At 37.9% G+C, this 130,375-nt stretch overlaps 2 protein-coding genes across 15 annotated transcripts; both read right to left on the reverse strand.

Moving 5' to 3' along the window:
- Nucleotides 1-257: 257 nt before the first annotated feature.
- Nucleotides 258-25,038, reverse strand: HCLS1 (hematopoietic cell-specific Lyn substrate 1). 2 transcript variants are annotated; one of them, XM_025990145.2, is made up of 14 exons: nt 24,868-25,038; nt 22,131-22,214; nt 21,407-21,480; nt 11,544-11,673; nt 9,506-9,616; nt 7,464-7,518; nt 4,912-5,022; nt 4,195-4,250; nt 3,345-3,414; nt 2,508-2,719; nt 1,992-2,096; nt 1,229-1,478; nt 1,021-1,089; nt 258-824 (listed from the first exon to the last, which is right to left on the reverse strand). In XM_025990145.2, exons 2-14 carry the CDS (start codon nt 22,212-22,214, stop codon nt 688-690), a joined length of 1,464 nt encoding a protein of 487 aa, XP_025845930.1. In that variant the 5' UTR covers nt 24,868-25,038; the 3' UTR covers nt 258-687. The 2 variants fall into 2 exon arrangements, with proteins under 2 accessions (XP_025845930.1, XP_072580846.1); XM_072724745.1 differs by lacking the exon at nt 4,912-5,022 and having other exon boundaries at nt 24,868-25,012.
- Nucleotides 25,039-26,971: 1,933 nt separating this feature from the next.
- GOLGB1 (golgin B1) lies at nt 26,972-112,507 on the reverse strand. Of its 13 annotated transcripts, none has more exons than XR_011994954.1 (23): nt 112,224-112,448; nt 97,197-97,291; nt 95,991-96,143; nt 95,628-95,780; nt 93,505-93,633; nt 91,032-91,157; nt 88,371-88,493; nt 87,157-87,270; nt 84,922-85,324; nt 82,921-83,036; nt 74,461-74,575; nt 71,142-71,215; nt 62,887-68,075; nt 59,951-61,853; nt 46,215-46,300; nt 44,973-45,151; nt 37,590-37,755; nt 37,251-37,388; nt 31,678-31,821; nt 30,794-30,891; nt 30,167-30,301; nt 28,628-28,733; nt 26,972-28,353 (listed from the first exon to the last, which is right to left on the reverse strand). XR_011994954.1 is itself a non-coding variant. In XM_072724650.1 (23 exons), exons 3-23 carry the CDS (start codon nt 97,287-97,289, stop codon nt 28,219-28,221), a joined length of 9,792 nt encoding a protein of 3,263 aa, XP_072580751.1. In that variant the 5' UTR covers nt 97,290-97,291; nt 111,644-112,071; nt 112,224-112,362; the 3' UTR covers nt 26,972-28,218. The 13 variants fall into 13 exon arrangements, 12 of the variants coding, with proteins under 12 accessions (XP_072580751.1, XP_025845933.2, XP_072580770.1 ...); XM_072724650.1 differs by lacking the exon at nt 46,215-46,300 and adding an exon at nt 111,644-112,071 and having other exon boundaries at nt 112,224-112,362; XM_025990148.2 differs by lacking the exon at nt 46,215-46,300 and adding an exon at nt 111,912-112,071 and having other exon boundaries at nt 112,224-112,355.
- Nucleotides 112,508-130,375: the final 17,868 nt, after the last annotated feature.

Consider the following 130,375-nt stretch of genomic DNA (forward strand, 5'->3'; position numbering starts at 1 on the left):
GAAGTTTAACTGCCTTACTGTGAACCTTTCCTTGTCCCCTGGCCCCTCACCTTACTGCTATTTTCCAGGTCAACCTGTTTTGGACTGGGTCTAAGTACAGTCTAAGGAAAAGGCCCACCCCCTTGATATCCAGGGTGCAGGGCAATGGGCAGTGGTCGGAAGGAGTCCTCTAGATATGCCTGAAAGAGGAAAGGAGAATTGGAGCCATGAGAGTAGGGCCATTGAGGGCTGTGTAAAAAGTACTATTTACCTCAGCATGGAGATGAATCATAGTCCCATTTTATTTCTGATTTAAGACTGGACAGAGAGAAGACTTTAAAAAAAAATATCTCTGTGGAAAAGGAAAGGCAAGCTAGATATACCTTCCCATGTAAGCAAACCAGGATGTTCAGAGCTCACAAACAGAGCAAGGCAGAACTTGGGGTACTTGAGGGAGCATTCACAGGGAAGGAGGAAGGACCACAAGAGAAACATCCATGAGTTCATCTAGGGTCGAGAGGACGCTGAGGGGAAGGCCACCCCTTTCTCATGCTGTCTCTGCCTCAACCCCTAGTGGAGAAGGAGAGGAAAGTCTGTCTAGAATATCAGGCAACTCATGATATTTGCAGCAGGAATGGGGCACAGGCGGATGGATGCAGAACCACTCTGGACATGGGAAGTCACAGTGCAGAAGACAAGGAGGGCCCGTTACTGGAGAAGCTTGACATAATTTGCAGGAAAGAGTCCAAAGTGGCCATGGCAACGTCCCCGCCACCAGCCCTCATCCACCATCTCGATGTCAGTGATGATGTCATCAGGATCAAAGGAAATTTCATCACTTCCCTCTGGGGAGGCAATTTATGGAGTATTAGGATGGTCAGACAATAATCCTTCCACTTCTGTGCCCATGGTAAACCTCAGGGAGGGAAATGGGCTATTCTTGATGCCAAGGCTAGTCCTTCCCTGACCCTCAGAATCCACCTTCCTTTCTTGTAGTAAGGGCCTCCAGGCACTAGACCCCTCAGGCCACTCCAAACCTACCTCCTTGGTAATCATACAGGGCTATCGCTGAGATCCCTGCTCCAGTCCCAGCTGGGTAGCCAGATGATTCTGCATAATGAGAGATATAAACATGGTCTCACCAACATGGAGAAGGATAGCAGGTCCTTTTGGGTAATGGGGGAATTCTTCCTCTTTCTCACCCCTGGACTAGACCCAGTTCAGGAGCTGTTTCTCCCCCACCACTCACCAGCCGGAGTAGGACAAGAGGGACTCTGAACTTCGAGCACATCCTCATAGTCCCCATCTGCTTCACCATCCTCTTCACGTATGTCTATGTCTCCAACATCCTCATAGTCATTCTCAGGCTCAGCCGCGGGCTCAGGCTCAGGCTCAGGCTCAGGCTTAGGCTCAGGCTCAGGCTCTGCTTCATACACTGGCTCTTCCTCCAGCTGTAGGCCTTCCAGAGTCCTAGGAGGCAAAGCCGGGGGCTCCTCATCCTGGGAAGAGATGGTGTGGATCAGAGGGATTTCTACAACAGGGGCTGCCTCTCTAAAACCTCCCTATGGAGGACTGCTAATACCCCACCCATCACCGTCCTACCACTTCTACCCTCTATCCTTGCCTCCATCTAACATCCTCTCCTAGGGAACCTAGTCTTTTATCCATCTTCATTCCTCAACTTCCTCCCATACCCACCCACTCAAAACGCCTGCCAAGAGGCAATAGGAGGGAAATGTGAAATATGTAAGAAGAGGGAAATGGAAAGCAAGTCTGATCCACTGAGTGACCAGGAAAGCACTGAAGCCAACTCGCATCTTTGGGAATCCCACAGCTAGGATTGACCGATTGTCCTGGTCTGCCCAGGACTGGGAGATCCCCAGAATGCAAGACTTTCAGTGCTAAGACCAAGATGGTACCAGACAAACCAGGATGGTTGGTCACTTTATAGGGCCCACCTTCCTAGGACATGAGATGAGGAAGGGGCAGAGAATCTCTGGGGTTCTGCTTACCTCTGGGGGATTCTGAAGCAAGGGCAGGGCAGGCACTGGGCGTTCTGCACTGGTTCTCACAGGCTCAGGCTCGGATGATGGAGAGCTCCCTGCTGGAGGCCAGGCCTGGGGAGAATAAAGCACCTCTCTGGTAAGTATGCAGACCTCAGTCTTCTCACTTATACTGACCCGGAATACCCCTTGCTGTCTCTTCCAATCCAAATCAATCACCTTTCAAGATGGGCTCCCACCTGAAGTGATAGCTCCTTCCCCCTTGTTCCTGCAGCAGTGACTGGCTTCACAGCCAAATATGCAATCTTGGTATATGTAAATCTGGGATTTTTTCCCCCTAACATTTTGGTATATATGAGGCCCAATCACTCAGACTGAAATCATCCTAAAGAAGAGATAGCAGTTATAGACTTTGCCTAAAACCAGGGAGGCCCATGCCTTATTTTCTACCAATGATTTGGACTTCTTAGGCTCCTATCTGGGCAAGGAATCTTGGATGTGAATCCCAGAAGGCCAAGCACTCACATCTGAGGAGATTTTCTTGGGCAATGGGGCTGGCACCTCCGGCTCTCGCACAGTGTTCACTGGCTGCTGAGCCTCATGGCTCATCTTTTTCAGAGCCTTTCTCTCCTGTTGCTGCCTGGCAATCTGCTGTGCCTTTTCTTCTTCCTCTCGCTTCCTCTTCTCCTCAGCCATAGACTCAAATTTTGCCTTCAAGCCACGGGCACCACTGGAAGCTGCAGACACAGGCAAGAAGAATTAGTATTGTCTTGGCTCAGGGGTGGGGGATGGCTCTAAAGGAAGAAAAGGAATTGGTTAAATATCCAGGCAAAGAGCAGATGGAGAGGGACTCATGGGAAGAAAAGTAAAGAGGTATTAATGGAGGAACTAGGGGATTATAGGAGGAGGATGTAGCCCTAAAGCCCAGATTTCCATATAGCCAGGCCATGCAATCTCAGACTTTTGTCCTTTCTAAATTATAAGCCTTGTTCCCCTAATCAACATCCTTCTCTATCCACATTCCTTAAATCTGTATGCCCTCTGACCACCACCCACCTTCTCTTCCCTCATTGCAAGCTCTTATCCTTCTGTATTCTTCCCAAATGACTCCCTATCCCTCCTTCCCTGTGTTCTCTGCTTATAGTTCCTTTCCAATGTCACTCTATATCTCTATCCACTTAATCTAGTTTTTTTGTTTGTTTGTTTGTTTGTTTTTGTTTTTTTAGGAGAGAGGATATGGAAATATCAAGTCTATCTCAGCTAGTCTAGGTAGTTAAAGGTATGGAGGAGGTATCTAGGCATAAGAAAGAATGAGAAGGGAGAGGTGGTTGAGGAACATAGAGAAAAGGAATTAAGACTCACCAGCCTCTATGGGTGTCGTCTTTTTATAAGCTGTGGTTGGGGCCTCCATTTCATTGAAGCCAACAGCGCTCTACAGAGAGAAGAGTATATGCAGTGTGGGGAGGAGAAGGGAATGATAATGACCCAAAGTCAGTATTGGGGATTGGGGCCCCCATAGGAGGTATCTCTGACCATTTGATGGTCAATAGTTAAACAGGGTATTTCAATATTGTTATTTTGCAGCAGAGAGAGGGATAAAGAAGTTCTAACTTGGTGGGCTCAGCTCTCCCTTTTGAAAGCCTAGAGTACTTAGCATCTCACATCTCTAAGTCCAGTTGCCTAGAATGCAGCATGGCCCCAGCCAATACATGAAGGAGAACTGATGTGAATGGAGTGGGAAGAGATTATAGATTGAATTAAGCAATGCCTAGTAATCAATGAAATTTCAAACACCACCTTTCCCTAAAACATATCTGTGTTAACTCTCTCTGGCTCCATTTTCCTTAGTTAAAGCTCAGGCTGCAGAAGACTTGCCCATTAAATGCTGAAAGCAGTCAAAGGGGAGTGTAGGATGACAGCTCGGGACACTTAGCTTTTCCTATCTCAAGGTACTTTAAGAGCAGTTTAGGGACTTCTTCTCAAGATATTGAGTGTGCTGGGCAGGCCTGGTGGCTCAGCGGTTTAGCACCGCCTTCAGCCCAGGGTGTGATCCTGGGGACCCAGGGTCAAGTGCCACATCAGGCTCCCTGCATGGAGCCTGCTTCTCCTTCTGCCTGTGTCTCTGCCTCTCTCTCTCTCTCTCTCTCTCTCATGAATAAATAAATAAAAATATTTATTAAGAAAAAAAGATATTGGTGTGCTGATGCTTTACCTTATCCACTCGGTCCTTCTGGATTCCATATTGACCACCAAAGCCCTTGGCATAATCTGCAGAACACAAAGGTTTGAGTCATAAAAAGAGTTAAAATGCTAGGAATATGTAGGTAAAGGATTTTATAGGAAGAAAGACCAGAAGACAGGAATGTGGAAAACAGAGATGGATGAGGAAGTATGAGAATCAGAGGATAGAGAGAAGCATGGATGGGAATAGGCAGAAAAGGACTGAGACAGAAAGGACAGGAGAGAGATGTGAAGAGGGGAAGATAAAAAAGAGAGAAGTGAGAGAAAAGGAAGGAATACAAAGAAGAAATGGGAAAAAATAAGGAGAGCCATCCAGCCATCCCTTATGTGTCCCATCCCTTATGTATCCCAGAGAGAGAGCTCTCTGTCCTTGTGAGGCATGGGGGCCTGTGAGACTCATAACCAAACCACCCACTTGTCATCACCCAGCCCGTCTGAGTTTACCCTTTCCTCAGTGACCCTTTCTCTTTGGTCTCCTCTGTCCTGCTCCTAATCTTGCTGTTTTCTTCTCTGTCCTCCTGGTATCTGCCCCAACCCCTACATACATACATACACTTACCCTTTATACCACCACATCCTCTGAACATCTGTACCTCTGTATTCTGGATCCTCTATGTCAGCTTCCAGAAAGGAAGGAAGGCAGACTTTATGCTACTCTGAGACCTTCTTCCTCTCCAACCCAACTTACCTCTTTGGGACTCGTGTTTCTCTGTTTCTCCCTTGTAGTCATATCCCAGAGCTGCCTTGTCCCGTTTATCCTTCTCTATACCATAGCGGCCTCCAAAGCCATGAGAGTAATCTATGGTGGAAGGAGGAGTCATGAGAGCCTGCTCTAAGCCCACAGGAATGTGTTGTGGAAGAGAGAAGTCAGGAGGAACGGGTGCAGAGGGATAAGGGCCTGGGAAAAGAGCAGGGCTAGGATCTAGGTAGATTAACAAGAAACAAGTATCCTAAGTCATCTTTTGCAAGCTGTAATTCAACACTGTTCACTCCTTTCCTCTCCTCCTTTACCTCCATCCCAAAATGAGAAGATCGTTTCAATTTTCTCCCTTCTTCAGGGGAGGGGAAAGTATAGAGAATGTAAAGAAAGACTTTTAGGAGGAAAAAGGCAGATACATATGAAAACAGGCATATGAAATTTATGCCTGTTCCTATTCCCATATAAACACTTAGAAATGTCTGCTAAAATATAACTTCTTTTTTTTTTTTTTTTTTTTTTTTTTTTGTAGTGAAGCTCAAGAAAAAAGAAAAAAAATATCCTGGCTCCAGAAGCAAATAGATGAATCAAAGCCGTAAATATGAAGGCAATTATGAACTAACTCAGAAAGCCCAAGGGTGTTTTAAATCCCAAATTTAGTCCCTAGGGATTAGGATAAGAACAGCGGGCTGGGGAACAAGAAATGGAAGTCTGCCCACTTCTATAAAAGAGTTCTAGAAAAATTCTATTCATTTGTTCAGGGAAATGGTGAAGGGGGTTATAGTTTGTTCAGCATTTGGTAGGGGGAAATTCTACCTACGTAACTTGGAAACTCCAGGCCTACCCTGAGTATGTAGAATGCAAATATCCAGTTTTATACTATTTATATTACACAGGAATTCTAAGCTGGGAAATTAATGCTGACCTAGAAAAATATATACTAAAGAAAGAATATACATCAGAAAGATGGCAAGAATATCAGACAAAGTAGACCTCAATACAAAATGCATTATAAAAGATAAGATAAATATAACACAAAAATAAGAGAACAAATCATCATTAATGAGGAATATGTATGCTGGTATAATCTATTAACAGAATCAAAACTCATGAAGCAAAAACTGACAGAAACAAAGAAAAACAGAAAAATATGTGATCCTAGACGAAAATTTTAACACTCTTCTTACGTTATTTGAAAGAATGTTTAGACAAAAATAATCTAAAATTATAGAAGGCCCAAACAACATTAACAACTAACAAAACCTAATTAACATTTACAGAACATTATATCCCCAAACTGCAGAATATAGTTTTTTCATACACATAGAACATTCACCAAGGTAGACCATATGGTTGGAGTACCTGGATGGCTTAGGAAAGTAAGCATCTGACTCTTGATTTCAGCTCAGGTCATGATCTCAGGATCATGAGATCAAGCCCTGCATCGAGTTCTGTACTGGGCATGGAACCTGCTTAAGATTCTCCCTCTCCCTCTCCCCCTCACCACTGCACTTAAAAAATAAAATAAAAATAAAAAAGAGAGAGACAATCAAATGAGAATGAAAATCTTCAATATTCATCAATATGAGTTCCAGAAGAAGGGATAAAAGAGAAAAGAGAAGAAGCACTATCCCGAGACAACAGGCCTGAGAACTTTCTATAATGAAAGTTATTTCTCAGGTTGAAGAGAATTGGTTAGTCTCATGTAGGATAAGAGAAATAGATCCAACACCTAGATATATCTGAGGGTATCAGAGAGAATAAAAAAAAAACTTTTCATGAAAAAAAAAAAACAGAACAGAGAGACAAGACATGTTACCTACAAAGGAACAAGAGTTAGACTCTACAAGAGAGATGCCAAAAAGGATGAAATAATATACTCAAAGTGATGATGCGAAAATACCAATGAAGAATGAAACAAAATGTATATTTTAGACAAAGCCTGGGAGTTTTTTCATAGGCTCTCACTGGAAGAATTATCAAAGGATATACTTTAGTAAGAAGGAAATTGAAGAAAAGAGGAAACAGATACAATAAACAGTGATGCACCAGATACTTGGTAAATATGTTGGTCAATTTAAATAAGTATTCACTAAATAATAATAATGATTCATTTTTGTGGGGTTTAAAACACAAAATCCTTATACTGAGCAACAACAATTGGCCAGTTGGCACTAAGAATGTAGGATGTAGAAGGAATGTAATTAACTTATTCTACATTTCCTTTATTACTAGGAAGAGACAGTGATTAATTTTAAACTTAAGTCAAAGATGAATGTTAAAATCTAGGGACTACGTCCTAAAATAAAGTAGTAGAATAGCTTATTTTCAATCCATTAGAGGGAAGGAGAACTAAAGAAAACTTGATCAATCTCCTAGAACAAGGTAAATAAGAAAGAAGCAAGTACATGCTTGGATTTAAAAAAATAAAATAGTGGGGAACTGTGCCTGCAACTAAAGGGAGTTGATGACAGCTGTTGGGAGGTGAAGTCTGAGTAGAACAGGTCAATCAGGTTGCTAAGGCTGAAGTGCAGGGTCCTTGCCTTTCTGAGATGCGTGCTTCTCCACTTCTCCTTTGTAATCAAAACCAACAGCAGACTACAGAGAAAAGGAGAGTGGATTAGTTAGAATTGGAACTGACAGTTTTTCCCCTCCCTCACACACTCGTACCCTTAGCTCAGGCCAGAAGCTAGTTTACAAGAGCTCAGGGCTGAGAATGGGGGTTTAACCTAGAAACAGACAAGACCCCTGACCCGGCAGGCTGGTGTAGTGGCTGTATGCTACAGAGCAATGAACTTGCGCTCCGTAGGTTCATCAGCTCTAGATTCAAAACCCAACCCCACCTTCCCTCTTTATAGTTGTTTAACTTAAGCATATCCTTTATATCACTGAGCCTCAGTCACCTCAAATATGAAATAAAAATAGGCAGACCTGCCTTATTTGCCTCAACTATAAAATGGGAAAAATGATATTGTGGGTACTAAGTGGGGCAAGGTATATAAAGTATTTGTATTGTGTCATTCAGTAAATTAGTGCTTTTCTTCCTAATTCTCATGAAACTAAAATAATAGCTAGAAAAGTACCTGGTAAACTATAAAGCACTATGCACACGTAAGAAATATTATCCCATTCCTAATGGATTATATATACCACACTTCTTCTCTTTCTCTAAGTGGCAGGGGAAACCCAGCAATGTATTTTGGTGGGAGGAGAGGCAACTGGGAGAACTTGGGCCCTAGCTGCTTCAGGACTGGATATGTTAGCTAATACCTAACATCATCACATAGCTGCATCCCCATCTAGCTCAAGACCTTGGGTCTCCAAGCAAGACTAGATTTTCCATCTCAAGGGCTATTAGTACGTATGGTTTCTTAATTTACATGACACACTGATTATTTAGGTGATTCCCTGTGTGGTGCATGAGGCAGATGAAAGAAAGAACAATGAGAGATCAGGCAAAGGTAAGATGGAAGGGAAATCCCATCCTCGTTAGAGAAGAACATTCCATGCTCCATATTCCATTATGCCTTAAAAAATTACCTTCTGTATTTTTCCTTTTCATTACAGTAATTTTGAACTTTTCTGCCCAAACTCTACAATGCAAATAATATTCTAACACTTAGCTTTAAGGATTCAGGCCCACCTAATTAACAACTGCAGGTAAAAAAAAAAGTCTCAGCTAGCTGTGAAGGAAATATCCTCCCTGTATGCAGCTACAAGGGAAGAGACACTATTCTACCCATAAAAAATAGGATCAGAGAGTCTGAACTCAGGCACCTGGGGTGGTGCTGTGGGGTGGGCATCTGACCCTTGGTTTTTGCTTAAGTCATGACCTCAGGGTCATTAGATAGAGCTCTACCTCTGGCTCCATACTCAGTGAAGCTCTCTTTCTCTCTCTCTCTCATCTTCCTTCTACTCTCTCTCAAATAAATAAATCCTTAAAAAAAGAGTCTGATCTACTCAGGTGTGAAATGAGAACATTAATGAGTTATAAATGGTACTCTCCTGACCACTCTATAATTTTAATTGTACTGTGCCTTTTCTCCTCTTTTTAAAACTACTTTTTTGTACAGAGGCATCTTTAAAACCCCTGGACTTCAAGGATTTGGTGCTAAATCCTGTGAAAAGTAACCTCTACCTTCTAAAAACATTATAACCCTAATTAGCTGTTGTACTCAATTATTTGCTGCTGTGGTAATAATACTTAAGCTAACATCTGTGTTCTCCTGAAAGGTATAAATAATTATAACATTTTAATATTTGACCAAAAGAGGACTTTTGAAATTTCCCTCCTCTTTCTTCATACGTACAGGCATAATAAAAATCAATGATTTGATGGATTTCTTTTCTAAACAGAGTTTGAGACTCTTTTTCTCATTTAAATTAACACTATTCAGCTCAGCATGTGGCTTCCTAGAGTGGCACCAAGGAATTTGCTAAGGAAGGTTATGGGAGCTATCATCATGATGAACCCACCTAAGTCCACTGCCCTCTCCCTCTTTCGGAGAAACATAGGCCCACATTAAATGGTGAGTGTTGATAAATCCCACATGATGTGAGCTGGGTAGCATTGGGAGAGACTTACCTTGTCTGCCCTGTCCTTCTCAACTCCATATTTGCCACCAAAGCCTCTGGCAGCATCAGTCTGAGAAGAGTGCTTCTCCACCTCAGCGACATATTCATGGCCCACAGCACTCTAAAAAAAAATCAGATGGAATGAGTGAAGGACATAAGAGACTCTTAAATATAGGGAACAAACTGAGGGCTCTGGAGGAGAGATAGGTGGAGGGACAGGGTAACTGGGTGATGGGCATTAAGGAGGGTATTTGATGGAATGAGTACTGGGTGAATCACTGCAACTGATGAATCACTACATTCTACCCCTGAAACCAATACAACACTGTATGTAATCTAACTTGAATTTAAATAAAAATTTGAAGAAAAAAAAAAGAAATAATGCAGACATGGGTTGGAATGTGAGAATAGAACAAATTCAATTCTGGGTCACTCTCATAGCCTCCATGGGTTTATCACACAGAGAATAGGTGATAGGGGAGAACAAGATTACTTTTTCTGGAAGCTTGCACATCCTAAGTCTTCCTTAATACCATTAGGAACTCATCATTCAGGAAACTCCTATCGGATGGACTGGCAATCCCAAGGATAGAGACAAAGTAGACAGAACAGTGTTTAAACAAAAAATAAAAAGAAAGCTAATGACAAGGGACATATGGGTCAAAATAGAATGAGGTAGTTATTGAAAAGAGATCAAGGGGGACTGACTTAATTAATGCTCCAACTGAGATTGCGTATTTCATGAAAACAGCCAGGTGCTTTTGTTCTGGATCTTTGTTCCTGGGTGTCCATCAAATTTCAGAAGAGCCAACTGAGCCCTGATATTTAACAGTGACTGACTCGACACCAAAGGGGGTTGGCAGACAATACTGCAAGTAGTCCAAGAGGGCATATAACTTTCCTATTCCCCCCCCACTTTTTACTCCATCTATTGTTTTATTTTCTATTTGGTTTTGAAAGGTATATCTCTTCTAATATTTAGATATGGATACTTTTAAAATTTGGAACTTGGGTAGTACCTCAAACCAAATAATGATACCTTGCAGAGTCCCAACCAAAAAGAAATTAAAAAGCTTTTCCTTCCTCCTGTTCCAAGCTCATGCTGGGATAAACATTATCAATAGAGACTGATATGAAACACTGCCCTGTATGAGCTCCTGGGAACATCTTCTGCAGTATTTTTAGGTCTGTGTAGGTCAGATTTACTTGTGAATTTAAGAATGAATGAATGCTCATCTATCTTAGTTTTTTTCCAAGGAATTTTGTAAAGAATATAAGCCTATGTTGCACTTTATACAATGACAAAACAAAATACTTCTTGAGGGTGAACTAAGGGCTTTCACTGGATAGATTTTTTTTTCTCCTTAGAGATAAAATGTTTTTTGTTATAGGCATATATATCTCTATCTTTGAGGTTAGGAAAATCAATGGAAACTGATTTATAATATAAGTACTTTTTATCATATTTTTATAGTAGTTAATGGATAAAGGAAAACAATATTCATATTTGAAGGTATCTAAATTAAATTTAGATTAAATTTAATTAACATCAATATTTTTCACAAGTGCACATCATATAAAGTACAATATATATACAAAAATTAAATTAAATTAAATTAACATCAATATTTTTCACAAGTGCACATCATATAAAGTACAATATATATATACAAAAAGAACACTAAGTACACAGTAAAGAAAATAATGATAAGTTGCAACATCAGCATAACACACAAGCATTTACAAGCAGTAAATGATTTTAAAACAGATTTTTTTCTTTCCCTAATTGTGACCCTGTCTCCTTAGTCTAGGAGTTACAGTATGGCTGGGCCTACCATGGGCCACCCTTTTTTAAATTTTTGAATCCTGTTTTCCACCATTTATATTTTATGTGTTGGAATCAGGAAAAAATGATACAAATAATATGGGGATATTCTATTTTAAAGCCCAAATGAAAACTGTACTTTTGAATAAGTTTTGAACCATAATACCAATAAACGAATCAATCTATCTTTTGTCTTTAAGCAAATATCTTCCTTTCAACTTACCTTGTCCATTCGGTCTCTTTCCACCCCAAATCGACCTCCATACCCATGGGATGCTTTGGGCCCTGATTCCATCTCCTTCTTCTTGAGAATATCATGTTCCTCTGATACTTTGTTCCTCAGCTGGTGGATGCTGGAAGTAACCACATGACAGAGACTCCTCTAGCACTGAAAGTCAATGAATTATCCTTCCCAGAAAAAATGGAAATCTTAAGAGGTGTTGCTTATTTTTACCAAAAGTCTGAGCCCCCAAAGTATATCAATACTGGGTTTGGGAGTAAGAGATTAGTGTGGCCTACATACTATATAGTGTGATTTAAACTTTTCATAAGCCAATAATACTTTCTCCAGTCTGTTATTTTGCCCACTAAATTAATCTTCTGATATTTGTCGCATTTTTCATCCTCCTAAATATTAGAGGACAGTGATGCCAATTATATTCTAGTAACTAGGAAGTTATTTTCCTTCTAAATGGGTATGCTTTATAGCTTTAGATATTCTCTCTCAAAAATCACAAAAATATTTATATACCCTTTTACCCATACATTCTAGTCCTGAGAGTCTACCCCAAGGAAATAATTTTAAACATGGCAAGGCTTAATGTCTGATACTGTGCACTGAAACACTGTATATAATAGCAAAACTAAGAAACAATTTGTATGGACAATACTTGGAGAATATATATATTATATTATGTATATAACATATATTATGGAATATTACTCAGCCATCACAAAGAAGGAAATTTTGCCATTTGCAACAACATGGATAGAACTAGAGGGTATTATGCTAAACAAAATAAGTCAGAGAAAGACAAATAGCATATTATTTCACTCATATATGGAATTTAAGAAACAAAACAGAGAACATAGGGGATGGGAAGGAAAAATAAAAAAAGATAAAAACAGAGTGGGAGGCAAACCTAAGAGACTCTTAACTATAGGGAACAAGCTGAGAGTTGCTGGAAGGGTGGAAGGAGTGGAGTAACTGGGTGTTGGGCAGTAAGAAGGGCATTTGATGGAATGAGCACTGGGTGTTACATGCAGTTGCATTCATCAGTTATGAATCACTACATTCTACCCCTGAAACTAATAATACGCTATATGTTAACTAAGTTGAATTAAAATAAAAAAATCTACCTGCATGAAGAATAATTTAAAAATAAAGCCATTATCAGGGACTTTTAAAAAAGTAATAAATTTCACTCATCACTAATTATTGTGATACTTTAAGGCTCAAATAACCTTGATTTGGGACACCTCTATCTCTACGAGACTGTAACACCAAAAGGAGGCATTCATTCTCCTTCTTACTTCACTTTCATCTTCACCATGAGGATAGAGAGCACCTCTGCGTATCTGTTTGCCCTGAGGATATGAAGTAACAGCTCAGCACCAGCACTAGCATCAATGAGTGACAATCAGGACTGATATCTGAACACATATAAGCATCTCTGGGGATTCTTAGAAACATTTGGGTAAGAGAACCCTTAATAAAAAAATTTGACTTCCTGCAGCAAGAAACAGAGGTTTATAGAATTGAGACAGTAATGTTACTGGGACTTCACCTGCTCCAGAAAACCAGGTAAATTGGTTATAGGTAGAATGGCCACTCCACAGCAGAAATTCTCTTCTTTCGTGGGAGAATAGATCCATCTGGTGGCCTCGTAGTATAAGCCCACCAAAAGCCTTTTTTAAAAGCCTTCTCAGCTTTAGTCATAGTTAATTTTAGAAAGCTGGCTTGGAACCAGATGAAATAAGCTAAGTGCTGGAAGAACCATCTGTTCCGTGCCTGCTCTAAACCCTCTGGCAGCAGTGGAGGCAGAGATCCTGTGTTGCTAGTTCAACAACACTGACACTTTAGAAATGTCTGTGTCAAAAAAGTGATTGGTTCCAAGAACATGTAAATAACTGTTATTTCCCAACCAAAATATTCAGATGAAGAATGAAGAAAATGGGGCTTAAAAATTACTTTCAAATGAGGAAAATGTGCAAAGTTTTAATGAACCCAATGATTGCCACATGAGTCATAACTATATTATAATTAAAACAAGTTTTTAAAAGGGATTTAAAAATGAGATTCAGGAATTTCCACCTTATGGATTGACCGCAAGGCTAATCAGAAGATCATGCCAATAGATAATACAATTTAAATAAAAATTTGGGGCCAAAGAAAAGGGACTTCTATATATTAAAAAATATATATATGTACACACATATATATACATATATATACATATATACATATATATACATATATATATATAATATAGCCACTCTAAATAGGTCTTAATTGTATTACTCCTTCACTCAATAAACTTTTGAGTATAAGACACTGTTAGGCTCTGAGGATACAAAGATGCTTAATGTATATGGAGATAGTGGTCAGTTGGAAGAAATATAAAAAGTTACAATTCAGTGTGCTAAGTGGCATACATAAGAAACTTTTGACACACTGAGGCTCAGATGCCTATTTTAAGTTTTAAAATACCTTGGATTTGGCAAAGCAATGTAGTTTATGGAACCAAGGGAAACCCAGGACCTTAAAGATGAATTAAGGGAAGGAACTGATCTTTTTGTTACAAAAGTAAAAGCACAAAGGTGAGTCACACAGATTAAGATTTTACCCACAGATGATATTATCATAGATGTAGAAAATCCTGAAGAATCCACCAAATGTGCTACTAGAACTATTAAGTACAGTTGGCAAGTTCATAGGATATAAGGCCACTATCAAAATCAATTTCATTTCTACATACAGGCAGAACTCATTTTAGAAGCCCTTCAATATCTGTACTTTGCAGATATTGTGTTTTTAACCCACTGAAAATTTGTGGCAACCCTACATTAAGTGAGTCCATTGGTACCATTTTTCCAACACCATTTGCTCACTTCATGTATCTGTGTCACTTTTTGGTAATTTGTACAATATTTCATAGTTTTTCATTATTATTATATATTATTATAATTGCTATGGTGATCCGTGATCAGTGATCTCTGATGTTACTATTGTAATTATTTTTGGGGCATCATGGACCATACCAATATAAGATGGTAAACTTAATTCATAAATGTTGGGTATGTTCTGACTGTTTCACCAATGAGCCATTTCTCTATCTCTCTCTCCTCGGGCCTCCCTAATCCCTGAGACACAACAACATTGAAATCAGGCCAATTAATAAGCCTACAATAGCCTCTAAGTGTTTGAGTAAAAGGAAGAATCACATGTCTCTCACTCTAAATCAAAAGCTAGAAATGATTAAGCTTCATGAGGAAGGCATGTCAAAAGCCAGCATAGGCCCAGAGCTAGGCCACTTGCACCAAACAATTAGCCAAGTTGTGAATAAAAAGGAAGAGTCCTTAAAGGAAATTAAAAGCACTACTCCAGTGAAAATATGAGTGATAAGATAGTGAACCAGCCTTATTGCTGATTTGGAGAACATTTGAGAGATATGGATACAAGATCAAACCAACCACAACACTCCCTTAAGCCAAACCCTAATTCAGAGCAAGGCCCTAACTCTCTTTAATTCTATGAAGGCTGAGAGAGGTGAGGAAGCTGCAGAAGAAAAGTTGGAAGCTAGCAGAGGTTGGCTCATGAGGTTTAAGGGAAGAAGCCATCTCCATAAAAGTACAAGGGAAAGCAGCAAGTGCTGATGTAGAATCTGCAGCAAGTTGTCCAGAAGACCTAGCTCAGATCAATCATGAAGGTGGCTACACTAAACAATAGATTTTTCAGTGTGGATAACAAAGCCTTATTTTGAAAGAAGTTGGCATCTAGGACTCTCACAGCTCGAGAGTAAGAGTCAGCCCAGCTTCAAAGTTTCAAACGAGAGTTTGACTCTCTTGTTAAGGGCTAAGGCGGCTGATGATTTTAAGCTGAAACCAATGCTTATTTACCATTCTGAAAATCCTGGAGCCCTTAAGGATTATGCTAAATCTATTCTGCTGTGCTCTACAAATGGAAGAACAACCCTGGATGATAGCATGTGTTTACAACATGGTTTACTGAATATTTTAGGTCCACTGTTGAGACCTACAGCTCAGAAAGATTCCTTTCAAAATATCACTGCTCAGTGACAATGTACCTGGTCATCCAAGAGCTTTGATGGAGATGCACATGATTAATATCACTTTCATGTCTGCTGACACAAATCCATTCTGCTGCCCATAGATCAAGGAGTAAATTTCATCTTTCAAGTCTTATTATCTAATAAATACATCTTGTGAGGCTATAGCTGCCCTGATAGTGCTTCCTCTGATGGATCTGGGCAAAGTACACTGAAAACCTTCTGGAACAGATTCATCCTTCTATGTGCCATTAAGAACATTCATAATTCGCAGGGAGAGATCAAAATATCAACATTAATAGGAGTTTAGAGGAAGTTGCATCCAACCATCATGGATGACTTTGAGGGGTTCAAGACTTCAGTGGAGGAATTAACTGCAAATGTAGGGCAAGCAGTAAGAGAACTAGAATTAGAAGTGGAGCCTGAGGATGTGACTGAACTACTGTTATCTCGTGATAGAACTTTAATGGATGAACAGTTGCTTCTTACAGACAAGCAAAGAAAGTGGTTTCTTGAGATGAAATGTACTCCTGGTGAAGATGCTGTGAAAACTATTGAAATGATACCAAAGGATTTAGAATATTATATAAACTTACATGATAAAGCAAGTGGCAGGTTTTGAGAGGATTGATTCCAATTTTGAAAGAAGCTCTACTGTGGGTAAAATGCTATCAAACAGTGTTGCATGCTACAGGGAAATCACTGATGAAAGGAAGTGTCAATCAATGTAGCAATCTTCCAATTTTGGCACAAAATTTTGCCATAGAAATTACCACAGTCACCCCAACTTTAGCAACTATCACCTTGATCAGTTAGAAGCCATCAACATGAAGGCAAGATCCTCCACCCGCAAAAAGATTATGACTCACAGAATGTTCAGATGACGCTTAGCATTTTTTAAGCAATAAAGTGTTTTTAAATTAAGGTATGTACATATTTTAGACATAATGCTATATACACTTAGTAGACTACAATATAATGTAAGCATAAATTTTATATGCACTGAATGAATAAAAACATTCATCTGACTTGCTTTATTACAATATTTACTTAATTGTGAGGATCTGGAGCCAAACCTGCAATATCATTGAGGTATGACTATACTAGCTGTGGACATTTGGAATTAATTAAAAGTTAAAAATAAATACCATTTATCATCACATGAAATATTTTAGCATCAGTGTAACAAAATATGTCCAAGACCTGAACACTGAAAAATATTTCTAAAAAATTAAAGAAGACCTAGATGTTCATGTTCAGGAAAATTCAAAATCATTAAGCTATCAATTTTCTCTAAAATAATCTACAGATTCAATGAATTTCAACCAAAATATGAACAGGCATTTTTATAGGAATTGACTTTTTATTCTAAAATGAATGGGAAAAATTAGAGGAAAACAAACCATGAGAGACTCCTAACTCTGGGAAACAAAGGGTTGCAGAAAAGGAGGTGGGTGGGGGGATGTGGTGACTGGATGACGGGCACTAAGGAGGGCACATGATGAGATGAGCACTGGGTGTTATATTATATGTTGGCAAATTGAATTTAAATAAAATATTTTTAAAAATAAATAAATAAAATGTAAAGTTCTGGGTTAGTATAGTTTTTTTTTTAAGGGAGGCAAATTTAGAGGATATGACTTTATGACATATCATAAAGCTACAATAATCAGTGTAGTATGGTATAGTTCAAGGTTGACAAAAAGATTTTAAAAAAATACTATGGAAATAGACCTGTATGTATATGGTCAAAGATACTATGTAAGTAAATGGAGAAAGAACAGACTTTTTTGAGATATGGGGAGGGGTAGACAAGCCCTAAATGGGGCTCTATCTCATGACCCTAAGATCATTATCTGAGCTGAAATCAAGAGTCAGATGTGTAACCAACTGAGCCATCCATATGCCCCAATGAACATCTTATGATGTTGGAATAATAAAATATCCATTCAAAAAAGGTGAACCTCAATCTTTGCCTCACACTGTACACAAAAGCAACTTTGAAATAGGTCATAGATTTAAATGTAAATGTTAAAGCTAAACCTATAAATCTTTTAGAACAAAATATAAGAGAAAACCTTCACAATTTGAAGGAGTAGATGGAAGTTCATCAGATATATAAAGTGTTAGTCAAAATATTGTTTGAAAAAATAGACTTCATTAGAATTAATATCTTCTGATCCTCAAAAGATGCCATTAAGAAAATGAAAAGACAAGTTTAAGCTGGAAGGAAATATTTGTATAACACATATCTCACAAAATACTATAAAAAGAATATATAAAAAGCCCTTAAAACTGAATAACAATACAAATGATCTACATTGAAAGTGAGGAAAAGATTTGAACAGATACTTTAAATGAAGATACATGAAGATACAGGAATGACACATAGCAAGATGCTCAATAAAATTAGACATCAAAAAATACAATTCAAAATCACCACATACCCACAAAATGGTAAAAATTAAAAATACTAACAATATCAAGTGTAGACAATTGAAAATGGAGTGGAACAATTGAAATCCATACATTATTAGTAGGAATAAAAAATGGTAAATTCCTTTCAGAAAACAGTGGTAATTTGAAAAAATAAATAAATACACACTATATGACTTAGCAATTCTATTTCAAGGTACTTCACAAGAGAAACAAAAATATGTGTCAACAAAAATATTTGGACCCAAACGTTCATGACAGCTTTATTTGCAATAGTCCCAAATTGTCAACAACCCAGATGTAAGTAAGGTAATGGATAAAATAAACTATGGTATATCCATACAATGGGAAACTACTTGACAGTTAAAAAGAACAAAAGTCTAATACACAGAGAAGGAGGCAAACCATAAGAGATTCTTAACTTTAGGGAACAAACTGAGGGTGATATGGTGATGGGGTAATTGGGTGATGGGCATTAAGGAGGGCACATGATGTAATGAGCACTGGGTATTATATTTAACTGATGAATCACTAAATTCTAACCCTGATACTAATACTATACTATATGTTAACTAAATTGAATTTAAATAAAATCTTTTTAAAAAGGGACTGGTATGCAAAGACCATGGATAGATCTCAAAAAATTGTGTTGAATGAAAGAAAACAGACATAAAAGAATGCATTCGGTATTATTGCAGTTACATAAAATTCTGGAACAGGCAAGACTAATGTATAGTGACAAGAAGCAGCTCAGTGTTTACACCCAGCCAGGGATGGACATGGGATATACTGACATGCACATGATAGAGCAAGAGTGGCAGAAGCTGGAGGAAGGGACACCTGGGTGGCTCAGTGGTTGAGCATCTGCCGCGAGATCCCAGGGTCCTGGGATCAAGTCCCGCATTAGGGTCCCAGCAGGGAGCCTGCTTCCCCTCTGCCTATGTCTCTGCCTCTCTCTGTTTCTCATGAATAAACAAAATCACCAGAAAAAAAGAAGCAGCAGCAGGAGGAAAGGGTCAGAGTCCTTGGAACACTAGGTTGCCTGGAGCTGCCCGGCCTATATGCCTCTATATGAGAGATGAGGGATGGAAACTATCATATGAGCTAGTCACTGAATTACCAAGCCACTCCCCAAACTAAATATACTTTAGGCAGACTTTAAAAAGAAAGATTATGATGTAGGGGAAGGTAGTGAGATTAGTGAGAACCACAATCACTTCCTTTTCCTGCTCTGAGTGATCTCAACTCTGCTGCTACTGTTTTCTCCAATTTCCCCCTCCTTTCTAAAGCCCTTAGTGATTCCCACTTGACCTTAAAAATTGGCTTAGCCCACACTAGCTAGAGAAGATCCCAGAATATTAGAAACTTACACTAATGGAAGGTCCTCTTGATCCCAGAGGTCTTTTTGATCCCAGCAGGAAAACCAAAAATCAGGGAGAAAAATGACTTGTCCATTGGTCACCTGGCTAGCTACTAGAGAGATGGGGCTTTACACATTGGTAGCTTCGGTAAATGGGGGAGGGGAGTGGGTTTTTGTGTAAATGTTTCCATCATTTATGCTATCATAGAGTGATCCAATTAGGCTAACAAGGTAACATCCAAGGTCACTACACTTTATGATTCCAAGAGTTAACAGACAGGGTAATGGATATACAGAATTATGTAACACAACAATCCAGGTAAACACCACTTAGGAAGGAAAAAGACTGTCATTTTTTACAAGCTTATGCTAGGTTTTTAGAAAGAAAAACTGATTTAAACTAACCTACATTAACAAGCAAGAGAAATATTATTGAAACGCTTAAGAGGTGCTAAATACTGCACTAGAAAGTTGATACATGTTAGCCCACTGAATTCTAACCATATTCTGCAGGGTAGACACTATTATCTTCATTTGATAAATAAGCTGAGATTCGGATGTGTTCTATGTCTAAATTCACATCACTTGTAGCTGCAGGGCTGTCAGTTGAACCTAAATCTATCTGATACCCAAACTCAAGCTGTTTCTCTAAGATCATGGCAAAGATTTGGGAGTCCTCCTTAAAATGCTCTGCTCCTACTATGCATGAGACGGGCACTGGTTAGGGAAAGGTATAAGGAGCATTTGTATCTTCCTCTTAGCAGTTCTCAGGATGCTAGGGCTGAGTAGCCTTTACTCAGGACAGCTTAGGAAAGGATCCTTTTAATTTTTTTTTAATCTATGAGCCTGCAAATGAGCATCAAGAAACTTCCTGCAAGACCCTATTCCATTTTTTTTTCATTTTTCCAACTGCTTCCAGTATTGTTTGGTTTGTTTAAAAACAATATTCATTACATTTACTTAAGATAAATTATTATGTCTGGTCAAACAACAATGCATAGTTTTGAATATTATCAAATTATATAAACACATGCAAAATTTTCATAGTGTGTTGTTTGTGCAACGTGGCCATCCACTGACATTTTTTTAAAACTAGGGGGAAAAGAGATAAAAACACTGTTGTTACAGTGTGGGTGGGTAGTTAAAATGGGGTTTTAAGCTGTATTAATTTTGCCAATTTGCATGTAATTGTTAATTTTTGCTTTTGTTATTTATTATGTCTACCTTGCTACTCATATTCAATATTCTGACACAATAGCAGAAGCCAAAGCAGATAGCCATGGTTAGATGATTCCGAACAATCCATGGAGAGAAGGAATCTTCCAATTCGAATATATAATACATACCACAGAAACCTTTGGCTATGTAAGTTCCTTTTCTCTTACAGTGTATGTGTTTTATTGTTTTGCCTTTATTTCTGATAAAATATTGGGCTATAATCTTTAAGACCCCTAAATACCATTACTAAAATAGTTTTAACCAACTGGTTTCCCTAGTGTTACATTTCTTCATATTACCATTCATGGTTTCCAGCTTCTGTCAAGTAGCCAAATTCAAATTTTTATTTTAAAAATCATCTAGGCCAGATACAACCTAATATTGTCCTCTGCTTACAATATTCTGAGTTGTTTACCAATGTTTTACTGAATCCTTTCTGGTCCATCTGAAGTCACCTACCTTCTAGACACACACTTATCTTTATCTGAATATAAAGTGACACAACCTCAGTATTTGAGCTACATCCTCTCCAAATCCCTTATAATAGACCCACTGAGGGAAATAGCATAGTTTTTAGAAATAAGAGAATAAAATTGGGGGGGCGGTAAGAGGAGAGACATGAAACAGAAATATACAAAGATACACATAGGGACAGATTTGAGAAATAGACACATAGACGTTTACTCCCTCCTTCCTTCTTCCCTCACCTTCCCCTGAGTTTTCTAGTTTTTTTCAGTCTCTTCCCACATCCTTTTCCTGCACCTTAGTCCTTTTGGCACCTACTTGATATGCTCTGTGCGTCCAGAGCCCTCAATGGTCTTGGCTCCCCACCGTTGCTCCTTCTCAGAGATGTCATTCTGCAAAAGACAGCATTCAGCAATAAGTGATGGCAAGAGATGTGCCACACTGAGAGAGGCCATGCAGCTGACACACATGCCCCCCAGGTCCTGTATCTACTGCCTCCTCTTTACTTCTTGTAAAAGTAAAGTCAGGATATTTACTGAGGATCGTTATTCAGACTCAGCAGGGTCTTTACTCAGACTCTTCCTTACATTTACCCGACCTTACCACCCCCTGCTATGTTTAAACTGGTGGACCCTGAAACCTCCCCTTCTGCTCCACATCCCTCTTACTTTCCTCTTCAGGTCTTCCACAACTACTGAATCCCATAAATTACAGAGGTCTAGCTCATATCCTGGCTCACAGGCCCAAGGAGAGCCAGGTTAACCTGCACCTCACCTTCACCATAGGTTGTCACAGCCTCTCAATCACAATGTCATACTCTTCTACACCTGTTCCCTTCCATCCTTAACATTAACTATCATGCGTGCCCCACTCAGGGCAGCCAACTGTCCTACTAGTCAGTTCCACCATTAGGGCTATTTCAGTCCCAGATTGTCCTTTTTAAGCCCCCTTGAAGGTGACAGAGTGACCCAGATGCCTCTGCCTCATCCTCCCTACCTCTACCTTTTATTGATTTTCCAAGCAAAGCTATTCCCAAACTCACCACAAAGTCAGGGTCTGTGTCCCAATCATCACCCTGGGTCTCCACGGAGACAGATACATCATGCCCTACTACAGACTTCCACATCTGAGGGTGACAGAGAGGGGAATAATTAGGGAGAGAAAATCAAGAAGAGGGAAAACAAGAATGCTGAAGTCAATGGTATAGCAGTCCAATGGTTTTGCTATTTTTTCTTAGAATAAAATAGAAGTTGAGGCAAAGCAAATGGAAGTTTTAGGAAAATACTTTTGCTATTTGCTCCATTACAGGAGCAGGGAGGATTTATTCAAGGCAAACTAATGTGTCTTAGGCCTAATGAGTCTGGAGAGAAGTTATCATGGGTGTAGGTAATGTTAAATAACCTGCGTGTTGGGGATCCCTGGGTGGCTCAGCAGTTTAGCACTTGCCTTTGGCCCAGGGTGTGATCCTGGAGTCCTGGGATTGAGTCCCACGTCAGGCTCCCGGCATGGAGCCTGCTTCTCCCTCCTCCTGTGTCCCTGCCTCTGTCTCTGTCTCTCATAAATAAATACATAAATCTTAAAAAGAAAATAACCTGCATGTCAAAACTACTGGAATCATTCGAGTCACAAGGCTAGCTGCAAAGTAGCTTGAAGTGGCAATCAATGAGGGGCACTAGAAGTACAGCACCATCCCACTCAGGTTTCCACATATGACTCCTGTTATAGCTGTTGAAATGTTATTGGTCCAGTTCCTAATAAAGTGAACATCTATACTCCTCTCTACAACCTGCAAAATTCTATAGAGAAAATCCCAACTCTAGTGCAAGTTCCTGTCCCCTCTCCATTTTAAGAGCAGCTACTGAACAGGTGCATGAAGTCAGTAGAGCAGTTGGCTGAAATTCCTACCCTGAATGACACGTTAGAGAAGCATCATTTGCTGGAAATGAATGACCTATTCTTTAATTTTTAAAAAAGGTTCAGTTCTATTTCTAAGGAAGATAGCTGGTTCAAAAAATAACATGTAATAAATCCCTTATTTTGAACATTAAGAGTTATTAGATTATTAACTAAGTAAATAATTAAGAAATATTTTGAGAACACTAGTATGAAGGGGAGCCAAACTGCTTTTCCACTGTGGCATTCCCCTGTGTTTCCACTGGCCCTGCCAATTATGCATGAGGAGCAGCAAGTTGCTCTGTATCTATGGGATCCTGGATCTCCATGTGAAGAGGAAACCATGAACAATGCTTATCTGCTCTGGGGAACACTGAGACCTCTTGACCCTGGTACCACTAGCTAGCTGGCAACTCCCTTGCCCATCCTTCCTTGTATTCCTCATTCCACAGCTGTTTTTTCCTATGCTCTTCACTGTCTCCCAAATGAGCCCCTCTTACAACTGCTCCTAGGACTCCATAGTGTCTCCACGCAGGCCACCAGTCTCTGATTTTCCTTTCCACTTCAAAACTCCATCTTTCTCCACGTTCTTTGAAAATGTCCTTGGAAACCAACTAGCCCAAGAAAATTTGGGGGAAGGTTGGTTAAAGAGATGCAAAGAGGACAGTGGAGAAGTATTGGCTGAATCAGCTATACCTCGGGATGAGCCCCTGCCCAAAAAACTGCCTTCCCCTACAGGGCAACAATTATGGATGGGGGGGAAGGTGGAGAAGTTTCTGGTCCTGGCTCCTGAGCTTCTTTTTGATAAAATAACTTTATACAGAAAATGGAAAGGAGAAGTCTCTGAAATATTCATGATCAAAAAGGAACCAATGAGGAGGACTGATGGTCCTCTCCTCTTTCCTGCTGTACCTCTGAGACCTGAGCCTAACACCCAAAAACCTCTTATCCCCATGTATTTTTGAAACAAAGGGAAGTTTCTGATACAGAGACTATTTGGTGCCCTTGAGTTACTGGCCAGAAATAGGAAAGCGAGAGGTGCCATTAGAGGTATGGGAGTGGGGATTAACTTGGTGAGGACTGATTCCCAGGATTGCACACAATCAAGGGCCTTATCACAAGGCTGCCTTATAGCATCAGTAAAGTACATGGACCTTGATTCAGAAGATCACCCCAGCTCTGCTACTAAGCACCTGTGGGAACAGGGGTAAGGGAATCAGCACAGGATATGTACTTACTTGTCAGGGACCATGGTATGCAATTTTAAATATTAGTTTGGTAAATCATCCAACATCTTTGATACTGTTTTCCCCAGTGGAAAATAAATGAGATTAACCTAGCTAATTCATCCAGTCCCCTTCATTTCTGACATTCTGGAATTACGTGACCCTACACTCACAGAAACCAGCCCTACTCAAACCATCATGCCTTCATCAGGCCTCCATCTGCACTCGTGCTCAGCTCTGGCATGCAGGAGCAACTACTTCCTGCTCTGTCACAATGTCTCTGATGTGAATTCTGTCTCTCTGCTAGACCATATGCTTGCTCTCCAAGGACAGAGACTTTGTCTTCATCTCCTGTGGCCCTCCTCCCACCTCAGTGCCTAGGAGCAACAGGCCTTAGGAGGGAGTTGTAAATTGTCAGTAGAAATTAGGGAGTCCCAGATGCTGCTGAATTCTGTGCCCTGGGCTCCTGACCCCATTTCTGTTTCTATCCCCAGATGTTCATTACCCACAACTACTCACCCCCAGGCCTCTGGCCATAAAAGGTCAAGAGCCTACTAGCAATGACTTCGTCTCTCACCGAGGACTAAGAGCCAGGTAGGTTCCCCTCAATTCAGCTCTTGCTCAGTGCTCCCCAACTTTCCCATTGCTCAGAGTACCCACCTCCAATAGTGCGAGTGTCTGCTCTAAGCCCCCAGCTTTTCACGTCGTCACTGGGCTCCCTCTCTGTGCTGCCACTTCAGAGCAAGAAGCTCTGAGCTGCTGCTTCAGTTCCGTATTCAGGTTTTCTGTCATTTCCTGACACCCTGTCCTCACAGCTACTTCCTGAAGTTTGAGTCAGTTCCTTCTGCTTAGGCACTTAAAAAAAAAAAAAAAAAAAAAAAGGATTAAATGCCTCTGCCTCTGTGCCTAGTCTTTTGCAAGATTCTGAGAGTCACAGGGAAGTTATGAAAAATGCTGGTCTTACTCTTAAGAGTTTATATCTCGTCAGGGATGCAACACATTCAACCAGAAAATACAGAAGCCTGTAGAGCAGCATTCATGTCCTAAATAGGTGGGCAGTTACATCTGTTATAAGGAATTTGTGGTAAAAGTAATTGGTGTGAAATAATCAAGAAAGGCTAAGTGGGAAAAAGTGATTTTTATGTGGATTTTGAAGGGTAAGATTTAAAAAGAAACTCAATTTTACATTACCCATAGCACTTAGAACTGGGATTTGCATACAGATATTCAAATAAACACTGATCGGTTGAATTATAAGACAATAAGTCACAGGGGAAAGGCAAGACATGGAGGGGGAAAGTTTCAGAGATTATTTAGGGGATAATGAGGAGTCTGAGCTAATAACTAGTTGAAAGATTTGGTTCTAGTTAGCAGGAAGTCTGAAAAAACTAGATAGTACCAGACGGGGGAAGGTTTTGTGGCATCTTGTATTACTGCTCAAGATTTGCAGCCCCTCCCTACCCTCTTGAAGTCAGACTTGCTCAGGTGACTTATTCTGGCCAATTAAATGTGAGAAGTGAAATACATCACTTTCTGGTGGAGACTTTAAGCTTTGTTGTGCTCTTCTGCCCACTGCTTAGCAAGGCAAACTGCAGCTCTCAAACGGCTCGTCTGGCAGCCTGGGTCACCAAGTGAGAGGGTCCCCCAACCGAGAATGACTACAACACAAGTAACTAAATAGTAATCTTTGCTGTTTTAGCTACTAAAACTTGGGAGTGTTTGTTACTATATCTGACCTGGTCTCTCCTAACCCTGCCAATGTGGAGTTCCGATCTGATTTGCTCAGTTTTGAGTTCTTCAGTAGACTCAAGCAGACTAGATGAGAGTGGTCTGAGATACAGCGGAGGTGATTTCTGCATTGGAAATACTAAGACTTCAGTCACTTCTTAAGGATTCTCTGCCAGTTTAGTGGGGGCGGTGGTAGTGTATTCATCTTCCCTACTTCATGACCTCCTTATTGTGGCGGCACTAAAATTATTTTAAGGAACAGCAAATTTTGTAGAGGGGGAAAAGATCTTTTAGATCACTTGGAATCTGAATTCAGTATCAAAAAGGGGAATGATCAGACCAGATATTGTGACACACCAACCAGACAGTTCTTTAGAGAAACCATAGAATTTCATCAGAGAGGACACCAAGAAACCCTCTCTCTCTGCTTCACAAATGTCCCACATCCATTTCTAATGAGACAGCGAAATTACAGCACATGGAAACAGCATGGGCTTTGGGGCCAGAAAACCTTAGTGCAATTCACTTACTGTACTTTGATAAAGTTAGCTTTTCCTAGCCAGCAACTTAATATAAAAATTACAGTACTGCTTATTCTGCTATACCCTAGACTTATAGCTTAGCTTATAGACTATAGCTTATTCTGCTATACCTTAGACTTCCCTCCCCCCGCCCCCGGCCTACCCACACGGATTCTTAGGGGTCTGATGTTTCAGTATACATCAGATAAGCATTCTCTCAGGCCCAGGCCCCAACGGCATGAATCTCAGGCCTTAAGGCCAGTTTGTTTGGCTCAGTACTAGAATGAATTTCCTCATTCCACTTCATTACCCTGGGGTCTAATGACACATGCCGCCATTAACTGGTGCGGGCAGGGAGAAGGAAGCCTGAATAGGTAGAGGTCACTACCCTGAATCCATCCCTGGCTGCCCTGCCCCCCTCCCCCTACATACCTTCCTTCCCCAGCATGGCACACAGGCACTTGTACAAAGACCCGTGTGTACATACACTCGTACACATGTACACGCCGCCACAATTTTTGATTCTGAAAATAATTTTATTATTTTACAGTTGTTCAGGAAAGTTCCTGGATTGCTCTGACCAAGATTTGGTCACCACATAACAAAGAATCACAGCAGATCAATCAGTCCACCGGTTTTCTCTCTTCTTTGGGTGGGAAGAGCAGGCAGGGACACACCATGTGCATAATGAGAAAATAACCAGCAGGTAAGGGTGGGGCAAGGGGAGGCAGGGAACAGGCACAAACGGAATTCAACCCTGGCTGCCATTCTCAGGCTTAGATTCAGATATTTTGTCTTCTCTGTATCACTCTCCACTTTCCTCAGCCTTGTTACCATAGAGGGCAGATGACTCTGGGCTGAGAAACTGGAGTAACTGTCACCAATAGCAGAACAGCTTGGAGCACCCACAAGCTAGGAGTGGTCATCAGACCAGTCAGGCACCTCACCTTGGACTAGCCCCTAGTGAGCGCTTTAGGGCCCACATTCGAGGCATACCCAGCCAACACAGGAATGACATGAATCTGATTCCCAGTGTCCAGAGCCAGCTCTTCCTTTCAGTGAAGGGAGAGGCATGGGCCATTTACTATCTTAGCATACTTGTGATCAGGGCATACACAATAGGCTCCTGTCCTCATAGTCCACGACCACAAATCTAACTCCAGTTATGTCTGAACAGCCAGAGAAGGAGATGCTGTCCTACCCTGTGATCTGACAGCCAAAGCTCCTGGAGAGTTCTTTAGCTCCCATCCTATTTTGCAAGAGACCTAATCAGCTATTCTGTGAGATACTGTCCCCCAGAACTTTGTTTATGGCAGGCCCACCTTCCTTCTGAAGCAGGAGAAAATAGAAGGTAAATGAGGCAAAGAAAGTATCAGTTGAAATGATACTGGACTACAGATTATTAGGTTTATTTGAACCATCTTCTAAGCTGAGAGGCACTCCTCAGCATTTTTCACAGGACCACAAAAAATCAGGGCCCTGCAAAATCTGAACAAATCCTGGGCTCAATGACCAACTGTGCGGCCTCCCCAGATTATGCAGAAGTGTGCAGGCCCTGAGCAGTAAAAGAAAGCAGACTCGCTGGTCCCTGCAGCTCTGCCCTGGGCTCACATCCACCTCTGTTTGTGCAGGCACTTTCTGTGGAGAGTTGGAGAGAGGACCTGTAAGTGGGAAGACTATTCCACTAGAATTGATGATTTTGATGTTAGTGATAAGGGAATTCCAGGTTCTGAGGGGGTGGTCAAAAAGGTGAGAATTCAGTTTATAGATGGCCTGTGAAACATAGAATGAGCAGGACGTGAACCATCAGGAAGTAGATGGCTGCTAGCAGTGGCACTCGGGTCCGGGAATGACAGAGTGAACGCAGGACTCGCTTCCATCCAGCACCACTCCGGGTCTGAAAGAAAAATCTGAAAGTCAGAGAGTTTTACTCTACGGGGTATGTCCCTTTCCCTTTGCCTAACACTGCAGGAAAGAGGTATCCCGATAGCAAGTCCCCTCAGGGTCACTTGGCCAACTCTACTAGGTTCCTCCAACCTTCCACGCCCTTCTACTCTGAGATCCTCAGTGCCTGGACTTCTATCTTTCTCTTCCTTGACCCCTTGCCCTCAATGCAGCCAGGCCCGTGATACAGTATAGTACCCTCTCTTTGCGCTTCCCCTCCTTCTTACCCTTCGACAAGTGCTGCTTGTAAGATCTATCAACAGTGCCTGCTCCTGAGTGCCGCAGGAGCCAATGATGGGAGACCGGGCGGAGTCCCATTCACTGTGCTCCAACCTGGGGTGAGAAAAAAAAGAGGCATGGCTTGGTTCATGGCACGAGCAGCTGATCAGGTGAGGTCTTCCCAGTCATTTTGCCACGTGCTGTGGCATAAGAGACTTGTGGCAAAGGCTGCTCCCAGAGGTCCTACCCCCATTCGGGCAGTGTGCAGGTGGAGAAGTTTCTTTCAGCAGCAGCAAAAGGAGAAGATAACTACTAGGAATTAACGCCTATTATGTAGCAGATGCTGGATTGAGTGCTGTACATACATTTCATCCTCAGGTTTGAGGTTGGTGTTAATATCTTCAAAGGAAGGCTTAAAGAGGTAAAATGTCTTGCCCATGGTGGCACAGTGAGTAAGAGGTAAAGCCAGAATTAAAAACCCAGGTTTCTCTCTAAATCCCATGTTCTTTTTATCCAATACACCAGAGAAACTCAATAAATTCTTTTTTCATTTACTAAAGGCTAACAGGCAAAAGCATCCAAAAAAGGTATTTGTGGGGTTCTTAGAATTAAACTGAACTAGCCGCCTCTACTGCTTCCTTCTTCATTTTTTGCTGATTTGTTTAATACTGAAACTTCTCCATTTAATGAAGAAGTTGCCTTTATCCACTCAATGGTTTCTCACGAAAACATGAGCTGCATTAAAGGGGCTGCAGGTAACACAGCATGTCTGAACAAACATTTGCCTATAGGGATGTACTTTTTAATCATGTTGGAAAGGATGGAACTGTTCACTCCTCCATATGAAGGGATGTCTGTTAGCCTAACACTCCTGGCCTCTTTTTGCAGGTCATAGAGTTTTCTCCCGGAGAGAAAGAACACTTTAAGTTGATTTGTGAGTCTGGGAGGAGAAGCTGAGGGAGCACAGCCTAGCTCCATCCTGCCAGTTTTCCTCTGAGAGCCAAGCTGACTGCACAGTACACCTTCTGTGATCCACCTTCTGTACACCTTCTTCCTCCAGAAGATAAGCTTTTCTGGGGCCACCTTGGCCTGGGGACAGCACAGGCTGGCACTACGAGGGTCAGTCTGACAACTTCTGTAGGTTAGGCCGAGGAAAAATGAAACATCTATAAATACTGGAAAACCAAACAGCATTGGTTGCTTTTAAATAACAAGTCCAAATAAATAAATAAATAAGTCCCCTGAGTTCCACATATACCACAGAGTACAGGTGAATGAAGCTCTAACATGAGAATGGCAGTATGGGGCCTAGGGAGGCAGCATGTGATCAGCTACCTAAATTTGCTTTCTGCACCAGGCCCAAAGAGGACACTGTGGAGGGGCTAAGCTTGGATTAATATGGCTTGTCTTGACCCCAAACTCCCTGTAGCACCCAACTCAAGATGGGAACTAGATCCTGATGACTCCCAAGTCTGGCTGCTGAAATGTGCACAGTGTAATCAGAAAGACTCAGAAGTGAACAGAGGCTATCTCCCACAGTCCTTTACCGCCGGATATGCTCCTCGGCCACGGAGAGGGCAGTCTCAGCAGCCACTCTTTGGTCCCGTTCTTCTTCTAGCAGCTTCCTCAGTTCGTTCATCTCCTGTTTAGTGTTGCACAGCTGCTGCTGGGCTTCTGAAAAGCTTCAAAATAAAAGGACAATAAACAGCATCAGCAGATGCAGAACACAGTTGCTGATACAAGCGATCTGAAGTCTTCACAAGGTGATAAAGCAGGAAAATGTCTAGAAGTTTGTACAAACAAAAAATAGGAAAAAGGAAAGGATTTTAAAAAGAGAACATTTTAAAATCATAGTTGTCAAAATAAGCTGCAGAAAATGCCTTAAGAGATTTTAGGGACTGACTGTGTTATCTTTCATTTGAGCATCACAGGATTAGTGGGGTATGCATGTGTGTGCACAGGTGGGCACACGTGTGCACTGCTGTGCTTGCTTTTGTTCTACAAACTTTTCAACTTTACCAATTTACTAAATTGTTACTATTTAATCCTCATATCAATCCTGTGAGGCCAATAAGAAGACATTAAATACATTCACTGGGCTCCGGGTCCATCTAGATGACTGCCCATTTGTGTACACACAGTGCAAGTGCGACAGTTGTGGGCTGTTCCTCTACCTTAGCTGTGGCTCCTTCAGTTCTTCAGGATCACTCTTCCTGTGAGCTCCATTCTTTTCCTGGGGAGCTCCTGGAGCAACATCTATATTCAGTGGCCCCTAGAAGAGTAAGTTTAGTAATTCAGTGATGAAAGAGCTTAAGAAACTGCATGGGCAAAATGAGAACTCACGGAACACCAAAGAGAATGAGACACCTTGGAGAGGAAACACCCACTTGCCACCCTCTTCCAAGTGCAGAGTCAGAAATGAGAATCTTCTGCTCCATGTAATTAATTTCTTACCTAAAACGCTTTATTAGATTTTCTCCCGATTCTCATTTTTGAATCTCCTCTTAAAAGTTGAAAGGCTTACCACACAAAAGTGTAAAAGCTTATTTGCTTTCTTCTAGCGGAGGCTCATGGGTTTTCCAGAGGCTACTTGGATCTTTCCCTCGTTCAACTGTTCCTCCAAAACCTCTTCTTTCCCTGTCCTATTCATCTCAACACTAATTCTCACTCCCCACCTCTGCTTCAGCAGTGCACTCCTGCTCCACTGTGTCAACAGTTCCACCTATTCTGCTTCTCAGTGCCAAATCTTTCTACAGCTTTCTAATTTCTTGAAGCAAAATCCACAGTCTGAATGTCAGACTTCCAAAAGCCTCAGTCATCACTGTTTCCCTTTCACTTTTTTATTTCTCTCCCACTATTTCAGTGATGTTTTTCCTTCTAATTCCTTCCCTCCTTGATTTTTCTAGGCCTTATTTCAATTCAGGAAACATTCTTCTCTGACTTTCCTCCATCACACGTAGTTAATCTTCAGCCTACGGCACCAGCCTCTTCCATGCTGCTCTTTCTGTTTTACCATTTGCACTCTATTTCTGACACTTTTCCCAGCCTTCTTGCTCACCGCTTGAAGCTCCTGGACCTGCTTCTCCAAGACTGCGCAGTGATTAAAAAGGTCAGTGTAGTGCTGCTGGTTCTCACGAAGGCTCTGACTGGTATCGCAGAGCTGAATTGAAAGGGTATTTTTCTCTTCAAGTAGCTGAGAAAACTGAAACAGAGCAGAAGTTGAGCACCACCCCACTGGACTGTTTCACAACAAGCAGTGCTTAGAAAGACTCTCCTGAGTTTGAAAGTTCTAATTTTTTTTTAATGCAGGATCTTTATTTCAATAATGGTAACAACAGTATTGTGTGTGTTTCCTTCAAAGTGAGGAAACTCAGAATTTTTCAACTGAAAAGGAAAATAATTCTGGAGTAGTAGGAAACTATTTGTGGGCTTGGTATACTGACTGGGAAACCACAAAGCAGAATCCCACAATCTGAGAGCATAAACTATCCTAACTATGTAAGAGGAGAAAGACAGAAGCTTGAGTCCACGGCTATAATCCTTAGAACTCAATATGAGATAGAGCTGTCACCTAGAAATTCATACAACCATACTACTGGGGAGACTCTTCAGTGCTATAGAGAGTTACAAGTCACCAAGAAATTTCTGTAGAAAAAGAAATTGTAATGTGTGGTAGGGGAAAGAAACAGAAGAAATCCTAAATTGCCTGTATACGTGTAAAAAACTACACTCGGTGCAGTGCAAACTCACAGGTGGAAAAATGTTAGTCGCTCAAAGCAGGATCTTCTTCTACTACCTGAGCAACAGTTAGCTATTCAGTCTTTCCTTAAACATGTCCAGCATCAGAGGTGCTCACCTCTTGACAAAGCAGTCCAAGCATTTTTCACCATGTCAAAAACAGATTATTTTTTATATTGAGTGAAAAATTTACCCACCGTAGCTCCTAGCCAGTGATTTTAATTCAGTTCCCTGGAACTAGAAATCTAATTCCTTACTTGCAGGCTGTCAAGTTTCAAGTTCCAGTTATGATTAACATCCAGAAACATCAACAATCATAAAGATGTCTCTCCAAAGTACCTCCTGTAGGATTGTATGCATGAGGTAAAGGGAAACTGGTGTAACTGGATGCATGTTCAATCTTTTCCCAAGTATTCTTTTTGTAAGTATTCTGGGTTAATATTTGTGTAAAAAAAAGTTGATGAGAGTTGCTGGAGGGGAGATGGGTGAAGGGATAGGGTAACTGGGTGATGGGCATTAAGGAGGGCACTTGATGTAGTGCATTGCACATGGGTGTCATGTGCAACTGATAAATCGCTAAATTCTACCTCTGAAACTAAAATATACTGTAGGTTCACTAACTTGAATTTTTTAAAAAAAGATTTTATTTACTTATTTGAGAGAGAGAGATATAAAGATAGCGACCAAGATAGTACAAGCGGGAGGAGAGACAGAAACAGGCTCCCTGCTGAGTAGGGAGTCTAATGCAGGGCTCAATCCCGGGACCGGATCCTGGGACCATGACCTAAGCCAGAGGCAGATACTCAACCAACTGAGCTGAGGCACCCTATTAACTTGAATTTAAATTAAAAAAAAAAAGTTGACTCAATGTTCAGAGAAGATAAATCTTTCTAGAGATACTCTGACAGACTGGGAAAGACATTTGATACATACAGAAAACTAAAATAAGAATCTACATGGCAGGGATCCCTGGGTGGCGCAGCGGTTTGGCGCCTGCCTTTGGCCCAGGGCGCGATCCTGGAGACCGGGGATCGAATCCCACATCAGGCTCCCGGTGCATGGAGCCTGCTTCTCCCTCCGCCTGTGTCTCTGCCTCTCTCTCTCTCTGTGACTATCATAAATAAATAAAAATTAAAAAAAAAAAAAAAAAAAAGAATCTACATGGCATAACAAAAATATTTTCATAGATAGAATGAAAATCACAATGAATAACCTTACCTCTGAAGAATAATTTTCAGTTTACTAAGCACTTTTTAAAGTATCATCTTATTTGAGAGAGGTAGATGTTTAATTTCTGTCCCCATTCACAAATGACAAACAAAAAAAGAAATGAGCAGTGACTTGCCCAATATCATGTGGCTCAGAGATTACAGACCAGAACTCAACTATGGTTCTTGGTTCCAAGTCTAGAGCTCTGCCTACTACTGATGGCATCGCATCTGAGGGTTCAGTAAGGGAAGTGAAGCAGGTTATGTGTTTTAGGGGGAGTAGGAGCAGTTGGTAAAGAAAAGAATATAAATGTTTGAAAAGCAATACTAATTTGAAGACAGGGGTAGACATGACAATTACTGGGTATAATGACAACTCTGAGACAGAGATGAAAGTTAATTTTCCTGGCCGCAATGAATAGCCCAAAAGCTACCAAAAAAAACTCCCAAAACAAAAACCAAAAAAATTCCTCAGTTTTGAAAATACAATACTTTCTTTCCTATACAAATTTAAAGGAGAAAGGATAGATATGTAAAAATCATTGGAAGCAAAAACCCCCTTAACTGGAGAAGTCTAATTGTTTATAAACTGCCCTCCTATAAACCACCTTTTATACTGTTCACATTATTCTATTTAGGATTAGACAAAGATCCCTATAGCTTAGGTGTTGGCAAACTATGATCCAGGGTTTACTGTCTTTTTTTCTTTTTTCTTTTTTTTTTTTGGTAAATTGGTTTTATTAGAATATGACTGCTCTATTTGTTTACATACCATCTGTGGCTGCTTTTGAGACAGAACGGCAGAGCTGAATAATTGTAACAGGAGGCATAGCCTACAGACCTAAAATATTCACCATCGGGCCTTTAAGGAAGAGTTTGTCTGTTTTAGCTCATAAACTGTTGTACTTCAGAATAGAAGGGAATAATCTAGACTACATTATCCTAATAGTCATTCCTCTCCTGTTTTTAAGTTTTAGGTTACAAGTTTTTAAGTTTGCATTACATACAAACATCCAACCATGCTGGAAGAAATATAAATAAAGTCTGAGTATCCATGGAAAGAAACAGGGCAGTGGCTTGATGAGTATTCTATGCCTAGACCATTTACTATAATCCCATTCGGGCCCAAGAAGCAAGTCTGCTAGTTAGCTAGCACCCATTTAGAGTGAGGCTCTAAGCTCATCAGATGCTATGCTCCATGAGGGGCCACTGTGTATCCTAACATATGGCCAGCCTCATAGAAGGTAAATAATAGTTATTTGGTGAATGAGTGAATGAATGGATGAATGAATGAATGAATGAATGAATGGAGTGAGTGAATCAATGACATTAGGGATAAAGATGCCTCTTTGCAGTTTATTTCTAAAGGAAGAACTCTTTCTCACCCAGAAGGACAGTGACCCAAAGTAGTGTCTCTCGTATTTTAAGCAATATATGCAGTATATATCTCAATAAAGCTGTTAAAGAAAACATAACGTTGATTGTGATCCAGAACTTAGTATATAAGTATATGTAATTAAAACTAAAGTTTCTCTAAACAAGATAGACTCTTTATATTATATTATATAATAACTACTTGTTTGTAATCTTTTTTATTTTGTTCTGTAAAAAACACTATTTGCACTAGTTTTAATAGCTCCAAACTGGAAAAATCCTAACGTCCTTTAAGAGCATAAGAGAGAAACTATGGTATGTGCTTACAATCCAATGCTATATAGCCTGAGAATGGAAAAATCACACTATCTAAAACAACATGGATGAATCTCACAAAATAAATGAAGTCACATAAGAGAAGATATGATTCCATGTATCTGTAGTTCTAAGGTGACTAGAAAAGGAGACAAGAGACTTTCTGAAGTTCTGGTATATTCTGATTCTTGATCTGGGTACTCGTTATTGGGTGTCTTCACTTTGTGAAAATATGCTGTGCTATATTTATGATTTGTATGCTTTTTATATATTTTATTTCAATAAAATATTTACATTAAAAGTTTTTTAGTTGCTACCCACTAAAAGGACCTCATCATCTACTAAGGGTCCTAAATTTCATTTTAAAATACTGTCCTAGAAAGACAAATGCCCAGAGTAATTTACAGTGGTTTTCAGGAGTGCAAATGTAAAATGAAATGGGATCTAGTTTATGGCAAGAAGGAGAAGTGGATAGGAGCTGCTCTGGAGTCCCCTTGAAAACTCCCAGACAATTACCCCAATAAAGGGGCTATAGTTTTACCCATTAATTTGAATCAACAAACTATTAAATGCAAATTTTCTGCCAAAGTTAATAGCATTATCAGCCTCTGATACTTCAATTCAATTAGTTGAATTTGACATTTAATAAATACCTCCTACATAAGCTAGGTACTGCGCTTTTCCACATAGGTTATCATATTTATCTCAGAATGACCTCCTTCTAACACCCTAGGCAAATTACTTAATACCTCTGGGCCTTAGTTTCCCTTTCTGTTGTACAGCCGACCTATCTTTACCATTTTTTAAAAAAGATTTTATTTATTCACAAGAGACAGAGAGAGAGAGAGAGAGGCAGAGACATAGGGAAAGGGAAAAGCAGGCTCTTCACAGGAAGCCTCGATCCCAGGATCACGACCTGAGCCAAAGGCAAATGCTCAACCACTGCGCCACCCACGTGTCCATCTTTACTATTTTTGGATCATAGATCCCTTGATGAATTGACAGGTTCTCATGATGAGAGACTCAGACATGCACACACCTATACAAACACTAATTTGTATATAATTTTTGGACATTCACAACTCTCTTCAAAGACAATCTTTGTATTCTGGAGTCTAAATGACCTCTTAAATCCCTTCTAGTTCTAACAGAAACTACCTACCTGGATTCCTCTGAAGAAGGCAGAACTAGGGAGGTGACACTCAAGAATACTCTGAATAGTCAGAGAGCAACAGGAGCATAATGTTTCATAAGTGGGTGGGAAGGAGAGGCAGATGAAGGAGGAAGAGAAGCCAGAGAACAGATGAAGAGAGAGAACAGAGATGTGAGAAGGTATCCAAGAATAATTTTCTTTAATCTTGCCTTGGTGAGATTGGCTCTAGAGACCAGATGGCAAAATGGCTCTTCCCTACAGAAATATATCCCATCTTTCCTGGTATGCTTCCTTTGAGTATGTGGACTGGCATGGCTGGGGTTTGGGATAAAGCTGGCTTCTTTAGTTCCAGAATATTAGACACCAATGAGAAAGGCTACAAATGGAGTGGAATGAAGAGCAGACTTGTCTTCTCTATTTCTAATATCACAACTGAAAAGCTTCCTTATTCCTTCCTGAAACATTTTCCTGTTGCACACTGGGAGGAATCAGAGAGGAAGGTGTTGAAGCATTTGTGGGGAGTTACTTCAATATTACTAACAAGGGGTACAGATAGGAAGACAATGCTGGGGAACAAGGCTTCCTAAAAGAGTTGGATTTTTTTATTCTTTCTAAATAGATTTCTCCAAATCATTCCCAAGGACACTCCAAGGATAAGGAAAAGGAAATGGCCGTGTGTCCAGTACTTTGGGGTGAGCAATCCAGACCCCAAGAAAAGTGAATCTTCTGTATCCAAAGATATGTGATAGCTACAACCTAGACTTAATCAGCTTCTACTTATTTCCTTGCTTCTCTGGTCATGGAAATAAGAAACTGAATTCAAGTCTACCAGGAAATACTTACCTTGCTGTTTAGTTGCTGAATTCTTAATTCCTTTTGGTGAATTTCCTTTAGGCTGTCATTGAGCTGTGTCCTAAGAAGTTCTGTCTCATAAACTAGATTTTGTGATCCATCTAGGGATGCCGATGTCTCTGGGGATGCCTGTCAGGGTACAAACACTAATGAGATATCCTCCTAATGCTGTTCATGCTTAATTCCTTCCCTCCATGAACTCAGTCCACCTCACAGGAGGTCACAAGACAACTTGCCTAAGAGTGGTAGATGGGCACTTGGCTTGCAGGAAGCTAATGCTTCCTAGGTGGTGGTTACCTCTGAGTAGCAATCAGCATGGGGATTACTCACCTGTCTTTGGTACTGTACTTTGAGGGCCTCAGTCCGAGAGGAAGGAGATCTCAATTCCCTCATAAGATTCTGCAGATGACTGAGCTGCTGATCTTTATCCGAGATAGCCATAAGGTACTGCTCCTTGATTCTCCTCTCCTGGGCTTCCCAGGAGCTCTTTTCCATCCTAGAAAACACACGAAATAATCACAGGCAAAAAAATACTTGTGAGACATGGATGAATAATTACAAATTCAAAACAGTATTATGGGCTGTAGAGACATAGTAAAGAAAATGTATCACAGAGCACAATTTATATTATAAATTGAACCGCACAGCAAGATGATGAAGCTGAACTAATAAAAAGAATTTCAACTGGCAGGACTGAGGATGATTGCATGGGAAAGCATTCCAGGTTCTATGAACTTATTGAACAGTAGGCACAAAAATGAATACACACACACACACACACACAAAGAATTCTGGAATTGTAGCAGATAGCATGTAAAGCAGATAGGGTAGGAAACGAAGATGCAGAAGTGAGTTTCGATCATGTGAGGCACTGAGCAGCATGTTAAATAAACCACATTCTGTAAGCAATGGGAAACCACTCTAATTCTTCAGAAAGGTAGTGCCAGTTGCAGTCTAACATCATGGTTACAAAAATGCAATGCTACCCAGAGCAACTGTAGAGTTTTGAAAGAGCTGGGTTCAAATGCTGGCTCTATCATAAACTAGGCATCAGACCTGAATAAAGTTTCTTCATCTCTTTAAGCCTCATTGGTAAAATGGGAATAAACTACTGATTCCTTAGGATTATTCTAAGGATTAAATGAGACACTGTATGTCAGGCACCAAACACAAAGCCTGGCACATCACAATCACCCAACAAATATGAGCTGCTTTCTATTTATTCCTCAAATTTGGCCAAGTCTGACCAGCTCATTTATTGTAGTGCTAGCAAAAACTGTGTCTCTGCCACATTCTTTAGTTCTACTTCTCTCTATACTAAAAGAACTCAGTAGGATTGTCATCAAATTTCTGCAGAATCTCTTTACTACCCGTGTCTCTATTTTTTCCAATAATACTAGGTTTTGTTTGAATTGCATCTGACTTTTTTGTCTTTCACTCTAGAAATAAAGTAAAACGGTCCCTTCTTCTCTAAATGGCTTATAACTGTTATGAAATAATCTTGCTTAGCTAAGAAGTGAATTGGATTACAGTTAAATTTTTTTTTCAAAAAGGGAGAGCCCAAACTTAGAAACTAAAATAAAATTTTATTACAAGGCCACTACATGTAAAAGGCACAGGATTTTCAATACTTCCTTTGAGATGTGTCTGTGAAAAATGAAAGAGAAAATTTTAAGAGTAGAAGACCAAAGAAAGATCATAATCTTCCATAAAAAGCTTCAAGCTGCCATTTTTCTGGAAGTTTGTCATAGTGTGGAAAGAGATGCTCAATAGAGAATAGGACCTACGGAACAAAGCTGATCACTTCACAGAACTCAGCTGTAATAGGGATATATCATACTTACCCCTTATGTAAGAGAGCACAGGAATCAGGACAGAATAAGCAAATCAGTAGACATGAGGGGAAGAGAAAGGTTATGGCATAAATCCAGGCTCTCCTAATAAGCCAATCCCAAAGCTAACAGAAGCTGAACAGGATGTTCCAGTTTTTTCATGTTTGAAAAGCTAATTTCCCCCACACAGATCAAGAGCAGAAGACAGAGGTCCTGAAGTTATGCAGCTAAAGAACCTGGTCCTAAAGTCAGGGAATCAAACTTGTGTCCTCACTTTCTTCTTCCTTCTAAATGTGAAAATATCTTCCTTTTCTTTCCCTAATGTACTCACATTCACTTGAGATATAATTTTACTTTTTTTCAAAATTGCTCAAATGTGGAGGTAATGAGAGAAAACCTAAGAGAAAAGTAAATGGGCAGCAAAGGAGGGGGGAAAAATCATTAGACCAGAAATCACTTTGTTCTTTTCTCTAAGAGTTAACTCTATACAGAAAGTATCCTTTCAGAATGCTCTTTGAGGAAATTTAAAGAGGAAGAGGTGCCCACAGAAAATGCAGCTCTTCTTAGGTTTACACTGGTAACTGGAGACTTAATATATTTATAGTTCCAGACGACCTGGAGATAATATGGGAGACATCAGGTGATGCTCCCATGTGGTTCTAATCATCTCTGGAGGTCCCTAAATTCACTGCATCTGGAGGGAGATAAACTGAAACTGTGATCTCTTGATGATGAACTGATTCTAAAACATTCTAACAGAATAAAATTGGGGTAGCTATTCCCTGGCAGGGGAAGAAATAAAGCTGAAAGAGAACAATTCATCTTTTCTCTTGAAGTTCAATTCCAGAAAGAATAAACAGAAGAAATTTGTATTTCCAGAGAGCAAAAATTCAGTTTTTTATCTTCCCTTCAAATCATCATTTGATTAAAAATATGTATGTATCTGTATTTATCTGGGGAAGCTGTCAACTCTATGGAATAGGTTTGACATATATTCACTTACTAGAAAGTCCATAAATATGTTAAATATGAAAAATTTTTGAATGTAATTTTACTACACAAAATTTAAATCACCAAATTCAAAAAAGCATTTTGCTCTATAAACTTGGCTTAAACTTTATTTTGAAAAGCCATGTTAGTAAAATGCATGCCATCTAGGATCAATGAAGGAACAAATCTCTTATGTCTGTACATCAAGAGGTGTCTTAGGAATGTTACAATAATTATTATATTGATATCTGCCATAATGGTAGCCCCTCTGTAAGTGGGACAGGAATCTAGACTCCACCTGTATTCTATGTATGCATTTGCCTGTGGTTCCTGTAGCAGTAGGTGAGACAAAGCAGATGCTGCTTGGTCAGCAGCACTTTCCAACATTTTTTCCTTTTTGTACTAAACTTTGAAAGCTTTGGGTTTGAAACAGTAATGAAGTCCCAATTGTAAGGCTACAACAACAGCACCTGTTTTTACATACTATTAAGCATTTATTCTTTACCTTTTCTCTTTGGCTCAAATTTGTTAGAAACACTGAATTAAAAAAACATCAAATGAGAGACCAGGTGGCAGAGAGCATTAAGGTCTACTTCAAACACTCATACTCATTCTCCTATCCTTTTTTTTTTTTTTAAAGGCTTTATTTATTTATTCATGAGACACACACAGAGAGAGAGGCAGAAACATAGGCAGTGTGAAGCAGGCTCCCTAAAGGGAGCCTGATGCAGGACTTGATCCTAGGACCTGGGGATCACAACCTGAGCCACCCAGGTGCCCCTCCCCTCCTCCTTAATAACAGAACCTTGGTTTTCACCTGGGCACACTGTATTTCTATATAAAGAAACATTTCTTAGCCTTCCCAAAAGCTAGATGTATGTGACTAAATTCTTCTAATGAGACCTAAGTGTGATTGTATCCTAAATGGAAACTTCTAGTAAGTCTCCTTAAAAGTAAAGGGTTGTGCCTTTCTCCTATATTTCTTTCCTTCTGTGTAGAATGTCCATTTAACAGCTTAAGTTCCAGCAATCATCTTGGACCAAGAGGTGAAAGCAGCATGCTGACAGTGGAGCAGAAAGAGCTGCTGTGGAGCTGTTATACCATTTTCCTCCAGACTATCTTCCTCCAGACTTTCTTACATGAGAGGAAAATAAACTTCAATTTTATTTGAGAAATAAAAATTTTAAAACTGACAAGAATTATAGTCCTTTTTAAATTTTTTTCTGCTTTAATAATATCATATAGCACTACTACTCATCTTTAAAAGGGCTTGGATTTGTGGATCCGGACCAGATGGAAGACATACATATCTTCTTATTTCTCCCACTAAGTAGAGATGAAAACTCTGGGGATTATGCATAAAAACAAACACAGAAAACTTAGAAAGATGGAAAGAAGTTGGACTAAATAGTGGCCCTAGGACACGAGAAAGAACAAGGCAGTAAATTTACTGGTTTTTCTTTTTTGAATTTTATATATCCCAAATTGGGTAAAGAAGAATCCAACTACCTGGAAACACCAATGAGTACCAAGAAAATTCTGCTCTCTCTTGCCAAAAGATCAGGAATAGGCAGCCTGATGAGACAGAAATACTAATGACAATAATCACTCTATTCTAGGTGAACATCATGGAAAACCACAGCCCAATCAACAAAATCCTAGTGGAAAAGCTAGACTTCTATCCTGGCCCAAAGATAACTAGGTGTTCCGTAGTTGGAGTGGTGTCAGAAAAGGCCAAGAGTGTTCCCTGGATTGTCACCACCACTCAATGGAAAAGAGGTGACTCTGATCAGTCCCATCCACAACCCACTGTGGTGACATCTACCTCTACCTATAACAAGGTAACAAAACATTCTTTCCTGTCCCTGCAGAGGTAGTATCAGAAGAGGCCAACAGGGAAGTTTGGACTTTGGGCACGATCCACAAGTAACAAGGTGCCCCTCCTCAACCACCCTCCTACAGTGTCTGTAAGGACTGAGTGGGGCACCTGGACTTTCACCACTGCCCCGTGATAATGCCTTTCTTCACAACCCCCCAATGGTATCAATGGAGTGCATGTATGGAACTTGGACTTCTACTCTCACCTAATAGTAACGAGGTACTCCCGTCTCAACTGTAGTGTCAAGGGAGTGCAGGTAGGGAGCCTGGGCTTCTGCCTCTTCCTGGCAGTATCAAGGAACTTCCTCTCCTGTGGTATTAATGAAGGCTGAGTAGGGAGCCCACTGGACTTCACCCATCATCTAGCAGTAAAGTATCAGTGGAAGCCTACTAAAGCAGAGGATTTAAATAATATTTAAAGTCTTATAATCTCCAAAATGTTCAAGATACAACTAAAAATCACTCATCATACTAAGAACCAGGGAAGTCATGACTTGATTGAGAAAAGACTGAAATGATATAGATGTTGAATTATATATTATAGAATTATACTAGGATTTTAAAGCAGCCACTGCAAAAATGCTTCAACAAGCAATTACTAACAAACTGAAAACAAATGAAAACACATTTCTCCAAAGAAGATAAACAGATAATAGACACATGAAAATATGTTCATATTATAATCTTCAGAGAAATGCAAATCAAAAGCACAGCAAGTTATCACCTCACAGGAGTCAGAATCATAAAGATAAGAAATAGTGTTGATGAGGATGTAGAGAAAAAGGAACTCTCATGCACTGTTGCTGAGAATGTAAATTGGTATGGTCACTATGGAAAATAGTATGAAGGTTCCTCAAAAAATTAAAAATAGAATACCATACAACCCAGTAATTCCACTTCTGAGTATTTCCCAAAGAAAATCAAATACTAATTAAAAAACATATATGCATTCCTTAGGTTCAATGCAGCATTATTTACAATAGCCAAGATACAGAAGCAACTCAAGTGTACAGCAATAGATAAATGGATAAAGAAGATCTGGTGTGTGCACATACACAGAAATATTACTCAACTAAGAAAATTTGCTTTTCACAACAACATGGATGGGCTAGAGGGTAATATCCTAAGTTAAATACATCAGAAAAAGATAAATACCATATGATTTCACTTACATGTAAAATCTGAAAAACAAAGAACAAACAAATGGACTCATACATACAAAAAATTGGTGATTGCCAGAGGAGAGGGAGGTGGGGAATGGGCAAAACAAGGTACAAACTTTCAGTTATAAAATAAGTCACAAGAATGAGAAGTTCACCATAGAAAATATAATCAATAATATTTTAATTACTTTGTATCATGACAGATGGTAACTACATTTATTGTGGTGAGCACTGCATAATACATACAATTGTTAAATCACTATGTCATACAGATGAAACTTATGTAACACTGTATGTTAACTATGCTTTGATTAAAAAAAGCACTAGGTGTTATGCTATATGTTGGCAAATTGAATTTAAATGAAATAAAATTTTAAAAATAGAGAAAACCTCAGAGAAGAAATAGAAGATATAAAGAACTGACTAGAAATTTTAGAACTGAAAAATACAATATCCAAGATAAAAAGCTAACTCAATGGGCTCAATAGCAGAATGGAAGTGATGAAGGAATGAATCAAGAATCAGTGAATATGAAGACAGAACAACAGAAACTACTGAATCTGCATGAAGAGAAAAATAATCATTAAGAGTTCATCAAAATTAAAAACACCTTATTGAAAAAAATGAAAAGATAAACTGTAGACGGGGAGAAGATACTTGCAAGCCATCTATCTGACTAGGAACTTGTACCTAGGATATATAAAGAGCCCTCAAAACTCAATAGTAAAAAATTAACAACCCAAATAAAAAATGAATAAAACACACGAACCATTACCTCATCAAAAAGGACATACAGATATCAAATAAACAATAAAAAAAGTTCAACTTTATTAGCCATTATGCAAATTAAAACCACACTGGGATAGCATGGCATACATATTTGAAAATTAAAATATTGTTATAATATTAAATGCTGACAAGGATTCATTCAAGGATTCAATTCATTTGATATTGAAACTGGATCACTCATATATTGCTGGTAAGAATACAAAATGGTATGGTTATTCTGGAACATAATCTTAGTTTCTTAAAAAACTGAACACTTACCATACAACCTAGCATTTGTATTCCTGGACAAATACTTCGGAGAAATGAAAACTTATGGTCCACATAAAAACCTATACACAAATGTTTAACAGCAGCTTTGTTAATAACTAAAAATCAGAAACCACACTCATGGGTAAATAGTTAAAGCACTACATTCATACCATGGAATACTATTCATCAATAAAAAAGAATGAACTACTGATACATGAACAAACGTTGATGGACCTCAAGGGCATTATAATGTGTGAATAAAGCTAATTTCAAAAGGCTACATACTGTAGGATTCCACTTAAAACACCGTATGTTAAATGGAATTTAAATAAAAACTTTAAAAAAAACCCCACCATTTTCAAAATGGCAAAATGATAGAGATGGAGAATAAATTAGTTGTTGCCAGAGTTAAGGATGTTGACATAGGTGGTTGGGGGAGAAGATTATGACTATAAATTAGTAGTAAAAGGGACATTATTTGTGGTAATGGAGCACTTGTATAGCTTGGTAGTCGTCATGATTACATATATTTACATATATGATAAAGTTGCACTGAACTATACACCCCCCCCCCCCCCCACACACACACACACTTGAATGAATACAAAATTGATGAAATCTGAGAAGGGTCTTTGTACCCATTGTCATTTCCCGATTTTGGTATACTACAGGAATGTAAGATGTTACCATTGCTGGAAACTGCATGAGAAGTACACAGGAGCTCTCTATATTATTTTTGCAACTTCTTATAAAACTAAACTTTATAATAAAAAGTTTAAAAAAAAGTGTCAAAAAAGCAGGGATTATCATACCTGAGCTGATGCAGCTCATGCTGCCAGGAGATATTTTCTTGCCTTAGCTCTTCTTGCATAATCTGAAAATTTTTTGTCTTATCTTGATACTCCTGAAGTCGAGCCTTCAGTGGACGTAACTCTGTGACTTCTTGGTTGATCTGTAAGTACTGCTGCTGCAGATTCTTCAATTCCTTCAGCTTTAACCAAAGAGAAAGTAAAAGGGTAATTCAGCACATCTCATTTACTCAGCTGTAAGTCATCAGCAGCTCCCTACTGAGTGAGACACCACAACAGATTGTCAGCACCTAACAAGTTCATTAACATATTTCCAACAAGAATCTCTAAAATGGTGAAATACAGGTTGCCAGGATGGTATGAATCACCCCCATAGAGCCACCATCAAGGCTACAAGGCCTGGCCATTCTTGGAACTGAAGTTCTAAGTTGACTCTAGATCTAAAGCTTAGATATAGGACAGACTTAAAGGACCTACAGTTTCTTTGTGGATGGTAACTCCCCAGAACAAGAAATGTAAATATAGACTGACTTTCTATTTAGCCTTGTGCCCTACTTAGGCTTTTAAACTTTCTTATATGGGTATCAACCTTAATTTTAGCTTAGCTGATGCTGACTATAAAAAGAACGCAGTGATGCCCAGGCCGAGTGGGTTTAAGAGCACTTAGGCTTTGGGGTCCAACATCCTGCCCACATAGGTTGTGTAACTCTATGCATATTCCCTTACATCCCGCCCCAAGCTTTAATTTCCCATACCTATACAATTTCCCTTAATTTCCCTTACCTCCCTTATGGTACTTCTTGTTAGATTATAAGAATTAAATGAGAAAACTAACAGTAATGGTAGTAATGGTGACGGTAATAACAATGAGGATGGTACAAGGATGATGGACTAGCCTTTAATTAACAAAACTGTCTATCTACATTCCAGGTGCATCTTCAAATTCTTTATCCCCAGTACTCATTAAAAGCTTGGCAGTACAAAATGTTAGGACATCTGGATTAAAAAGGGACCTTGAACACACATCTCTTTCACCCACTCTTAAAACACCAATAAAGCTACAAAAAAGGCATCATTTTATAAGCACAAAACACAAGAACAGGAAGAACAAGAGAGGAGTCAGCAGCAACAAAATTAATTTTGGAAGCTGAAAAGCAGATGCATAAGTGGTATCTGACTTAAAAGATCTGTGAAAGCCAAATCTTAAGCTGGCAGTAAGGAAAGCTAAGAACCAATAGAACTTACTCTGCAGAATCTTCAAAAGGCTCAGGAATTAACAGCACCAGGTACCTCTGGAGAAGATGGTGATGGGGGTAGGGAGAAGGTGGTAGCTGAAATAAGGAGGATTAGATGAAAGCTGCTTAAAAAATAATTGCATCCCTAAATAGTCTCCTCAGTTCCACACCATTTGTTAACTCTGACAACTAGTTTTGGAGAAGGTAAAAGAAGTGTTTCCAGACCATGAAATACCAGGCACAGGTACTGCTCTAAAACAAGGGTTATCAGGTCAATATCTGCCTTCTGAAACCTTTCCCCTACTCAGCTTGGACAGTGCTGGCATCCAGGCCTTTACCATTCATACAGGAAATGCGAAGTCTTCCCTAGAAAATCTGACCAGCCCAAGCAGAACTAAAGATACCAACACAGGCACTAACCACAAAACGCTTGGCAAGATCACCTTGCAATCACCAAACTCACAGCTGGTAAGCTCCATTCACAAACTTTTTAGACCTTACCCTTAAACATGAAGAGTGAATCAAGGATTAACCCTCACCTGAAGAATGGCTATCATTAAGGATAGGAAGAAAGAACTAAAAAAAAAAGTAATTCAAAAGAGTTTAGCAGGGGAAAGAATATAATACACTTGAAGATTTAAGAGAGAATATTAGAAATTAGAAACACTGTTGCAGAAAATATGTTAAAGAAAAATTCATTACAAGAAAACATCAAAGAATGAAATTACCACCACTATTATTGGTGACATCCATACATCCATGTGACAAGAAAGAGAAAAAAAAGAAGTCCTTATAAATTAGGAACATGATAGCAAAAATGAAAACCTCAACAGGGTTTCTAAAAATAAAGGTGAGAAAATTTTCCCAAAGTATAGAAAAAAAAATAGAAAAGGTTAGAAATTATAGATACAATCGAGAATGTCCCATATCTAAATAACAGGCTTTTAAAATAAATAAATAAATAAATAAATAAATAAACAAACAAACAAACAAATAAATAAATAAATAAAAGACAACAGAGAAAAAGGACAGGGAAAATGGTAAAACATAATTCACAAGAATCTCCCAAAATTGATGAATATGACTTCTTAGATCCAAAGAAACAGACACAATGATGAAAATACACCCACATCAAAGTATATTGTCACGAAATTTCAGAATACACAGGACTAAAAAATTCTAGACATTTCAAGAAAGAAATGAGAAATAGAAAAGGAAACATCATATTTAAAGGATTAGGAAACAGAATAGCTTTAGACTTCTGAATTACAATGTAAAATAAAAGGCAAACATCAATGTCTTCACAATTTTAAAGGGCAATTATTTTCAGCCTAGAATTCTATACCCAGTCAAACTATCAAGCAAATATGCGTGACAAAAAGACATTTCCAATGAATTTACCACCCCTGTATCTTTTCTTAGGAAGCTACCAAAAGAGTTCTTCCAACAAAATGATGACACAAAACCAAGACACGAAGACCTGGAATATAAGAAACAGGAGAGTGGTGAAGGGAGATATCCTAGGATGAAAACAGTATCCTGGTTCATGTAACAAGAAAGAGACTCAAAATTTTATTCATAAATACAAAATTGATAGGAATAAACATCCTAAGAGGAGATGTGGTTACATGGCACTAAATCTGGAGTTAAATTACATTGATAAATACAAAGAAAACTAGTAACAACAACAAAAAACACAGTTATTAACTCTAAGACGAAAAATGATGCTGAGGAAAATAAAAGCAACACATCTCAGCTATCATTGCAGTCATAAAAATGTAAACACTGATGTAAACAAAAACCGTGAATTAACCAAAATTTAAATTACATGAGGCAAATGAGGAAGGGGGTGTATATTGAATATGTGCATATGTACTGCAAAAGCAGAGGGAGGAAAAAGAACTAAACTCTGTTAGCATAAAAGAAAGTTAATAGCTAATCCAAAGAACTAAAACCCAAGATGCATTGTAAGTATGATATGTAGATACTGAAAAAACACCAAAATAATAAATTAAGAAAGTTAAAAGCAAATTGCCTTGGGAGAAAGAGAAACAGAGTTGGAGTAGAGATGCTGTTTGTTTTTCTCATCAAACATAGAGAACTGAGTGACAGAATTTAAGTGACATACATATGCATTTAACTTTATTTTTTTTTAACTTTATTTATTTATGATAGGCATACAGTGAGAGAGAGAGAGAGAGGCAGAGACACAGGCAGAGGGAGAAGCAGGCTCCATGCACCAGGAGCCCGACGTGGGACTCGATCCCAGGTCTCCAGGATCACGCCTTGGGCCAAAGGCAGGCGCCAAACCACTGCGCCACCCAGGGATCCCCTAACTTTATTTTTTAAACAAAAAATAAATTTTGTTTTGTTTTAAAGCAAAAATATATTTTTATGCACTAAATATATTCTTTATTCACTCCTCTAATCTGGATATCTAATTGTTAATCTTGAAATAGACCAGATCATCAGAAAGCTGTGTGTCTGGGACTCTATTTTAGCCATCTGTATAAGGAAATTATACAAAACTATTTTGCTATACAGTTACAGCAAGGAACAGCTAAACTAAACCCTATAAAACAATTATATTTACTATAAAGTAAAAGATGTTTTACAACTTCATACAGTCTTGTCTATGGAAACACAGAAGAAATTTCTTGCATGCCTCAATAAAGAATAACTATTAAGCAACTATAAGCTAAGAATAACTATTAAGCTTATCTTTCTTCCTTTTCCCTAAAATATGGACATTGAAATTCATGTATATGGCTTTTTAATTCCTTATTTCTGATGGCTTCCAGAAAACTGGGGAAAAAAAATTGATGACCTATCTTTCTAAAAAGATATTGTGATATCTCCTAGGGACACTAAATTTACTGCTAGGTCTAATATTTTTCTCACTTATCCTCATTTTCTCTTCCTTCCCAGTTACTTGTATTATGAAAACAACTGTTCATATTTTTATATGCTTCTTCAAGTCATTTTCAGAATGGAATGAGTATAGGGGACTTCCAAGAAAGATGGCAGAGTCAGAAGATCCTAAGCTCACTTCATCTGATGGATACAACTAGATAACACTCACATCAGTGTGAATAACCCAACAAATGACCCAAAGACTGGCAGAACAGACTCTCCACAGCTAAACTTAGAAAAGAGACCACATCAAAAATGGTAGGAAGGGGGGATCCCTGGGTGGCTCAGCAGTTTAGCGCCCGCCTTTGGCCCGGGGCGCAATCCTGGAGTCCCGGGATCGAGTCCCACGTCAGGCTCCCGGCATGGAGCCTGCTTCTCCCTCCTCCTTTGTCTCTGCCTCTCTCTCTTTCTTTCTCTATGTCTTTCATAAATAAATAAATAAATCTTAAAAAAAAAAAAAAAAAGCAAAGGCTCGGGGTAAACTTTAAAAAAAAAAATGGTAGGAAGGATGGAAATACAGTTGGGAACCAAGCTGATCTATTAGACTGTCCATGGGAGGGAGGGACATTACAAGCACAGAGAAGGAGCAGGAGCAGACTCCACACCAAGGCCCCAAGTCACAGAGACCTGCACTGGGAAGACAAATCCCCATAACATTTGGCATTGAGCACCAGACGGTATTAATATCTAGAGTTTTTATAATCAGTGGGCTCACCAACTGGATCTTTAAAAATGAGCGGCTTGGCTCTGGGAGAGCTGGAGGGCAAGAGGAAACTGAGTCCCTACCAATAAATAGACAGCACAACAAACAGTCCTGCTGAGAAGTACCATAAAAGAAGCATTTTGGAAAATGCCTGGGGTACACAGGAAGGAGATTTATTTATTAATCTCAGAGTGTGTGCTGGAGGGTCAGGGATTTTTGGGAGACTTCTCCAAGAACAAAAGAGCTGCTGGGCACCATTTCCCTCCTGCCCCTCAGCCTACATATGCAGACACCTGCAGGTACCAGGAGAGGACAAATACTCTCCACCTGGATTGCTAACAGTCCACCCCCCTGCTGAGTTCTTCTCCAGACTCACCCCCTCCAACCTGGTCTCACCAGGTGTATATTTAAAGTGGTGCCACAGGTGTGGCATTGTGCAAGCAGCCCCAACAGGGGCCAGTACCACTCCAAAGTGACTCCTGTCCAAGGGAGGGGGGGAAGACAACTACACACAGTAGTTTGCAGCCTTACCAGTGGGCTGGGAGCAGACATCTGGTCTGACTGTAGGCCCTACCCGACAAAAGCCTTCAGTGGGATAACACAGTGAGAGCACCTGCAGCTTGGTGCAACTAGAAATCCAAGAAATACTTGGTCTTACCTAATTCAAGCCCAAGGCAGCCCCAAAGTAGCCCATTAACAACACATGGACTGAATTCTGCATACAAAGGGCAAAGGGAGCCCCTGCTGATGACTGAACTAAAGGCAAACACAGCTTAGCCAAAACAGGAGGGTGCAACAACACAAATGAGATACTTCGGAAGTGCCGGGTTCTGGTTAACAAGGGAGACTGCACTACAGAGAACCACAGGACCTCTTCTTTATAAGGCTGCTACTTGCAACAGCTGAATTGATGTTGCTGACTTTCCTAACATATACCCATGAAATTAAAAATACACTAGAGAGAATAAATAATACAACAGAGAAAAGAGAAGTACAGATTAGTGACCTGGAGGAGAGTAATGGAAAACAATCAAGCTGAACAGGAAAAAGAAAAAAGATTAATAAAGAATATGAACAGATTAAGGGAACTCAGCAACATCTTCAAAAGAAACATTTGCATTATACAAATCCCAGAAGAAGAGAGAGAAAGGGGGCAGAAAATTTATTTGAAGAAATAATAGTGGGTTCCTCAAAGAGTTAAAAATAGGGCTACCCTACAATCCAGCAATTGCACTACTGGGCATTTACCCCAAAGATACAGATGCAGTGAAATGCTGGGACACCTGCACCCCAATGTTTATAGCAGCAATGTCCATAATAGGCACAGATGAATGGATAAAGAAGATGTGGTCTATATATTCAATGGAATATTACTCAGCCATTAGAAAGGACAATACCCACCATTTGCTTTGACGTGGATGGAACTGGAGGGCATTATGCTGAGTGAACTAAGTCAAACGGAGGATAATCATCATATGGTTTCACTCATATGGGGAATGTAAGAAATAGTGAAAGGGATTATAATGGAAAGGAGGGAAAATGAGTGGGGAAAATTAGGGAGACAATCCATGAGACTCCTAACTCCGGGAAATGAACAAAGAGTTGCGGAAGGGGAGGTGGGGGGGGGTTGGGGTAACTGGGGGACAATCACTGAGGAGGGCACTTGATGGGATGAACACTGGTGTTATACTATATGTTGGCAAATCAAACTTCAATAAAAACAAAAAACAAAACAAAAACTTACGTATTCCAGGAAAGGACAAAAATAGATTTTAGTGAATAGAAAGATAACCTGTTTTTGGATAAGTAATGCCATGAAGGTATCAGTTTTCCCTAAGTTAATTTATGAATTTAGCATAGTCCTAATATAAGAATATGCTTTTGGGACCTGGGTGGCTCAGTGGTTGAGCATCTGCCTTTGGCTCAGGGCATGATCCCGGGATCCTGGGATTGAGTCCTGCATCAGGCTCCCTGCAGGGAGCCTGCTTCCCCCTCTGTCTATGTCACTGCCTCTCTCTTGGTGTCTCTCATGAATAAAAAAATAAATCTTTTAAAAAAATGATAGTGGAAATTTTCCCTAATCTGGGGAAAGATACATAAATTAGATCCAGGAGGCACAGAGAGCCCTCCAAAAATTGACCCAGGGAGGTGCATATCAAGACACATAGTAATTAAAATGGCAAAAAGTAATGATAAAGAATTTTAAAAGCAACAAGAGAAAAGAACACAGTACATACAAGAAAGCCCGCAAAGAAATCAGCTAATTTTTCAGCAGAAAGTTTGCAGGCATGATATACTCAAAGTGCTGAAAGAAAAAAAAAAAATGCAATCAAAATATATCCAGCAAGGTTGTCATTCAGAATAGAAGACATAAAGAGTTTCCTAAATGAATACATCGTTTGGGAACAAATACAAACGAATGTATTCCCAAATACATCACCATTAAAATAGCCTTACAAGAAATTTTAAAGGGGATTCTTCCAGTGGCAAGGAAAGACCATAAGCAGGAATAAGAAAAGTAGGAAGCACAAAAGCAGTAAAATTAAATATCTCTAGAATAACTAGTCAAGGGTTTCACAAAATAAAAATATGTGAAGTATAACACTATACCTAAAACATGGAGGTGAGAGGAGTAAATTTTGGTTCTTTTAGAATGGGTTCAAACTTAAGCAACATTCGACTTAATACAGATTGTTATACCCATAAGATGTTATATACAAGCCCAAAGGTAACCACAAATCAAGAAACTGGCACTAGATATACAAAAGATAAAGGAGTCCAAGCACATCACTAAAGAAAGCCAGCAAACCATGAGAGAAGAGATAGAGAAGGAACAGAGAAAATTTACAACTGTAAAATGAGTAACAAAAGAGCAATACATACATACCTATCAATATTTACTTTGAATGTAAACGAACTAAACCCTCCAATCCAAAAACATAGGGTTACAGAAAAGCAGGACCCATCTAGATACTGTATGCAAGAGACTCATTTCAGACCTAAAGACACTTGCAGATTGAAAATGAGGGGGATGGAGAAACATTTATCATGCAAATGGATTTCAAGAGAAAGCTAGGGTAGCAATACTCATATTAGACAAAATAGACTTTAAAATAAAGATAGTAAAAAGAAGCAAAAGACACTACATAATCATAAAGGGAACAACACAACAACATGTAACAACTGTAAATATTTATGCACCCAACATGGAAGCACCCAAATAGACAAAGCAGCTCACAACAAACATAAAACAAGTAACTGAGAGTAATACAGTAATAGTAAGGGACTAACACTCCACTGAAAGCAATGGAGGGATCATCCAAACATAAAATCAACAAGGAAACAGTAGCTTTGAATGACACACTAGACCAGATGTATCTAACAGGTATATTCAGAACATTCCAACCTAAAACAGTGGAACACACACATTCTTTTCAAGTGCACATGGAAAATTCTCCCGAAAGGACTACTAACGTTGACTAGAAAACCAGTCTCAACAAATTCAAAATGACAGAAGTCATATCTTGCATCTTTTCTGACAATGCTATACAATTAGAAATCAATCCCAAGAAAAAAATTTGGAAAGAACACAAATACATGGAGATGATATAACATGCTACTAATGAGTTGGTCACCAAGAAATCAAACAGCAAATCAAATAATACAGAGACAAATGAAAATGAAAACACAACAACCTAAAATCTTTGGAATGCAGCAAATGTGGTTCTAAGAGGGAAGGTTACAGCAATACAGGCCTACCTCAAGAAGCCATAAAAATCTCAAATAAACAACTTAATCTTACACCCAAAGGAGCCAGAAAGAGAACAAACAAAACCCAAAACTAGTAGGAGGGAAATAATAGATTAGAGCAGAAAGAAACAAAAGGGAAACTAAAAATACAACAGGACAGATCAATGAAACCAGGGACCAGTTCCCAGAAAATATCAATAAAATGGATAAAATGTTGGCTAGACTCATCAAAAAGAGAGGCAGGGAGGGAAGGAGGGACAGAGGGCAGGTGAGTGAGCCTTTGAGAAATCAAAATCAGAAATGAAAGAGGAGAAATAACAACTGATACCACAGAAATACAAAGAGATTATTATGAAAAATTATATGTCTACAAATTGGACAACCTGGAGGAAATGGATAAATTCCTCAAAACATTTAACCTACCAAAACTAAAGCAGGAAATATAGAAAATGTGAATAGCCTGATAATCAGCAAAGAAACTGAATCAGTAATCAACAAACTCCCAAAAAAACAAGACGGTTTCACAAGTGAATTCTATCAAACATGTGAAGAAGAATTAATCCTGTTCTTCTTAAACTATTCCAAAGAGTAGAAGTGGAAGGAAGCTTCCAAATTCACTGTATGAGGTTAGCATTCCTGATTCCAAAACCAGATAAAGACACCACTAAAAAAGAGAATTAGAGGTCAACAACTCTGAAGTATATAGATGCAAAAAACCTCATCAAAGTATTAGCAACTAAATCCAACAAGACATAAAAAAAAAAAAATCATTTATCATGATCCAGGAGAACTTACTCCTGGGATGCAGGGTGCTTCAATATGCACAAATAAATCAACACCACATCAGTAAGAGAAAGGATAAGAAGTATATGACCTTTTCAATAAAGTAAGAAAAAAGCAGGACACCTGGGTGGCTCAGTGTGTGATCTTGGGGTCCTGGGATCCAGTCCCACATCGGGCTCCCTGCATGAAGTCTGCTTCTCCCTCTGCCTGTGTCTCTGCCTCTCTTTCTCTCTGTGTCTCTCATGAATAAATAAATAAAATCTTTAAAAGTAAAAAAGAAAATAAAAAGCATCTGACAAAAAAAAAATCCATTCGTGATTAATAAAAAACCTCTCAACAAAATAGATTTAGAGGGAACATATCTCAACATAATAAAGGCCTTATATGAAAAACCCACAGCTAACATGATAGTCAGAGGAAAAAACTGAGAGCTTTCCCCCTGAGGTCAGGAACAACACAAGGATTTCCTCTCACCACTTTTCTTCAACATAGTACTGGAAGTCCTAGCCACAGCAATCAGATAAGAAAAAAAATAAATAAATGGCATCCAAACTGGTAAGAAAGAAGACTTTCATTACTTGCAGATGACATGATATTATATATAGAAAACTATAAAGACACCACCAAAACCACCACCACTACTAGAACTGATAAATGAATTCAATAAGGTCGCAGGATATAAGATCAATACATAGAAATCTGTTGCATGCCTCTATAATGAACCAACAGAAAGAGAAATTAATAAAACAGTCCCACTTAAAATTGCAACCAAAAATAATAAAAGACGTAGTAATAAGATTAACCAAAGAGGTGAAAGACCTGTACTCTGAAAACTATAAAACACTGATGAAAGAAATAAAAGATGACACAATCAAATGGAAAGATATTCCATATTCATGGATTGGGAGAGCAAATATTGTTAAAATGTCAATATACCCAAAGCAATCCATAATCAAATGCAATCCCTATCAAAATACCAACATTGTTTTCCACAAAACTAGAAAAAATAATACTAAAATTTGTGTGGAATCACTAAAGACCCTGAATAGCCAAAGCAATCTTAAAAAAGAACAAAATTAGAGGTATCACTATCCCAGATTTCAAGTTATACTACAAAGCCATACTAGTCAAAACAGTCTGGTACTGACACAAAAACAGACTATACATATAGATCATTGGAACAGAACAGAGAGCCCAGAAACAAACCTGTGATTATTAGTCAATTAATGTATGAAAAATAAGACAAGAATATGTAATGGAAAAAAGGCAGTCTCTTCAACAAATGGTGAAATGGGAATGGAATGGAAAACTGTACAGCTACATGCAAAAAATGAAACTGGGCCACTTTCTTACACCACATACAAAAATAAATCCTAAATGGATTAAAGACTTAATTGTGAGACCTGAAACCATAAAAATCCTAGAAGAGAGCACAGGCAGTAATTTCTTTGGTATTGGCCCTAGCAACATCTTTCTTGATACATCTCCTGAGGCAAGGGAGATAAAAGAAATAATAAATTATTGGAACTACATCAAAATAAAAAGCTTCTGTACAGCAAAGGAAACAATCAACAAAAAAGGAAAATATACTGAATGGGAGAAGGTATTTGTAAATGATATATCCACTAAAGGTTTAGTATCCAAAATATAAAAAGAACTTTTGTTAAAAAAAAAAAAAACTATACACACACACACACACACACACACACAATCCAATTTAAAAATGGGCAGAAGACAGGGACAGACATTTTTCCAAAAAAGATATACAGATGGCCAAAAGACACAGGATAAGATAGATACTCAACATCACTAATCATCAAAGAAAAATGAACATCAAAACCACAATGATGTATGACCTCGCACCTGTCAGCATGGCTAAAAGAAAAAACATGAGAAACAAGTGTTGACAAGGATACGGAAGAAAAGAACTCTCTTGCACTATTGATGAGAATGCAACTAGATGCACCTGGTGCATCTACTGCGGAAAACAGGATGGGGTTTCCTCAAAAAATTAAAAATAGAATTACCATATGATCAAGTAATTCCACTATTTGGTATTTACCAAAAAAATACAAAAATACTGATTGGAAAAGATACAAATTTTATGTTTATAGCAGCATTATTTACAATAGCTAACCTACAGAAGTAATCCAAGTGTCCACCCACGGATGAATGGTTAAAGATGTGGTGTATATATATAGTGGATTATTACTCAGAAAAGAATTAAATCTCACTATCTGCAATAACTCGGATGGATCTAAAATAGGTCTAGATACTAAGTGTAGTAAGTCAGAGAAAGACAAGTACCATATGATTTTATTCATATGTGGAATTTAAGAAACAAATTCTTTGATCAAAGAAAAAAAGAGGCAAAAAGCAGATTTTAAATACAGAGAACAAACTGATGGTTACCAGAGGGGGCATGGGGGTGGGTGGGTAGGTGAAACAGGTAAAGGAGATTAAGAGTACACTTATCCTGATGAGCACTGAGTAATGTATAGAATTCCTGAATCACTATATTGTATACCTGACTAATATAACACATTAATTAAACTGCTTTTAAAAACAATTTAAAAAGAAAAAACGAAATGAGTGTAAATACATGCAGCTCTGGAGATTTGCTTTCTACTCTTTGGGTAGAAATTGCCTAAGTCTCTATTTGATTATGGGAAAGTCCTAAGAAAGTTCAAACGGATATGAAAATTCCAGAATGTTTTCAGAGTTGTTTGTGACACTATAGTAGAATCCCCAGAGCTAATTCTCTGCCACTTGGACTCTCAGACTTTGAGAAACTTCCTCTTGAATAATGAAGAAGAGAACCAAAGTAAGCTAAATCTCTTTCAAATCTAAATCATTTCTGGGAATCATTTCCTGAGGGGAAAGGAGTGTAGTGTTGGGCAGAGGTGATAAACTGCTGGCCTAAGCTGAATGTTTAAACTGATAGTGGTTGACGTAAGATAGCTCCCATATTTATCATACATGTAGCCAGTAACAGACTATAAACTTCAATGCCCATGACAGAGACTGAGAACAAGATATGCGGAAAAGGGTTGATGGACAGTTAATGATATATTCCGAAAGTATGCAGAAGGGCCTCAGCAGATTGCAGTGGACTTCATAAGTAGTATCACCAAGACAGACTGTCAGGCCTTCACATGCTTTATAACTCTGCCTTGGATTTCATTTATGGCAGGTAGAAAAGCCTCAGTCACAAATGTTTCCAGAACCCCCCTACATGACAGTTTTACAAAATGGAAAAAATAGTGTTCTCAGTAACAACCACAAAAATAGAGAATGACCACTGATTGTTGATTACCTACCATATAAATTACTCCTATGCTAACACAGGAAATACAAACAAGTATAAGACATGACACTTAAAAACATAGACATATATACATATACACATCAAGACAATATGGTACTAGAGAAGTACAGAGGGTACTAGAAAGTACTAGAGAAAGTACCTAGAGCAATCAAGTGATCTGGAAATGTAACCAGAGAATTTGAGCTCAAGGATGATGTTTAAATAGTGGGAAATATTTGCCCAAAAAAGGAAAATCAAGAGGACATTTTGGTTCAGAGGATGGTAATATGGAAGTACAAGACAGGATTACTACATAATGAGCAGATAAGTTTGGCTGCAATGAAGAATATGAGTAGGGAGCAGTAAAAAGGAAGGCTGGAAAGAAGGACCTGGACAAATTATAAGGTCTCAAAAGCCAGACTAAGAAGTTTGAATCTAAGCCTATTCCAGAGATAATACAACTTTTAAAGGTTTTTGAGCAGTACTGTAATAAGAAAGCAGAACTTCAGATTTATTCAGTGATAGTGTACAAAATATACTGGAAAGGTGACAAACTAGAAGCAATATCACAACAGTTAAGCATACAGTGTTAAGAACTTACGCTAAGATGTCGATGATGGAATGGAAAAGAGAGAGTTGAGGCTCATTATGAATAAAGTAACAGACCTTGATGATAAATGAAATAAAGTCATAGATAATTATGAGCCTTCGGGAACAGAACATTACTATAGGTTTAGAAATACAAAAATAAAAACATGCTGACTTGGCTTATAACTATCCAGTGGACAAAAATGTGGAATGGGGACTGAGAGATAGAAAGGGTTGAGAGATAGCAAGTTTTGCCCCAGTGTTTATAATAGATAAGAAAAGCAATTCACTAAATGAAACCTTGTCAATTCAAAATCTAACCTAATAACTTCCAGGAAAATGATTCTGACTTTGAAAATAATCAAGTCCTGGATGCTATAAACTACAGCTTTGACATACATACTGTCCTGATGAAAACCTTTTGTATTTGCATTCTGAAAGCAACAACAACAAAAAGGTTTAGCTTCTAGGACAAAGTCTCCTGAACTAGAACTATTTTTAAGATATAAACAGATATGTATACATTGTATTGCTGCCAAAACCATTGTATTGCTGAAAAAGTGGGGCTCTGTTCAGATTACAAAAGTGAAAAAATTTTCTATAAATACTGGATATTAAGTGTAATGAATGAACACATTGCCTATAAAGAAAAAGAAAAATTAGAACAAGACTTTTTAGCTAGGGGCAATGATATTTTTATTCAGGCTAATCTTAACTAGAATTTTCATATTCTGGACACTGGTCACTTTTTAATGGAAAATCCAGCCTTTTGAACTCAATTTATTTCTTATTTCACCTAAGTACATGGCCTTAACAGAGTTAAGAACTGTCATGAAAAACAGTAATTTCACAAAGTAGAACCTGGCGGTTCACAATGTTCCAGTTTTTGCTTCTGAATCTTGATAACCTGGAAGTTCTTAGGAAAAAAGACCTGGATTAAATGACTACATCCTATTAAAAGCAAAATTTTAGCATAAGAGATCCTTCTTATCTTTCTCTCAGTTGGGTATTAAACTTTTTAAAATTAGTTGAAAACAAGTTGGGTATTAAACTTTTTAAAATTAACCCTTTTTAGTGACAAATTAGGGTTGAGTTATACATGAGATAAGCTGACTCCTCTCTACCCTTAATTCTACCAGATGACCTAAAGGCTAAACTGTCACTGTAAAAAGGCCCTGAATCACCCCAATACCTTCAACTAAACTAAGACAGATTCTAGAAATATTTACATGTGTGGATAAAATATATAAAACAGCCTCCACCTCTTAGTCCTTTCATGACCAATGGAGAGCTTTGTGCAAAGAAAATTCATTATTGTTTTTAAATGGTAATGGCAGATTTAAAGTAATTTAAACAACGTCTGTGTGTTTCTCTAAGACCAAACAAACTGTGGGATGTATAACACTGACCCCAAATGCCCAGGTGATAGGTGTGAGAATGTGCTCATCCTTTTCTATAGAAACGAACATTTTTAAAGAAAGGCTCATGGGACACCTGGGTGACTCAGCGGTTGAGCATCTGCCCTTGGCCCAGGGCATGACCCTGGGATCCTGGATGGAGTCCCACATCAGGCTCCCTGTAGCAGGCCTGCTTCTTCCTCTGCCTGTGTCTCTGCCTCTCTCTCTGTCTCCCATGAATAAATCTTTAAAAAAAATAAAGGTTCAAAAACCCTCAAAGATTGGAAAGAGAACCAGACACTCACTAGTCGGTCTCTGTCATTTTGGAGGGATGACATAGCTTTCTTTAAACTCTGGACTTCAGCTAGGCTGGTTGCAGGCTGGGCTGCAGACCTCTGCTTCCCCTCCTCCGACTTGCGGAATTTCTCCAGTTCGTTCAACAGGTGATCTCTCTCATTCTGTAGACTGGCCATAGCCTTGGAAAAGGACTGCACTTGGTTGTAAGAATCTTCTAGTTGTGAGGACAAGTGAAGTAGTTGCTCATCTTTGGACAGAAGCTGTTGGTTAAGTTTCTCAAGGTGAGGCAAGCTGTTATCCTCAGTGGAGTTCACTGAAAGGGCAACTTTAGAGACAAGAGTGTCTTTCTCTGTGCTTAAGAGGCCCTGTTCTCTCAGCTGTGCCAGCTCCTTCAGGCTGGCATCATATTTCCTTTTCAGTTCATCAAGCTCCTCATTGGCATGATCTCTGCTATTTTGTAGAGAACTCATAGACCTCCCAAAAGACTGGATTTGTGCGGTGAGATCTTTATTTTCTTTGGTGACTGAGAGTAATTTCTGTTCCATCTCCACCAGATCTCTTGCCAGCTCTGCCACTCTTTCTTCTGCAGTTTCTGTTTCATTTCGCATTATCCCTGCATCATGATGAAGATGCTTCAATTCTTTCTTCAGTTTATCTTCAATTTCACCCACCTTCTTGGCAGCCTCCTTCTGAACATGAACCAATTCCTCTTCCAGTTCTGTAATTCTCTTCTGAGAGGAAGAAAGGGTAGTACTTAACTTCTGTACTTCTTCTTCTTTTACTTTTAACTGGGTCTGAAATATTCCTTCTTCTTGCAAGGCTGTCAACTGTCTCTTTAGTTGGGATACAGATACATTTAAGCTCTCAATCTCTTTAGACAAACCTTGTTTCTCCTCCTCTAGAGCAAGAGAGGACCTCCAAAGATCCTCCTTTGCTTCCTCAGCCTCCTTCAGCTTTCCTTCCAATTTGGCACATTCACTTTTCAGCTCCTTATTCTGCTGAAGTTGAGCTTCAAGGAGTTGTTTTTGCTGGCAGTCCTTTCTTGATATCACTTGGTTCAGGTCTTCTCTATATTGGATTAGTTCTGCATCTAGTTTGGCATTCTCAGAATTGAGATCATCCATATGACTTCGCAAGCATCGAATTTCTTCTTTAAGCTTGTTATTCTCAGCAGCAGCATCTTGGATGAGTTGATCTTTTTCCAAGATGACAGAGAGATGTCGCTCTTCCAGCTGTTGGTAGTCACCTACGATGCGATCTCGGTCATCCTGGAGGGAAGACATGGATTTAACGAAGGAATTCAACTGAGCCTTCTGCTGCAAATTTTCCTTTTTGATGGCTTTCAGTGTTTCCATAAGCTGGTTGGTTTTATCAACAGCTTTTTTGTTCTCCTCTTCTAAGACAACATTCTCCTCTTCCTCCTGGGATAACAGGTTTTCCAATTCTTTAATTTCTTTATTATGTTGCTGATGCAGTTCAGCAACAGCTACTTGGATTGCCTGTTCCTTGGCAGAAAGCAGGCTTATAATCTTCTGCTCCTTCATGTTTAATTCTTCATGCAGCTTGCTGGTCAGTTCCCTGGAGGCCTGAAGATCCGTCTCTAGCTTTTCATAATTGAACTTACAATTCTGGATATCAGCCTCTTGCCGCTTTATAATCCCTTCCAAATTTTCTTTATTTTCTTTACATTTTTCCAAAGAGTTATTTAAATCCATTGACTGGTCTCTGAGATTCTTAAGTTCTGATTCCAACTTAGCTAATTCATTCTGAGAACTGTGGTACAGTTGTCGAGTCTCTTCTAGCTGGGACAAAAGTGCTTTGTTTTCCCCTTGCAGAGTATCACAGACCTTCTGTTGAAACTGAACCTCTGTCTGGGCCTTGGACTCCCAACTCTGCTTGTCATGTTCAAGCCTGGAAAAAAAGAGACAGTTATTAATTAGATAACAAGGAAAAACTATTTGATGCCTAAGGAACATATACAACATTACTGAGACCTACAGACAAATCAGTATTCATAATTAAAGGTACTTATCCTTTTAATGAAAAGATGTTAGTTCTACTGTATTGAAAGTATAGTGCATCTAAGGGTATTTAAGTCATAAAACTCCAAAGTATGTTGTTTATTTTAGTAACACGACTCTGTAACACTCTAAAAAGCAGTATTTTCTCCTGTTTTACTTTACTTTGCACCAGACAAGCTCATGTCTAGCTCCTTAAAGGAATAATCTTGGAATTACAGACCTTGAGGAAACCTGTTTCAGAGGAGAAAAATCCTACTAAAAGTGGAGGAGTACCCAGTATTGGGGACAATGTTAGTTCCTGAGCTTGAAAAGTAATGTATAATTGAAGTTAGAAGACAAGAACTCTCATGCAGTATGAATTGGTATCAAATACAGGGAAAAGAGGAGATCATTTAAGAGGCTAAAGCAAGGATGCCTGGGTGGCTCAGCGGTTCAGTGGTTGAGCGTCTGCCTTCGGCTCATCCTGAGATCGAGTCCCACATCGGGATCCTTGCATGGAGCCTGCTTCTCCCTCGGCCTGTGTCTCTACCTCTCTCTCTGTGTCTCTCATACATAAATAAATAAAATCCATAAATGAATGAATGAATGAAAGAGGCTAAAGCAATCACTTGGGAGTACCACAATAAAAATCCAGACAAAGGTAGTGGAAATGAAAATGAAAAGAAAGGGAGAAAGCAAACAGATCTCTCAATGAAAAGATGGGAAGAGAAGCAGACATGGATTTTTCCCCTTTATACTAGCCAAAAGTCAGTGCCAAAAAAAAAAAAAAAAAAAAAATTCAGAGTCAGGAGCGAGAGAGAATATAGCTTCTATGGAAATTTAAGACAAAATTAGTCCTTTTATATTAAAAGGAATAAAACATAGTTTAGAGACTTTCTTTGCCTTCAGTTACTTTTAGAAGAGCAAAAAAGTTACCCGTTTACCTGGAAATGTTGATCTTCAATTCTTCCATGTGGATAGACATCTGCCGAAGTTGATCCTTTAGAACACTGCAATTCTCCTCTTTGAGTCTAATTTCTTCTTCTTTGGTTTGAATAGCATCACTGAATTTCCTCTCCCATTTCTTGGCTTCATCTATCACCCTGTCTCGATCATCCTGGAGGGAAGACATGCTCTTCGTGAAAGCTGCAAGCTGGGCCACAGTACTATCCAAGTTTTCCTGAAGTTGCTTAACCTCCCTGTCTTTGTTGTTCAAAGTAATCTGAATCTCCCCAAACGTCTCTTCCAAGTGGACTTTTTCTCTCCGCAAAGCATCCAATTTCTCTTGCATGTTCTTCTTCTCTTTCAGGTGTTTCTCCTCTACCTGCTCCAGTCTTCGTTCCAGATCTTCATCCTTTTGTTTCATTTGGCTTTTTACTGATTCTTTGTTTGACTGAAGTTCCTTTTTCAATTTGAGATTGTCTGCTAGGACCCTTGCTGCTTCACTCTGAGTGTCATCTAGCAGTACTTTGAAGCTAGCCAATTCTGCTTCTGCCTTCTTGCGGTGTTCAGTGGCTTGAGCCAGATTTTCTTTGGTTATTTCCAAATCTTTTTGGGACTCAGTCTGAACAAATTCTAGGGCCTTAACAGTTCTCTCCAGAGCACTAATTTTCTCTTGGTACCTGATGCAGTCCTTCTGCAGTTGCTTTACTTCTTGTTGTTTTTCTTTTAAAAGCTCCTGAAGTTCCTTTGCATGACTTTTATTGCCAGGTCCCTTCTGAGCACCTTGTATTTTCTCCAAATATTCCTTTCGGATTTCTGATTCCACCTTAGTTTTCTCTTTGACTAGCTGCTGCTTTTCTTCTTCCAATTCACTCACACACTTTTTAAGGTTCTGCATTTCAGATTCTAGTAGCTCATTTTTAATTTGGGCATCTGTAACATCCTGATAGTAATTCCCAATGCTTCCATTAAGCTCTGCTAATTGATTCATAAGCCTCTCTTCCAAATCATCTTTCTCTTCTTCTGCTGTCTCCTTTAGCTTGGTAACTCTGGCAAGTTCTTCTTGTATTTGCTGATTTGATAGGTTTATTTTGGTTACTTCTTCCTGAAGCACTTTTAGTTCATTGTCCTTTGCTGATATTTGACTCAGTAAAGCACTTCTCTCACTTTCTAAAGTCTGGCTAAATTCCCTTTCTTTCTGCTTCTCTTCCTCTAACTCATCAATTCTTTCTTTGAGCTGATCAATCTGCTGAAGGTAGTTATTAATTTCATCACATGGGCTGACATTCTCACTTTCATCAAGCTTCTTGGCACTATTTTCTGATAGAACAGACTCTGAATCTTCAGGCCTTGTGCTCATGTTCTGAGAGTCTTGCTCATTAGATTCACCTGGGACAGACTGTGTTGCTCCTTCAATGATGTCCCTTTGGTTATCATGCTTCTCAGTGGCTTCTAGGCTACCTTGTTTGATTACATTACTTTCTACCTGATGCTTTAAATCTTGAACCTCTTCACTTAGAGAGTTCTTCTCGGTCATTAAAGCCTCAAACTCTTGAGAAAGGGTTTTATACTCTGTTTTGACCCTTTCTAGTTCCTCTTTCAAGTTGGAATTGGAAGAAAGAAGTGCTTCCATACCATCATTAGATGTACCTCCTGCGGAGTGTACCTCTGCTCTAAGCCGGTCATTCTCTTCTTCCAGTTCTAGGATTTTCTGTTGTTTAGATTTAGCAAACTTTCTCATTTTTTCTTTCATTTCTTCCATTTCCTGTTCAGCTTCCTGCAATTGCTTTTCTGCCTCTTTCTTGTTTGCTTCTGTGCTTCTTAACTTGCCATACAGTTCTTGCTTCTCTTGCCTCACAGTTTCCACGACATGCTGAATCCTTTCTGCCTCATTACTGACATTCTCATAGGACTGCAGAAGAATTTCATATTCTTTTTGTAACTCTTTGTGTTTCTCTTGCCACTCAGTGCTTTCTGCAATCTTAGAACATTTCAAAGATTCAATTTCCTTCACTAAATTTTCCTTGTCTTCAGTAAGATCCTCCAGAGCTAATTTCAGACTTTCACAAGAGCCATTGAGACTTTGATTTTCCATTAAAGATCTGTCCACTTCTGTAATGAGCTTGTCTCTTTCTTCCTGAAGAAGAGCTAGCTTTCCTAAGAACATATCTTTTTCTTTATTTCGAGTAGAAACTTGACTTTCCACATCTGCCAGAGACTTAGTGAGATGTTCAATAGTATCTCTGGCCAAAGACAACTCTTCTTGGAGACCTTTGTTTTCTTTTAGTGCTTCTTTTCGGGATATAAGGGCAGCTTGTAATTTCCTCTGTATTTGTTGCTTTGCTTTACTTTCTTCTCCAGTCTCTTCTGGTTTTTGCTTTATTTCACAAAGTTCTACTTGTAACTGCTTTATCTTCTCATCATGCTCTTTAGCTTGCATTTCCAGCTGTGTACGCAGAGCCTTGATTAAATCCTCTTGTTCCATTATCTCTGTCTGTACTTTCATAAGGGCCTCTTCTTTCTCATTAAGCTGTCCAGAAAGGTATCTAACTTCTTCTTCCTTTTTGCTTATGAGTTTTTGCAGTTCATCTAGTTCAGGCTGTAATTCTCTTAAATGTTCTAATCCAGCAATTTCTAGCTGGCTGCTTTCCAATTTTTGTCTCAGGCTTTCTGCATGGGCTTCAGCTTCATGGGATGCTGTCCTCAGACTTTGGATTTCCAAACCTTGTTTATTTATCTGCTTTTGTAACTGAAATACCTCTTCGGATTTTTTAGTAAGCTCACTTGTTGCAGAACTAACCTTCAATTCCAACTCCTCTTTCTCAGCCTCTATCTCTTTCAGCTGGGTCTTAATCTGGGCAACAGAGGCACTGCCTTGCAAAGAATCTGCATCTCTAGGATGAGAAACCAAGTCAGATTCTGAAACAAGTTGAGCAGGTTGCTGCTCTGCGGTTTTGAATAAAGGTTCTTTTAAACTTTGAGTGGAAGAGCCTGGATCCTGCTGGTCAATGCCCAGGAGTTTTCTGTCTACAGACTCCTTTACTTGAATCTGGAGTTGTCTTAGCTGGTCTCCAATGTTCTCATTTTCCTTGCTCTGCTCATCAAACTGTTCTTGTAAGCAATTATACTCCTCTTTCTGTTGCTTGAGCTCCTCCCTAAGATGTCTTTCTTTCTCCTGTGCCTTCTGTAGAATCGCCTTTCGAGAGGTTAACACTTCCTGTAGCTTCTTTTGAAGTTGCTCTCTTTCTTTTTCAAGGTCCAATATCTTTTCTTCCAGTTCTGGTTTCCAGCGTTCTCCACTACCTGCACCAGGTGGGCTGATCGCCACGGTTTCTTTTACAGGCGCTGCTGAGTCTCCATCACCTACGTCCTTGTTACCTGTGGTTAACTTTTGGATAACTGCTTGGTTTTCAATGATTTCCGCTTGCAGCAAGTCTATTTGGTTTGTCTTTTCTTGCAAGTTCTGATTCATCTGTTTGATCACAGCCTGTAACTGTTCTTCAGTGGCTACCTTTTCTTCTAAATCCTTCCTTACATGTTCTAATTCCATCTCTTTCTCGGATATGGTCTGTTTTAAAGAAATTTCTACTTCTTGGCACTTAGCAGTCACACATTTTTCTGAGCCTTTTTTGCTTTCTTTATCTTCCTCCATTTCCTTCTTATCACGCTCATTGAGCAGGATCTCTTTTGTAGATCCATCTTTCACTTTGGCCAATTCCTCTTCTAATCTACTGACTCTCTGTAGAAGTTCCTTTCTGTTAATAAGAGCTGCCTGGAGCTTTCTCTTTCTCTGTTCACTTTCTTTCTTTACAAGATCTAATTCATGCTGAAGTTCTTCTTTACTTAGGAGCCCTGCTGGGCTTAGCTCATCATAATTCTGTTTAAGGCCAGAAACAACTTCTTTATCTTCTTCTACCTGCTCTTTTTTTGCCTCTTCAGTTCTGGATAATAAGTTCAGCTGTTCTTTAAGAGTCTTAATTTCAATCCCAAGAGAAAACTTCTCTTCATTAAGCTGAACCATTTTCTCAGTCATACTAAAGCTGATTTCTGTCACTTGCTGATCCTTCTCCAGGATAGTTTGTTGGAGGGTTTCCACATCTCTTTTTTTCTCTAATAAGAGTTGATCCATTTTTGCTATATCAAGTTCCTTTTGTGAAAGAGCTTGGGAAAGTTCTTCCATCTTATTTGAGATATCCTTCACACGTTCTGCTCCTTCCAGCACTTCATTCTCCTTCTTCTGCAGCTGGCTTTGCAGGCTTTTTATCAGTGTACTCTGTTCAGAAAACTGAAGCTGTATATCATCCAGTTCATTCTGTAAAACTTCAATTTTCACATCTTTAGATTTTGCTTCTATGCTGAGACTGTGGATCTGTTCAGTAAGCAAGTTGTGATGAGTCGTTTGACTTTCATAGTCAAATCTTCTCTGCCTTTCTGCTTCTGCAAGGTTCACTTCCAGTTGTTGTACCTGAGCCCTCAGTTCTGTCACCACACTAAGTTCCTTCACTTGAGAAAGAAGCTGGTCTCTTTCTTCAGACAAAGCAGTGAATGCACTGTTGGTGTTTTCAGCATTTTCCCTCAATTCTTCAATCAACTGGTTTAGGTTGCTGATTTCCTTAGCTTTCTCATCTATACTTTCCTTGTAGATTTCTTCTGCTTTACGAAAGCTTATCTCAAGCTCTGAAATTTGCCTTTTTAGCCTTTCCAACTCATCCTGATGACACTGACAAATTCCTGGTACAGCAGCAAGGGGTTTGTCAACACCATCTTCCTTCGTTGGTTTTAATTCCATCCCGGTGTCATTTAAAGGTATTTCCTCAGATGTTCTATTTTGATGTTTAGTACTCATCTGCTCTTCTTTTTCAACTGTTGGAAGACTGCTTTCTTCATGTGGCATTGAAGGAAAATGTTGCCCTGTATCTTCAGGCAATATTTTCGTGCTAACTGGAGGTATTCCTTCACTCTCTGTCTGCTTCATTTCTTTCTGGTCAGGGACCTCAGGGTCCCCCTCGGCCTTTTTCCCCTGGAGCTGCAACTTAAGAAATGCAATCTCTTCTTGAGCTTCTTTCATTTCCAACAGTAAAACTGACAGTTCTTTATGTTTCTGAGAAAATGTGTTGTCTAGGACATCCTGTCCACTTTCTTCAGCAGAAGAGCTGCTCCTATCGAGCCTGGTAACATCAACAACGCTGGTCTATTTTTTTAAAAAAAGAAAAGAAAAGCCTCAGTCAGATGTCTTGTAAGAAAAACTTGGATTTCATGCATTTTTCAAAACCTGCAACTTTCTAGTTCAAACTTCCTACCATAAAACTGCTAAATACTTTTAAAATCAGTTTTTATTTCCCAAATTGGACTTCTGAGTGTACCCTGTCAATCCTACTGAGGTCAAGCCACATTCATAACACCTATAGTAACCTAGAACTCCTTTTCTGGATATCCCTTACTTGATAAACTTTTTTTTTCTTTGGATTAAAATTCCTATTTCTCTTAAGAACTACTTAAAAAAAAGAGAAGCAGGAAATGGATTAAATTTTGTTTCATCTCATTCCAAAAAGGAAGTTATAACATTCTTTTTCCTAAGCTATCCACTGAGATGGAACTAGTAAATAAGATAGCCATTACCAGATAGGAGATTATCAAACAAGTAGTTTAAGATAAATTAGCACCATCAAATAATCAAAAAAGGAGCTCTGCTGAGGCTTGGGTAAGAAATTACAGATTTGTTTGACAAAACAATTACCATTATTATTACAAAGATAACTGTGTTAGACTGCTCAATCCATATACATTATTTCAATGATGATGAATTTCATTAGAATTTTACTAAATGAGTTTGGGGATAGTGTACACAATGAAATCTTCAGCTTTGCCAATAGCATCATTTTTTTCCCAGAAAAAAATCCAATTTTATAGGAAGAAAAAAAAAAACCCATAAGATTATCAAATAATGTAGTGGCCAAGAGTACAAGCTTTATAGCTCAATTGCCTAAATTCACATCTGAGTTCTGCCATTTACTAGCAAAAACTGGCATATACCAAGTATTCAATGAGTATATGCTATTATGTTGGTAACATACTCAGCCACTGAATAAGAAAAAAATATTCATCATTTTAAAATTATTTAAAGAAAGGTCATCATTTTCATAAGCATTATTTTTAATCATTCAAAATTCTTTGCTCTCTGCATTCATACTCAAATTTCTGGAGACTAAAACTAAACACAGTATTTAAGCACAAAGAAAAATTTCCTTTATAATTTCTTCATATCACATTCTTATTTTATCCATCTCTGTATACGTTAAAGACCTAATATAGTCAAGATATCACTTCTGCCAGAAGCCTTCTATGTAATTCCTTTTTTGTTCTCATTCTCTCTCTCTCTCTCTCTCTCTCTCTCTCGCCTTAAGTATACTTATTTCCTCTTTTCTGTCATGCTACTTCATTCACTCTCCTCCTTCCCTTGGTCACACTCTCTGTTACTCCCTACAATACCTATAGAATTCAATCAACTTTTTGGTTCAAGTGAAAAATCAAAGTTACCCACGATAAGACAGAGAACCAGAGGTTTTTTTTGTTTTGTTTTTTTTGTTTTGTTTTGGTTTTTTTTGCCACTCTCAATCCTTTTTCTAATACTAGTCTTCCCCTTTTGGCTGAGCTTACACATTCTATGAACTTTTTTTACTCATTTTCTCTTATCTCAAAGGATTATTTTAGGCACCTTTCCTTTTGCAATTTCTGTATATTTTTTTTTCCTTTCATTTCATTATTCTCTGTTTATTTGTTCTCCTTTTTGGTATTGTTTTTCTTTTTCTTAAGAGATTACCATCTTTCTTATCTGTTCCTCTTTTTGATCTACGTTATCTTGTTTTCACTAGATACTAGTGCTGCTAAGCCCCACATTAAGTACCTGAGTGGTCAAACAAGATTCATTTTTATTCTGCCAGTATCCATATAATGCTACAACTTTCAAAATTTAGTTTCCTTTTGCCAATTTTGTGAACAGAGTCAGTTGCCCCATGAAAAGATACTGAATACAAACGTAGTGGTTAATTTAATTGTCAAGTTGGCTAAGGCACAGTACCCAGATACTTGGTCAAATATTATTCTAGATGCTTCTCTGAAGGTATTTTTTTTTAGCTGAGATTAACATTTAAATCAGTAGACTTTGAGTAGATTACCCTCCATAAAAATAGGTGGGCTAGGGATCCCTGGGTGGCGCAGCGGTTTGGCGCCTGCCTTTGGCCCAGGGCGCGATCCTGGAGATCCGGGATCGAATCCCACATCAGGCTCCCGGTATATGGAGCCTGCTTCTCCCTCTGCCTGTGTCTCTGCCTCTCTCTCTCTCTCACTGTGTTCCTATCATAAATAAATAAAAATTAAAAAAAAAAAAAATAGGTGGGCTCATCCAATGAGCTATAAGCTTTAACCAAAAAAAAAAAAAAGACTGACCACCTCCAAACAGAGGGAATTTTGCCAGCAGACTGCCTTCAGACTTGAAACTGTAACTCTTCCATGGGTCTCTAGCCTGCTAGCCTACCTACCCTTTAGATTTTGGATTTGCCAGCTTCTACAATTGCATGAGCCAATTCCCTTAAAATCAATCTCTCTACATATATACATACTTTCTATTTTGTTTCTTTGAAGAATTCTAATATAATAATTAACCAGATACCTTTTTTAGTGATACTTCTGTTAAAAAACGTTATATTATTCCTCCAGTCCACTTATGACTCTATCACTGACTTGTTCATTGGAAGAATAAAGGTACTTAAACATAATACAGCTAACAATAATCTTAAATCAACAGAATATTAAAGAACCACACATTTCTTGTGGTAATTTTCAGGTTATAAAAAGCACCATTCTTCAAAAATTCCCTTTTTAATAGAATCTAAAATGAACCTATACCAATTTAATGGAGGGGAACTAGAGATTTTGTCTAATCTTACTGTGAAACTTTTCTGAGATGGGCAAAGAATTTGAGATAAATAATGCACTATGAGAAAGGGATTCTCAAATCCCAAATAAGTGGCTACTGTACTTGCATTCTGGTTCAAGACAAATTTAAAAAATCCAAATATTCAGAAATGAGGAAGACTAAATGGGAAATAATAACCATTATGACTTTCTTAAATAGATCTCACTTTCTAGGTAATATAATGCTCAGTCAACATCAGAAAATTGCAGAAATGTTTAGGTTTGAAGCTAATTCCTCTTGATCTAGTTCACATTTTGGTTATTTTAAGAACATATCACTTACCTCACTGACTTCTCTATCTGCCTCTCCACTTCTATTCTGAGCCTCCAAGAGAGTAATCTGAGAAGATAGTTTTTCTGAAAGTCACAAAATAAATATCCTTAGATGATTTATGTAGAGTGAGAAAACAGAGGCATGATTGTGTATGAGGCTATCTGAGATGCATGAAATAATCAAGAGGAAAGAAATATAATTTTGTGAAGATAAAAGTTTATGTTATTAAAAAAAAGTGGCAAGAGAAGATGAGATATAAGATAGAATGGTAAAAAAAATAAAAAAGAATGGTGCTAGGTAATAATAATTAACCTGAGTGAAGTATATAAATAGTGGAGGGTTTTAAAGGAGAAGGACACCAGAAGTAGTAGCTATTTTTGTGGTATAATTTGGGACTTCTAGGGTGATAAGTCTGCTTTGGTTTATCAATAATGCTACTGTATTCATAATATATATCTTACATTAGGATTAGGAGCATCTGGGGGTCTGTTAGTTAAGCGGCCAACTCTTGATTTCCACTCAGGTCATGATCTCAGGGTCCTAGAATTGAGCCCTGCATTGGGCTCTGCATTCAGCGGGGAGTCTGCTTGAGATTCTCTCTCCCTCTCCCTTCACCCTTCTGCCTGCTCACATGCACACTCTATCTTTCCCAAAAATAAATAAATCTTAATATATATATATATATATATGTATGTATATATATGTGTGTGTGTGTGTATATATGTTTTACATTAATATAGCACATAAATGTCTTCAATATTCTTTCATAAAGATGTCAAATTTTGCACTAGGGGCACCTGGGTGGCGCAGTTGGTTAAGCATCTGCCTTGCATTCAGGTCATGATCCCGGGGTCCTGGGATTGAGCCCCACATCAGGCTCCTGACTCGGTGGGGAGTCTGTTTCTCCCTCTGTCTTTCCCCCTGCTTGTGTTCTCTTTCACTCACTTTCTCTATCAAATAGATAAATAAAATCTTAAAAAAAAAAAAAAAAAAGTTTAGCACTAGAACAGAGCTATCCATCTCCTCAGTGAAAATACAAGGAAACAAAGAATGACATGACCTACAGCTATTTCACAGAGAGCTGGGATCATAATCCAGTCTCCCAAGTTCTACCCCATGTTCTATTTTAATGCATACATATAAAAAGGGTAGTAGGTGGGTGGGTGGCTGGGCTAACCAGGGGATGGGCATTAAGAAGGGCACATGATGTGATGAGCACTGGATGCTATATGCAACTGATGAATTACTGAAAACTACATCTGAAACTAATGACGTACTATATGTTGGCTAACTGAATTTAATAATTTAAAAAAAAAAAGTATACCTTGGAGGACAAAAATACTGATTATTAATATGCCCCCAAGAAGTTTATACTCTTTTGAGAAGCTAAGATAGATATATTAAAGGAAAATAAGCGCATATTTTTTTACACTACATCTAGGTGTCTTAACATGACCTACATGGGCTCTCATGAGTTTACCCCACTTACTCTAAAATGTCCTCTTCTGCACTGCCCCTTTTTGTTCACTCAACTCCCAAAATACTGGTCTTACTTCTGTCTGCAAACATATCAAATTTATTCAGATCTCATGATAATTTGCATCGCTCTTTTCTCTGCTTGGAATGCTCCTTGCTCAGCCTCTTTGCATGGCTGTCCCCTTTCTAGCATTCAGGTTTCAAGTTAACAGAGAGGGCTACTGTGATCACTCTAATGCTGCTTTCCTCTTCCCCCATGCATACTTGCACTTACCTATTTTATTTTTATCCTAATAGTTATATACTTAGTTATGGCCTATCTTCCTCTCTAGTATATTCAGGGCAGCATCTGCAGCAACTAGATTACTGCCTGGCACAAAGAACAGGTACCACAGAAATCTGTTAAATGAATGAATGACAACTCAAGAAACAAATGAATTCAAAATGGTATATGATGTGTTCAAACACCTCACAGGATTATTTGGGGAAGAGGTACAGTGGCAGAAATGGAAGTACAGAAATGGAGTTGAACAAAGTATGACACACAAAGCACAAGTAACCTGACACCAAACACAAAAACCAATACATAAAATCTTAAGGCCAGTGATCCCTGCAGGAAAAAGCAAAGAGAATGGAACTTGTAACACCTCTAAACTATAATAAGCTACATGACAGTGATAAGCATTGTTTGCAAAACTGCAAAATAAGCATCATGGATAAGGTCTCAGAGAAGTGCTTTAAGTGGGTTGAATAATGAGCTGAATTTGCGGCGTTATGTATCAACAATGGTGAGAATATCTTTGTCTAACAAAGATATATAATCCCCAGTGTTTTGAGCTAAGTAGAACTGAAAAGTGGTTAAGGTGGAAATACTGTCTTTACAAACTTTATTTGGTATTCATTCTCACTCTTCGAAGATAAAGCTGTACAATAGTGCAGTTTATCACAGATAAAATAGATCATTAATGCACTATTAACTACATGTTACTATAACCATTAAGGTTCTTGTGAAGTAAGTGATAAGTAAAAGGAAGTTAATGTCTTTTTTCTTTATTATTCACACATAGTCTACCAGAACAAAATGCTGTTTTTGTAGTTCAATCCAACAAAATTTTATTTGGCAGCCACTATTTGCCAAGGACTGCACTAGTTCTTAGTAAAAGGTAAAGCAAAGGTGAAAAAGAAAAATGGTTCCTACTCTTGAAAGGCTTATACTTTATCTCTGAAGAGTTTATAAAATATAAACATAAACAGAGGATTTTAATACAATGTTAAAGGAAAGTCAAGAATGTTAGTGAGGCGCAAAAATTAATCCAACTGACAAGGATCACAGGGTCAACTTCTGAAAAACATAATATCCTAGTTGAGGCCTAAAAGATGATCAAGAATTAGCCTAGCTCAGGGACAGGGATAGGGCTCTAAGTAGTATATTAGTATTAGCAAAATCCAAAATGTTTTCTACTTTTGGACCTTTATTTATAGTGATCTCTGTTATCTCATCCCCAAAATGTCCTTTCTTTCTTCATTTTGCTATTTAAAAATTCGCCCTCTTATTAGTTCCATTAGTTCCTATTCAAGCCATGCTCCTGAAAAGATCCCTTGACCACTCCGAAGTAAATATAATACAGATATCCTGCAGCATATCCCATAATATAAAATGTTATACTTACATAAACACTGACATGGTGCTTTGTTTATTGTGTATTAATGCTATCTTCAATAACTACCATCTGTGCTAACATCTTTATTGTCATAGAATACAAAAATCTATATGTTATATATGTTTAGTGATAAAAGCAGAGGTACATGTGAGCTAAGAAGACAGAGAATTACAGTTGTCATTTATACATACCATTCTCAGCTTTCAGCTCTTCCAGCTCTATAGAACTAAGAAGCAAAGCTTTCTTTTCATTCTCTAGTTCTACCACTTTCTTCTGCAAAAAGGCAATATTCTCCTCATTGACGGCCTAAATTGTAGAAAGACAACAAATTAATGATTCTTAGTGAAAACTCTGACATTAATGCCCAGACAGGCCCTGCATTTTTGTCTTCTAAAAGTTCTCCAGCCATGAAAATACTTTTAAAATGGCATCTGCTTATCTGCATCTTTAAAGTAATGTTTTTTTACCAGAAGACAGAAAATCTTTCACACAAACTTCTAGTTCATTGGCTTTCAAATTTAAAAATGGACTCTGGATTACAAAGAATCTCAAGTCTGTTGCGTAAGAAAAAAGATTTTCAGGTCCACAAACTTTGATTAATGCCACTGGATAATAAGGTCAGTCTCTTATAGGAGACTAAATATGAAGGAGACTCCCAAAGAACAGGAACAAAAGTTAACATGTAACCTTTAGGAAAAGAAGAAGAGCCATAACTGTTTTTGTTTTTTCCAAGAATAATAAAAATTATCTTGTGCTTCATTAATGCATCCATATTGATTTGGTTTTCCTAGTAAGGAAATGGAAAACCATTTATCTAATTATGACACATCCTTAGTTGTATGTCGTTTCATATGGTGTTCTTCTCCAAGGGGATTATTCTATGCAATTCTCCCTAAAAGTGTAGAATTTTTGAGCCTTGAGGGTCTTTTCAGTTCATTCAGTCCTAAATTGTCATTTGATGTTTAAAGAAATGGCAAGACATGAGTTAAAGGATTCTATGATTTTTATCCTGAGGGAAGTTCCCAGTTTGCATTACACAGAGCAAGTAAAATATGGGTAGAAAAGCTGCAGAATGAGAGCCTGAAAAACTACAAAGACTGGGACAACTGCAGCTGCTAGACTGTAAGAGGGGAAATCAAAGAAAGGAGAAAAAAATCACCATGAAGGAGCCCTAAATTCTAGGCATAAACTTAGCCCAATCACTGGCTAAACAATTAACTATGCATTTGCAAGGCTGACTCAAAACAAGAGCTAGGGCAAAAATAACTGAGTTTTGAATGGCTGCCCACCATAGGCCAGAGCCGATGGTTTGAATACAAATTATTGTTCTTTAAAAAAAAAAAAAGAAAAAGAAAAAAGATTCTATTTATTTGACTGAAAGAAAATGAGACAGGAAAAGAGTACAAGTGGGGAGGGGAGGAGGAGCAGAAGGAGAAACTGGATTCCAGCTGGACAGGGAGCTTGATGCAGGGCATCCCAGGACCCTGAGATCATGACCTGAGACAAAAGCAGATGCTTAACTGACCCAGGCACCAAATTACTGGCTTTTAAAAAGTAATAAAAACTCCTGAGAGTTTTAGAAATAACAAAAGAGAATATTATGAACAAAACTTTCACAATATTCAGGTTAGAATACAAAATCACTCACCACACAAACAGGGAATGTCACACCTATTCTCAAGAGAAAACATAATCAACAAAGATGAAGCACAAAATGATACAGATTTTAGAACTAGAAAAAAAAAGAATTTTAAGGAAGCTATTACACCTATGCTCACAATGTAAAGGAAAATATGCTCATAATGAACGAAAAGATAGGGAATTGTACTAATACAAAGAAACTATAAAATAATGAACTACTCAGAAGTTCTAGGATAAAAAGCAGAAGACCTGAAATGAAAAATTCAATGGGTAGGCTTAAGTAGAACCAATATGAAGAAGAAAGTCTTGGTGAACTTGAAGACAGATCAACAGAAATTATCCAATCTGAAGTTTGAAAAAAAGAAAAAAAGAAAAAAAAAGAAAAGTGAACAGAGCCCTCAGGAACTTGTGAGAAAAATAAAAGGTTCAATATATTTGTAATTGGAGTGCCCTAGGAGAGCAAGGACATAATGGAGGAAAAAATTTATTTGAAGAAATAATGGCAAAAATTTTCCCAAATATAAATTTATTAAAAAGTTCAACAGGGATGCCTGGGCAGCTCAATGGCTGAGCATCTGCCTTCAGCTCAGAGCATGATCCGGGTCCTGGGATCAAGTCCCACATCAGACTCCCTGTGGGGAGCCTGCTTCTCCATCTGTGTCTCTGCCTCTTTCTGTGTGTCTCTCATAAATAAATAAAATCTTAAAAAAAGGGACACCTGGGTGGCTCAGCGGTTGAGTGTCTGCCTTTGGCTCAGGGCATGATCCCGGGGTTCTGGGATCAGGTCCCGCGTTGGGCTCCCTGTATGAAGCCTGCTTCTCCCTCTGCCTGTGTCTCTGCCTCTCTCTGTGTCTCTCGTGAATAAATAAATAAATAATTTTTTTAAAAAAAAATCTTTAAAAAAAAGTTCAACAAAAGCTAAGTGAGAAAATTACAGAAGAAAACCACAACTAAGTATGTCACAAAGATAAAATCTTAAGATCATCCAAGAAAAAAATGATACTTTACATAAAGGGGAATAATAATTTGAGTAATTTGACCAATTGTTGGAAGAAAATTATAGGCCAGAAAATAATAAAACACAATCTTTAAAGTCCTGAATTCTGTCGATCCAGAATTATATAACCAGTACAAAATACCTTTCAGGAATAAAAGCAAAATAAAAACATTTTTAGGTAAGTGTCAGTGAGTTCTGGAAAAACTTCAAGTAATCTACTATATGTGTGAATGGAATCCCCAAAAGAGGCGAGAGAATCAGAAAAAAATAGTTTACTAATTAATGGCAGAAAATTTTCCAACCTGATGAAAACTAAACACAAAGATTCAAAAGGCTCCAAGAACTCCAAGCACAAGAAACAAAAAACTACACCAAGGTACTATCTAATCTAAGTATTCAAAACCAGTCATAAGATCCTAAAAGCTGCCAGGGTGGGGCAGGGGAGATAAGGATGATAGATTTCTTCTCAAAAACTAAAATGCAAGAAAGAAAGAGTAGAGTAACAGGCTTAAAGCATTGAAAGAAAAAAAAATCAATGTAGAATTCTGTAGTCAGCAAGAATATCTTTCAGCAACAATGGAGAAATAAAGATGTCTTCAGACAAATAAGAACTTTAAGAACTCATCACCAGCAGACCTGCACAATCGTGTGTATATACACACACACCGACATACATGCACAAGTTAAAGGAAGTCCTTCAGACAGAAAGAAAACAATACTAGATGGAAATATGAAACTATACCAGAGTTCAGCAACTTTTGAGGCCTTCTACCTGTTTTTGTAAGTAAAGCTGAACTGAAAATCAGTCACAATCATTTATCTTTGTTCTATATCTGCTCTTGCTCTATAATGGCAGAGTAACTACAAAAAAAGATTATATGAGCCACAACACCTAAAATATTTACTATTTGTCCTTTTTCAGAAAAACACTGCCAATCCCTGATCTACCCTAAAGAATAAAAAGTATCCGAAATGGTAACTGCAATGATAGTTAAATATTTTATTATTTGACTGTCTTTAAATAATAATTGAATAAATAACAATTTAATTAACAATTTGTTTATATGTTATATTTTTGTATTTTTTATAAAATAGATATGAGTAAAACAATAACATAAAAACCAGAAATGAAGAAATGCATGTATATAAGTTCTTATTCTATACATGAAGCAGCATAATATTATGTGAAGGTAAACTGCAATAACGACAGAGACTATAACCCATAATGTGGCCACCAGAATAATAAAACAAAGAATTATAGCTAATAATTTGCAAGGAGAGAAAAATAAAATCATAAAAAATACTTAGTAAAAAAAAAAAGATAAGAAAACAGTTGGTAAAATAGAAAATAACAAGGTCAGAGACTTTTACAATTATATCAATAACATTTTTTTTTAATTTATTTATAATAGTCACACAGAGAGAGAGAGGCAGAGACACAGGCCGAGGGAGAAGCAGGCTCCATGCACAGGGAGCCCAACGTGGGATTCGATCCCGGGTCTCCAGGATTGCGCCCTGGGCCAAAGGCAGGCGCTAAACCGCTGCACCACCCAGGGATCCCTATATCAATAATATTAATGTAAATAGTCTGAACACTCCAACTTACAGCAGCGACAGGATAAGAAGTAGGCTCAAATTCTGTGGATACAAGCAATGAACTTTAAATATAAAGATACAAACAAGTTAAAAGTAACAGAATGAAAAAAAGACGTGTTTTGAACCATTAAAAGAAAAGTCCAGTAGCTCTATTAATATCAAACAAAAGTACATTTCAAAGCAAAAAGAATGTCATCAACGTCATCCAGAATAAAGAAGGCCATTTCATAATAAAAAATGGGTCACTTAATTAAGACCTAAAAATCCTAAATGTTTAAGCCCATAGTAACAGCTTGAAAATAAATGATGCAAAAATTGATAGAAGAGGAAGAAATAGATAAATCCACAACTATAATCTGAGATTTTAATACTCCTGTTGATAATTGAGAAAACAAGCAGAAAAGCAAATGATACAGTATATTTGAGTAACATAATCAACCAGCCTTACATGATTGACATTTATACGACACTCCAGTCAATAACAGCAATTATTTTCAAGTACAAATGGAAGATTTGCCAAAATAGACAATATTCTGGGCCATAAAGGTCTGAATCAATTCCAGAAGATTCAAGTTATACAAAGTATGTTTTGACCACAATAGAATGAAAATAAAAATCAGTAATAGAAACAGCTCCTGGAACATCTTCCCCAAATATCTAAAAACTAAGTAATCCAAGAAGCAAAGAAGAAAGCAAATAGGAAATTATTATTTTGAACTAAGTGAAAAAGGAAACACAACAGAATTTGTGGGATATGCCAAAGAAGATGGTAGGGAGAAATTTATAGTGCAAAACACCTATGTTAGAAATAAGAAAGTTCTCAAACCAGTGGCCTCAGCCTCTACCTTAAGAAGCTAAGAAGAGGAAATCAAATCCAAAGCAAACAAAAGAAAGTAAATAATAAAGATTAAAGTAGATATCAACAAAACAGAAAACAACAGAGCATCAATGAAACCAAAGCTGGTTTTTCTGAGATCAATAAAGTCGGAAAAACTTTGGGCAGTATAAGTATGTATAAGTATGTATAAGAAAGAAAACGCAAATTACAAATATCAGGAAGAGGGGTGACATCACTATAGCTCTACAGATATTAAAAGGGATAATTAAGGACTATTGCAAACAACTTTATGGTTTTAAATCTGACACTTTAGATGAAATGGTCCAATTCCCTACAAGATACAAAATACCAAAGTACAATAAAAAAGAAACCAATAACCTGAATAGCCATATAGCTACAAATGGAATTGGTAGGAAAAAAAATGCACCCAAAAAGACAACTCCAGGACTAGATGGCTTCATTGGTGAATTTCCAAAAATCATTTAAGGAAAAAATAATACCCAGCCTACACAAAATCTTCCCCCAAAAACTAAAAAGGTAAGAATACTTCCCAATTCATTCTAAAAGTCTAGCTTTACTCATACAGCAAAATCAGATAAAGAAATTACAAAAAAACAACAGACAAAAATTCCTCATCACACAGATGCAAAACTTTAAAACAAAATTTTAACAAATGTAATTTAACAAAATAGAAGGGTCATATATCATTACCAAGTGAGGCTTATCCCTGGAACTTTCATACATTGCTGATGAGAATGGAAAATGGTACAACCACTTTGCAAACAGCCTGGAAGCATCTTTTTTTTTTTTTTTTTTTTAATTTTATTATAGTCACATAGAGAGAGAGATAGGCAGAGGGAGAAGCAGGCTCCATGCACCGGGAGCCCGGATGTGGGATTCGATCCCGGGTCTCCAGGATCGCGCCCTGGGCCAAAGGCAGGCGCCAAACTGCTGCGCCACCCAGGGATCCCCTGCAAGCATCTTAAAACCTCTCAAATACCTAGGTGATCCAGGCATTCTACTTCCAGGTATTTTCTGAGAGTAAAGAGAGCATAGGTCCAAACAAATATTTCTAAAAGAATATTCATAGAAGCTTTATTTCTAACAGCCAAAAACTGTCACAATCCAAATAAACCTTGACCCTTCCCTTATACCACACACAAAAATTTATGTGACGTTCAGAGACTGAAATGGGAAAGTTAAAACCATAAAGGTTGTGGGGGAAAAAGAAAAATCTTCATGACTTGGCATTATTAAGCAAAAATTTCATAGTTAGAACACAGAAAATTATATCCATAAAAAATGATAAATAATAGATTTTATCAAAATTACAAAATGTCTGCTAATTAAAGGATACCATGAAGGATATGAGTAGGAGGTATGCCATAGCATGAGAGAAAATAGTCACCAAACAGCTGAAAATAAACCAGTATTCAGGATATATAAAGAATCCCCTCCACTCAATAATAAAAAAAAAACAAGAATTTGATTTCTTAAGTGGAGAAATGATTTGAAAGGGCACTTCATCAAAAGAAGATATACAAATGGCCAAGAATCTCAAGAGAAAACATTCAACACCATTTATCAGGGAAATGCAAATTAAAACCATGAGACACCACCATGCACCCATTAGAATGGCTAAAATTTAAAAAAAAAAAATGGCTAAAATTTTTTAAACTGACAATATCAAATCATATATTTTAGGTGGGAATATAAAATAATACAGCCACTTTGGGAAATGATCTGCCAGTTTCTTAGAAAGCTAAATACAGGGAAGCCCGGGTAGCTCAGTGGTTTAGTGCCACCTTCAGCCCGGAGCGTGATCCTGGGGACCCGGGATCGGGTCCCACATTGGGCTCCCTGCATGGAACCGGCTTCTCCCTCTGCTTGTGTCTCTGCCTTTCTCTCTCTCTCTCTGTGTCTCTCATGAATAAATAAGTAAAATCTTTCTTCTAAAAAGAAAAAAAGAAAGCTAAATACATACTCTATAGCCCAGTGATCTCAACTAGGATCCACTGAAGACAAATGAAAACATGTCCACACAAATACTTGTACAAGAATATTTATAGCAGCTTAATTCATAATGGCCAAAACATGAAAACGCCCAGGTATTCATCAACAGGAAATTATAGCACAGTCATGCAAAAAGAAAATGCAGAATATTCACAAAATGGAGTACTTCTCAGCAATATAAAAGAATACATTATGATATATGCAACAATATGGATGAATCTCAAAACATGCTGGGTGTTAAGAAGCTTTACACAAAAGAGTATATATATTGCATGATTACATTTACATTATGTTGTAAAACAGGCAAAATTAATCTATGGTGACAAAACAGAACACTGGTCAGCTCTAGAAGGTTAGGATGTGATTGGCTGTGAAAGGGTATGAGGATACTTTGTAGGGTAATAAGGATATATCTTGATAGGGATTTGGGTAGCACGGGTATATGCATTTGTCAAAAATCAATGAATAATACACTCAATGTTTATACATTTCATGTTTATAAATCTTAATTCAAAAGAAAAAACTATTAATATTAAAAATCAGTCAATGACATGCATGCTGAAAAACATTCTCATTTCTGCAATTTGCTGTGAAACACATAAGAAATGAACTGGTGAATGGATAAATGAATCTTTGATAAAACATATAGTAAACATTAAAAACATATAGTAAAATGTTGATAGAATCTAGATAGTGGCTATATACATGTTTTGTATCAAATTCTTTCAATTTCTTTGCAATTACTGAAAATATGTCCTTAAACATTCAAGGAAAAAGTTGTGATTTTGAGAATAGAGGAGACTGGAATGCCTAGAAGCTAGAAACCAGGAAGCAAAAATTTTTATCAGTACACAGTACTGCCCAGGAACCATGGAACTCAGCTGGTCAGTAAGTCTGTCAGTTCAGAAGGGTATGATTTTATAATGGAGATGAATAAATCCAGTTATCCTAGCTTGACACTAGCCAATAAAAATCATCAAACTCACTCTGTTTTGATAATCATGCTCCATAAGCAATCTTCTGGTGATTATAATCTAGCTTCCCATAGAGATTTTTAGAGGAGAAAAAGAGAATATACTGACCAAACAACAGCAAATTGGCAGTTAAAGTTCTTACTGTTAATTAATTAATGGAGGATTATGATTTATATAATAAACTTTTAAGTCTGGTTAGACTGAATTGTATACATTAAAGGTGGTGAAATTTCAAACTACCAAAACCAAAATTGACTTCTCAGCTGAGAAAATGGATTATAAGATCAAAAACAATGATTTACTTTCAATATGGAATTCTAAGACCTTAGAATCAGAAAGGTTCCTGAGATCATGGTGCTTGTTATCTATTATATTCTCATTAACCATTTTTGAGACACTAAATTAATGGTTTTCATGATTCATTTCAACTGGAATCGCCTCTAAAAAAGCATCTTATCAGGCAGAAAAGACTTATATTACTTTCTGGCTAAAAGAAAGCTTATATTACTTTCTGGTGTAAATTCTCATTAGAGCACCTAAGTATGATACAGCAAAGACAGATCACATTCATTAGAAGTATACATTTCATTACCTGTGTATCCTCAGTATAAACATCTGGGAGAGAAGCTTGAGATGCTGTTTCATGTTTAGGCAAGGTTGGTCTGCTTAGAAACTGAGTAATTTCTTTGGATTTTTGCTGGAGTTGATCTAAGGAAAACAAAGTAAGTAAATAGAAATGATCTCTACTGCACGTCTAAAAACGTGGTAAGCTATTACCTCCTAGAGATACAGCACATGCTGTTCACTCTAGGTCAGTTATGTTAACTAAAATGAGGATGCCAATGACAACATGTTTTTAACTCTTTAAATTCTCTGAGGGACCAAAGGGCATTTCAGTAAACCACTTCCTTAAAACGTAAAATAAAACAGGCTTAGAATCATTCACAAAGTCATTCTTCCTTGAAAATGCCTTTAGTATTTTTAAATTCTATTTTCTTCACTCCTCATCGAAGCATCATGAATCCCATTGAGACAACATAGCACAACTCTAAACATGTACACAGTCCACTCAAGAGGACAGTATGCTAATGTAATACACTGTTCCTATATAATGCCCCTCAAGGCTTTCTGGTTAAAGTTCGGTTCCTCAATATAGATCTTTAACTTAAATCTTCCTAAAATCTTTCCTTTAAATATATGTCAACGTATTAGAATTAAATTAGTGGCATGTATTACTTTATTTACTTTTTTTAAAGATTTACTTTTTTTTTCTTTTTTTATTCATAGAGACAGAGAGAGAGAGAGAGAGAGAGAGAGGGAGAGAGGCAGAGACACAGGCAGAGGGAGAAGCAGGCACCATACAGAGAGCCTGACGTGGGACTCAATCCCGGGTCTCCAGGATCACGCCCTGGGTTGCAGGCAGCGCTAAACCACTGCGCCACCAGGGCTGCCCAGATTTACTTTTTTTTAAGATTTATTTATTTATTTAAGAGAGAGAGAAAGAGAGAGCATGTGCATTCTAGTGGGGGAGGGTCAGAGGGAGAGGAAAGAGAAAATCCCAAGCAACTCAACACTGAGCATAGCAGCCTAATGTGGGGCTCAATCCCATGACTCATGAGATCAGAACCTGAGCTGAAACCAAGAGTCAGATGCTTAACCAACTAAGCCACTCAATGTCCCTGCATTACTTTAATAACATTAAAAAAAAAAAAAAGTTTCCATTAAATCTTAAAGGATAAAATTTTTCCTTAAAAAAAAAATCTATAAGTATTGATTCATCTTTAGAAGTAAAAATGGGAAAAAAAAGAAAAGAAGTAAAAATGGCTCCATGCAATCAATCTCCCTACCTATGCATCTAGATCTAGCCTGAGTTTTCCAAGAATTGATTCAAACCCTACTCATTTCAGTCACTGAATCCTAGAGACTGCACTCATGTTTCACACATTATTCTTTTTTTTTTAATTTTTTTTTTTATTTTTATTTATTTATGATAGTCACAGAGAGAGAGAGAGAGAGGCAGAGACACAGGCAGAGGGAGAAGCAGGCTCCATGCCCTGGGAGCCCGACGTGGGATTCGATCCCGGGTCTCCAGGATCGCGCCCTGGGCCAAAGGCAGGTGCCAAATCGCTGCACCACCCAGGGATCCCACATTATTCTTTTTAACATATGATACATCATTATCAATAGTTTCTATTACTATAATGATAATAATAATATATTTTTTAAGATTTTATTTATTTATTCATGAGAGACACAGAGAGAGGCAGAGACAAAGCCAGAGGGAGAGGCAGGCTGCCTGCAGAGAGGCTGATGCAGGACCCAATCCCAGGATCCCGGGACCACAACCCAAGCCAAAGGCAGACGCTCAACCACTGAGCCACCCTGGTGCCCAATAATCATAATATTAATCCAGATTGTAATTTCGGCCAAAGACAGGAGAAATGACAAAGAGCTCAGAAGAGATGCCTTTCTTAATTCTTCTATTGATTCAATTGCTTTCAATTGAATGATGTCATTCACAGATCCCAGAAATTTGGAAGTAGAAGCCACTCAGGTGCTAGACAATGGACTTGAAAGACAATCAAATACTGACCTTGCAGTTGTTGAATGACCTGAGCTGAATGAAATGCCTGTTCACTCTTATCTTGGACAAGCTTTGAATTTTCTTCTTTCAGAGCATCACAGGCAGAATGTAGTTCTTGCTCAGTCTTTTGAAGATTCAAAATGTGAGAGATCTTTTCTTCCATTTCTGCTTGGTGTTTCTGTTCCAAAGCACAGTACCGGGACTGTAGCTCAGCCTGAGCTTGACCTGCTTGCTCAAGCTGTTCCAGAAGATGATGCATTTCTTCCTGCAGGTTATGGAAGGATAATTTTCTCTCTGACACCTCAAGTTTCATCTTTTCCATCAGAATCCTGGACTCCTGTCTTTCTGTTTCTACAGTGTTCCTTAAAGTATTATGCTCAGTTTCCATCTGCTGTAGCTGCTGAGAGAGAATCTAAGAAAAAAAGACAAAGCCTCATGAGCCATAAATTCATTCTTTCTTTTCAATAAGCATAGTGAAGTGCCTCTTCTAGGTAAAGCAAGGGATTTGACACTCAGGACATAACCTACAACTGCATAAGACCCTGTTTTTGCTTCCTGATACTTTTAACAATTTATATTCATACGTATTTATATGTACCATTATCTCTTACTTTCTCTCTCATTATAAAATAAGCTCAATAAGGGAAGGGATTTTGTTTTATCACCACTGTTCTTTAGCACCTAGCACAGTACATGTCGTATTGAGGACCTAGTGATCAATAAATGCTGAATGAATGAATGCAGTCTCTGCCCTCGTGGAACTCAAGAGTTCAGTGGGGCAGTCACATTTAACCAGATAATTATAATACAAAAATGGCAGAGGCCATGAGAGAGATACTTATATTAACAAGAGCAGAGAAGGGAAATTTGCCAAAAGTCACAGAGCTGTAACTCTATAGTAACTAGTAAGAGGCACAACTGAGACTTGAACCCAGCTGCCTGATGACAGTGAGACCAGAGGCCTTGGGATCAGGATATAGGTTTTATTAGGATGGGAGATACGGGAAAATGTTTCAATGCAAGAAAGTCCTCCTCAAGGAGAGTTGAAAATTGAGGAGATGACTGACTTTCTCCAAAGCATGAGGCACCCAGATGAACAAGCACAGAATGTGGACTTATCACCGGTGCCACATTAGTATTTGGCTACTTGATGTGATAAGACCAGGTCACAGGAATCCAAGAGCTGATAAAAGAGTAGTCCAAATGGTCAAACATGGGTCAATAGCAGACAGGGAAAGGAGAGAGGCCAGGAAAGAACTAATATACCAGAGGAACAAAGTGAAAAGATTGGGGGATTTCAATAAGAATGAAGGTCAGGCCAGTCTGAGAAAGGAAATGACATTATGGGATGGGATACGTGAGCTTAAGATTTTAAAACTTTAATTTCTTTGTATATCTTTTTATTGTTCGATTTGCCAACATATAGTATAACACCCAGTGCTCATCCCGTCAAGTGTCCCCCTCAGTGCCCATCACCCAGTCAACCCATCCCCCCCACCTTCCCTTCCACTACCCCTGTTCGTTTCCCAGAGTTACGAGTCTCTCATGTTTTGTCACCCTCTCTGATTTTCAATTTCACTCATATGGGGAATATAAAAAATAGGGAAAGGGATCATAGAGGAGAGGAGAGAAAATTAGTGGGAAAAATAAAAAAATTAAGATTTTAAAACATCGTGTCTGATCACTTTAGATTCAGGGAATATTGCATGATGAATTATTCAAGCCAACAGAGAATCAACCAAAACAAACAAGGGATAGTACATTAAGCACAAGAACCATCTGAGATAGCAAAAGAGCAATATGACAGAAAGGAAACTGACTAGAGGACAGTAAGGACATTCTAGAGAAGTTAGGACCCTAGACCTAAAAACACAAAGAAAAACAGCCACAATGAAAGATGTGGAATGCACGCTTAATCAGGGAAGAAACTATACCTGTTTTGCTCATCACTGTATCACCACCATTTAAGCACAGAGTATTTGTGGAAAAAATGAATAAATGGCACCAATTCTCAGAAGGCTTACCATTTTATCCATGCTGCCTAGGAAACTGAAGTGGAAGTGGGGACGTCTGGATGGTTTGGTCAGACTCTGCCCTGGGCATGGAGCCTGCTTAAGATTCTCTCTCTCTCTGCTCCTTCCCACCTCCCTTTCTCCCTCTCTAAAAAATAAATAAATAAATAAAAATAAAGCAGGAACGAATACTCCACTCCCAAGGCAGGCAGTAAAGATCACAAGGCAGTACCTGGTTTTTCTGTTCAGCAGTAGTTAGTTCCTGTTGCAGCAAGCCCACAACCTGAGCACGGCCCAGTAAAGCTTCTTCATGCTCCTCAAGTTTCCTCTGCAGCACTCTTAATTTCTGAGAATGAAATGTTTTAGATACAATATGCTAAACCAGTGAGAAACATTTTCTGATTACCTTTCAAAATATCATGTAGATGTGTGCTTAAGGTCTTTGGATGTTGAAGATGACAGATTAAAGAATGGGACACCAGCATGCCATGCTTCCCATCGAGCAGCAAAAAAGAATCTCCAAAAATACCTTCTCCAGTACACTGACAACAACTAAACTGAGACACAGGCAAGCCCCTGAATTAGGGAGTCTTTTTATTAGAGAAAACAAAATGTCCACCTTTCAAATTATAAAGTCAATGTCCTATGCCTAAGTAAAAGTACATGTATATCTCACTCACCAAAGAGAACATTCTCTGCAGGCAAGAACCATTTCTCTTCTAGCTTCATGCATAGGACATGCACTCGATAAACAATTGTTGGATAAATAAATGATATATGTACATATTAATATTCTACTTCAAAAAGTGCTGTATTCTGAAACTTTATTTAGTGGTATATTCTAAAGGATTACTTAGAAGTTGGAAGAAGTTTTCACTCAAAAACAATTAAATGAATCAACCATGAAATACCACTGGAGCACTTCTGGTTACCACACTAAATAAAAACACACTAAATAAAAACAAATACCTTCAAGTTAGTAGATGATAAACTTAAAAACAATGAAGCCAATTTCCAAAATATACTCAATTACTTTTTTAAGAATATTAATATAAATAAAAGACTTTATGATTTCAAAATCACTCCTTTTCAACTTTAATTTTTTCAAAGTTTACGCCGGCTTCATTGATTTGAAGCTTTGGATCACGTCTTTAATGTAGCTACAATTGGCAAACTGAAGAGAAACCGATTTCTGACTACCACGTACATTTGCCAATTAAATTCAGCTTTTGAGTACCAACAACCTGGTTAGAGGCATAAAAGGCAAGGTAAGGACAAGGAAAAATAATTAATATGCAATGGAAGATACGATCACCAAAAAGAAGCCAATTAAGGAGCACGCTAAGACCAAGTGGAGAACAATATGTAAGGGTAGAAAAGTGGCTGTGATCAGTTAATTAAATGTTAACCAAATGACAGTCATTCTACTAAGTTTTAGCAACACACCTGTTGCATCTCTGTTTCCACATCTGCCTGGGTTACTAACTGAAGAAGCTCATCTTCATGAAGACGAACTTGTGTTTCAAAGCGGGCATCTTTCTCTCGGACCACCTGCTGCATGGAACTCAACTAAAGACACACACCAGAGAAACTATACACGTTACACTCCCCGAATATTGCACAAACATAACTCACACACTATTCTCCAAAGATAGACTCTGAGAACTGATAGAGAATAGGTTTTTTTTAAATTAAATTTTTAATGTCAAGGATGAGAATGTTGGAAGAGAGATAGGCCTGACAGTAACTTCCAAATGTAAGAGAAATCCTATTATCAAACTCAGAAATCAGCCTAAATATAAATTTTGATTAAAAAATACATTTGCATGGTTACTAGAAATGTTTACATAAAAAAGAGGTATATTTTTTTAAAGTTCGCAGATTACAATATTAAGCCTACAAAATGAAATTAGATTTCTGTTAAGTCTTAGCTATGTTAATAGCACATGCATGCTCTAAAACCTTCAGTGAAATTGTCATGCCCTTTAAGTCAAACTTCAAACTAATGTATCTTTTATTCAAAATTCTCTACAACTGGAATAAATCCCACTTGATTGTGGTTAATGATTTTTTTAATGTATTGTTGGATTCAGTTTGCTAGTACTTTACTGAGAATTTTTACATCCATGTTCATCAGGGATATTGGCTAGTCTTATCTGCAAAGAACTGTTTCTACCAAAGAACCTGGTTTATTTCCAAACACACACCACCTCCCCAGATAGCTATTTTCAGCTGTCATTACTTGCAGGCTTCTAGATCACCCTCATCTGTAACTGGCTCTTAACAGAATAAAATGGAAATAAATTGAGAGCTGTTTAATATCAGCATTTTTGTTTTGTCTGTTTTGTTTTGAGGGTGTGTGTATATTGCACGCAACCATCTGCAGATGAACACCTGCTTATTCATTTCCTTAAGATCAGTAGTTGAGCATGCTGACCCGGTCTTAGCTTGCCCATTTTGTATTGGTGCTTCAACTATTGCTAACTTCTCAATTGGTGATACCTTGAATTGACCTCAGCTCTCCTTCTAGGTAGGAAGAAAATCATAATTTGTTTTGATTATCTGAATTCTGACATTGCTATGAATCTGCAATTCGGTGTTGCAAGTATACAGGCACTGGCATCCTTCATTCGCCAAATGCATCTACACATCTTTTCCTGTAAATGTGCCATATTCTTTTTTTTCCTGTTATTTTGCTCAGACCACTCCCCACAAATGGAATGCTTTCAACCATCTTGTTGAGATTATTATCTATCCATCACAGTTTTGCCTAAACTCTAATTTTTCCATGTATCTTTCTTGGATGTCACACTCATGGTAACCTCTTTCATCTCTCAAAATAACTTTCCATTTGTGTTGATGTTTGCTATTCAGTTATTCAGAATGGCTTGCATTACGATGGATTTGTTAATATGTTTATATTCTTGGATTTCCATGTTTTAAGCCACTCAGTAAAAAAAGCACATTTTGTATTTCTCCATCATACACTGTATATAGTGCTTTACATAAAAAGGACACAATAGAAGCTGAGAGGTAAAAGGATTTCAAAATATACAATTTTCACTGAATACACAGCAGCAGGCTTCCCAGGACAGAAAACATCATTAATACTATAAGCTGTCAAAAAATGAAATACCCAACGGGAAATATTAGCTATCATACAAAGATACTTCAGGGAAAAAAAGTTTCCCGAGTCAAAAGCACTCTCAAAGGAAAAATACAAAGGTGGGTGGTCAAACTGGAAATTTAGCAAAACAGAGAGAAGGAGTTGAAAATGCCAGTCCAAACAGTCTGGTCCTGGTATCAGAAATAAATACGAAGCATATCACATACCAGTGCCATTTAACATTGAATCATGTAACCTATACCACTTTCTCATTATATACTAAGTAATCTTCGGATTATAACTTAACTTCCTATTAAGGTTTTACTATAGGGAAAGAATGGACCTACGCATTTGTATTTCTTTTGTTTTATCTACCAATCTCCTTCAAACAACAGGAGTCTATTACTAAGACTGAATTTCTGTGTGCTATTAAAACCAAATTTGGGGCCTACAGAACTAAGATACAGCTACAAAACAAGCTATGGCAAATTCATCAAGGTAAATAACACTTCTGGGCAGCCCAGGTGGCTCAGCGATTTAGTGCTATCTTCAGGCCAGGGCCTGATCCTGGAGACTCAGGATCAAGTCCCACGTTGGGCTCCCTATGTGGGGCCTGCTTCTCCCTCTGCCTGTGTCTCTGCCTCTCTCTCTCTCTCATGAATAAATAAATAAAATCTTTAAAAAAAAAAAAAAAAAAGTAAATAACATTTCTAAGTTTTTCTATTACTCGATCCTTCTCTCTTTTTTCTTTTTTTTTATACATTTTATTTATTTATTCATGACAGACACGGGACTGAGGATCATGCCCTGAGCCGAAGGCAGCGCTAAATGGCTGAGCCACCTGGACTGCCCTACTCCACCCTTCTAATTTCTACTCTAACATTCTAGCTACTATACTTTTATACACTAAAGTTTTAAAAAATTACCATCTAAATTGGCTTGTCGCCATTACACTTTTGTGATTCTTTATTCTAATGATGATGAGGTACCTTCCACCCTACCTGAGCAGCTTGCTCTGCTTGTGTCTGGCTAAGCTCGGCTTTCAGAGTGCTGATGAGTTCCTCCTTCTCTTGGAGCTGCTGCTTCATCATTAAATATTCTTCCATCTCTGTTGAACTCTTATCAGACTGAAGACACAGAAGGAAAAAAAATTTAAACAAAAGAATTAGCACTCTTAATTTTTTGACCTCCCTTTCTTAATTGCCAAAAATACCTATTCATATCCTTCTAATTTGCACTCAACACAAAAGGGAACTTCATGTACTGGGATTTTAAAAAGTAATTATCAGAATTATTTGTCAGAGGAAGACAGAATAGCAGTGGTTTTTCTATGAATCTTCACAAAGAAACAGATAGTACAACTAAATAGTAAAACCAAAAACCCATGGACAATATTTCCAATAAAATTAGGAAGGTAGATCCACAAACCCCAAAATACAAGCAGGTACAACAAACCACCAAAAGCCACAAGACCTGCATGGTATTAGAATCTATGCAAGAGGAAGCCAAGGCAGCAGCAGAGCAACATTAATGGCCTTGAGAACAAGAAAATCCCCAAACAGCCAACAGGTTCTTACTGGAAAGCACAGTTGGCCAATCTTAGAACAGCAGCTTAAATTGGCAGGGCTTCTTCATTCCCCAATATTGGGCAAATTCTAGGGGTCCACAGAAAGGAGGACTAAAAGGTTAGAAGAACCTAGTTCTCTGAATTCTCAGAACTGATTCATCAAGGCTGCCTTCTAAGACATGGACCAGAAATAAGAAGAAACTTATGAGTGAAATAAAAATTATGCAGAATAGAGATAACAGAAACAGAACAAAAAGGTCTATACACATGCTGTATAATTCATTATCAACTAGCCAAATGTGGCTCCAGAGGGCTTGGGACATGACTAAATGCACGAGGAGTTTAATTATTAATATTATTTAATTTTAATTAAAATAGAAATTATTTTCCCATTTAAAATAACTATATTTTACTTTATTGCATAATATCAAATACTCTTAAATTGTCAGGTAAGTAACAAGTGTGCATGCTGTTCCTAGTATGACAATAAACACATTGCCTATCAGTGGATTCATTCAGATTGAATGATTTTTTTCCTGTACACTCATCTAATATTGTAATATATTTCTCTGAATACTTTATGGAGACAGCATCAGTCAGAGTTGATACTTATGTAGATCATAAGAAAAAATGATGTTTCACCCTCAGTTCAGTTACTGGAAAGCTTTTAAGTATGTCTGGAAAAACTTGAGCATAGGAATCTACTATTTTCTCAACTGGAAATTTTATGAAATCTAAACAGAGAAGTATTTCCAATGAGAATTTAACAATCCAAATGGAGATACAATGTTAAAAACACACACCAAATTCCAGACAATGCAAAAAAAAAAAAAAAAAGAAAAAGGAAAATAACACAAAAATAATTATTAATTTCAAAAGTACATTTTGAATATATTGGACTACATGAAATACAGGGTAAAATTAATTTTACCCGTTTCTGCAATAAAATTTTAAATTATGCATGTGGCTTACATATTACTATTGGACTATGTTGGTATAGGCCAAAGTGAAGGGCAGGAGGAAGAAAACCAGGAAATCCCAGAAATCCAGTTGCCAGATCTTTGGACACAATACAAAAAAAAATAATAATAATAACAACAAAAGAGAGAGACCTGGTAAGTAAAGTTTTCCTGAACCAAGCCTCCTTCCAAAAGTTTAGAAAAACTAATTGCTCACAAAAATAAGGAACAAACAAGGATCAAGGTCAAGTTTCATACAAAGTTACTATTAAAAAAAAGCTAAAGAGCAAAACATACTTAAAGGTGATAATAACAGACTAGAGGCATGTTCAAAAACAAACTAAAACTGCAAAAAGTGTTAAAAATTTTAAGAAAACTATACAAGACATAGAAAAATAGCATAATCAGAAAAACTCAGAAATGAGGTGACTGAAATTAGGAAAAATTTTATATATAAGAAAAAAATTTCAAAAAGGAAGTCTAAATAAGAAGGAACACAGAAGTAAACAAACACAAAACAGAATACCTTAAGTGAAGGGGAAAAAAAGAAAATTTAAAATGAAAAAAGAAATAAAAGAGAATCAAAATTGACAAATATTAAAGAGATTCAAAGGAACATTCAGATAATAGAAGTCCCTAGAGAAAAAACCAGACCAAATGCCACAAGCTATATTATTCAAGAAAAATTATTTTGAAATAAAAACGTGAAACTATATATTAAAAGAGCACACTGGGTATCCACAAACATCAACCAAGAATGGCAGACACAAATTGCTAGATGCAGGCAGGAAGGAAGGGAAGTCGGTGAGGGAAGGAAAGGGAAGAAGAAAGGAAATTGACAGATACATAGATAAGTATCTGTTGGCCATCTAGAAAAATGTATTTGTCATCCATTGGGCCCTAGTGATTCATTAACCCAATGACTAGGAGTTGACTTAACACCCCTACCTGTGCACTTTGTTCTGCATGTGCCTGGGAAAGTTGGGCTTGCAAACAGCTTATTAGTTCCTCCTTCTCCTGGAGTTTCTGCTTTATCTTTTCTACTTCCATCTCTTCCTCTGTAGAACTCTTATCATGCTGAAAATGAAGGCAATAAAGTCATTGATTTAAAAGAATTATAATTAACACGTATCTGATCTTTTGCTCTAACTTGCCCTATATAACCATTTGATTATAGTTTTATAAATGGGAGCAAGAAATAACACCTAACTTAACAACCAGGAAGGAATCTTAAGAGTTTCCCCCCCATTGTAGTATGGCCCAGTTAGCTACTTACTAGTAGATTCATCCTCCCTCAGATAACAGCTCTCAACTCTGGACAATATAGAAAAACAGCTACTTGAAAATGCTAGAAGGCAACCAAAAGCAGTAAGATACTGAAAAGGAGTCAATACCTGGAAGAAACAACACCAAGTTTCCCGTTTTTATGGTTTTTTAGTCTCAGGACAAAACCAGTCAGCACCACACAGGACTAAAACTTAATAGAAAACTTAGTCTCACTGCCTTGAAGAACCAGAGGACAGAATTCAGAAAAGCATAGGTGCTGTTAGATGAGGGGCAAAACATCATACAAGACCTTGTAAGGGAAATCCGAATCTTTCAAGTCTATTTTTCTTTCCCAAGAGCTCTCCCTGAGATTGAACAAGACTCTCCCTCCCTATTGAATTCATCACCCTCAAATGAACCAAGTCTACTTATTAGAACTACACAAAATAATTTTACACTTTCTCCTACAGAATAGTCAATCAAGCATCTGAGGATTGCCCTCATCTCTTCAACTACATTTGTCAGAGAATTTCTAGCTCTGTAATGGGTAACAAGAGTATAAACCTGTAACGATTGATTGCTAGAATTTAGAAATCATTTGATTTGACCCTCTTATTTAACAGAGTGAGGAAATGAAGCTTCCAAGTGTTGATTTGTTTAAGGTCTTAGACCTTAAAATCAAAACAAAACAAAACAAAAAAGCAGAGTACAAAATAGATCATTTAAAAATCTAACAACATAGTAGGGGGACCGTTAGATGAAACAAAGTAACATGGGAGAGACATCAAGATAAACAAGCTATTTTAGAAGAATAAGTAAAGCTTCTAAAATAAGCTTTGAGAAGTTAAATAAAGCTATTGATGCAGGAAAAGTAATGTCTTCTGAGCATTAGACCCAAAAGGAAAGACGAATCAGGGTACTAGGAATTAACCAGTTACTCCAGGGTTGTACCTAGAAAATCAGTTACAACCTCATTTCCCAAGAACTAAAAACATTGAGATAAGAATACTACTGAATCAAAGAGTAAAATAAGGTGAAATTAGGAAAATAAAAATAAAATCAAAAACAGATTTCTTTTGTAGAGTTAAGTCTAGGCCAACTGCAGTGTGCACATGTGATATGCCAGCCTCTATATATTCTACACCAAATTCCAAAAAAACTGAAGATTCTTGTTCACTAAAGGGCTGCCTTAATGTGAATATTTGGGATTTAACTATATAGAAAAGTAATAAAAATGAATATTGGGACAATAGTCTATTTTTCAAAAGGTACCACTTCCCTTACTCCTCTAACCCTGACCTTAAATTGTTTTATTGGTGTCATAAACATAGAAAGCATCCCTTACAGGGAGCCCAAAGCAATCTAGTTGATTCAGTTACAATGCATGAAACTTTAATCTGCTACAGTGTGGCCATATGAGGACATATTCTTTGTCAAGTCACTGAATTAAAGAATTCAGAACTCATAGAAATTTTCTTACAGACCACGTAGTTTAATCTAACCGAAGATGAAATTCCTCCAAAAGTATGTGCCTCTCCTATATAAATGCTTCATTGTGGTATTTACTCGTCTTGTTGGCCTTTTTTAATTCTCTAAAAGTCTAGGTCACATTTCATTTCTGTATTTTCTGTTGGCCTTTTATTCAGTGTGTGGCCCAGAGCTCAGCTAGACTGCAAGCTCAGTAAGAAAGGATAGCATCTATGGCTGTACTACTTTAGCTTCGTAAGTTTTTGTGACTAGTGAAGATCTGCTATAATGGGAGGCTTTTCCACTCAGAAAATGTGTAGTATATCTAGTTACCATACCTTGGAGAGTCGCTCCTCTGAATGAGATTCTGTAGGCAGAACAGTCCCTCCTTGTGCCTTCATTTCTTCTATGTGTTTATTCAAAGAAGTTAATTTGGCCTTAGCATGAAGTTTTAGTTTTTTTATTTTGTTATCAGCAGCTTTTCTTTCTTCCTGTCACAGAACAATGACAATAAATATGTAAATGGTTTTTCACCATGTATCTAGTATTTAATAAAAGTTATTCTTGGGTACGTATCATCTTACAGTATTAGGGAAATAAGAGTCACTCTCTCCAATAATCTAAGTGAAGAGAAAAATCTAAGTAAATGTTGTGTCTGTCATATCAAATGCTGGCAAGAAAGGAGTAAAAAACCATGGTACCTGTAGAACTTCATCTTTTTGCTGCAATTGAATGTCCTTCTGCCTAATGATTTCTTTCAGCTCTACCACCAACTGCTCAGCATAAGCCAGGCGCTCCAGAACATCCTCTTGTGTTCTATCGTTAAATTCCATGTCAGATTCTTGGGGTAATGCCTAGTATTTAAACAAAAAGTTGCCAATGCACCAGGGAAAAGATATCAGTGTCCAAAAAAGAGTACCTTCAATCCAACTTCATCTTAACTCTTGCCTAACTCACCTCCATACTTAAGAAATCTTTCCAACTCTGATCCAATACTAATGATCATCATAGCCAATAAAATATGTTGAGTATTTTGGAAATGTTAAGTACTTCACAAGCAAAACATTATCTCATTTATGGTATTATCCTAATTCTACCAAAAAGAAAAATAAAGAGAAGCAAAGATGATAAACTATCAAGTGTAAGAACCCAAAGCTTAAGGGCAGCCCTGGTGGCGCAGGGGCTCAGCGCTATCTGCAGCCCAGGGTGTGATCCTGGAGACCCTGGATCGAGTCCCACGTCAGGCTCTCTGTATAGTGCCTGCTTCTCCCTCTGCCTGTGTCTCTGCCTCTCTCTCTCTCTGCATCTCTATGAATAAATAAATAAATTCTTTAAAAATATATTAAAAAAAAAATAACCCAAAGCTTAAGTTTAAGAGAGCAGTTGAGTAAAATTCTCTTAACTATTAGGCAATATTGCTTGTCTTTCAGAAAACTAAAGGACTTCTTTTGATTCCCCATGTGGTTATCAAAAAATATAAACTATAAGAGAAGTGTTAGATAAATTTATAATAGCAAACATATTTTCAGACCTGAAAGGTGCCCCAAGTTCTGCCACTTATTCAAAACTTTGCTAGGGAACAGGATATATACCGGAAGAGAATTTACAACAATCTAGCACTAAGCAAGGCTCAGGGAACAAATAAAAAAAAAAATCTTTCCAATCTCATCCAGGACTTGATTCCCATCACTATGGCTCACAGGCTACAAACTTACAGAAGGATTATTTATAAAGAATCAATATTTTTTCTTAATCCTCTCTTCTACCTACCTAGCAAAATAGAGGCTGCTCAAAACTGTCTATCTTAAATTCTTTCCCCGGAAGAGCATGGAATACACACACACACACACACACACACACACACACACACACGTATCATCAGTTTCATTCAGAATAGAGCTACTCACAGGGTCTAGGGAAGCCCTCATATTCTCATCAGTGTCATCTCCTGATAATTCATGCAAAACAACATTTGCTAATCCTGACAATCGGCTCAGCATTTCTGCAGAAAAAGAAAACATAAGAATCAGTAAAATGGATATAGGCTTCTCTTGTACTGGTTGGTAACTATATCATCTACAAGTGAAATAAAAACTGTACAGGTGATATATATTAGACATAGACTATAGAGGATGATATCTTTAAAAATGCATTTACAGTGTATGTACAGTGTAGTTGCACAGTGCTCTTTTCAGGGCAACTGCACTGCACTTTAATAACCACCATTAATGTTTTCTAAGTCAAATACAGACATAATTGTTTAGTGGCAAATAATGTTTCTTAGTTATTTAATCTCTTTTCTTTCATCATAATTTCATTTACAAACATGAACTTCTAACAGTCCTTCGCCTGCCAGAATGTTATTCTCTCCTACTTTGTCAAATAAGCCCATTATGCAGTGCCCCCATGAACCCCATTCTTTCCGGAGGTTTCCTAAAAAAAATCATGTAGTCTTGCTAGAATTTGAATATAATTTTTGTTCAATGTATGGCAATAAATTCATATATTAGAAAAGAAGGAAAAGAGATTTACATTAGCAAACTATGCTGCTTCTGTAGCAAACTAGAAAAAGAAGAGCAAATTAAAACAAATATAAGCAGACAAAAAAGATACTAAGAGGGATCCCTGGGTGGCGCAGCGGTTTGGCGCCTGCCTTTGGCCCAGGGCGCGATCCTGGAGACCCGGGATCGAATCCCACATCGGGCTCCCGGCGCATGGAGCCTGCTTCTCCCTCTGCCTGTGTCTCTGCCTCTCTCTCTCTCTGTGTGACTATCATAAATAAATAAAAATAAAAATTAAAAATTAAAAAAAAAAGATACTAAGAAGAGAAATTAATAAAATTAAAATAGAAAAACAGAGAAAACCAGTAAAACCAAAAGTTGGTTCTTAGAAAATGGGTTCAAATTTAAACAACCTAGAATTTAACATAGATTACTATATGCAGGAGATTATATACGAACCTAAGGGTAATCTTATGTCAAAAATCACTAATAAATATGTAAAGAATAAAGAAAAAGAAATCCAAACATATCACTAAAGAAAATCAGTAAACCATGAAAGAGAAAAAGACAAGGAAGGATCAGAGAAAAGCTCCAAAACAACCACAAAACAAGTAATAAAATGGCAATAAATACATATCTATCAACAATTAATCTGAATGTAAATGAACTAAACATTACAATCAAAAGACAAAAGGTGACTGAATGGGTAAAATAAATAAATAAAATCCATCTATATGCTGCCTACAAGAGACTCATTTCAGACCTAAAGACACACGCAGATTGAAAGTGAGGGAACAAAGAAATATTTATCATGCAAAGAGATGTCAAAAGAAACCTGGAGGGCAGCCTGGGTGGCTCAGCGGTTTAGCACCGCCTTCAGCCCAGGGCCTGATCCTGGAGATCCAGGATGGAGTCCCACGTTGGGCTCCCTGCATGGAGCCTGCTTCTCCCTCTGCCTGTGTCTCTGCCTCTCTCTCTGTGTGTGTCTCTCATGAATAAATAAATAAATAAAATCTTAAAAAAAAAAAAGAAAGAAACCTGGAGTAGCAATAGTTATACCAGACAAGGTGGACTTTAAAACAAAGACTGTATCAAGACACAATGAATGACACTATAATAAAAGAGAATCCAACAAGAAGATAGAACGATTGCAAATATTTATACACCCAACCTGGGAGCACCCAAATACATAAAACAGTTAATAATGAACATAAAGGAACTAATCAACAATAATACAATAGCAAGGGCCCTTAACCCCTCACTTGCATGAATGGATAGATCATCAAAACAGAAAATCAACAAAGAAACAATGGCTTTGAATGACACACCAGAATAGTGTGTGTGTAAATGGGTGATGGGCATTAAGGAGGGCACTTGTAAGAGTACTGGGTGTTTTTTTGTTTTTGTTTTTGTTTTTTAGTACTAGGTGTTATATGCAAGTGATGAATCATTAAATTCCACCCCTGAAACTAATACAACACGCTATATTAACTAACCTGAATTTAAATAAAATCTGGAAAGGAAAAAAATCTTGAAAAAGAAAATTAGCCACTTTCTTACACCTTACTCAAAAATAAATTCAAAGTGGATTAGAGACCTAATGTGAGACCTAAAACCATAAAAATCCTTGGTCACAGGCAATAACCTCTTTGACATTGGCCACAGCAACTTTTTTCTAGATATGTCTCCTGAGACAAGGGGAAAAAATTAAAAATAAACTATTGCTTCTGCACAGCAAAAGAAACATCAACAAAATTAAAAGGGAACTTGCAGAATGGGAGAAGGTATCTGTAAATGACATATCCAATAAAAAGTTAGTATCTAGAATCTATAAAGAACTTATCAAATTCAACACCCAGAAAACAAATAATCTGATTAAATAATGGGCAGAAGACATGAACAGACATTTCTCCCAAGAAGACATACAGATGTCCAACAGACATATGAAGAGATGTTCACCATCACTGATCATAAGGGAAATGCAAATCAAAACCACAATGAAATATCACTTGTCAGAATGTTAAAATTAATAACACAAGAAACAACAGGTGTTCCCAAGGATATGAAGAAAAAGGAAATTTCTTGCACTGTTGGTAGAATGCTAACTGGTGCAGTCACTCTGGAAAAATAGCATGGAGATTCTTCAAAAAGTTAAAAATGGAACTATCCTATGATCTCTGCCTATGTCTCTGCATTTCTCTCTCTGTGTGTGTGTCTCTAATGAATAAATAAATAAATAAAATCTTAAAAAAAAAAACATTAAAAGGATCCATACACCACATCGAGTAGGATTTATTCCTAAGATGCAAGGATGGTTCAATATCCACAAATCAATAAATGTGATGCACTACATTAACATAATGAAGGATAAATAACACATAATCATCTCAGTAGATGCAGACAAAGCATTTAAAAAATTCAGCATCCTTTCATGATAAAAACTTTCAACCAATTAGGTACAAAAGGAATGTACCTCAATATAATCAAGGCCATATATAACAAACCACAGGTAACATCATACTCAATGACAAAAAGCTAAAAGCTTTTCCTCTAAAATCAGAAATAAGGATGCCCATTCTTACCACTTCTATTCAATATAGGACTAGAAGTCCTAGCCAGATCTTTTCTTACACAAGGAAAAGAAATAAAAGGACTCCAAATCAGAAAGAAGTATAATTGTCTGTTTGCAGATAACATGATCTTACTTATAGGAAACTCTAAAGACTTCACCAAAAATTACTACAACTAGAGGCGCTTGGTGATCCAATCAATTGGGAGTCTGACTCTTGATTTCGGCTCACTTCATGTTCTTGGGGGCATGGGATCAAGCCTCAGATCAGGCTCCATGCTCAGCAGGACTCTCCTTCTTGAGTTTCTCTCGCTCTGCCCCTCCCCTTGCTGTGTCTTTTCTCTCTCCCTCTCTCTTTCAAATAAATAAATTTAAAAAAATTATTACAATAAATGAATTCAATAAAGTTGCAGGACCAAAATCAATGTACAAAAATTATTATGTTTCTATATATTAACAACAAACTATTCCCCCAAAGTTAAGAAAATAATCCCACTTATAATAACATTTTAAAAAATACTTAGGAATAAACTTAACCAATGAGATAAAAGATTTATACACTGAAAATTATAACATTAATGAAAGGAATTCAGAAGACATATAAATGGAAAGATATCCATGCTCACAGACATGAAGAATATTATTAAAAGTCCATTATCACTCAAAACAATCTACAGATTCAATGCAATCCCTATCAAAATTCCAGTGCCTTTTTTTTCCCACAAAAATTAAAAAATTAAAATCATTTAGAACCACAAAAGACCCAGAATGGACAAAGCAATCTTGAGCAAGAACAAAGCTGGAGGCATCACATTTTTTATTTCAAAATATACTACAGCTAGACAGGTGAAGAAGGGCACTTGTTATGATGAGCACTGGATATTATATGTAAATGATAAATCTGAATTCCCCTCCAGAAACCAATCTACACTGTACGTTAACTACTAAAAATTCAAATTAAAAAAATGTTTTTAATTAAAAAAACTTTTTTTTAAAATACACAAAGTAAATGGGAAAATATATGCCATAAAGCTATGGTAACCAAAACATTAAGATATTTATATAAAATAGACCAAGGTAACAGTAATAAATAGCCCAGAAATAAATTATACATTTACAGCAACTGATCTTCAAAAAAGCTGCGAAGAATACACAATGAGGAAAGGATAGTCCCTTTAATAAACGGTGCTGAGAAAATTGGTATCCACATGCAGAAGAATGAAACTGGACCCTTATCTCACAGCACATAAGAAAATCAACTCAAACTGTATTAAAGGCTTAAATGCAAGACTTAAAACTGCAAAACCAATAGAAGAAAGCATAGGGAAAAAGCTTCTTGACATTGGTCTTGACAATAATTTCTTGGATATAACCTCAAAAGCACACATAACAAAAGCAAAAACAGACAAATGAAATTGCATCAAACTCAAAAGCCACATACCAAATGAAACAATGGAATAGAGATAACCTACAGAATGGGAGAAAATATTTGTAAACCATACATCGGATAAATGATTAATATGCAAAATAGATGAGAAACTCAATTCAACAGTAAGAAAATCTGATTTTATTTTTTTAAGATTTTATTTATTTGAGACAGAGAAAGAGAGAACATGAGTGGAGGGAGGGGAGCAAAAGAAGAGGAAGAGTGAGAAGCAGACTCCCCACTGAGCAGGGAGCCTAACATGGGGCTCAATACCAGGACCCTAGGATCACAACCTTAGCCAAAGGCAGACCCTTAACCAACTGAGCCACCCAGGTGCCCTGGAAACGATTTTAAAATGGGCAAGGGAACCAGACAGACATTTCTCCAAAGAACATATACAAATAGCTACAAGGTATATGAAGAAATGTTCAACGCCAAAAATCATCAGGAAAATACAAATCAAAAGCACAATATCACATCATTATCTGTTAGAATGGCTACAATCAAATGAACAAAAGGTAACAAGCGTTGGCCAGGAAAGTAGACAAAAAGAAACCCTTGTACACTGTTGGTGGGAATATAAATTGATATAGCTATTAGAGAAAACAATCTGGAGGTTCCTCAAAAATTTAAAAGTAGAATTATCCATGTGATCCAACAATCCCACTTTTGGGTATATGTCCAAAGAAAATCAAAGCAGTATCTTAAAGAGATATTTGCAATCCCATCCTCATTGCAGCATTACTCACAATAGCTAAAATACAGAATCACCTAAATGTCCATTGATAGATAAACAAATAAATAAAATGTGTCATATATACATACATAATGGAATATCATTCAACACCCCCCCCCCAAAAAAATGAACTCCTGTCATTTATGAGAACATGGATGAAGTCTAATGCTAAGTGAAATAAAGCCAGATATAGAAAGACAAATACTGCATGATCTCACTTAAGCTGGAATCTAAAAAAGTCAAACTTGGAGACGCAGACAGTAAAATGGTGGTTGCCTGGGAAAAGTGGATAAGGGAAATAAAGAAAGGTTTGTCAAAGGATACAAACTTTCAGTTATGCAGGATAAATAAATTCTGGAGGCCTAATGTATAACATGGTGACTACAGTTATTAGTGTTGTAATATGTCTGAAATTTGTTAATAGAGTACATCTTAAATGTTCTTACCACATACACAAAAGGGCAATTATGTGAGGTGATAGGTATTTTCCATTTTTTAATTAGCTTGAGATAAAGCTCAAAAATAATAATAACCTCAATAAAGCTAAAAAATAATGACAATAAAAAAAATAATGACAATATCCACTTCCAATATAAACGTATTCATAACAAAAATAGCTATCTATAAATTGCTAAATTTTTATACACCATTTAACAGCACAGTAGAGCACAACAGTAAGTATATGATGGAGATATGTATCATATTTACTTGCAAACTTTGCTGAATGCAGGCATATTTTCTTTGATTTGAAAGAAAACAAATACCTCTGTTCCCCTCCCCCCCCAGTAGAAAAACCCAGAAATGAAGGGGAAATTCAAGAAATAACTGAAAAGTTTTAAAAATCATTTTGGAAATGAAGATGAAACTAAAAAATTTAAAAAATAGGAAAATGAACAGTCATAATAAATCACACATAAGGAAAAAAAACAAAGTAAATATAATTTTACAAATCAAAAGGAAATCATCCATAAGCTAAGCATGCAACTACCTTATGACCCAGCAATTTTACTTCAGAGAAAAGAAGTCTTAAATTCACACAATAACCTATACATAAATGCTCACAGTAGCTTTGGTTGTAAGAACCCAAAACTGTAATTAGCATAGAAGTCCTTTCAACAAGAAAATGGTTAAACAAACTATGGTAACAAATATACCACAGAATACTACATAGCAAAAGCAAGCAATAAAAAAGAAATCAGGAGAAAGTGATAAAGATTGATGATGAGCAATGTGGACAGTCAAATTCCCTGAAGAAGAAAAGCAAAGTTACAGGAAAAAAAAAAAAAACAAAAACCCACACACAAATAAAGCATAATTGGAGAACACTTAACTAAAATTTTAAATTTCTGAAGTTTGAAGCTACATATTGAAAAAGGCTGCTATGTAACAGAGAATATCAACCCAGAACAACCAACAAGACATTCCAGTAAAATTAATGGACTTAAAAATTATCCATTAAGATTTAGGCCAAAAGATCATGTCACGTAAATTTTTAATAAAGGAAATAAGACTACCCTCAGACTTTTCAACTACAATATTTTTGCCAGAAAAAAACTGGAGTTACAGATTTGAGATATTCAAGGAAAGAAAATGTGAGCCAAGGATTTTATTTTCAGCAAAAATGACCTTCAGATATAAAAACCACAGAAAGCATGCAAGAAAATTCATGCAAAATTTTCCCATGAGCCTTTCCTAAGGCATCTATTAAAGAGGAAGCTTGAGACAATTAAAATGACTAAAGAACCATCATCATAAAAACTGGTGGTAAGCACTAAATATATAGTTACTTGTAGAACTAAGACTGGGACAGAGAGAACATAATAATTACATACTCTGATCATATATGGGACTACCATAAAGAAAAATGGAAGGTGTAAATAACATATGCAAAAAAAAACTTTTTAGAACTGTTTTTCAATAACCAAAATCACTGGTGGTTGTATCAGTATTGTTATTCCTTCACAATTGTGTACGTGTCACGTGGAATTAAAGTAAATGAGCTGTATGGAACCAGAAAAGATCCTGGACAGCCGGAGGAAAGTTGAAAAAGAAAACTAAAACTGGTGGCATCACAATTCTGGACTTCAAGCTCTATTACAAAGCAATAATCACCAAGACACTATGGTACTGTTACAAAAAAGACACAAAGATCAATGGAACAGAATAGAGAACCCAGAAATGGATCCTCAGCCCTATGGTCAACTTATCTTTGACAAAGCCGGAAAGAATACCCAATGGGAAAAAGAGAGTCTCTTCAACAAATGATGTTGAGAAAATTGGACAGCCACATGCAAAAGAATGAAAATGGACCATTTGATCACACCATATACAAAAAGGTTCAAAATGGATAAAAGACCTGTGAGACAGGAATCCATCGAAATCCTACAGAACACATGCAGCAATCTCTGTGATTTCAGCCGCAGTAACTTCTTACTAACCACAACCCCCAAAGCAAGGGACACGAAGGCAAAAATGAATTATTGGGACTTCATCAAGATAAAAAGCTTTTGCACAGCAAAGGAAACAGTGGGCAAAACCAAAAGACAACCTACAGAATGAGAGAAAATTATTTGCAAATGACGTATCAGATAGAGGGCTAGTATCCAAAATCTATAAAGAACTTATCAAACTCAACACCCAAAGAAGAAATAATCCAATCAAGAAATGGGCAGAAGATACGAACAGACATTTCTCCAAAGAAGACATACAATGGCCAACAGACACATGAAAAAATGCTTAACATCACTTTGTATCTGGGAAATACAAATCAAAACCACAATGAAATAAATACCACTCAGAATGGTGAAAATTAACAAGTCAGGAAACGACAGGTGTTGGCGAGGACATAGAGAAAGGGGAACCCTTGTACACTGTTGGTGGGCATGCAAGCTGGTACAGCCATTCTGGAAAACAGTATGGAGGTGTCTCAAAAAGTTGAAAATAGAGCTACCGTATGACCCAGCAATTGCACTACTGAGTATTTACCCCACAGATACAACTATAGTGATCCGAAGGGGCAACTGCACCCCAATGTTATAGCAGCAATGCCAACAATACCCAAACTATAGAAAGAGCCCAGATGTCCATCAACAGATGAATGGATAAAGAAGATACACACACACACACACACACACACACACACACACACACACTGGAATACTACTCAGCCATCAAAAAAATGAAATCTTGCCATTTGCAATGATGTGGATAGAACTAGGGAATATTATGCTAAGTGAAATAAGTCAATCAGAGAAAGACAGCTTTCATATGATCTCATTCATATGTGGAATTTAAAAAACAAAACAAAGGATCATAGGGGAAGAGAGGAAAAATAAAACAAGATGAAACCAGAGAGGGAGACAAACCATAAGAGACTCTTAACCATAGGAAACAACTAAGGGTTGCTGGGGGGGGGCGGAGTGGAGGGATGAGGTAACTGGGTGATAGACATTAAGGAGGCACGTTATGCAATGGGTATAAGACTGATGAAACACTGACCTCTACCTGTGAAACTAATAATACATTATGTTAATTAATTGAATTTAAATACAATTTTAAAACTTTAAAATAAATTTAATGAAATTCTAAAAAGATTTTTGTTGATTATTCTCTATGTTATATAATTGATTTCCTCTAGAATATGCATTAGATGAAAAAAAGAACATGTATTAAAAATATTACACTTAGGGATCCCTGAGTGGCGAAGCGGTTTAGCGCCTGCCTTTGGCCCAGGGCGCAATCCTGGAGACCTGGGATCGAATCCCACGTCAGGCTCCCGGTGCATGGAGCCTGCTTCTCCCTCTGCCTATGTCTCTGCCTCTCTCTCTCTCTCTCTCTCTCTCTCTCTCTCGATCTCTGTGTGTGACTATCATAAATAAATAAAAATTTTAAAAAAATCATTACTGTTAAAAAAAAAGTATTACACTTAATATGTATCAAATATATACTGATTGCCTAATAAACTTTTACTCAGACTAGGAACAACAGCAAAAAAATATGATAATAAAAAAATAAAGTGAGCAATTAACAGGCATAGTAATTCTATCAGATTTTCAGTATAAAAAAAGGAAATACAGGTATAAAACAAGAAATTAAGAACCTCAAGATAAAACCTGACCTTGAATTTGAATTGAAAGTATCAGTATGAACTTACAAGGTATTTTACCTTAGTACATCCATTTTCTTAGCTCTGTCCACTGAAAAGGCTTAAAAATAATGACAAACTGAAAAGCAGTGAACATCTCTAATGCTATACTGAGGTATTTCAATACTATTTCTCATTAAAAAAAATTTTTTTTAAATAACAGAGCTTCTTAGAGAAATGGCTAATTCCAGTTCTGAAGTAGGAAATGTACAAAAGAAGCCTGAAACATCTTGTCATACAAAATAACAAAGAAGATATCAAAGATTAACTAGTCAAGAGACCTGGGAGCCAAATTGAGGAGGTTCTCTGGACCAAAGGATCAAGTGAGTTTCCAAGAAGAATATGAATTGCAATGTATTGAAACCAACAAAAAATATTTAAATTCCAAGTTCATAATATTAAACTAGTCATCATCTAAGTATCTTGAAAACTAGCCAAGTCAAGGAATTATCTGGTCTTTTCTATTTGAACTTTATCATTCAGGAACCAAATAGCAGATATGGGGATCCATCTCCTCATAAATTATTCAGCTAATAAATGAAAACAAGATGGTAGACTTGGAATATTTAGTCTACTATTTTGCATCTCCTTGTGAAATCATGGATGTAGACACTAAGTATCAACAGCTGATAACAACAAAAAGAACAAACCCAGACATTATGAATCCTCTGATGAAAGAATATAACACCACCTATAATCTTGGCAGAGATCAAACCTCAGTGTGAGGAAGTCTCTGAATCCAGCTGCCAATTTTCAGGAAATGCAAAGGACACAGGAATATGCCGAATTGCCCCATGATAGTAAAATTCTGAGAGTGTCAAAAAGTCTAGGGTCTTCCACAGAAATTGAAAGGAAAAGACTTAAGAGATACCAAGCTTAAAAACGGGAGGTGGGAGAGGATAAGATTCATATTGGGTGATAAAACCAGAGAGAAACCACAGGGAAGTGATAACAATGAAAAGAAGGAAAGCAGGTGGAGGAATTTCTCAGATGACTGACTAACTAACAAAGGCAGATTTCTTGACCTCATGGTTACTGTAAGAATGCTCACCTCCTAACAATTCATTAAACTATATATTTTTGGTGTGCTTTTTTGTACTTGAGTTTTCTTTTACACTAAAAAGTTTTTTTTTAAAAAAATCAATTACTAGCTAGAGGGAGTTACTGGACTTAACTCTTGGATTGATCACATACCATGACCTATAAATATCTTAATCACTGGCCATTTTCCACGATTTTCACTTCAGATTCTCCAACCAACCTCCAACCCTCCTCTATCATAGCCCTGCTGTTTGCACCCACACTTTCTGCTCTAAGTTTGGATCCTAGTAGCTACTGCTACTATCTTTAGGGCTAAACAGAAAAGTACTGGGATTTCAGACATTCTGGCAATGTTCTCAATCATTTTAAAACCACAGACCCTTTAGAGAAATGTAAAACTATCATGTGTAGGCAAACATATGCACATATGTACATAACCAAGGTGGTATGTCCTAAATAAAATCTTTTGTATATCACCATTAGCCAAGAATATTGTAATGGTTATGTAATGTCTATTGGGAAAGTATTTTTTTCATTTTCCAAATATACAATTAAAATCCTGGATGTCTTCTCAAACTAAGACTCCATCTTCCTCTCTCCCCACCACTGGAATCCAACACTACCATGCATGAGATTCTGATTCATCGTCCCTAGGAAGGTATGTCTCCACCAGCATCCTACTGAAAATTACAGCACATGAAGGACACATACAAATGAACATAGGACAATGATAATATTAATGGTAACAATTATTGAGCAATATGTACCACTTTATATACATTTTTCTATAATCCTCACAAAATCTGCAAGATCAATGTTACCATCATCACCATTTTAAGATAAGGAAAACAGACACTCAGAGCAATTAATACATTTCAAAGTCTGTCCACTAAATGAGCACTACGGAGTAAGATAAAAAGCTCCTCAAATGAAAAGTGGGTTACTTTTCTCACACAACTGTTTAAAAATAAGTATATTTGAAAAAAAGAAAAAAGATTCGTATTCAGGATGTACCATTTCAGGTAAAAGTAAAGGAGTTTCTCATAGATTGATTCAATAATCCAAGAGGTCCATGAGAGAGTAAGTACTATAGTGGAAAGAACAGCAAATCAGGAACCAGAAACTGAGATTTCAGTTCTGGCTCCCAAAAAAGAGGCTGTACTCTGCTAAGTTAATTTACAGTTTCCTCATCTTCAAATGAAGAAGGGTGACAAGAAGCACTCTAATGACCAGTATTATGACTCCATGATTCAAGAGTGATTTGTATAGCTATTGACATAAAAGGAATAATATGGAAATGTAATTGGAAAGGGCATCTCAGGCACATTTAAGTGCTTTAGGTAGTTCAAAAGTTGAGAACTTGAGAGCAAAAGAGACACTAAGTAGTCATGCTTAAGCTAAATGAAAAAGGATGGATATCCCTGTCGAGGCTCACTGTAGGACAGAAATGGGCAAATGTATATATAAAAATTAATAAAGGGAAAAATACTTATGTTCACAGTAATATATTCATGTCAGAAATATATGTAACTCTTGGACAAAATGCTCTTACTACTGTTTCATAAAGCACCAGAATCATGAGTAGCAACTTGGAAAAAGAAAAAAATAAAAGGTTCCGTGCCAAGGCCTTCAATAAAACACTTAGGCAAATAAAACAATCTTCCAAAGTCAATGCTGGCTCCACCTTCCACAAACGCTGCCACAGGATCTCGACATTAGTATGTTGAGGTGGCACCTGGAATTTTAGAAGTATTATTTTCTCATAGTCTTCGCTGCTTGCTATAAATAATTATCCTGAAAATACCTACTTGGCATGAAGCATAATGCTGGGAGACACAAAAATGTAAAAAGAAAAAAAAAGCATGTCCCTAGCCACAGAGAATTTAGTACAAAGGAAATAACTGAAGACACTGAAGACAGTGCATGCCTAGGTGCACATCTGTTTGCTTTGCGATTTAAATCACATCTTCCCACAAAAACAACACAGAAAATGGTGAGCACTCCAAGCCACTCCTCAAATTTATTTAATGTATACTTGGTTGAGCCTCAGTAGTTTTAATTCTCAATCAGTTTAAAAACGGAGCTGAGAGAGAATGGTACTATATAGTGGGAAAAAGCATAACCAATATTATGACATTTTATAATTATGAAATTAAAAGCTAATTTTCATGACAAAAACTATTTTCATTAAAAAATTTAGAAGTAAATGGTAGCTATAATTTATATAAGCACCACTATACACTAAGTTCTGTTTCAACAGCTTTGCATATAAAAACTTAATCTATCCTCATTACTTTTTTTATTATTAAAACAACCCCAACAAGGAGGCACTATCAATATCCTCAATTTTAGGATGAGTAAACTGCAGCATAAGGGAGATCCTATAATTTGACTAGTCACAGAGCTCCATAAAGCTTCTTGGCCAGTGGAGATATACAAAAAAGATAATCTATTTTTCTTAGTAACCTCATCACATTCTTCATTGGCGCGGAAAGCAGAGCTGGGGTCATGAGAGCACTCATATACTTATACATACTTACAGTTCTAGAAGTACTCTTTTTTGACTACAGAAACTGAAATAAAATGATTCAGGGTGATATGGCCCAAGAATCCCACATTTATACAACAGACAGGTTCGCACAAGGACACAAAGATATAAGTACATAGATGTACAGCAGTGGTTGTGACGGTCAATAACTGAATACAATCCAATGTCCACCAATAGGGGACACACTAAATACATTTTAATGTTTCTATGAGGTAGTTTAATACTTATGGATAGAGAAAAAATATCTTATAGTATTAAGAGAGAAAAGAAAAGTAGAGAATGGTTAAGTGTATCATGATTCCACTTGAGAGAGAGAAAAAGGAAAAGGATATATAAGTGCTTGAGTATCATCAGAAAGTTTCTTACAAAGAAATAAATTCTCTACAGTGCTTTCTTTACTTCTGGGAAGTGGGAAATGGGGGAAAAAAGGAGAAAGATATATTTTTTTATATTATATCCTTTTGTATTGAATTTCATTTTACCAAACGTACATATTGCTGATTTTTACGTGGCTTAATTAAAAGTATAGCATTACTGAGCCTAACCTTTTATATACTGGTTCCTAACAACAGACTGGCATATAATGATCAGAGGTGCGATGCATTCCAAATAATTTGTTCTTAGTATTTAACCAAGAGAAGTTTATGAATGATTTATTATTTTTATGAGTAAAATCAATATCCCTTTAACTAATCCATTAATGCAAAAAGGGGAAAGGGAGGGGGCCTCTAAGAGTCAAGCAGAAAGGGGGAAAAAAATTATCTCCTAAAGATGATTTTTAGGAGGTTCTATCCCAGAAGAACCTCAAAAAAAAAAAAAAGTTCACCCATCCTCTCTGAGGAGTTCTCCACTGCCATCTCGCAAAGAACTGTAACTCTTTTATTTTTTTTATTTTTATTTTTTTAACCTTTTTAAAAAAAAAAAAAGATTTTATCTATTTGTTCATGAGACAGAGAGAGAGAAAGAGAGACAGACAGGCGGAGGGAGAAGCAGGCTCCATGCAGGGAGCCCGACGGGGGGACTCGATCCCAGGACCCCGGGGTCACGCCCTGGGCCGAAGGCAGATGCTCAGCCGCTGAGCCACCCGAGCTGCCCTCTAAGATTCTTCAAAAGCTCAGAAAGCTTCCAACTACCGCCACAGGCCCAAGGACTTGCCCCAGTGACTCTAGATATCCCTGCCCCTCACCTAACCGGTCCTGTCACCACAGACCAACTGGAACTCCTTAAATAAGTCAGACAACTACATTCCTCTTTGGTCAGGGGACTCAGCCTCCCGTCTCCCCGACAGCCCTCCCCTTCAGCAGAGGGGCATCCTCCACACCACCAAATCCAGTTCTCTTTTTTCCAGAACTTTCTTCGGGGTTTCCTTTCTTCTAACGGCCCGCCCACCTCTGATTCCTGGGACGGTCGTGCTGATGGCACCGCCGAGCTCGTTCCTGTCTCCGAATCTCGCCAGCACGTCCTTACGCAGGATCGTCTGACAGGCCCCCTCTGGTGTTCTATCCGTCGTCACCGCTTTCTGTCATCTCCGCCTTCCAGAGCTCGGACTCCTTTGGGTCCCGCCTCCCTTTCCGGAAACTAAGTTTGTTTAGGGCCCGGGCGCCGCGGGGGGGGGGGGGGGCGGGCAGGTTCTCCCCGACGTCAGCCAGCTGCGTACCCGCGGCGGCCTCAGCGAGGCCAAACTGACAGGACTGACCAGACAGACGTCCCCGTCGCTCCCGGAGAAGAAACGTCCTGGGCAAGGGGCGGGCCGCGCGGGGAGAGCCCACGAAGCCCTGCGACGGGACCCGCTTGCTTGTGAGCAGCCAGAACGAGGCCTGGTGGGTTGAAGGGAGGCGTGTGTAGGGCCGGATCCCGGACGGAATCGGGAAGAGGAGCGGGCAGGGAGGGGGCCCGAGAGTGGCCGCTTCGGTGGCGGCCCCCGCGGACGGGGGTGACCGTTAAAGGACTCAAGGAAGGGAGGACTCACCTGGGAGAGCGTGCGGCCGGAGGCACCGGGGGCCCCCTCCCAAACGCGAGCCACGTCAGCTCGGGAATCCCGTGCGCGGCACCTACCGCCGCCGCGCCCCGTCAGGGGGACTCAACCACTCGCAGTCGGGACGGAAGACGGGATTAGGCCCGCGACCAATCAGGGCTATCGGCACGGCGTTACCACGGAGACCAGGCACGCCTTGTTTGTAACTAACCCATCAACGATGACGGAAGCCAATCAGCGCCCGGAAATTCTCGGCTTCCTCAAAGAAAGAGCCAATCAATGGCCTCTAAACAGCGGCGGAGGGGCGGCGCAGACGCGAGCGAGTGCCCCGGAAGAAGATCTGCGGAGTAACCGGAAATGCCTGGAGGGCGTGCGTGCGTGCAGCGGCGGGTGTCAGGTGTTAAGCCGTGGGAAGGGGAAGCGGCTGGGCGGCCGGGGGGAGCGGGGCTCCGGTCTCCCTGCAGTGTGGACGGTCTGAGCCGGGTTACGGCGGGCTTGGACTTTAGTGGAGCCCCCGTACTGCGGGCACCAGGTGTTACAGGATTGTTTGGATGAGCTGTTGCAGAAGGGAGTGGGGGTAGGGGGCTTGCTCTTAGAATCAGCGAGAAAGGAAGTCGTCTAATGCGATCCTTCCATTTTTACTATGAAAAATGAGAACCGGGTTAACAAATTTTTTTTTTTTAATTTTTTTTTCATGAGAGACAGAGAGACAGAGAGAGAGAGAGGCAGAGACACAGGCAGAGGGAGAAGCAGGCTCCATGCAGGGAGCCCGACGGGGGACTTGACCCCAGGTCTCCAGGGTCACGCCCTGGGCCTAAGGCAGGCGCTAAATCGCTGAGCCACCCGGGATGCCCACTTTGCCATCTTTTGAATCTTTGTTTTCTCCCCACTAAATTATTACGTCCAAAAGACAGGAATTTTAATCTTTTGGTTTCAGCTGTATTTACAGGTCCAAGAATAGTACGCGGTAGGCCACTCAGTATCTCTAGGAAGTACATACGATTATCACCATTTTATACTGGATAGAATAAGGTTTGAAAAGATTAAAGAATTTGCACAAATTCACATAATGAGGGGCAGAGCCAGGATTTGAAGTAACTATCAAGGGGTGTCTGGGTGGCTCAGGGGTTTAGCGCCTGCCTTCCACCGAGGGTGTGATCCTGGAGGCCCCAGATCGAGTCCACATCCGGCTCCCTGCATGGAGCCTGCTTCTCCCTCTGCCTCTCTCTCTCATGAATAAATAATTAAAATAAAATAAAAATGAAGTAACTATCAAATGCCAAAGCTGCAGTACTACATCAGTACATCATATTCTCACATTGCTGACTACCAGTACCCAGCAAAACCTGGATCAGTGCAACCACCAGTCTTCACTCGTGCCTTCAAAGTGCAGCATGTTGCAGGAGAAAATTTAACGTATTTGACATACTCAGTTTCCAACTTCATCCTCAGCATACTCCAAATCTTTTGTGTGTACTCAGCTTTCTCCCCCATTTCCCACAACAGTTATTCAAACTTGGGACGGCCTAGGTGGCTCAGTGGTTGAGTGCCTGCCTTTGGCCCAGGGCATGATCCTGGGGTCCTAGGATTAAGTCCCACATCAGGCTCCCTGTGTGGAGCCTGCTCCTCCCTCTGTCTATGTCTCTGCCTCTCTCTCTCTCTGTGTCTCTCATGAATAAATAAATCTTTTAAAAAAATATAAAACAGTTATTCAAACCTTTAACACCCTCCTCATATTCGGAGCAGATAGATGAACTTCTGTCTCAGAGAAAATCAAAACCGTCTGCTTGGGGTCCTATTGAAATAGTTACTCCCTTACACAAACATTGTCTTTCTCCATACTTCATTGTTTCCACATTCAGCCTTAGAACAAATCTAGTTTTAACATAATGAAATCTTAGAGGAAAAGAGATTAGAAAATTGTCTGTATCGTAAGTAGATCTTAGGGCCCTGCATTTCATTCTTGGGTCAGTACAGACTGGTCATTCAGTGAGAACTACAGTGAACACTAGGCAAATGAAGGTATAATACTGGGTGGAGGTTAAAGAGCTAAATAGGTTTTTTTAAAAGGGCACTGAAAGACTGGAAATAATTTAGAATGCAATTTAATGGAAGCAGTTTAGGCCCTGAGAGAGTATTCAAGAAAATAAAAGATAATTAGGAGTTGACCCATCAGATAAGAGGGAAAAGAGCAGTGGAGGCAAATGGAGCAGCATATGCATGGACTAGGGAATGACATGAATAATTTGAACCGGTGGACAAGAAGTGGATCATGAAGTAGTGTGTGATTTTTGTTGTTGTTGTTGAAGGTGTTTGGATATTCTGAACACTAGAAGCTGCAGAAATCCCAGATGCCTACCATCATTCAGTTAGTTATCCCTTATGGAGTGACCATTCCTCAATTAAAAGTGCAGTGAAAACAAGTTGGGAGATGGAAATATCACATCCTCTCTGATTTACTGTTGCCCAATTCCCTCTTGGTCTTCTTTTTTCCAATTCTTTCCTCCTCTTTCTCACCTTCCCTTATGCCAAATACAAACTTATCCCAAAACTTTCATACAGCCTCATTTATTAATGTATTCTCCAAACTGAGGGTAATATCTTCAACAGAGTACATGTTCAATAAATAATTGTTAAATGAACAAATGTTTAAATTCATAAGAATTTGATGTATGACTATACAAATAAATGTTAAAATCTGAGAGATAAAAACAATTTATTGAGAAATATAATAAACTTTAGGATATATAAATATATACACAAAAATATAAAATAAATTACATCAATCAATGCAGAAAAAATTTGATGAAATTCAACAGCCATTCATACAAAAAAAAAAAAAGCCTCAGAAAACTAGGTATAGAAAGGAACTGACTCATCTTGATAAAAAAACATTACAAAAACCCACAACTAACATCATTCTTACAGGTTAAAAATTTTTTTTCTTTATTTTTCCCCCTAAGATTGGGAACAAGGCAAGGGGGTCTTCTCTCACCACTCCTATTCAACATTTTACTGTAATTCCTCTCTACTATAAGACAAGATATACAGATTAGGAAGATATAACTGTCTATTTGCAGAACATGAGTATACATATAGAAAAATCTCTAATAAACTACAAAACAAAAAATATAAAGCAACAACAAGAAAAAAATCCACACCTGGAACTAATAAACAATTACAGTAAGGTTGTAGGATAAAGGGTTAATGTACAAAAATCTGTTGCTTTTGTGTATGCTAGCAACCAACAATTGGAATTTGAAATAAAAAACAATGGTATTTAGCACTGAAAGAAGGAAAGACTTAGGCATAAATCAAATAAAACATGTACAGGATCTATATGAGAGAAGCCCTAAAACTGATGAAAGAAATAAAACACCTAAATAAATAGAAACATTTCATGTTCATGGATAAGAAAAGTAAAATTGATCTATAGATTCAACATCCAAATTGAAATCCCAGCAAGTTATTTTGTGACTATAAAAAAAAAAATCCCACAACTAATTCTAAGGTTTATAGGGGAAGAAAAATCTGGAGTAAACAACACAATACAGAATAAAGGAGAAGAAGTTGAAGGAGATGTGGGGGTAGAAAGAGGAAGACAAAACTGGAGGAGTGACTCTAGCTGACTTCAAGACCTACTATAAAGCTATAGTAATCAAGACAGTGATAATGGAGAAAGAAGAGATCAACAGAATAGAGAGCCCCTAAATAGACCCACACAAATACAGCAACTGAGTTCTGATGAAGGAGCAAAAGCAATTCAATGGAGAAGTATCTTTTCAGCAAATGGGGCTGGAACAAATTAGATACCCATATGCCAAAAAAAGGATATAGACACAGACACCTTTCACAAAAATTAACCCAAATGGATCACAGACCTAAATGTAAAATGCAAAGCTGTAAAAAGTTTAGAATATAAGAGAAAATCTAGATGACCTTGGATTTGGCAATGACTTTTTAGATACAACACCAAAAGCATGGTCCATGGGAACCTGGACTGGGGTAGGGAGTGGTGACCTGATAAGTTAGACTTGATTAAAATGAAAATCTTTTGGAAAACTGGGCTAAGAGAATGAAAAGACAAACCACATACTGGGAGAAAATACTTGCAGAACACATACCTGATAAAGGACTAGTATTCAAAATATACAAAGAACTAGTAAAATTCAACAATAAGAAAACAATCCAATTAAAAAGTAGGCAAAACTTCTAAACAGACACCTCACCAAAGAAGATATACAGATGGAAAATATGCATATAAAAAGATGCTGCATATCATACGTCACTAGGAAACTACAAATTAAAATGGCAATGAGATCACCACATCCTTACTAGAAAGGCAAAAATTCAAAACACTGGCAATGTCAAATGCTGACAAGGATCACTGCTGGTGGGAATGCAAAATGGCACAGCCACTTTGGAAAACAACTTGGCAGTTTCTTATAAAGCTAAACATAGACTTACCATACTATCCAGCAAACATGCTTCTAGATATTTACTCATATTCGGTGAAAACTTACATCTACACAAAAACTTTCACGTAAATGTTTATAGAAGCTTTACTTATAATTTCCAAAACCTAGAAATAACTAGGATATTCTTCAATAGGTGAGTGGATAAACTATGGTACATCCATACAATGCCATATCATTCCGTGATAAGCAGAAATGAGCATTTAAGCCACAAAAAAGACATGAGGAAACTTAAATGTGTATTACTAAATGAGAGAAGCCAGTCTAAAACAGCTATATACTGGATGATCCGACAATACGACAATCTAAAAAGGCAACACTAGAGATAGTAAAAAGATCAGTGGTTGGCCAAGGGTTTAGGGGGACAGGAAGGAATTAACAGGTGGAGCACAGGGGGATTTTTTTTAAGGCAGTGAAAATATTCTGTTTGATACCATAATGGTGGATACATGACATTAATTTTCAAAACCTGTAGAATTATATAACACAAAGAGTTAACTTTAATGTAAACTATGTACTGTAGTTAATAATGTATTGGTATTTGTTCATCAATTGCAATAAAGGTACCACACTAAGGCAAGATGTTAATAAAAGGAGAAATTACTGGGTGATGAGAAGATGGGGGGGCAAGTATATGAAACTATATCTGCTCAATTTTTTTATACATCTAAAATTACTAAAAAAATAAGGAGGGTGTGTGTGAAATTTGACTTTAAAAAATAGAAAAAAACTGACAGGCCATTACCATAGAGAAAAAATTGAGAAGTTGTTCATTTTTCTTGAAATAAGTATACTTTTCAGCCCAGATAGTTTTACAGGGAAATGCTTTTGGGATTTTCAATGAACAGATACTTCCTACACTAGATAATCTACATAGATTGTAGAAATGGGATGCTTCCTAGCTAATTTTTTAAAACTAGCATAATTCATACAAATACAGTGTATATATGTATATATATATATATATACACATATATATGGAATATATATTGGAATGTTACTCAACTTTAAAAAAGAATGTGATCTTGCCATTTGTGACAACATGGATGGACCTAAAGGGTATCATGATAAGTGAAATAAATCAGAGAAAAATAAATACCATATGCATTCACTTGTATATGGAATCTAAAAAACAAAACAAATGAATAAACAGAAAGCAGAAACAGACCCAACAATACAGAGAACAAAATGGATGAAAGGGAGTAGGAGGTACAGGCTTCCAGTTATGGGATGAATAATTCATGAGGACAAAAGGTCCAGCATAGGGAATATAGTCAATGGTATTGTAATAGTGTTGTATGGTGACAGATGGTGCCTACACCTGTGGTAAGCATAGCATAACATTGTTGTTGAATCACTATGTTGAACACCTGAAACTAATGTAACATTTTGTGTCAACTATACATCAAGTAAAAAAACCTAATCAAGGTTTTTAAAAAGTCTTTAATTATGAATATCTTTGTTATTACTACTTCTCTTCCTCCATATTTATTATAGCTGAAGCTACTATTTACAAAAATAAAAGTACTAGATGAAGGCTATTTTCAAAGGAGCTTCATGGGGACTAGGAGAGAAGGAGGGTCAAAGCCACAGTGGGCAAATCAAGTGTTGGTTCAATAGCAAGGCCACTGGAACTAACTGTCGAGTTAGAGACGTGGAACCAGGACAGCCTTTCCAGAGTCCAACATGAGCCAGTGTTTAGAACAATTTTGCAGTCTCTTCCTTCTAATCGAGGCCAGTTAGCAAAAGAATGTTGCTGAGTACCAACTGCAGCTGTTTAGGGCGGAGGCACTCAGCAGCCTGCATCAACAGCTGAAACTGCTTGATGATGTGCAGACCTATCACATAGCTGGTCTCTGTGAGTTATATTTAAATACGGTCATCAAATAAAATCCTCATTAATCAGGATTCCGGATGAAGTAAAGTATAAATTATGAAATTTGAATTTTGTATGAAAATATGTTTATACTTGCCCCAAGAGAGCACTGAGTCCTTATAGATTATGTTCCCGTACATTAGCAAAAATTCCAGAAGGATCCCGAGTATACCAAACACCCATACTCAAAACCTAAGAAAAGATAATTCCTCTGTATTTCCTGGCACTCATAGGTAATGAGTCATGAGTGTCTTCTTTGGGAAGTACAGTATACCTGTCTATGCTTCAGTGTCCATCTTTTAAGTAGGACTGGCCTGCCTACAGACTGCATCTGCAGACTGGTGTCCCACCTATGCTGAGGACACAGGGTTGCTCCTCTGTGAATTGTTCGGGATCGAGACACCTGGGTGGCTCAGTGGTTCGTTGAATGTCTGCCTTTGGCTCAGATCGTGATCCTGGGGTCCTGGGATCCAGTCCCGCATCAGGCTCCCTACAGACAGCCTGCTTCTCCCTCTGCCTATGTCTCCGTGTCTCTCTGTCTCTCAATAATAAAGAAATAATGGGCAGCCCCGGGTGGCTCAGCGGTTTTGCGCAGCCTTTAGCCCAGGCCCTGATCCTGGAGACCTGGGATGGAGTCCCACGTCGGGCTCCGTGCACGGAGCCTGCTTCTCCCTCTGCCTGCGTCTCTACCTCTCTCTGTGTGTGTCTCTCATGAATAAGTAAATAAAATCTTTTAAAAATAATAATAAAGAAATAAAATCTTAAAAAAGAAATAAGAATAAAAAAGAAAGAAAATCTTTAAAAAAATTGCTTGGGATCTGTTCTTGTATGCCAAGGAGACCAATAAGACATGGGGTACAGGGCAGCCCGAGTGGCTCAGCAGTTTAATGTGGCCTTCAGCCCAGGGCGTGATCCTAGAGACCCAGGATAGAGTCCCACGTCGGGCTCCCTGCATGGAGCCTGCTTCTCCCTCTGCCTGTGTCTCTGCCTCTCTCTGTCTCTCTCTCTCTGTGTCTGTCATGAATAAATAAATAAAATCTTTAAAATTTTTTCTTAAAAAAGACATGGGGTACATTTCAGACCATTTGTCAATAGTCATTCTTTACACAGCTTCACACAAATTGATTCCTAGCAACAGATGTCAGAGATGGCTCTCTATGGGAATCAGAACTTTTGTTCTTCTGACATTCCTCCTGGGAGTGTTGGCACTCCTGATTAGGCACTAGACCCTGGACAGACTGAACTGGCTTTAGGAAAACTGAGACCAGATCTGATGACTTTTGTTGCATCCTTTTGTATTCCTTAAAACTCAGAATGTACAGAAGCCCTTAATGTGTATTTTCTTGCCCAGCTCCAGGCTCTGGTCTCTACAGGTCCTTGCATATCATCTATCTTTGAGGATGAATGAGATTAAGATTTGGGGACCTATTCTATCTGCAGAGCTGCAGGTGCCTCCTTGCTCCTGCTGGATAAGCTCTGAGATGGAGAGCAAGGATGGCAGGTTGGGTCTTAGAAGGGCTGTAAATGTGGAATGAACTGATGTTCTGGTTTCAGTCTTCTCAGAGACATCAGAGATGCCTGAGGGATGCAGAAGCTGGCCAGTTTCTTTTCCTATCCTGATGTTAAGGTCCCAATGCCTGTCTTTCAGCTCTAGCTAAGCATCTTCAGCCAGTATCAGTTTGCCCAAAATTGAGCAGGAATAAGCAGGAACCTTGCAGGAACCCTGGCACATGGAAGAGCAGGAGAGCTAAAGAGGCCAGGCATCTTTACCTTGGAGATGGCAAAGGTTGGGTGGGAGCTGCTCCTTGGACAGCTGAGGAAGTGATCACTATTAAAATTCCCATTGTGTCCGTAGGTTCTAGAGATACTAGGGCTAATTGACTCAAAGGTCTGCAATAGGCCAGGCTCCAGGAGACCTGATTGAGGCTTCTTTTAACTTTAAGAGTATTCCTCCACAGAATCAGCAGGTTCTGGGTACTTCATGGAACATGTGGTGCCAGGCAGAAACCTTGGAAGACATGGTAAGGCAAAGGGTGGGGACTATTCTATATGAATCATTATTGAGCATTCATTAATGTATGAGGAAGTCCTTTAGGGGGAAATGGTGACTTTCTCATCCTGAGACACCTAGAGCCAAGGGCAGGAGGAATCTGAAATCAAAGGGTGGAAAATTCTTAGGAGGTACAACTACAAAGCTCTTATTCAATACTCATTCAACAAATATTTACTAAGTACAAACCATGTGCCAAGCACTGATGTAGCTTATTTTTGATCTAGGATCTAAAAATAAATTCCAGGCCTCTAAGCAAGCTTTGTGATGTGGACTTTTCCAGACCATCAGTTTGAAGAATTTTCTTATCATGTTATCTTAGGGCATGTAGCAGGGCTCTGTCTCTAAAAAAAAAAAAAAAAAGAAGAAGAAGAAGAAGAAAAAAAAAAATTTGGGACGCCTGGGTGGCTTAGTGGTTGAGCATCTGCCTTCGGGTCAGGGCATGACCCCAGGGTGCAGGATTGAGTCCCAGCTCACATGGGGCTCCCTGCGGGGAGCCTGCTTCTCCCTCTGCCTGTCCCTGCCTTTCTCTCTCTCTCCCATGAACAAATAAAATATTAAAATATATATATATATATATTTTGTTCATGAGAGAGAGACAGAGTGAGGCAGAGGGAGAAGCAGGCTCCATGCAGGGAGCCTGATGTGGGAGTCAATCCTGGGTCTCCAGGATCACAGCCTGGACTGAAGGTGGCGCTGAACTGCTGAGCCACCTGGGCTGCCCCCCTTTAAAATATTTTTTAAAGACTTTATTTATTCATGAGAGACACAGGGAGAGGCAGAGACAGAGGGAGAAGTAGGCTACCTATGGGGAGCCTCATACTGGACTCGATTCCAGGATCCCGGGATCATGACCTGAGCCAAAGGCAGACACTCAACCACTGAGCCACCCAGGTGCCCTCGCATCCTCTTTTGAAGAACTGCCAAATACTGGGCAGTCCCTGTGGCACAGCGGTTTAGCGCTGCCTGCAGCCCGGGGTGGGATCCTGGAGACCCGGGACAGGGATCCTGGAGACCCGGGATCGAGTCCCACGTCGGGCTCCCTGCATGGAGCCTGCTTCTCCCTCTGCCTGTGTCTCTGCCTTTCTCTTTCTCTCTCTCTCTCTATAAATAAATAAATAAATAAATAAATAAATAAATAAATAAATAAATAAATAAATCTTAAAAAAAAAAGAACTGCCAAATACTATAAAATGGCCTCAGGATACAGCTATTAATTAATTAATCAATTAATATTTAATATATAATTAATGAATTACTATGTTAGCACAAAGAAGCCACTAGAACTCAAGGCGTATATCAAACTGACATCTCAGATGTTTCCTATGTACTTTCAAGGATTCTATCACTAAAGTATCAGTAAGCTTAACGAAGTCACCCCACCATTGCTGATATGACTAATAAATGTGAAGATTTGCTATATAGAGCAATATCCTAAGGAAGTTTATGGACTTACTAATTATCTCTAAATCCCAGATGTGTCCTCCTCAATAAACTCCCCTTGAGTTTTATCAGAATATTTATTTAACAATTAAGAGATTTTAACCATTTACTGCTTCACAGTACTAAGCACACCATTTAGGAAGGTGTATTCAATCTGAGCCAAAACCAAGTTAAGAAGGTTTGTATAAAGAGCAATTACAGCCTCCCCTCTGATCCCTGAAAGATATGCAGCTCTAGCCCCTGTCTCCTGCTTTATTTCTCTCAACCCTCAAGATTATCAACCTTCTCAATCACTTTCCTTGCATACATTTTAATTAGGCTGTAAGACAAAAGAAATACAGACTGATTAATATGAATGAAGAATTTGGCTGCATAATTTATAGACCTAGTAATAAGATAACTTACAGGACTCCTATAGAGACACCGGTGTTGGGTCTCTGCTCCCTGGGAAACTCTTTCCATTAAGATATTGACTTCCTCATTATGCCTGTGTAGTACTGAGAGTTACACATTCTAGAGAGCTTGCCCCAACTCTCTTATCTTCTCTGTGTTGTATGGGCGTTCTTTGGAACTAACTTATTCATTCCATATTTATTACTTTAATTTTATTTATTTTTATTAGTCTTTCTATTCTGCTTATTATTTATTCTTGAGAATGTATTACATGAAAACCCAGGGCACCTAAAATTGCTTGGATCTTCTAATGGCAAGGTAAGCCCATGTGTGCTAAATAAGTCTACACTCAACAAATTGTTACTGAGTACCTTCTTCATAATAAATTTGTTGAATAGATGGTATTTTTTTCATTCCCTCTACTTAGAACACTCCCTTTATACTCCAGCTGGTCAGTTCATTCTCCAATTCACTTTGAGAGACATCTTTTGGTGATCTCCCAGACTAAGTTAGTGACTCTCATGTACACATCATTCTCTGCAAAACAATCATCCTCGTACTTTAAATCATTTACTTGTTTAATGTTATCTCTACAAAAGCTTCATTACCAGAGACTGTATCTGTCTTTTGCATTTAGCACAGCCTCTTTTATATCATAAATGTTTAAAGGTATTCATTGAATTAATAACTGCATCTTAGGGTTAAACATCCGATATAATAGACATTTAGCCAAATACTGAGAACTCAATTATTTGTCAATTATTAATTGAGCACCTCCCAGGGCATAATGCATAGTGGAGAGACTAAAAAAATATATAGGGCACCATCCTAGCTCTCAAGAGGGCTTCCATAAAGTGGATGGGCCATTTTCATGCATAGTTGCTTTTGAATGTCCTAGTTTTTAATGTCTGGCTTCTGAAAGGGGGAAAAGAAAAAACGGGAGAGGGTAAAAAGGGGCACCATCCCTTTAAATCCCCTGTAAGTCACTTCAGCCAAAGGGAGAGTGACTTGCAACAATGGGGGTAGGTACAACAACAATGGCTAACCTGATTTTTGCCTAAATTTCTGCAGCAATCATTGACCAAAACACGGATCACCAGTATTTGGAGGACAGAGTCCTTTTTGCTCACCCTGGTTCAAAGTGTATGCAAGCTGCTCCAGAAACATGCAAAGAAAGCTACCTGCCAGGGTGCGAGGGTGGAGAGCAGAGGTGGAGGGGAAGGGTAGCTGCTCTTGTACTTAGAGCTGAAATTGACTAAAATTAACTGCAATTTATCTTCCAAAACTCCCCCTAGATGTTGCAAACATTCCATAGACTGGAGTTCCAAAAGTTACATTACACATATTTTGCCAGTACAATTGTTGTCTTGGTGAGGGGACAGATTCCTGGTGCTTACTACTTCACCACCTTTGAATCCTCTAGAATTTGTTCTTATGGTACAACTAGTTCACAATATTCCTGAAAAATTTAACAATCAGCTTTGGTAAAAACCAGTTAAAAGAAGGCTCCAGCAAGCTACTATTTATTTCTCTTGATGTTTACCATATTAGAATTAACCATAAATATTAAAAATAATTATTTAATGATGCATTAAAAAGTAATAATAATAAATTATTACATTAAAAACATTTTTATGAAAATAAGTATTTTTTCCCAGCAAAAATTCTGAAGAAATGAAGAGGTACTTTTTTACATTTTTGCAAAGCTCTTTCATATCCATTTTAAGAGAAGAAAATTAGATTCTCTTTATCTCCTTCTGTATTTAATCTGTTGTGATACATTGTTTTGCTCAATGTATTTGAAATAAATACAGCCTCAGACAGATCACTAAAAAATAGAGGAACATTTTAATAGACTTTTCAGAAAATTGTGGATATTCTTCTTTCTATACCAAAACTCAACAAGTAGAAGTTTCTCAACTCTGGCTGCAAATTAGAATTACTCAAAGGGCTTTTAAAATACACTGATGGTTGGTACCCACCCTAGGGTAATTACATAAGAGGTGGGCCACAATAATTGAATTTTAAAAGCAGCCTAGGTCAGTACTTCTTAAAATTTAATATAAATATGAATTACCTAACAATTTTTTTTCAAACGCAAATTCTGATTTAGTAGATCTAGAGTAGCATCTGTAATTTTGCCTTCTGACAGCCCCCACATGCCGATGCTGGCCCATGGACCACACTTTGACTTGTAAGAAAATGCAAAACAATCAAGAGAGAAAACTTGAGCCCTCACAGCAATCTGGAACTGTCATTATTACTGGAGAGTGAGGAGTAGAGTCTATTTTATAATTAACATGAGTTAATAAAAGCAAAGTGTTCTTTCTAAAATGTTTGTGTTAAAAACTTGGAATCTCTCTCAACAATACTGTGGTTGATAGTTAGCGATGACATATGTGGGCCCATATGCCATATGAGGGCAGAACCAGATTTTGAGTCTAAGGACCAAATAGAATATAAGATCATTTTAAAGACTATAAAGAGAATACTGGATTGAATTCATCAGAATTTAACATTTCAAATCCAAGAAGACATCTTTTTGTCAAATTCAGAATTAAATACTTAAGTATCACAAAACTTTTTCACCCATTGAATTCTTAACTCTGAGTAACTTCTGATCAAACTTTTGGTAAATCCATAGGTTTTTCTTGGTCTAACCTACTTTTTTCTCCACTCTTCACATCTTACTAACATTCTTAGGCCAAGCTCCCAATTTTCCAATCCCTTTACTTACAGAGAGTTAATCATGCTTCCTTTCTCCTGCCTCTAAATCTGAAAACACTTTTTTTATACTATTATCATGTGGTGTCATCATTCTTTCATATCTCTTTCTCCAAAGAGCCCTTGAGAGAACTTTCTTTCTTTGAATCTCCAGCATGTGGCACAGTTACTGGGAAAAACAGGTATTTAAGGAATTATACTGAAATTAAGAAATCTTAGAGAATCTAAAAAAAAAAAAAGAAAGAAAAAAGAAATATTGGAGAATCTATAGAGAATAGCCAATAAAAATGAAAACAGTTTATGAGAAAAGGAAAAGAGAGCTAGCATTGCATAACCTAAAGAAGAAAAATTAATGACGCATTAACTCATATTCCAATACAGTCTATAATGAATTATAAGCAAAAGATACCTTAAAGGAATTTATTTGGGTTTTCTTAACACATGTAAAATTCCACCAAATTGTACATTATTAATACACTTTGTAAATGCTATCTCTTAATATGAAAGAGAAGGAAAGAGGGAGGGAGGGAGAGAAGGAAAGGAGGAAGGCAGGAAGGCAGGAAGGCAGGAGAAAGAAGGAAAATCCAACCAACCAAGAGGTGAATGAAAATACTAATTGATACACAATGGTTAAACACTAGTAGCCTGTCATTGAATCTATTTCAACATAAAATGGAAGTTGAAAAATACGGAGGCTAAAGTAATAGAACAGAACATAAGAATTTAAAAATAAGTAAAACTAACAAAAGTTTAAAGGATAGTAAGAAACTGTAAAAGTGTGCCAATTTCTTTATCTTCTATAGCAGAATCAGTAGATACTGTCAAAACTGAACAATGTAATTAAACAAAGATTCCAGGAAAAGTTACTGTCCTGTTGTTTCGTCTCTTACCCAAAGAATGAAATCAGATAATAGATTTTGAATGCTATTGAGTTCAATTAGATGTTAAGAACTACTTTCCTGAAATCAATATTAGTTGAAGATTATTTTTTCTATAAAATTAAGATTGTAGATAATTTCCACATTAGATGTTTTAAAGGTTGGATAACTGCAGTTTAAAAATGAGATCAGCTTGGGGGATCCCTGGGTGGCTCAGCGGTTTAGCGCCTGCCTTTGGCCCAGGGCGCGATCCTGGAGTCTCGGGATCGAGTCCTGCATTGGGCTCCCGGCATGAGCCTGCTTCTCCCTCTGCCTGTGTCTCTGCCTCTCTCTCTCTCTGTCTGTCACGAATAATTAAATAAAATCTTTAAAAAAAATGAGATCAGCTTTAAGACAGACCATTATAAGCTGTTTGTGTGTCAGAAACGAGAGTAACTGAAATCCAGGCCCTCGCAGCCGTTCTACAGCCCACCTTCTATCCTTAGGCTCTAGTATTTACCCTACTATCATCAAACCACTTCTAAGATCAAATTAAATGGAAAAGAGTAGAACTGGCCTGCCAGGGTAGCCCCCATCTCCGGACCCTCAGGGTTAAGATCAAGAGAGAGAGAGAGAGACAGAGAGACAAATTCTGGGGAGAGGACAGTGGTCTTTATAGATAATGGCCCTACTGGTTGAGGAAGGAAGTATAGGGATCTGAATATAAATTTCTGAGCTAGTTCCACATGTATTGTCTGGCAGCAAAGGAGACATTGAACACAACAAAGCAAGATGAAAAAATGAGAATATAGTCTTCTCACATGTACTCCCACAATCCCTTTGTCAACTTGCAGCCACAATCACAGACTCCTTAAGTATCCCACACCATTTGCCTCCATGTTTAAGGACCCCCACTTACAAATCTACTACCTGCCATTCATTCTCTTCCTCCCTGTTTCTGATTCTGTTACTCCATCATCTCTGCTCACAGAAGAGCAGAAGCCCTCTATCCCGCCTCTGGTCATCAATAGGTAACCCCTGGCTTTGCTGTCATCCTGGAAACTTTGGGGCACTGAAAAGTACTAGTACGAGAGAGAGAGTGAGATAGGCTTTGACTGGCTACTGATTGTCAAAGCTTGAGGCAGAAAACCCAGCTGGGAAGAGTTAGGAAACACAAAGGGTACAAGACAGGAAAAGAGATAATTTCCATGCACATTTATTTGACTGGAGAATGTGTCAGAAAGAGATCGGAAATCTGAGCCTGTCACTTGTCATTGCCCTGTCACATAGGATTGATTCCTAGCCCAAGTGTCTGAGCATTCCAGTGTCTTTCCATTATAACATTAAAGTGACTGTAGTGACTGAAATAAAGTCACCATGTCTCAGTATCTCAGTTTCCCCATGAGTATAAAGGTCATAATCATACCTAACAGGAGAATACATGAAATGACAGTCAATCAAGCTTCTTAAAACATTCTAGAAAGATGCATAGAACCACAATATTGTATGTGAAGTCCCTTCCTCTCTGAACAGATGAACAGAATTTTTCTGTGTTATGCCAGCAAATTACTCTAGGAATATGAAAGAAAAGTGAGATGGAGGACATCTGTATGTGAGTGTAGGAAATGAGATGGAAGGCAGAAGCTGGGAAGGACAAATCCATGACATTAAGCTATGCCAATCATCGAGTTCACATCATTTGTTTCCTATAGACTTTCCCTCATTGCTGATGTTGTGGCCTCAAACCTGTTGTTCCGTATTTATTTTTGTGTTTTCCAGGGTGGGGGTGAATATGTCACTCAGTCTTGGATGGAACGGTTATTACTTTAACTTACTAAATTTTGGGATAGTGTGTGATATAGTAATGAATAATAATGAAATTGATAGCTAGACACAGGATAATACCATGAAAAAGCCTACGATATGTGGCACTAGCTGTGTGACTACACAGCAGGGATAGGCTGGAAAAATTGCAAAGATTCTGGAAAACTGGCAACTTATATTATGTAGTAGTGAAACTATTTATTTATAAACCTATCACCTGCAAAAACCTGACAGAGTGAAAATTTATTTAACAAACTTTTGAACTTAGATAAATGGATTTATCTAAATAAAACTTTCAGGAAAAAATATCCAGTGAGGTGAGGATATAAGAAAATAATAAGCTAATGAAAGAATAAGCCAGTTTATAAGCATAATTTAAAGGAATCCTAGAGGGACAAAGACAGGTTTAGAAAACAGCATTTCTCATGTCCCATATACCCTTTTGGTAAAAGATTCTTAAAGTCAAAACCTAGATGATTTATATTTAATATATTATTGATACAGTTAGGTTTAAATCTATTATTCTGCTGGGCATTTTATGATTCCAGTTTTTTTTTAATGATCATGTTTTATTAACACTTATCTATAGTTTGTAATCTTAATCCTGTAACTAGATTTTGACCCTTTAATTTTACTAATTTATTGAAGTTCGATTTGCCAACATATAGAACACTCAGTGCTCATCCCATCAAGTACCCTCCTCAGTGCCCTGTCACCCAGTTACCCCATTCCCCCGCCCGCCTCCCCTTCCACTACCCTTTCTTTGTTTCCCAGAGTTAGGAATCTCTCAAGTTTTGTTACCCTCTCTAATTTTTCCCACTCAGTTCCCCTCCTTTCCCTTATAATCCCTTTCATTATTTCTTATATTCCACATAGGAGTGAAACCATATGATGACTGACTTACTTCACTCAGCATAATACCCTCCAGTTCCGTCCACATCGAACTAAATGGTGGGTATTCGTCGTTTCTAATGGCTGAGTAATATTCCATTGTATACATAAACCACATCTTCTTTATCCATTCATCTTTCGATGGACACCAAGGCTCCTTCCACAGTTTGGCTATTGTGGCCATTGCTGCTATAAACATTGGGATGCAGGTGTCTGTTCCAGCATTTTGCTACATCTGTATCTTTGGGGTAAATACCCAGTAGTGCAATCGCTGGGTCATAAGATAGCTCTATTTTTAACTCTTTGAGGAACCTCCACACAGTTTTCCAGAGTGGCTGTACCAGTTTGCATTCCCACCAACAGTGCAAGAGGGTTCCCCTTTCTCCACATCCTCTCCAACATTTGTGGTTTCCTGCCTTGTTAATTTTCCCCATTCTCACTGGGTTGAGGTGGTATCTCATTGTGGTTTTGATTTGTATTTCCCTGATGGCATTTTAATTGCACTATTATCTTATAAGGGATACCTCTTCTTTTATGGTTTCTCTGGTTGCTTCAGGGTTTGCAATGCATATACATAACTTATCACAGTCTACCTAAAAATATTCTCTTCACTTACAATTTTAAAATATTAACAATTATATTTACTTCAAATTTTTTGGCCTATTACTATCCTACAATTTACTTCTACATGTTACAACACAAAACACAGTTATTAATTTGAAAACTTTTACATTGATTAAAAATAACATTTTATATTTTACTTTCATTTTTACCATTTCCCTTACTCTTTAATGTAAATCTAATTTCTATCTTATGTCTTATTCCTTCTGTCTGAAGAATTTCCTTCAACACTTCTTATAGTATAAGTCTACTATCAATGAGTATATTTAGCTTTGTTTTTCTGGAAAAAACATTTATTTTGCCTTCAGTTTTTAAAGATATTCTTGCTGTATATGGAACCCTCAGCTGATAATTTTTTCTTTCAGCATTCTAAAAATGTCATTCCATTGTCTTTTGGCTTATATGGTTTCTGCTAAGTTTATTGAAAGTCTTTCCTTTGTTCCTTGGCACATGATTTTTCTTTTTTCTACATGTTTTTTCTCTTTCTTTTTTTTTTTTTTAAAGATTTTATTTATTCATGAGAGACACAGAAAGAGAGAGAGGCAGAGACACAGGCGGAGGGAGAAGCAGGCTCCATGCAGGGAGCCTGACGTGGGACTCGATCCCAGGTCTCCAGGATCACGCCCTGGGCTGAAGGTGGCGCTAAACCGGTGAGCCACCAGGGCTGCCCTGTTTTCTCTCATAATTTTCTCTTTATTTTTGATTTGCAGCAATGTGAGGTTTTTAAATTTTTTATATTTTTTTGTTATTTATTCTGCTTAGGTTTCTCTAGGATTCTTGAATCTGTGGTTTCATTAATCTGAAAAAAATTCTTGGCCATTTTTACTTGAACTATTTCTGCCTCATTTCTCTTCTATTTCTGGTACTCCAGTTATCCATGCTACGCCATTTGATATTGTTTCACAATTCTTGCAGGCTGTTCTCTTCCTTTCTCAATCCCTTCTTTATTCTTTTTGTCTTCATGTTTCCATTTGGAAAATTTCTATTGATCT

The sequence above is a fragment of the Vulpes vulpes genome, chromosome 1 (assembly GCF_048418805.1).
Source record: "Vulpes vulpes isolate BD-2025 chromosome 1, VulVul3, whole genome shotgun sequence".
Classification (NCBI taxonomy): Eukaryota; Metazoa; Chordata; class Mammalia; order Carnivora; family Canidae; genus Vulpes; species Vulpes vulpes.

What these genes read in the sequence shown, in the direction of transcription:
- HCLS1 (XM_025990145.2), bottom strand. Translation starts at nt 22,214, where the DNA reads ATGTGGAAGTCTGTAGTAGGGCATGATGTATCTGTCTCCGTGGAGACC. An exon ending in GAAGCACGCATCTCAGAAAG is followed by an intron (nt 5,023 to 7,463) that starts GCAAGGACCCTG and finishes CTTCCACCATAG; the next exon opens with ATTACTCTCATGGCTTTGGA. An exon ending in GACGACACCCATAGAGGCTG is followed by an intron (nt 2,720 to 3,344) that starts GTGAGTCTTAAT and finishes CTGTGTCTGCAG; the next exon opens with CTTCCAGTGGTGCCCGTGGC.
- GOLGB1 (XM_025990147.2), bottom strand. Translation starts at nt 97,289, where the DNA reads ATGCTGAGCCGATTGTCAGGATTAGCAAATGTTGTTTTGCATGAATTA. An exon ending in CTGCTGAACAGAAAAACCAG is followed by an intron (nt 85,325 to 87,156) that starts GTACTGCCTTGT and finishes TTTTTTTCTTAG; the next exon opens with ATTCTCTCTCAGCAGCTACA. An exon ending in AAAATGACAGAGACCGACTA is followed by an intron (nt 45,152 to 59,950) that starts GTGAGTGTCTGG and finishes CTTTGGTTAAAG; the next exon opens with CTGAAGGAATTGAAGAATCT.